The 144,179-nt window shown below is 41.8% G+C and overlaps 3 protein-coding genes and 1 long non-coding RNA gene across 6 annotated transcripts in view; all 4 read right to left on the minus strand.

The window, feature by feature from the left end:
* Nucleotides 1–32,228: 32,228 nt before the first annotated feature.
* Nucleotides 32,229–48,773, minus strand: LOC135555824 (deleted in malignant brain tumors 1 protein-like). Of its 3 annotated transcripts, none has more exons than XM_064988584.1 (9): nt 48,518–48,773; nt 40,747–40,773; nt 40,212–40,526; nt 39,723–40,037; nt 39,189–39,494; nt 35,744–36,067; nt 35,397–35,528; nt 34,987–35,125; nt 32,229–33,317 (listed from the first exon to the last, which is right to left on the minus strand). In XM_064988584.1, the coding sequence occupies exons 1-9, from the start codon at nt 48,558–48,560 to the stop codon at nt 33,083–33,085; spliced, it is 1,836 nt and encodes a 611-aa protein (XP_064844656.1). In that variant the 5' UTR covers nt 48,561–48,773; the 3' UTR covers nt 32,229–33,082. The 3 variants fall into 3 exon arrangements, with proteins under 3 accessions (XP_064844656.1, XP_064844655.1, XP_064844657.1); XM_064988583.1 differs by having other exon boundaries at nt 32,231–33,317; nt 34,948–35,125; XM_064988585.1 differs by lacking the exon at nt 34,987–35,125 and having other exon boundaries at nt 33,197–33,317.
* A 101-nt stretch (nt 48,774–48,874) lies between these two features.
* LOC135555825 (deleted in malignant brain tumors 1 protein-like) lies at nt 48,875–104,615 on the minus strand. Its single transcript, XM_064988586.1, has 8 exons — nt 104,379–104,615; nt 101,065–101,094; nt 100,396–100,716; nt 99,926–100,237; nt 99,319–99,615; nt 87,721–88,011; nt 50,016–50,051; nt 48,875–49,774 (listed from the first exon to the last, which is right to left on the minus strand). The coding sequence occupies exons 1-8, from the start codon at nt 104,407–104,409 to the stop codon at nt 49,629–49,631; spliced, it is 1,464 nt and encodes a 487-aa protein (XP_064844658.1). The 5' UTR covers nt 104,410–104,615; the 3' UTR covers nt 48,875–49,628.
* LOC135555826 (uncharacterized) lies at nt 52,790–70,189 on the minus strand. Its single transcript, XR_010457901.1, has 3 exons — nt 69,931–70,189; nt 53,363–53,460; nt 52,790–52,987 (listed from the first exon to the last, which is right to left on the minus strand). It is a non-coding gene; the product is annotated as an uncharacterized LOC135555826 (long non-coding RNA).
* Nucleotides 104,616–129,504: 24,889 nt separating the features above from the next.
* LOC135555823 (deleted in malignant brain tumors 1 protein-like) overlaps nt 129,505–144,179 on the minus strand; it is a 46,877-nt gene continuing 32,202 nt past the window's right edge. The window contains exons 15-21 of the mRNA XM_064988582.1: nt 143,244–143,552; nt 141,989–142,312; nt 139,077–139,385; nt 137,822–138,145; nt 137,502–137,633; nt 137,054–137,231; nt 129,505–131,979 (exon numbers count right to left, since the gene is read on the minus strand). Coding sequence (XP_064844654.1) covers nt 131,745–131,979; nt 137,054–137,231; nt 137,502–137,633; nt 137,822–138,145; nt 139,077–139,385; nt 141,989–142,312; nt 143,244–143,552 — 1,811 coding nt within the window. The 3' untranslated portion in view covers nt 129,505–131,744. The remainder of the gene's footprint in view (nt 131,980–137,053; nt 137,232–137,501; nt 137,634–137,821; nt 138,146–139,076; nt 139,386–141,988; nt 142,313–143,243; nt 143,553–144,179) is intronic.

Genomic DNA, 144,179 nt, shown 5'->3' on the forward strand with positions numbered 1-144,179 from the left:
TTGAACTTTTAAGCTTTTGTAAAAAGTTGTCAGGTTTCATGGATTTCATGTCCTTTAAAGCTACACACACATTAATCAAACATGTTGACTGAAATCAAACGTATGATAGATTTAATACATACGGTACAAATGTATTTGTATTTTGCCAGAAGAAAATGTGCTATCTAGAACCTAAAATATTTATTTGGCTGTCCCCGTAGGAGAACCATTTGAAGAACCATTTTTGGTTTCATGTAGAACCCTTTCCACAGATGGTTAGATGGTTCTACATGGGAACCCAAAAGAGTTCTACCTGGAACCTTAAAAAGCTTTAGCTGAAACCAAAAAGGGTTCTGCTATGGGGACAGCCGAAAAATCCATTTGGAACCCTTTTTTCTAGTTTAGCACATCACAACAAGTCAATGCTACCTTTTGACAGCACACTGAATAGTATAGAAGGATTAGTCTAAAGTATTAATATATTTTTTTATTTGAACATTTTTAAAAACAACGTTATGTTCAATGAGTTCAGCCAATGCATCAAGACAATCATTCTTTTGAATCTCAAGTAAATAATATGTATAAAAAAGAAGATATGTGACAAAAAAAAAACAGAGCTACATGTGTTAGTCAAGTCAGAAAACACATATAATTACCTGGCAACAATACAACTGGAAATCAAACACGCAAACTATTTACATTGAAATTCTAATTCACACTCAAACAAAGTCTTTGCTCGTATCTACTAAGTGAACATTTTTATGAAAAAGTTGTTTTTTTAAGCCCTTATAATTCAACTCACAAAGCTAACCTTTCATGCCTCTCCTGGCATCAATATCTCTGCATCAGCATTCGTATTACAAGGCCTTCACTCATTGTTTGCGTATATGTTGTCATCTTCTTCATAGTCATTCTCCCTTCCAGATTTACATGAAGTGAGCTACTCCAGATCTGAAGACTCACTGTCTTCATCGTAGATGTCTTCAGCAAAATCAATCTCTGTGAAGATATCTGCATTTTCATAGTCGGCCTCATCTTCCTCATCTGCCTGTGGCCCTTCACCTTGGTTGTTTCCACACTTGTTCATGGATCCTAGAGCATTCCTGAGGATGAATACAAGATCTTGGTCAGGATCTTGGCACATGTTATCCTTTAATATATACAACTGTAACTATATTTAACATTTATTTAACTTGGCAAGTCAGTTAAGATCAAATTCTTATTTACAATGACGGCCTACCAAAAGGCAAAAGGCCTCCTGTGGGGACGGGGGCCTGGGATTAAAAATGAAATAAATCTACAAGACAAAACACACATCACGACAAGAGAGACAACACAACACTACATAAAGAGAGATCTAAGACAACAACATAGCATGGCAGCAACACATGACAACACAGCATGGTAGCAACACAACATGACAGGAGCACAACATGGTAGCAACACAACATCGCAGGAGCACAACATGGTAGCAGCACAAAACAGGGTACAAACATGATCGGGTACAGACAACAGCACAAAGGGCAAGAAGGTAGAGACAACACATTACTTACTCATCATTTTTAGTGGTAAGCAACTCATTTTCACATACATTCCTGCATGGCATCCTTTTTTCATGTCTTCATCTTTTCTCTTGTTGACAAAGGTTTCTACATTGACATAGTCCTCTTCATCATTTTCCTCCCTCGCTGCAACCACAGTGTTTCCATATGTGCTAATGTCAGTGAATATACGCAGGAATAAATATCATAAACAGTACAAAACCATAACAAAATTAGGGTTGAACAATTACAGTAATCAAAATGTCCAGGTTTTCAAGATATCCTGGTTGGAGGATTCCATATTTCCTGATGAATCCTTCCTGATTTTCAGGAATCTTCCAACTGGGTGTTCTTGAAAACCTGGGTATTTTTTTGCAGCCCGAACCCGAATCCTGTTTAGAGGAGCTAGATCTTACTTTCTCTCGGGTTTATCATAATAGACTGCTCTCTGCTGCTGATCTTCTTCCAGACTAGACAAGGAATGAGCAGCAGGAGGAGGAGCAGTAGCCCACATATTGCACCAGGGCAAATAATGGGGACTATGGATGCTATGGAGAGAAACACCATATTCAACATCTTTCAGATGACCACATTTTATAATTCGTATAGATATCAGATTCGTCTGCAATGTAAAACATTGGTCTTAAAAAAATATTACATGAATGATAGGACTGATAAAATCTATATTTTTTTCTACTCACAATCCTTACATATGGCCTTCATGGTAATGCACTAGAAAACATAAAAATAAAATGTATTTTACCTTGAATGCCGACTGTCAGCAACTCTGTCTTAGGTGGAATGGAATGACAGGGTGGAGACATTAACTTTATAAACACAACTGTAGTTCCCCTGGTTTTTATACTCTGGAAACGGGGAGGTGAAAGGAGGCAGAGTGGTTGACTGCTGGCTTAGTTTCAGTCCTGTTGAACCCAGAGAAGTCCAGATTGAAGAGGCCTCCAGGATACTGTGGCTGAATGGAGCAGGTGATGGAGAAACTGTGGCCCCTGATCAGCTCTGGCCCCTGAGGTTCCCAAAACATCCCTCCATTTGGAGGACTGAGAGAGATGTTGGGCTGTAGCAGGACATCTGGGAAGAAAGTAAACAGCAATTTGAAAGTCATGTTATTCCATATTCACACCTTGTAACTGAGAAATGTGTGTTGATAGACAAGGTAATCAGTCTCTGGTCTCTATCAATGATATGCATCTTAAATATATAGATATATATATATATAGATATACAGTACAAGACACGCCTACTCATTCAATGGTTTTTCTTTCTTTTTTTTCTACATTGTAGAATAATAGTGAAGACATTAAACTATGAAATAATACATGGAATCATGTAGTAATGTAACACTTATTTAGTTACTACATGATTCCATTTGTGTTATTTCACAGTTTTGATTTCTTTGCTATTATTCTTTGCTATGTAGAAAATAGTAAAAAATAAAGAAATACCCTTGAATGAGTAGGTGTGTCCAAACTTTTGACTGGTACTGTAGATTAGGGAACACTTGTTTCCCAACTGCCACCTCACCTTTAGTAATGTTGCTGTAAGGGGAGCTGATGTCTTGGCTGTTGGAAAGGGTTCTGTAGAGACAACGGTAACTGCCCTGGTGTGAAGCATCCATCTTAAACTTTGTTAAAGTAGCCCTGGGCTGTGAGGATCCAACGGTCACGGTCATGATGGAGTCTCCATTCAGATAGAAGATGAACTCCACAGCATTACAGAGGATACGGGATGGAAGAGTGCAGGTGAGTTGGACCTCCTCTTCAGGCAAGAAGGAAGAATATGATTGGTCTGTGGAGAGTGAAGGCTTCTGCATGACAACACCTGTTGGTCGAAGACATACAGTTTAGTCAGACAACAGTAACCACAACCTGGGGTGCATCAGAAAGTATTCACACTCCTTGTCTTTTTCCACATTTTGTTGTGTTTTAACCTTATTTTGATTAAAATTTACATTTTGTGTCACTGGACTACAAACAATAACGTATAAATATATATTAATATTTTTTCTACAAATTAATTAAAAATGAAAAGATTAAATGTCTTGAGACCAGTGGGGATTTTAGCATGTACATCTCAGTTGGGGCAAACAAAAAGAATGTGGGATGCATGCCAGCAAAGCCACAACACAACACATTAACAATACATGAATTGCACAATATCGGTGACAAGAGGTGCCCACAAACAGTTAGGGCCTACATAAAGCTGTCCCAACAGCAGAGTCCCAACAGCAGTCGCAACACGTTACCACTGCTACACCTGGCTTTCAGCGGAGCCTTGTCTGGCAGAGAAACAATTAATTCAGCCTCATTTACTGCCTTTAAAAAAAACTATAGCTGATATGGCTGACTCACTTAAACAAATAGGTTTTTACTGACAATTAAGACGTACAAACTAAGGCATTAGGGGACGACAAGAGGATAAGAGGCAATACGTAACTTCGATTAAGAGGTTAATGAGTGAGCACCAAATATAACTATTTGTTCAACACTTTTGAAATGTACAGCGACAGAATTCAGAACATGGGCCATTCTTACAGTTCTCCCTGTACAACAAGTCAGAACCATAGGATAAATAAAGGGGGCATATATAAACAGACAATGAAAGCTCTTACAATATTCAATGATTACATTTCTCTAAAACAGGTTATAGGCTACATGAAATTAAGAGGTGAAAATAAACCAAATTATTAGGGTTAGGAACAATGAACGCTGTAAATGATGTGGGCTGAGAGTCGGGATGGAAGTTCAGGGAGTGAGTTTTAATAAATAAAAACAACATAACATAATAATAAGAAACACGAACAACGCACAGACAAAACAGAAACTGAAACAATAACGACTTGGGAAGGAACCAAAGGGAGTGACATATATAGGGAAGGTAATCAAGGAAGGAATGGAGTCCAGGTGAGTCTGATGACGCGCAGGTGACAGATGTTCGCCATAACGAGCAGGCTGGTGCCCTAGAGGCCGGAGAGGGAGCACACGTGACACACTCCGTCTGGGTCTTTGTGTGTCAAAAAAAGAAACTCGGCATGTCACACTGTTTGACGCGTTAAATAAGCTTTTAATTTGACACGTCAAATAACACTATTATATTATAGAATGTTGTGTGTGCTGAATGTGCAAGCCAGGCACCACCACTACTATCAGTAGCACTGTCCAAAGCGGTACAAAAAAGAAAGTAAACAAGCAAACACACCGGCCACAAACGGTGTGTTTACAATACTGCATTGGTGAAAATAGACCAAATTAATAGGGTGAAGCACATGGGCTACTAACAGTTTACTACACAACATACACTTAGTGTTACTTTCTTAGCTACAAGATACATATCATTCTGGAATCCTACATCATTTTCCCCAGTTTGAGCTGTTTATTCCCGACTTCCCAGTTGCAATACTTGCAGTTAGCCACTGTCACTGATTATTTCCAAACCACTCATTGTTGAATTTGAGATCTGCAAATTGTTGTGTAATGTTTATGCCCAATGGCTGATGAGCACCGGTACATTTTATCTATATTTTCTCTTCATTATTTCTCTTCAAAAAGGATTTGCCAGTAGACTTGATTCATGCTGATGACTGCTAAGATTGTGAATTAAGATGTTGACATGATCAGTCCAATCAAAGCTACTGTATATATATCGTGATTTGACATCATTTCTGTAGCCAATGACCGTGAGCCTTCTTTGAAGGGCACTTGTAATATACAGTTGAAGTTGGAAGTTTACATACACTTAGGTTGGAGTCCTTTCAACCACTCCACAAAATTCTTGTGAAATTTACAAACAAGTCGGTTAGGACATCTACTTTGTGCATGACACAAATACTTTTTCCAACAATTGTTTACAAACAGATGATTTCACTTACAATTCTGTCACGTTCGTCCTAAGGATTAGACCAAGATGCAGCGTGGTATGTTTCCATCCTTTATTATGGAATAGAAAACTTCAAAGAATAAAAACAACAAGGCGAACAAACGAAACGTGAAGCTAATATAATGCTCTCAGGCAACTATACATAGACAAGATCCAACAAAGCACAATGGGAAATGGCTACCTAAATATGATCCTAGATAACCCACCCTTAAATCACACCATGACCTAACCAACATAGAGAATAAAAGCTCTCTATGGTAAGGGCGTGATCACAATTCCAGTGGGTCAGAAGTTTAGATACACTAAGTTGACTGTGCCTTTAAACAGCGTGGAAAATTCCAGAAAATTATGTCATGGCTTTAGACACATTTCAGTCAATTATAGGTGTACTTGTGGATCTATTTCAAGACCTACCTTAAAACTTAGTGCCTCTTTGCTTGGTCGCAAATGGCTGTTTCAAATGGACAATGACCCCAAGCATACTTCCAAAATTGTGGCAAAATGGTTTAAGGACAATAAAGTCAAAGTATTGGAGTGGCCAACACAAAGCCCTGACCTCAATCCTAAAGAACATTTGTGGGCAGAACTGAAAAAGCTTGTGCGTGCAAGGAGGCCTACAAACCTGACTCAGTTACACCAGCTCTGTCAGGAGGAATTGGCCAAAATTCACCCAACTTATTGTGGGAAGCTTGTGGAAGGCTAACCAAAAGGTTTGACCCAAGTTAAACAATTTAAAGGCAATGCTACCAAATACTAATTGAGAGTATGTAAACTTCTGACCCACTGGGAATGTGATGAAATAATTAAAGCTGAAATAAATTTCTCTACTATTATTCTGACATTTCACATTCTTAAAATAAAGTGGTGATCCTACCTGACATAAAACAGGGGATTTTTACTAGGATAAAATGTCAGGAATTTTGAAAAACTGAATTTAAATGTATTTGGCTAAGGTGTATGTAAATTTCAACTGCAACTGTAACTCTATGACAGGACTCAAAGGGCTGAAATGTTGGATGTCAACCCTTTAAGGAACTCTTAAGGATCCGCCCCTTTAAAACATTTTTGACTAAAATGACATGTCCAAATCTAACTGCCTGTAGCTCAGGACCTGAAGCAAGTTTATGCATATTCTTGATACCATTTGAAAGGAAACACTTTGAAGTTTGTGGAAATGTGAAATTAATTTAGGAGAATTGTCAGGACCCGGTTACGAACCTGGGTCTCCGGGGTGAGAAACAGTAACTTAACCAACTGAGACACGAATAGTCAGCAGAACCCAGAAGATGAGGCAGACACAGCAGTACTTAAAACGGTGTATTTAATAAAGAAAAAAGGAGAAGTCCTTCAATACAAAAAATGGCAAATCCAAAAGGTGGTAGGAATAGCACAAAAAAGCCTCAAGAGATACTCAAAAACCAAAACAGAATTCCACAAGAGCATCCACCGGAATCGACAAGAATACACAGAACACTAGGGCTGGGTGCTAACATACAAACACAGAGCACAGAACTGAGGGAAACTAAGGGTTTAAATACAATCAGGGGAAACGAGGCACAGGTGCAAATAATAATGGGGAACAAGGGAAAAAACAAAAGGTCAAAAAGCACAATGGGGGCATCTAGTGACCAAAACCCAGAACAACCTTGGCCAAATCCTGACAGAATCCCCCCCCTAGGAACGGCTCCTGACATTCCTACCAGCTCTCTCAGGGTGGAGGGCCCTGAACTGACGAATGAGGTCAGGGTCCAGGATGTCTTTGGCAGGAACCCAGGAGCGCTCCTCGGGACCGTAGCTTTCCCAGTCCACCAGATACTGCCAGGACCGCTGCACCCGGTGGGAATCCAGTATCCGATTGACGGTATAAGCCGGCTGGCCTCCAATGACACGAGGCGGAGGGGGAGGTCTGTCTGCCGGGACAAGGGGAGAAAAAACAGGTTTTAATAATGAAATGTGAAATGTGGGATTAATCTTAAGGGATCTGGGTAAGTGTAGGCGATAAGAAACTGGGTTAACTCTCCTGGCAACCTTGAAGGGACCGATGTATTTTTGGGACAGCTTGCGAGACTCCACCCGTAGAGGTAAGTCTCTTGTGGAGAGCCAGACTCTCTGGCCGGGGCGCAGGGTAGGCCCGGGACGGCGACGTCTGTTGGCTTGTTGTTGGTACCTCTGTGAGGAACGCATAAGATTAAGACGGGTCTTCCTCCACATAAGCCGACAGCGTCTGACGAACTTCAAGGCTGAAGGCACTCTGACTTCTGCCTCCTGGTCCGGGAACAATGGAGGAGCATAGCCAAACTGACACTCGTGCGGGGACATACCAGTGGAGGAGGAGCGCAAGGTGTTGTGCGCGTATTCGGCCCAAACAATAAAGGATGACCATGTGGACGGGTTGTCACGAGTCATACATCGGAGGGTGGTTTCCAGCTCTTGATTCATCCTCTCTGTTTGGCCGTTGGACTCCGGATGGTACCCTGAAGATAGACTGGCAGAAGCCCCCATGAGTTGGCAGAAGGCCTTCCAAAACCTTGAGGCGAACTGGGGACCTCTGTCAGAAACCATATCTTGAGGAATGCCGAAGACTCGGAACACATGATTAATTACCAACTCAGCCGTTTCCTTGGCAGAAGGTAACTTAGTCAGAGGGACGAACCTGGCCGCCTTAGAAAACCTGTCGATTATGACTAGGATAGTAGTATTGCCATGGGATGGAGGAAGTCCAGTAATAAAGTCCAATGAGATATGGGACCAGGGTCTGTGGGGAACAGGTAAAGGGTGAAGGAGTCCTTGAGGGCGGAGGTGAGAAGATTTGCCCTGGCAGCACACGGGACAGGCATTGACGAAAGTGGCAACGTCTTCTCTTATGGTAGGCCACCAGAACTTACGCTGGATGAACTCCAAGGTGCGACCTACGCCCGGATGACAGGTGAGGCGAGAGAAGTGCCCCCACAGAAGGACCTGAGTCCTCACTGCCTTGGGGACAAACAACCGATTGGCAGGACCTCCTTTCGGGTCCGGTTCGCTAGCTTGAGCACGTCTCACGGTATCCTCAACTTGCCACGAGATTGGAGCCACAATCTTAGCAGCAGGAAGGACAGGCATGTCCGTGTCATCTCGAATGGCAGGAGCGTAGACTCGGGACAGGGCATCCGGTTTGAGATTCTTCGACCCGGGCCGATAGGTGAGGATAAACTGGAATCGATTGAAGAAAAGAGACCATCTAGCTTGTCTAGAGTTCAACCGCTTCGCCTGCTGGATATACTCCAGATTTTTGTGGTCCGTAAGCACTTGAAACGGGTGAGAAGCCCCCTCGAGCCAGTGTCTCCATTCCTTCAATGCCATCTTAACCGCTAGGAGTTCACGATCCCCCACATCGTAGTTCCTCTCAGTCGGGGTAAGCCGGTGTGAGAAGAAAGCGCACGGATGAAGCTTCTTGTCTTCACCCCTCTGAGACAGGACAGCTCCAACACCAACCTCTGATGCGTCTACCTCCACCACAAATGGTTCATCCGTAGTCGGTAGTATCAGGATGGGAGCAGAGAGAACGCGCTGCTTGAGTCCTTGGAAGGCCGTCTCAGCTTCTCTTCCCCACAAAAACCTTGCATTGCCACCCTTGGTTAAAGCTGAGAGAGGGGCTGCCACCAAGCTGAAGTTCATGATGAACTTGCGGTAAAAGTTTGAAGCCCAGGAAACGCTGAACTTCCTTAACGGATTTGGGGGTGGGCCAATCCGCTACCGCCTCTACCTTCCTGGGGTCCATTTGGACTCGACCGGGTTCCACTACAAATCCCAGGAATTGTACTCGGGATGAATGGAATTCACATTTTTCCGGCTTAACGTACAGATGGCTGTCCAGGAGGCATTTGAGTACTTGTCTGACATGCTTAGTGTGTTCTTGAAGGGAGCTCGAAAAGATGAGGATGTCATCCAAGTAAACGAACACATATGTTAAGCATATCCCTAAGCACATCGTTTATGAGCGCTTGGAACACCGCTGGGGCGTTGGTCAGGCCGAAGGGCATCACCAAGTATTCATAGTGACCAGTAGGCGTGTTGAAAGCGGTCTTCCACTCGTCACCAGGTCTGATCCGCACAAGATGGTATGCGTTCCGCAGGTCAAGCTTAGTGAAAACAACTGCTTCCTGGAGCAGCTCGAAGGCTGTGGCCATAAGGGGTAGCGGGTAACGGTTACGGACGGTTATGGCATTGAGTCCCCGGTAGTCGATGCAAGGACGTAATCCACCGTCTTTCTTGGCCACAAAGAAAAACCCTGCTCCCGCCGGGGAGGTGGATGGACGCATGAGGCCTGCTTCCAGAGCGTCCTTGATGTAGGTATCCATAGCAGCTCGTTCGGGTGGAGATAGGGAAAAGATCCGACCCCTGGGGGGCAAGTGCCCGGAAACAGGTCGATGGGGCAATCGTAAGATCTATGGGGTGGTAGCATGGTGGCCCTCTGTTTGCTAAACACCAGTTTGAGGTCATGGTAACACTCGGGAACTCGGGTCAGGTCGATGGATTCTAAGGACTCGGGAGTAGAACTCGGGAATTCTGGAAAATACAAGTAGCTTGGCACGTAGGACCCCACTGCTTGATAGTGCCCACAGACCAGTCGATGTGAGGGTTATGGCTGTGAAGCCAGGGGTATCCAAGGACGAGAGGGAACTCGGAACAGGAGATCAAATGAAAGTTCATCAATTCCTGGTGTTGTGAAACTGAAAGTCGCAAGGAGGTAGTGACATGAGTGACAAGTCCAGATCCCAAAGGGCTTCCATCCAATGTAGTGACCCTCATGGGTTCACTTAGAGGTTCAGAGGGAACGCCATTCTCCTTCGCCCAGACACCATCCATGAAGTTACCTGCGGCTCCAGAGTCTACCAAGGCTTGAAGGTGGAAGCTTGTGGTTGTCCCAGGAGAGGGTGACTGGAATGAGCAGACGGGAGTTGGACGGATGGGAGGAGGTTATGTTTCCCGTTACAGTTCCCCCCGGTCTGTACGGGACAGAGCGTTTCCCTGGAGCCCGGGACACATGGAACGGAAATGGCCCGGTTTGCCGCAATATAGACAGCGTCGCTCCCTCATCCGGCGGTCTCTCTCAGCCTGGGAGATGCGTCCAATCTGCATGGGTTCCGATGGAGCCAGCGAGGATAAAGGTGGGGACTCGGAGCTGGGACTGATAGGGGCTAGAGGTCTACGGTTGAGTTCTCTCTCTCTCAGACGCTGGTCAATGCGTGAGGCCAACTTGATCAGGGACTCGAGATTGTCCGGTGGTTCCCGAGTGGCCAGTTCATCTTGGATAGTGTCGGAAAGGCCTTTCAGAAAGCACACCGTGAGCGCCTCGTTGTTCCAGCCACTTGCTGCTGCCACCGTGCGGAACTGGATGGCATAGTCCGTCACACTGCGCCAACCTTGGTGGAGAGTCAGGAGCTGTTTGGCTGAGTCAGAACCACTGCTTGGGCCTTGAAACACTCGTTTGAATTCCTCAGCAAAGGCAGAGTAGCTGGCACAGCAGGAACTATGGGCATCCCACACAGCAGTAGCCCAGGCCAGGGCTTTCTCCGACAGCAGGGTGATGATATAAGCGATCTTAGACCGGTCGGTGGGAAAGCGACGAGGGTTGTAGCTCAAAGGAGAGAGAACATTGGGTGAGAAACCCTTTATAAGCACTTGGATCACCTGAGAACCGTTGGGGAGGTGGAAGACGAGGTTCAGCCAGGGGTTAACTGCCATGGGTACGTGAATCTGAGGTACTGGGACGGGAACTGTTGCCGGGGTAAGACGATCAGATATTTGCTTAATGGAAGTCAGCATCTCCGACAGAAGATGAGAATGTCTAGCCATTAAGGCCTCTTGCTGAACCAGGGCGGCTTCGTGGCGTTAGACAGTCTCCTGGTGGTGGGACAGCATGGCAAAAAGGTCCTGGGAACTGGCTGCCTCTGGGTTCATTTTTGGCTCTGTGTTTCTGTCAGGACCCGGTTACGAACCTGGGTCTCCGGAGTGAGAAACAGTAACTTAACCAACTGAGCCACGAATAGTCAGCAGAATCCAGAAGATGAGGCAGACACAGCAGTACTTAAGACGGTGTATTTAATAAAGATAAAAGGAGAAGTCCTTCAATACAAAAAATGGCAAATCCAAAAGGTGGTAGGAATAGCACAAAAAAGCCTCAAGAGATACTCAAAAACCAAAACAGAATTCCACAAGAGCATCCACCGGAATCGACAAGAATACACAGAACACTAGGGCTGGGTGCTAACATACAAACACAGAGCACAGAACTGAGGGAAACTAAGGGTTTAAATACAATCAGAGGAAACGAGGCACAGGTGCAAATAATAATGGGGAACAAGGGAAAAAACATAAGGTCAAAAAGCACAATGGGGGCATCTAGTGACCAAAACCCGGAACAACCTTGGCCAAATCCTGACAAGAATATAACACATTCGATCTGATAAAAGGTAATACAAAGTAAAAACCAATGCGTTTAAAAAAAACACATTTGTACCATCATCTTTGAAATGCAAGAGAAAGACCATAATGTGATTGGCGATTGTGTAAGGTCCCCATGAATGATAGGACACTGATCCAATCACGGCACAACATTCCTATTTTCTGCTGGCCCACTACAACACCCCAGAATGCACTGAGCTATGCTGAAACACCTGCATTTTGGATGTGTGACACTATTAATGTCAAAATAACATACAAAATAGGCAAGCCCTCCCAAAATATAATATTTAGACAAGCCCCACCACCTGCCCTGAATGATGGGTCGCCACTGCTTGAGACAATAAGTATTCAACCCGTTTGTTTTGGCAAGCCATAATTAGTTGTATTCTGTGTGTAATAATAGTGTTTGACATCATTTTTGAATGACTACTTCATCTCTGTACCCCGCACATACAATTATCTATAACCTCTTGAAACTCCCCATCCCGGATCCGGGATTGTGACTAAGCCTCAGGCTCATTAGCATAACGCAACGTTAACGATTTCTGAAAATCGCAAATAAAATTAAAATAATGCGTTTGCTCTCAAGCTTAGCCTTTTCTTAACAACACTGTCATCTCAGATTTTCAAAATATGCTTTTGAACCATAGAAATTGACTAATTTGTGTAAAAGTATGCAAAGCTAGCATAGCATTTTGTGTAGCATGTAGCACGCAACATTTTGACAAAAGCCAGATAACCAAATAAATAAAATAAAAAAAGTTCTGTTACAAACGTGTTAAACTTTTTGGACTTGTTTTATGTGTACTTTTAAATGTATTTGAATGATATTCAAACATGCTACTTAAAACCTTTTTGGGACTACTTCACATGTACACTGAGCAAAAATATAAACTCAACATGTAATGTGTTGTTCCCATGTTTCATTTGCTGAAATAAAAGATCCCAGAAATGTTCCAAATGCACAAAAAGCTTATTTCTTTCAAATTCTGTGCACAAATTTGTTTACATCCCTGTTAGTGAGCATTTCTCCTTTGCCAATATAATCCATCCACCTGACAGGTGTAGCATATCAAGTAAACTGTCACGACTGCCGCCAAAGTCGGCCCTTCTCCTTGTTCGGGTGGTGTTCGGCGGTTGACGTCACCGGCTTTCTAGTCACCACCGATCCATGTTTCAGTTTAGTTTAGTCTGTATTACACACACCTGGTTTCAATTCCCATATCATGCTCCTTATTTAACCCTCTGGCATACATTTCTGTTCTGTCCGTGATTGTTGGTGTCTTAAGTGGTTGTTTTATGTGCTAGTGTGTATGTATGTTCCTATTTGGAATTTTTGCTTGACTTTTTGAGTAAACTCCGTTGTGTTGCTCAAAACCTGTGTGCAGCGCCTGACTCCGCTACATCTCTGCACCCAATCGCTGACATAAACTGATTTAACAGCATGATCATAACACAGGTGCAGCTTATCCTGGAGATAATAAGAGGCCACTCTAAAGTGTGCAGTTTTGTCACACAACACAATGCCACAGATCCCTCAAGTTTTGAGGGAGCATGCAATTGGAATGCTGACTGCAGGAATGTCCACCAGGGCTGTTGCCAGAGATTTAAATGTTATTTTCTCTACCATAAGCCGTCTCCAACTTCATTTTAGAGAATTTGTCAGTACGGCAAACCGGCCTCAGACCACATGTAACCACAACAGCCCAGAACATCCACTTCCAGTTTCTTCACCAGCGGGATTATCTGTGACCAGCCACCCAAACAGCTGATGAAACTCGATTTGCATAACCAAAGAATTTCTGCACAAACTGTCAGAAACCTTCACAGGGAAGCTGTGTGCTCTATCTGAGTGCTCATCGTCCTCGCCAGGGTCTTGACATGACTGCAGTTTGGCGTAGTAACCGACTATAGTGGGCAAATTCCATGGTCCCTAGCATGCGGGAGAAGTGTGCTCTTCATGGATGAATCCCGGTTTCAACTGTTCCAGGAAGATTACACTCAGTGTTTACAGCGTTGTGTGTGGGCGAGCGGTTTGCTAATGTCAACATTGTGAACAGAGTGCCCCATGGTGGCGGTGTGGTTATAGTATGGGCAGGCATAAGCTACGGACAAAGTGCTTTTACCAATGGCAATTTGAATGCAAAGAGATACCGTGACGAGATCTTCAGGCCCATTGTCGTGACATTCATCCGCCATCATCAACTCATCTTTCAGCATGATATAATGCACAGCCCCATGTCGCAAGGCTCTGTACACAATTCCTGGAAGTTGAACATTTCTCAGTTCTTCCAAGGCCTGCATACTCACCAGACATGTCACCCATTGAGCATGTTTTGGATGCTCTAGATCGATGTGTGCGGCAGCGTGTTCAAGTTCCTGCCAATATCCAGCAACTTCGCACAGCCATTAAAGAGTAGTGGGACAGCATTCCACAGGCCACAATCAACAGCCTGATCAACTCTATGCGAAGGAGATGTGTTGTGCTGCATGAGGCAAGTGGTGGTCACACCAGATACTGACTGGTTTTCTGATCCACACCCCAACCTTTTATTTTGAAGGTATCTGTGACCAACAGACGCATATTTGTATTCCCAGTCATATTAAATCCATAGATTAGGGTGAAATGAATCTATTTCAATTGACTGATTTACTTATATTAGCTGCAACTCAATAAAATCGTTGAAATTGTAGCATGCTGCGTTTATATTTTCGTTCAGTGTGAACCTGCCAATGAATACAACACCATTTGATGAGCTGTTGGGGAGAAACACAGACAACCAACTCATTGCAATTAAACACACATTTACTGATATTGCAATTTCTAAATGGATAACGCCTTATAATAATGTCCAGTAAAATATCAAGGTTTTTATATGTTTACTCACCATATATTAACTTTTATTGCTACATTTGTGCGTTAGTATGCTTTACATAAATAGTTATTTATACTTTTATAAACAACTTTAATTGTAAACCAAGGAAACAAACAATATTTCCATATGCTGTTGTGGTATTTACACCATTTGTAAAGCTGGATGGTTATGTACACACAGCATTTGAGAAGGATTCACATCCTTTTACTTTTTCTACATTTTGTTACATTGCAGCCTTATTCTAAAATTGATTAAATAAATGGTATTCCTCATCAATCTACACACAATAGCTCATAATGACTAAGCGAAAACAGGTTTTTAGACATTTTTGCTAGTTTATAAAAAATAAAAACAGAAATACCTTATTTATGTATGTATTCAGACCCTTTGCTATGAGACTCAAAATGGAGCTCATTTGCATCCTGAGATGTTTCTACAACTTGATTGGACTCAACATGTGGTAAATTCAATTGATTGAACATGATTTGGAAAGGCACACACCTGTCTCTATAAGGTCCCACAGTTGACAGTGCATGTCAGACCAAAAACCAAAACATGAGGTCGAATGAATTGTTTGTAGAGCTGCGCGACAGGATTGTGTTGAGGCACAAGTCTGAGGAAAGGTACCAAAAAATGTTTGCAGCATTGAAGGTTCCCAAGAACACAGTGTCCTCCATCATTTTTAAATGCAAGGAGTTTGGAACCAGCAAGACTCTTCCTAGAGCTGACTGTCAAACTGAGCAATTGTGGGTGAAGGGCATTGGCCAGGGAGGTGACCAAGAACCCGATGACCACTGACAGAACTCCAGAGGTACTCTTCAGAGATGGGAGAACCTTCCGGAAGGACAACTATCTCTGCAGCACTCCACCAATCAGGCCTTTATGATGGAGTGGCCAGATGGAAGCCACTCCTCAGTAAAATGCAAGTTACAGCCCGCTTGGAGTTTGCCAAAAGGCACCTAAAAGAACTCTTGGACATTGAGATACAAGATTCTCTGGTCTGATGAAACCAAAATTGATCTCTTTGGCCTGGATGCCAGTGTCACGTCTGGAGGAAACCAGGCACTGATCATCACCTCGCCAATACCATTGCTACGGTGAAGCATGGTGGTGGCAACAACATGCTGGGGGGGATGTTTATCAGCAGCAGGGACTGGTAGACTAGTCAGGATCAATGGAAAGGTAAGCGGAGCAAAGTACATTGATGAAAACCTGCTCCAGAGCGCACAGGACCTCCAACTGGGTTGAAGGTTTAGTGCACATATGTCAGAGTCAAGGCCCGCGGGCCACATCCGGCCCGCGAGAAGGTTTTTTACGGCCCCTGGGATGATCTTGATTTATTATTAGAACCGGCCCGCAGACCGCAGCAAGCCGGCAGCCCGCAGATCTTTTACACGCACCAATACTACATTTCCCACAATGCAACGGTGACGCACCGAGCAGTAGGCTGCTTCATTTCAATATTTATTGGCACAGCAGTCGTCAGCATCACAGTAAAATTAACTTTCAGATACCCATCAATAATGGCAAAACCGAAGGTGGACACTGAGAACCGGGGGTTTCAAACAAGGTGGGAGTCGGAGTATATGTTCACGGAGGTAGCTGGAAAACCTGTGTGTCTTCTGTGTGGAGAAAGTGTGGCGGTACTGAAAGAGTATAATCTGAGACGACATTATGAAACGAAACACGCGGACAAAAACAAGAATATGGACATGGAACAAAGGCTACAAAAGGCAGAGGAATTAAAACGAGGCCTCAAATCTCGACAGGCTCTGTTCAAAAAAGCCAAATCACAAGGCCAGGCTGCTGTCAAGGCCAGTTTTATTTTGGCAGAAGAGATCGCTAAATCAGCCCGGCCATTTACGGAGGGGGATTTCATCAAAAACTGCATGATTAAAGTTTGTGACGAAGTTTGCCCAGAAAAAGGCAACTCTTTTTAAATGTGAGTCTGAGCAGAAACACCATTGCCGAGAGAGTAGACCAGTTGTCCATCAATCTAAAAGAGCAGCTTGTGAAAAAGGGAAAAGATTTCATTGCATATTCCTTGGCTGTGGATGAGAGCACCGACATTTCTGACATTGCCCAGTTGTCAATTTTCATCCGCGGAGTGGACTCCAGCCTAAGCGTGACAGAGGAGTTTTTGGCTTTACGTCCTATGCATGGCACAACTACGGGGCATGATTTGTATGAAGAGGTGTCAAGATGTGTAAATGAGATGGAGCTGCCTTGGGAAAAACTCGTGGGTTTGACAACCGACGGAGCACCTGCGATGTGTGGACACAGGAGCGGACTGGTGGCGAAGATACGGGAAAAGATGCAAGAGGAAAACGCGACAGGTGAGCTGACAGCTTATCATTGTATCTTACACCAGGAAGCGTTGTGCGGTAAAGCCTTGAAAATGGAGCATGTAATGAGCATCATCACGCGCACAGTTAACTTTATCAGAGCCAAAGGTTTGAATCACCGCCAGTTCAAGGCATTTCTGACGGAGTTAGAAACGGAGCATGGTGATTTGCCTTATCACACAGAGGTGCGATGGCTAAGCCAGGGAAAGGTGCTTCAAAGATGTTTCGAGCTTCGTGAGGAGATTTGTCTGTTCTTGGACAGCAAAGGGAAAGACACAACACAACTCCGAGACGAAATGTTTCTGTGTGAAATGGCTTTTCTGTGTGACATTACGAGTCATCTGAATGCAATGAACTTGCAGCTGCAGGGTCGGGATCATGTCATCTCTGATATGTACAGTACAGTGAAGGCATTTAAAACCAAACTGACTCTGTGGGAGACGCAGATGCGGAAAGAAAATTTGAGCCACTTTCCCAGCTGCCAGACCATGAAAGAGAAGCTCTCTACCAGTGCGTTCCCGAGCGCACAGTTGGCTGATAAAATAGGTATGCTTGCCGCTGACTTTCGACGCCGATTTGCTGACTTTGAAGCACAAAAAGCAGGTTGGAACTGCTCGGTAACCCATTTGCTGTTGACGTGGAAAGCTCACCACCAAACCTCCAAATGGAGTTGATTGACCTCCAATGCAATGATGCACTGAGGGCAAAATATGCGGCAGTGGGTGCTGCGGAGTTCGCCCGTTTCCTCCCCGACACAATGCCCCAGCTGCGCATCCAGGCTGCTCAAACGTTGTCTATGTTTGGCAGCACATACCTGTGTGAACAACTTTTTTCTTTGATGAACCTGAACAAAACATCACACAGAAGTCGACTTACTGCTGAACACCTCCACTCAATTCTGAGGATTTCCTCAGCTCAGAGCCTTACCCCGAACATTGATGAACTTGTGGAAAAGATGGGACACCACCAAGTATCACCCTCAACCTCAAACAAGTGAACATTACTGTGCAATCACATATTTAGAGTTTTTACTCAGTTCAAGTTTAAAAGTTAAAGTTTAATATTTGTTTTCACTGCATGTTACTTCTCCTTAAACAAAGTGTTGTTTTTGATTAATAGATTTTTGCACTTTATTTTATTGTATTTCAATCCAATTATATTTTAAAAATATTTCAGTTGAGTGGATGATAGAAAATTGCTATTATTGTTTTTTTCTTTGAAGTAAATTTAGCCCACTTTTGCTAAAATAGAAAATATAGGCTACTGATGGTGCCTTGAATACCGGTTTCTTTCATTTAATGTTCATGTTATGGGGATTTTTATATAAAGGAAATTTGTCTTTTGTGTCTGTTGAAAATTAAAGATTACTGACAGAGCCATAAGAAAATATTGCTTTATTTATCTGATCATATTGGAATATATTTGTTAGGTTTTCAGTAGGTTCAATTAGGTTCACTAGACTATATGCGTCATTTAAAAATTTTTCAATGAACATTCGAACAGTCCGGCCCTCGGCTTGTAGCTAAATTTTTTATTTGGCCCTCCGTCCATTTGACTTTGACACCCCTGGTTTAGTGGTAGCGGACGTTTCAACAGGACAATGACCCTAAGCACACAGTCAAGACAATGCAATCTCTGAATGTCCTTGAGTGGCCCAACCAGAGGCCGGATTTGAACCGAGCAGCTCTGGAGAGACCTGAAAATAGCTGTACAGCGTCCATCTAATCTGACAGAGCTTGAGAGGATCTGCAGAGAAAAACGGGAGAAACTCCCCAAATACAGGTGTGCCAAGCTTGTAGCTTTATACCCAAGAAGACTCGAGGCTGTAATTGCTGCCAAAGGTGCTTCAACAAAGTACAGAGTAAAGGGTCTGAATAATTATGTAAATGTGATATTTATTTTTTTATTTGTAATAAATGTGCAAAAATTTCTAAAAAACTTTTTTTGCTGGGGTATTGTATGTGCATTGATGAGTGAAAAAGCCCTGATTAAATCCATGTTAGAATAAGGCTGTAACATAACAAAATGTGGAAAAAGTTAAGTGATCTGAATACTTTCGAAATGCACTGTATGTCAAGCTCAATCATTTCCTTTGTGAAACTGCCCTGCTAGAGATGTACTTCTCATGTACAGCAGTTAACTTGTTGTGGTTAACGTTTGCCACAGCTGAGCTTACATTTTTAGAATCAGTTTCACACACTATGGCCTTCTTTCTGTGTTTAAAATCCACAAATCCTGCTTTCAGCTAAATGCTATTAATGACTCTCAACACTTTAATTTGTGAAATAGTTTCTCCACTTGATGTTGTCTTATGTTATTTTCCTATGTAATATGTCAGCAGTGTTGCGGAAACTACTCTGAAGATATAGTTTACCAAACTAACAATTATTTCACACTGGAGGAAGTTGAGCTACAGTAAAGCTACCAATGAGAGAAATATAGTTTGTGTCAATAAAGTTACTTTGAAAAGGTTATTCGCTTTTGATCCCCTTTCATCAAAAATATCATATGTAAATCTGAAATGTCATATAACACAAAATGTTAATAAAACATGACTGGAAGAACACATAACTCTAGAGTCAGATGTTAACAGTGTAAGGAGATCTATGTGACAGCCAGATAGGAGAGCACATCGGCTTAGCTCAGTGGTTCAGGAGAGAAAAAAATATAGTGGGTAGCTTCAGTAGTTAGATACACCGCTACATGGCAAAAGAGTAATTAACTACTGAAAATAAAACCTGTTTGGGATAGGGGGCAGCATTTTCACTTTTGGCTGAATAGTGTGCCCAGAGTGAACTGCCTCCTATTCTGTCCCAGATGCTAATATATGCATAGTATTATTAGTATTGGATAGAAAACACTAAAACTGTTTGAATGATGTCTGTGAGTATAACAGAACTCATATGGCAGGCAAAAACCTGAGAGAAATCCAACCAGGAAGTGGGAAATCTGAGGTTTGTAGTTTTTCAAAGCTTGGCCTACCGAATACACAGTGTCTATGGGGTCAAGTTGCACTTGCTAAGGCTTCCACTAGATGTCAACCGTCTTTAGAAACTTGTTTCAGGCTTCTGCTATAGAGGAGGGAGGAATGGGAGCTGGATGAGTCATGGGTCTGGCAGAGTGTCGCAGGCTCATGATGCGCTGTCCTGACAGAGTTAGCTCTCATTCCAGTGCTTTTCTACAGACAGTGGAATTCTCTGGTTGGAACCTTATTGATGATTTATGTTAAAAACATCCTAAAGATTGATTCCATACATCGTTTGACTTGTTTCTACGACCTGTAACGGAACTTTTTGAGTTTTTGTCTGGACGTAGTGCTCGCGCCTCATGAAGATGGATTACTGGGCTGAACACGCTAACAACAAGTGGCTATTTGGACATAAATGATGGACCTATGGAACTTTATGGAACAAATCAGTCATTTATTGTCGAACTGGGATTCCTGGGAGTGCCTTTTGATGAAGATCATCAAAGGTAAGTGAATATTTATAATGTTATTTCTAACTTCTGTTGACTCCAACATGGCGGATATTTCTTTGGCTGGATTGGGCTCTGAGCTCGGTCTCAGATTATGCTTTTTCCATAACGTTATTTTGAAATCTGACACAGCGGTTGCATTAAGGAGAAGTCTATCTTTAATTCTGTGAATAACACTTGTATCTTTTATCAATGTTTATTATGAGTATTTCTGGGATTTGTTGTGGCTATCTGCAAAATCACCGGATGTTTTGAAATCAAAACATTACTGCATGTAATGCGCCAATGTAAACTGAGATTTTTGGATATAAATATGCACATTATCGAACAAAACATATATCTATTGTGTAACATGATGTCCTAATAGTGTCATCTGATGAAGATCATCAAAGGTTAGTGATTAATTTTATCTATATTTCTGCTTTTTGTGACATATCTTTGGCTGGAAAAATGGCTGTGATTTTTTGACTTGGCTCTGACCTAACATAATCATATGTTGTGCTTTCTCTATAAAGCCTTTTTGAAATCGGAAACAATGGGTAGATTAACAAGACAATTATCTTTCATTTGCTGTATTGGACTTGTTAATGTGTGAAAGTTACATATTTCTAAAAAACATTTTTGAATTTCGCTCGCTCCCTTTTCAGTGGAATGTTGTCGAGGGGTTCTGCTAGCAGAACACCTGCCCTAGAAAGGATAAGATATGAATTTAGATCAACTACAACCACGCTAATGCAAAATGTATGTCAGATATAGCTCGCGTTATGTTACAGTTACTGAGATTTGACTGTCTGCAGGGGAGCCTAGTTGGAGGACTTGAAAATTATCTATATATACTGTACCAGTCATAAGTTTGGACACACCTGCTCATTTCAGGGTTTTTCTTTATTTTTACTATTTTAGACATTGTAGGATAATAGTGAAGACATCAAAACTATGAAATGACACATGGAATCATGTAGTAACCAAAAAAAGTGTGAAACAAATAGAGATTTGAGATTCATCAAAGTAGCCACCCTTTGCCTTCATGACAGTTTTGCACACGTTTGACATTCTCTCAACCAGCTTCACCTAGAATGTTTTTCCAGCAGTCTTGAAGGAGTTTCCACATATGCTTAGCTCTTGTTCGCTGCTTTTCCTTCGCTCTGCATTCCAACTCATCCCAAACCATCTCAATTGGGTTGAAGTTGGGTGATTGTGGAGGCCAGGTCATCTGATGACTCCATCACTCTCGTTCCTGGTCAAATAGCATTCTTTTTTTGCATCCTTTGTTTGGGGCGGGATATGTATATATTCGTTTAAGTTGAAAAGTACCCAATTAATGCATCAATTGTTGTTTTGTATGTCAGTTCACAAACTCGATTCCATGGTATTGGGACATAAACATCTGTTCCCAACTTCTTGAATTGTATACGCCTTAGTTGTCAAAACTCTCCATCTTAAGTAATTTAAAGTTCAAATGTTTTTTTAATTGGAGGCAGACAATCTACTTCATTCCTTTCTTTTTTGAGTAATTGCCTATTCCATTTTTGTGGTAGAGCTGCGATGAGTTGGTTATACTTGCGTCTTGATCCATCCCTATCTACATCTGTTAATTGCTTGTGTGACAATTTTACCATCTTTATTCACAATCTGATCTGATCCTTTCTGGGATATGTACACCAAGCACACCGACTTCTAACTTTCAAGTCACAGTTGTGTGAGACTAGAAAGCGGTAATAAGAACTGGAAATGGGAATGAGTCATTTGCTGTAGGTTGGTTTCGATTTTGTGACTATGTGTAACAAGTCATTCGTTAGCCACGTTCATGGATACCAGAATCCACAAATTGGCATGTTAAAATTCCATTGCAGGCATTCGTATATCCAATACATAAACCATAGCCTACTGAAACAAGGCTAGACAGAGAGAAAATCATACTGTACTTGGATAGAGCAGAAGTCACAGAGACAACAGATACCAATATATAGAGTCTATTCTTATTCATGGAAGGAACTTGAAATAACTTCCTTTATGACAACTTAGTTACTGTAGTACACAAAGACTCACCTAATGCCATAAAGAGTAGAATTGTCACTATTTTGATCCTTGTAATGTCCTCCAATATCAGGTATAATTCTTACCAACACTTGGCAGTAAATTATTGCATTATTTAACCCTGTCACGCCCTGGTCGAAGTATATTGTGTTTGTCTTCATTTATTTGGTCAGGCCAGGGTGTGACATGGGTTTTTGTATGTGGCGTGTTGGTATTGGGATTGTAGCTTAGTGGGGTGTGCTAGTTAAGTCTATGGCTGTCTGAAGTGGTTCTCAATCAGAGGCAGGTGTTTATCGTTGTCTCTGATTGGGAACCATATTTAGGCAGCCATATTCATTGAGTGTTTTGTGGGTGATTGTTCCTGTCTCTGTGTTTGTTGTCACCAGACAGGCTGTTCAGGTTTTCACGTTACGTTTGTTGTTTTGTTCATGTTTATTCGTTCATTAAACATGTGTGAAAATTACCATGCCGCATTTTGGTCCGTTTCTCCTTCACCAAAGGAAAACCCTTACAAACCCAGATTTAACTATTTTCTAGTTACAATACAAATAATACATGACCATGTTCTGGCAATGCTACCTCCAGAAACCAATGTGTGATCTTCTACACACTTTCCGGAAATAAGAGTCTCTGAATCTTGTATGTGTTATTGTAACGTGACCTGCTATAGTCCCTGGTTCACCAAAATGCTGATCTTCAAGTCCCACCACAATCTTACTTTCTGCCTAATAGTGGACCCACCACCAGTTAAGAAACAACATTTAAAAACACACACAGGCATGGTTCTTTATTAAATGTCATTCTCTTCGTCCAATAATCTGGCATAATCAAAACAGTTATTTATTTATTTCATCCCCAAATGATGGTTGTGCATCCAATTGCATTACAAGGGAGAGTGCATGGGTAAAAACAGTTGTGTATTGTCATACGGGCTGCAGTGTGATTGGCCACGAACAGCAATCTTTCCATTGTGAACGATAGTTCCACTCCTACTGAACAGCAGAGGCAGTGTTGTTGTGGGGACAGGAGATGCGTAGGTAGGTTACACACGTGTGTGTGTAAACTGTGGTTAGAGGTAGGGAAATAGCTAGCCTGATCCCAGATCATAATGGTAACATGGCACAGTTTGTGACTGACGGTGGTGGTAGTGGGAGGGCAGGGAATGTGATACAGTACGGAGGCAGTGGTGTTGTTAAGATAGGTATTTCATTACAGAGGCAGCGTTGTTGGGTGATAATACATACAGTATCATAATACATACGTGGAATGAGGGAGGGACCACCTTGGGAAATGGGGGAGAAATAGGGGGGGATGGTCTGCCTGTGTCAAAGTGTCAAAGTCCGTCCTGGCTGGGCCCAGGCTTGGCCCTCTTCCTAACCCCACTCCACACTGGCCTGGTTTGTCACAATGTGGGAGTCTGTCGGTTAGCTGGCTGGCTCCGTCTGTAGTCATGCCTTCTGGCTGTCCATGCCTGGGAGTGGTAGTGGGCCCCCATCTAATGGGAGGGTGCAGGGGGTCTGCTGCGGGCTGAACTGGGCTGAACAGCTGCCTGGTGGGGCCCCTCCTCTGCTGGAGCAGCCCCATGGCCCTCCAGACCCTCTGAGTTTTCCACCATCTCCTGGGTGAGAGGAGGCATGGAGCCTGGGATCTGCATCTTCAGAGAGTGATCACTCTCTCCACTGCTGGAGGAGGAGAAGGAGGCTGGGAGAAAAAGAGAGAGGGGGTCAAGACAGGCCATTCCAAGGTTCTGCCACTACAGCAAAATGATGTATGTAAAGACCCTAAATATGTATCTTCAAATCCATGACGGATGACATAGACATACAGTGCATTCTGAAAGTATTCAGACCCCTTGACTTTTTCCACATTTTGTTACATTACAGCCTTATTCTAAAATGGTTTGAATAGTTTTTTTCCCTCATCAATCTGCACACAATATCCCATAATGATTTTTAGAAATATTCCAGGTACATAAGTATTCAGGCCCTTTATCCAGTACTTTGTTGAAGCACCTTTGGCAGCGACTACAGCCTCGAGTCTTCATGGGTATGACGCTACAAGCTTGGCACACCTGTATTTGAAAAGTTTCTCCCATTCTTCTCTGCAGATCCTCTCAAGCTCTGTCAGGTTGGATGGGGAGCGTCGCTGCACAACTATATTCAGGTCTCTCCAGAGACGTTCAATCGGGTTCAAGTCCGGGTTCTGGCTGGGCTACTCAAGGACATTTCAGAGACTTGTCCCGATGCCACTTCTGTGTTGTTCTGTGTTGTCTTGGCTGTGTGCTTGTTGGAAGGTGAACCTTCACCCCAGTCTGAAGTCCTGAGCTGTTCATCAAGGATCTCCCTGTTCTTTGCTTCATTCCCTGCCACTGAAAAGAAAAAGTTCCCCACAGCATGATGCTTCCACCACCATGCCCGTAGGGATCGTACCAGGTTTCATGGTCTCATGGTCTGAGAGTCCTTTAGGTGGCTTTTGGCAAACTCCAAGCGGGCCGTCACGTGCCTTTTACTGAGGACTGGCTTCAGTCTGGCCACTCTATCAAAAAGGCCTGATTGTTGGAGTGCTGCAGAGATGGTTGTCCTTCTGGAACGTTCTCCCATCTTCCACAGACAAACTCTGGAGCTCTGTCAGAATGACCATCGGGTTCTTGATCACCACCCTGACCAAGGCCCTTCTCCCAAGATTTCCACGTTTGGCCGGGCAGCCAGCCCTAGGAAGAGATTTGGTGGTTCCAAACTTCTTCCATTTAAGAATGATGGAGGCAACTGTGTTCTTGAGGATCTTCAATGCTGCAGACATTTTTTGGTACCCTTCCCCAGATATGTGCCTCGACACAATCCTGTCGCGGAGCTCTATAAACAATTCCTTTGTCCTTATGGCTTGTTTTTTACTCTGACATGCACTGTCAACTGTGGGAACTTATATAGAAGGTGTGTGCCTTTCCAAATCATGTCCAATCAATTGAATACACCACAGGTGGACTCCAATCAAGTTGTAGAAACATCTCAAGCATGATCAGTGGAATCACGATACACCGGAGCTCAATTTTGAGTCTCATAGCAAAGGGTCTGAATACTTATGTAAATAAGGTATATCTGTTTTTTATTTTGAATACATTTGCAAAAAGTCCTGAAAGACTGCTTTTGTTTTGTCATTATGGGGTACTGTGTGTAGATTGATGCGACAAAATAATAATTTCATTCATTTTAGAATAAGGCTGTACCATAACAAAATGTGGAAAAAGTGAAGGGGTCTGAAAACTTTCGGAATGCACTGTACATACAGAAAAAGGTAAGCAATTAATCTCTATTGAACAAAAATAAATCTGTCAATTCTGGAGTCCTTTTTTGACAATTAAAATATAGCAACTATAGTCTAATTGTGAACCCAAAATACATGGCAATCATTGGATTATGTTGCACATCAAAATATCTTGAAACATGCGTTCCTGTTTGGACGTGTTAGATGAAATCACTGACTTCTTGAATTCCTCAGTAGTCTATATGTTATACTTCATCATAAAGCACTATGAATTACTTTATAAGATAATTTCTCGTGATTTGAAGTTCAGAACTAGAAAGTTTAGGCTATATATAAATAATGGCGCTCAAATCAAAAATGATGCAACAAAAGAATGTATCAGCCTATTCGAGTTGTAGATTAACATCTCAGATTCCAGTGTTCGAAATTGTAAACATGGGATTTCTTTTCATGCGACAGCCAATGGCAATGTCCGCTTCAGGTGTAATGCCAGGAGGTGCTTGTGGATTTGACAGCTCCAACACAGTTCCACCCCCAACAACGCCAAAACAACAGCTATGGGGATGTTGGCTAAAGCGTATCTGATTGAATAGAGCTCTAAATTGTTAGCTTGGCTTTTATAATGTATAAGGTTTAAGCAGACAGGCAGACAGACTGAAAGTGAACAAGAAAAAGCACAGAGTGACAGCTGGCAAGATGCTGACACAGACAGACAGCATAACAGGGAGGCAAACAAAATGACTACTGCAAAGGCCCAGTTATAGTGGTGAGTTGTATCTCCAGTGGGGCTTTGACATATTGTATTTGTTTTAAATATGCTTGTTTAAAAAGAGGAGGAGGACCATGTCTTATCAGTCACTGGTACATAGATGTTTGAGAAACCCTGTACTGTGCTGCCAAAGTTATGTCAGCACTACTGCCTGTGTCTAAGTCTAACTGTGGATGCTGAATGTCAGACAGAAGGCTCAATCCTGGTGTAGATTGAAGTCTGTGACAGGGTCTTGGCAGTGGCTGACAGGGTCTGGGCACCAGTCCTGGGTGAGTTGGCGGTGAGAGCAGTAGTCGGGGCTGGTGTGGATAAAATGCCAAGGCCGAATTCTTGTCCCTGGCAAACAGTATGGAAGAGATAAATAGTTGTCTCTCTGGCGTGGCTCCAGGTGGGATCCTTGTCTTTGGGCAGCCTTTTTTTCTTCATGTCTGCTGTTCTCTCAACCTAGTAATGCAGCTTGTGCTCCAGACAGTGTGTGTCTGCCAGGCTGGAGGAGAAAACTCAATAAATAAATAAATGTGAACTAATGTCAACATGACCCGGCCTAATGTCAACATGACCCGGCCTAATGTCAACACGACCCGGCCTAATGTCAACACGACCCGGCCTAATGTCAACACGACCCGGCCTAATGTCAACACGACCCGGCCTAATGTCACACACCCGGCCTAATGTCCCGGCCTAATGTCAACACGACCCGGCCTAATGTCAACACGACCCGGCCTAATGTCAACACGACCCGGCCTAATGTCAACACGACTCGGCCTAATGGTTTTTTTGCTGTATTGACCCCCCCCCCCCAAAAAAAATGTCAGCATCTATATATAATATAGAATAGAGGAATTCCTTAAATAATGTGTCTTTAATGTTCTGACATCCTATTTTTGTTTTTTAATTTCTTATTTATTAAGTAAAAATTGTTTTTCCAAGTTCATATGTGGGTCAAATATGACCTGTATGTATTACCAATCGTATTCACTGCATTGCACTCGTCAAACAGACCTTTCTTTTTGCTACAACAATAAAATCAAAGTAATTAATTACACATTTATTAAATATCTTGCTTTTAATGTTCATTAATCACCATTTTCATTACTCCTTTTTTTTACTCATTGAGTATTAGGAGTTTCATAAGGAAGCTCATAAGAATGTTGACAGATATACATCAAAAATGGTTTAACAGATGCTTGATGAGGAAGCCATTTGTGCCTCTGACTCAGAAATTGAGGTATCCAATTCAGAGGACACAGACTATGGTGCCTGTGGGTCAAGTTGGAGTTGTGGATGCCCCTGGTAGTCTAGCTGTCCTAGATGATTCTACAGATGGGGAGGAAAACCAGGAGAGTGAAGACCAGTCAAATAGACTGAGTAAAAAGTGGTCTTACTGGAGTGAACCCCCCCCACCCCCCACCCACAGACAAACACACATTAAAGGAAGGACCAGAAGCCATAACATCCTGAGGAGCTGCCCAGGGTCTGTGCTGGGGTCAACAGATGTGTCACCAAAAGTTGCCTGGGAGCTGTTCATTAGTGACAGCATCTTTGAGGAGGTCCTAAAGTGTACACATTTAGAAGGACGGAGAAGAGCGACGGCAAAAGGGACAGAGTGGAGAGACAAAGAGGAACCAAAGGCCTTTATTGGTTTAAACCTCCTTGCCGGCGTGGAGAACAGGTGGGATGATTCCCACACGGGAGCTATTTTTGGATTCACTGCAGAATCCAATGAATAAAGCCACCACGTCGGTCGGGAGATACAGTATGAGGATATCCGTCGCTACCTGAGGCTTGATGACAAGAGGACCAGAGTGTTCAGAGAGGCAACAGACTACCTGGCAGCCTTCTAGTATGTGAGGAACCTTTTCCTAAAAAACTGTAGGGGAAGGTTCATCCCCAGCAACTGCAGCTTTCTTCCAGACGTGATGCTTGGCATTCCGTCCAAAGTGATCTTGGTTTCATCAGACCAGAGAATCTTGTTTCTCCTGGTCTGAGAGTCCTTTAGGTGCCTTTTGGCAAACACCAAGCAGGCTGGCATGTGCCTTTTACTGAGGAGTGGCTTTCGCCTGGCCACTCTACCATAAAGGTCTGATTGTTGGAGTGCTGCAGAGATGGTTGTCCTTCTGGAAGGTTCCCCCATCTCCACAGAAGAACTGAGGCAATGGAAAGATGTAGGGTGATGAAAGAGAGCCATGCCACCACCACTCAGAGCAGTCAGGGCCAGAAGAGGAAGAGGTGCCAGCTCTGCCCAAGCGCAAAGGATAGACAAGTCAGCTGCTGGTGTTCTCATTGCAACACACGCGTCTGCATATAGCTTGTGGTTGGTAACAAATGCATGGACTAGACAGCATAAATAAGCATCACACACACGCACACTTTGTTCCTTTTAGTGTTCATGTTTTCTAAATTCACAATTGTTAGTGCTGTCGTTTATATTGATGTTGATGTTTATATTGATGATAAACTTTGGATTTTCAAAATAAAATGGAAATATTATAAGACATGCTTACGGTGGTTTTTATTTTGTTCTTCACACTAAAAGGTTGAATGTGAAAAAAAGGTTGAAAAAGGTTGAATGTTTCCGTTATGAAATTTCATAATATGAAATGTGTGTCAAACTGTTGAATAGCGTCTGAAAACATTTCAAACAATAAAATAATTATTGAAAATTACAAATCATCACTCAAAAGAATTATGTTCCATAAAACTGATCATATTTTAGACCCACTTTAAATAAAACACAGATTTTACATTATTTGGTCACTTTGACACGGCATATGCATTCTTGGGGCGCCATGTTTACTATGCATCCTACTATACATAAGCTTTACTTATCGGCCACGTGGCCTTCGTCAAAGCTTTTGTGAGTTTTTTAAAATTAGCACCGTTATGTAGACATAGCCCCACCCACATCCGTTCCACGCATCGAATGGGGTTGGAGTCGAGAGAAAACAAATAAGTGCTACCAAGTATAACAATGTGCATTTCACAAATATTAGAATAAAGTGTGTACATAAAACGTTTACGTTTACAACATAACATATATATCATTAAGACCAGGAAATAATGTCTGGAGGGTTAAAATCCTAAAACATTCTATTTTGCTTAGAGTATTATTTTTATCACCTTCCCTGTCTGATATCTTAACTTTCTCTAGAAATGTAGAAATGTCATGCTTTAGGTCATTAAAATGTACTGCGACTGGATAATCCCTGTCCTTTTTCCTGATTGAACTTTAATGTTCACAAATTCTCTGTTTGAGAGAACAAGAGGTTTTACCTACACAACACAGCCCATGTGGAACCTGTTGAGTGCAGGGGGCAGTATTTTGATGTTTGGATGGAAAACGTACCCAAAAGAAACTGCCTATTTCTCAGGCCCAGAATCTAGAATATGCATATAATTGTCAGATTAGGATAGAAACCACTCTAAAGTTTCCAAAACTGTCACACATATTGTCTGTGTGTATAACAGAACTGATATTGCAGGCGAAAACCTGAGGAAAATCCAACCCGGAAGTGCTGTTTTTCCTGCAAGCTCTCTGTTCCATTGCCTGCCTTTGCTCCATTTAAAGGGATATCAACCAGATTCTCTTTCCTATGGCATCCCCATGGTGTGAACAGTATTTAGACATAGCTTCAGGCTTTTATTTTGAAACATGACCGAGAAAGATCACATCGCGTCATTGGATGGCTGGGTACCAGCAGCGTTTTGCATGTGCAACAGCTTGGAGCAGACATTTTCTCTCTCTCTCCTATTGAAGAAGCTACAGTCCCGGTTGAAATATTATCGATTATATATTGTAAAAACATGAGGCTTGATTATAAAAAACGGTTGACATGTTTCTATGAACTTTACGGATACTATTTGTAATTTTCGTCTGCCCGGTCATGACCGCTCGAGCCTGTGGATTTCTGAACATAACGCGTCAACCAAATGGAGATATTTTGGATATAAAAATAATCTTTATGGAACAAAAGGAACATTTATTGTGTAACTGAGAGTCTCGTGAGTGCAAACATCCGAAGATCATCAAAGGTAAGCGATTCATTTTATTGCTTTTCTGACTTCCGTGACAAATTTACTTGGCTGCTAGCTGATTGTAAAATTTTGTCTGCTGAGAAAGATGTCCTTACATAAATGCTTGGTATGCTTTCGCCGAAAAGCTTTTTTGAAATCTGAGATGCCAGGTGGATTAACAACAAGCTAAGCTGTGTTTTGCTATATTGCACTTGGGATTTCATGAAAATGAAATATTTTTAGTAATTTAATTTGAATTTGGTGCTCTGCAATTCAGCGGATGTTGACGAAAATGATCCCAGTAACGGGATGGGTGCATCAAGAAGTTATTAATCATGTCAATAACATGGGTGGTGGAGCACGTAATAACGCCATTTATTTGGAACCATTTTCCTGTATGTATTTTGCTTGTCAGGTCAATGGTAGATCGAAAACTTGTTTGGTAGGTCGATGTCCTCATTGTGGTTTTACAGACATGTTTAATACGTTTTATGCACACACTTTTTTCTAATAAAGATGAAATGCACGTTATTATATTTGGTAGGACTTATTTGTTTTCTCTCGACTCCAACCCCATTCGATGCGTGACATGGATGTGGGTGGGGCTATGTCTACATAACGGTGCTAATTTAAAAAACTCACAAAAGCTCTGACGAAGGCCACGTGGCCGATAAGTAAAGCTTTTTAAAGAACAGTGATACCCTGACTACACCGTTCGGGTCACAAAATAAATTTAGGAATCTATGTTATTCAATTATTGCACCCACACTGCTCGTGCGCGTCAATGAGCATCTGCGTTGCTAAGGGCTAAAATAGAAGTCATTCCTATTTCTGGTGCAGAATGCGCTGCAAGTCCTGCATCTCCCATTTTCTCATTGGTTTATAGAAGCAGGTACCCACATGCCATCTCCTCATTGGTTATACCCACATGGGTGATTGAAAGACGAACTTTGTTGCCGGTCGTCGTGGTAATACTATGAAAGTTTAGATGCCAATCACCATTTAAGTTCAAAGATGAAAAAGCCTGGAAGGAGGAGAGATGATTAGAAACAATTTAGTTGACCGTTTTACGTGTGGATTAATTGTTGGAGCAGAGGTCCTTGTGCATTTCAGGTAAAATTACAACTCAGTGTTAATATACCAGGACAAATTAGCTAGCAACAGCAAGCTAGCTAAATAGGGCAAATTAGCTAGCAAGTGCAAGCGAGCTAGCTAAATTGCCATACATGTTTAATGCTTTTTGACCTGTCCCCAAATTAATGTAATTGGTTCAAAGTTTGTTTTGATATTTTAACCTGTGTGTCGTGATCGTTTTTGGTGTGGGACGACAAAATACATTTATGCACGATGGCGCACGCGCGCAGCCGGTTTAGGTTCCATGTAATACAATCAAGAGCAGTGTGCAGGTTTCTTCTTTTTTTCTATTTTTTTGCTCCATTTTATGTTTCTTCAAAATGAGAGTTGTTGGTCAGGGTCGATTTTGGCCTTCTGCGTCCAGAGATCTATTTCTAATTCTTGAACATATATCTGTATAGTATTTAAATCTCCACATATTTTCAAAAAAAAATTTGTTTAGCAACAACAATTTAAGTTTTAAGCTTTTGTTAAAAAGTAGTCAGGTTTCATGGATTTCATGTTCTTTATAGTCACACACACAATAATCAAAAATGTACACTGAAATCAAAATTATTGTTAGATTCTATACATACAGTACAAATGTATTTGCTTTTTGTCATACTGTACACTTGGGGGAAAAATGTGCTATCTAGAACCTAAAAGAGTTCTTCAGCTGTCCTATAGGAGAACCCTTTGAAGAATCCTTTTTTGGTTCCAGGTAGAACCCTTTACACAGATGGTTCTACATGGAACCCAAAAGAGTTCTACCTGGAACCAAAAAGGGTTATCCTATGCAGACAGCCAAGAAAACCTTTTGGGACCCTTTTTCTAAGAGTGTAGATCTCAAGTTTAGCACATCACAACCAGTCATTGCTACGACTATTCTTTGACAGCACAACTCCTTGACAGCACACTGAATGTTATAGAAGATAAACAGTCTAGTATTAATATAGTATTAATATATTTACTTTAAAAAATGCAATAATATATTATGTTCAATGCGTTCAGCCAATTCATCAAGACAATCACTATTTTTAAACTGAAGTAAATAATGTCATAATTAAAAAAAATATATATGACAAAGTTAAGTCAGAAAACTCATACAATTACCTGGCAACAATACAACTAGAACTCATACACCCAAACTATTTACATTGAAATTGTAATTCATATTCAAACAAAGCCATTACTCATATCTACTAAGTGAACATTTTGTTTTTTTAAGTAGTTTTTTAATTAAGCCATTATAATTCAACTCACAAAGCTAACCTTTCATGCCTTTCCTGGCATCAATATCTCTGCATTAGCATTCGTATTACAAGGCCTTTACTCATAGTTTGCGTATATGTTGTCATCTTCTTCATAGTCATTCTCCCTTCCAGATTTACATGAAGTGAGCTGCTCCAGGTCTAAAGACTCACTGTCTTCATCGTAGATGTCTTCAGCAAAATCCCTCTCTGTGAAGATATCTGCATTTTCATAGTCGGACTCATCTTCCTCACTTGCCTCTGGCCCTTCACCTTGGTTGTTTCCACACTTGTTCATGGATCCTGGAGCATTCCTGAGGATGAATACAAACATTTGAGTTACATGCCTGGGGCATTACTTAGGGAAAAACCTAAGGAAAAAAATGAGAAGTTCATAAGATAGTTTGTAAATGCAATTCCTCAATTCTTAGGAATTCATAACTTTCTAAGTACTTCGTAAATATCTTCTTATGTGACATTGAAATTAGTGACGTGCTTGACACCAATAAATAAGCCTATGTGACAGGGATGATGGGATTTGGCGCACTATAATAAAGTGTTGCTATTTCAATTGTATTACATTTCTTTTTATGCTTTATGTCTCGGGAATGAGAATGTTTTAGCTGGCTCGTTAACCCTTTACACACAAACAAAAAAACATCTTTCACACATTACAGCCATCAGACTAACATTAGCTACTGTACATCAAAACCAAAAATGGATAACCAGAAAGCTCAATGAAAACTTAAACAAGAGTTTGAAGTGATGGTGGAGGAAATAGCAGCCAGGAAAAGGTTGTTGTTGGGGAAACTTCATAACTGCAGGTTCATTGCAGAGACCAAAAAGAGAGGATGGGCGAGAGTGGCCGAGCCTGTCTCTGCCATCGGGGGTATGGCAAGGGACGGTGACGCCATGAAAAAAAAGTGTTCTGACATCAAGTAAGCTACTAAGAAGAAGGGAGCCGAGAGACCATTTATGTGGACCAGCTGGAGGAGAAGGTGTTGTCCATCATAGAGATGGTGGTAGAGGGACTGGTAGGTTAGTTACCTACTTTAGCTAGCAAACGTGTAAAGACATTATATCCAACATAGCTAACGACATTAACGTTAGCTAAGTTAAGCAAGGTCTTCTTTGCAAATTTACGAGATAGCGCTAGCTATTTAACACTTCTAGAATATTGCAATATATTGTTAACTACTAGCTTGCTAGATAATGCGTGTTTAATTTGTAATCTTGCTGTTTTTAAATATCCGGTAGCCAACTGTTTCTGTGGAGCAAGAAAACATGAATGCTTACAAAAGTACCCATGTGTCTTGAGACAAGGGTTTAGCTGTCATAAAGTTACGTTTATTTCCAAGACAAAATCCTGAAGCATTTTTTCAAGCATCACATTTCTTCTTAACTTTTTTCTTAGGAAAAACCTTAAGAACATTTCCAATAACTATATTGAGGAATAGGAACTTTGCTTAACTTTCTTCTCAAGTCTATATTTTAGGAAAAAATGCCAGTTAAGAAAAAAAATATTTTTAAGAAGGTTTTGTGAATCTGGCCCCTGGACTGCAGGTCAGGATCTTGGCACAGGTTATCCTTTCATAACTGAAGACATTTTTTATCATTATTTTTGGTGGTAAGCAACTTCCATTTTCACATGTATTCTGCATGGCATCATTTTTTCAAGTCTTCATCTTTGCTTTTGACAAAGGTTTCTACGTTGACATAGTCCTCTTCGTCATTTTCCTCACTCGCTGACACATATCACGACAAGAGAGACACCACAACACTACATTAAGAGAGACCTAAGACAACAACATAACATGGCAGCAACACATGACAACAAAACATGGCAGCAGCACAACATGGTAGCAGCACAAAACAGGGTACAAACATGATCGGGCACAGACAACAGCACAAAGGGCAAGAAGGTAGAGACAACACATGACTTACTCATTATTTTTAGTGGTAAGCAACTCCCTTTTCACATACATTCCTGCATGGCATCCTTTTTTCAAGTTTTCATCTTTTCTCTTGTTGACAAAGGTTTCTACGTTGACATAGTCCTCTTCATCATTTTCTTCACTCGCTGCAACCACAGTGTTTCCATATGTGCTAATGCTATTGGCAGCTGAGGGATTGATCAGTTTAATTCATATAAATAACGTCAGTGAATATATGCATGAATAGATATCATAAACAGTACAAAACCATAACAAAATTAGGGTTGAACAATTAGTCATCAAAATGTCCAGGTTTTCAAGATATCCTGGTTGGAGGATTCCATATTTCCTGATGAATCCTTCCTGATTTTCAGGAATCTTCCAACTGGGTGTTCTTGAAAACCTGGGTATTTTTTTGCAGCCCGAACCCGAATCCTGTTTAGAGGAGCTAGATCTTACTTTCTCTCGGGTTTATCATAATAGACTGCTCTCTGCTGCTGATCTTCTTCCAGACTAGACAAGGAATGAGCAGCAGGAGGAGGAGCAGTAGCCCACATATTGCACCAGGGGAAATAATGGGGACTATGGATGCTATGGAGAGAAACACCATATTCAACATCTTTCAGATGACCACATTTTATAATTCGTATAGATATCAGATTCGTCTGCAATGTAAAACATTGGTCTTAAACAAATATTGCAAGAATGATAGGACTGATAATATCTATATTTTTTTCTACTCACAATCCTTACATATGGCCTTCATGGTAATGCACTAGAAAACATAAAGATAAAATGTATTTTACCTCGAATGCCGACTGTCAGCAACTCTGTCTTGGTAGAATGGAATGACAGGGTGGAGACATTAACTTCATAAATACAACTGTAGTTCCCCTGGTCTGTATAGTCTGCAACAGGAAAGTGAAAGGAGGCAGAGTGGTTGACTGCTGGCTCAGTTTCAGTCCTGTTGGACCCAGAGAAGTCCAGATAGAAGAGGCCTCCAGGATACTGTGGCTGAATGGAGCAGGTGATGGAGAAGCTGTGGCCCCTGGTCACCTCTGGCCCCTGAAGTCCCCAGAACATCCCTCCATTTGGAGCATTGAGAGAGATGTTGGGCTGTAACAAGACAACTAGCAAAAGACAAGAGCAGGTTGTTAACGTGTGCACTTAACTGCAGCATAACAGTAATCTTTCTCGACAAGAGAACACTATGTTAGAATACATTATGAAGAGATATCCAAACTCTTGCATTAAAGAACATATAATCTCGGAACCCAGTGTCCACCCATTAATGTTTAGTTGCTCACCTATAACAGAAAATTCAACAGAGTCACTTTGAGGGGAGCTGAAGTTTCTACTGGATACCCTTGACTCATACTGACATCGGTATGACCCCTCATGGCTAAAGACCTCTTTAGGAATGTTGAAGATGACAGAGTTGCTACTTGTGGTTTTGTCCATTTTGAACGAGCCTAAAGTCTTCTTTAATTTGAATGTTCCACCCAAGTGTTGTGTTGTGACGGAGCAGATGATGTCAACTCCGTCACCCCAGGCAACCTCTGTGGCAGATCTCAGAGTTAATTGGGGCATTTAGAGGGTCACTTGCTGTTCCCAGTCCACCTGGTCATGCTGCTGCTCCAGTTTCAACTGTTCTGCTTGTGGCTATGGAACCCTGACCTGTTCAGCAGACGTGCTACCTTGTCCCGGACCTGCTGTTTTCGATTCTCTCTCTATAGCACCTGCTGTCTCTATCTCTGAATGATCGGCTATGACAAGCCAACTGACATTTACTCCTGAGGTGCTGACCTGTTGCACCCTCTACAACCACGGTGATTATTATTATTATTTGACCCTGCTGGTCATCTATGAACGTTTGAACAACTTGGCCATGTACCGTTATAATCTCCACCCGGCACAGCCAGAAGAGGACTGGCCACCCTTCAGAGCCTGGTTTCTCTCCAGGTTCCTGCCTTTCCAGGGAGTTTTCCTAGCCACCGTGCTTCTACATCTGCATTGCATGCTGTTTGGGCTTTTAGGCTGGGTTTCTGTATATCACTTTGTGACATTGGCTGATGTAAAAAAGGCTTTATAAATCAACTTGATTGATTGATTCGTCACTGAGAAATCAAGGTGTAATATAGTCATAATAAAGCCAGTTAAATAATTGTTTTGTTGTGGATCAGAGCAGAATATCTCACCCCCCCCCCTTATAAAGAGATAGCAGAACAACAATTAGTTAGGGTCTGTGGTGGAGGTATGCAAAAACAGCAGCACGGGTTGCGATGACTGTACAGACACGGTCAAATGTATTGGCAGCCTTGTACGATTCACTATTTCTTCAAAAATACATGGAAATGGAAAAAACGCTGGTGTTTCCAATGTATATGTTTGATTTACAATTGCACAGACCTAAACTGAAAAGGTGATGTTTCAATAAAATACAATTAATAAAATGGTCTGCAGGTGCCTATAGGTAAAAATAGCAATTCAACAAGTTGCTTCACGCATTTGACCGCATCTGTATGTTGGTTTGGTTAACTTAAAACCACTAAATGTAATATTTTAAACTGCTCCAGCATAAAGACTGACTAAAAACTTGAAAAACTCAGTCTTCATGTAGTCTAAAGCACAAACTTGCGCTTTATTTTGTTAGCTTCAGGCTTGATCTTTTTGCCTCTGGAATGCTGCCTGAACTGGGAAACAATCTTGTCAGCTATCAATAACATGTCAATAAGTCTTCTTAATGCTAAACAAGAGATGGCAGTTGTGTATGTGGTGAAATATTAACCCATAGTGCCTTCAGAAAGTATCCACACCTCTTTTTCCACATTTTGTTGTGTTACGACATGAATTTAAAATTGATTCAATTGAGATTTTGTGTCACTGGCATATAGATTGTACCCCATAATGTATAAGTGGAATTATGTTTTTCTAAATTGTCAGCAACTCCATCCATAGACTGTTCTCTCTGTTCTCTCGGCAAGCGGAACTAATGCACTAAATAAGTTCAGAAGTAAAAATTTGCTTAACAAGTCACATAATAAGTCACTTAACAAGTCACATATTAATATATTGGTATGGCAACTGCTTGGCATCCAACCACAAGGCGCTACAGAGGGTAGTGCGTACGGTCTAGTACATCACTTGGTCCAAGCTTCCTGCCATCCAGGGCCTGTATACTAGGCAGTGTCAGAGGAAGATTGTTGTCAAATTGTCAAATATTCCAGCCACCCAAGTCATAGACTGTTCTCTGTGCTACCGCACGGCAAGCGGTACTGATGCATGATATCTGGAACCAACAGGACCCTGAAAGGCTTCTAAGCCAAGCCATAAGACTGCTAAATAGTTAGTTAAATAGTTTACCAAAAGCTACCCTGACTATCTGCATTGACCCTTTTTTGACTCATCACTTACGCTGCTGTTACTGTTTATTATCTATACTGTTGCCTAGACACTTTATTGCTACCTACAGGGCCGGCTCCAGGCATGAGCGACATAAGCGGTCGATAAGGGTCCTAGGCCGTCGGGGTCTCAACTTACTGTTGAGAGTTAAGACATCTGCCTGTTTCCCATCCGAAACAGCTCAGAACAGTTTGTGGACATTTTGGTTCGTTTTGGTCTTCTGCAATGGTTTTTTTGGCTGTTTGTGCACACACATTTTTTTTTTTCCTGAGGCAAGCCGAAGGTCGTTGGCTGAAGTCTACGCCCCTTCATCGGTGATTGGTCAGCATTAGGGATTCTTCAATGAAACGTTTGTTGTCATTCAACGAGAGACTAATCGTTTTCGTGCACATTTTTTCACTTGAGTAATACAGCACCAAACATCTTAGTTAGATGTTAAATTGCACAGCTAAGATCCTGGTAAAAAGGTGATTCTAACATGTATTGACTCAGGGATTTGAATACTTTTCTAATTCAGATATATTAGGGTTTATTTTCCATTATGTTTAAAAAAAAATCTACTTTTTCTTCCACTTTGACAGAGTATTTTGTGTAGATTGCTGACATTTGAATCCCACTTTGTAACAACAAAATGTGGAAAAAGTCAAGGGGTGTGAATACTTTCTGGAGGCACTGCTTATGTAACCTTACAGAAGCTGGTATTGAACAGTTTGTGGCAGAAAAATGGCTGCAATGCGTGTGAAACAAGTCTACTAGTGATAGTATGTTACTAAAACCTGTTATGCAAAATCAGTTTTTATAAAGCATTTTAGTGCCCTCAACTGTAAGTGTGTTTGCGGTCTTACTCACCAATAGTGATGTCCATGGAGTTGCTTGAAGAAGAGCTGATCATTTTCTGACCATTCTGGGTTATCTGTTGTAAACAACTGTACCTTCCCTGGTGTGCAGATTGCAGACTGGACAATGTGAAAGTCTTACTGGTCTGAGTGGTTCCAACTGCCTTGGTCATTATTGAAGATCCCCCCATATATAAGGCAAATGTTGCAGAGATGGAAATTCGCTGTGGGACAGAGCAGATGAACTGGACCGTTTCACCAGGTGAAAAAGCTGAATGGGAAGGCGTTCTAGAGAGGGTAGGTCTCTTCAGGGTTAAACCTGTACAAAGGTTCTGTGTATTAGTTACAAGATACAGATACATGTAGGACTCCATTTCCTGTCCTGTTCACTGCACATAACTTAACATTTACATACATTTCAATCACAAGCAGCAGTATTCTAAATGAATGGAGTCGGAAGTGTCGACCCCAGGCTTTGTTTAACATCTTTTTTTCTCTCTTTACTGTTTCTGCAATCATGTCACTACATGATAAAACCACTCCCTACCTGAGAGGCAGAAAACACCAGCATCTTCACCATGATTACAGTCTTCAACTCCAAAACTTCTGTGTGAGCACTCTGAGAGGTAGCTTTCACTACCAGAGCAGTTCACATTATCCAGCCAGGTTGGTTCACTACCCTGACCAAAATGGGCACCAAGAGGGGCACCTACAGCACTCCCACAACCCAGCTGTCCACACACCACCGCAGCATCATTCATATCCCAGTCGTCATCACACACTGTTCCCCACTGGCCACTGTAATAGATCTCCACTCTCCCAGAGCAGTGACCCTTCCCATTGACCAGCCTGACCTGGGCAGCTTGGAGGCGGAAAAAGACAAACATTAAAGTCAAGGTCATTTACAAGGCACGGAACTGGGTGGTTTTTAGATGATGAAATGAACCTCAGGACATCATGCATTTCATGATATCAACTGTGAACAGATGTGTCATGAAAGAACTTGGAATGGCAAGACTATGTGACACCCTCTTACCTGGGCAGACAACACCAGCATCCTCACTATGATGACAGTTATGAATTCCAAATCCTCTGTGCGGGCACTCTGTGAGATGACGTTCACTACCAGTGCATGCAACGTCATCCAGCCAGATAGTTCCACTGCCTGGACCATATTGGCCACTACTTCGGACTTGGTTTGTACCCCCACAGACCAGCTGTCTACACACCACCTCAGCATCTTTAATATCCCAGGAATCATCGCAAACTGTTCCCCACTGGCCACTGTAATAGATCTCCACTCTTCCTGAGCAGCGATCTTTACCATTGACCAGCCTGATCTGGGAAGTGACTGTCAGGTAAAAAGACATGGGAAGTCATTCATCAAAATTCACAGGTTTGCTTAATTGGCCATCTTTTCTTATAAACGTATTTATTAACAACTCAGCGAATGTATCAGATTTGTGCATCACACTATGACTTTATTTTTTATAAAGAATATGCTATAGACTTTTTGTTCATTCAATGGGAAAAAAGTAACTGCCACAACTATCTCAAGGAGATTCACTTACCAGCAGGTAACACATTTAGTGGATAAACTAATAGAGAAAAAGAAATGCATGAAATTAGTGGTAAGCAGTCTCAAAATATATGTATGCAGTAAATGTACAGCTGAAACCACTTGATACTGTCAGCAAAATCATACTGAAGACGAGCCCACAGGCAGTCTTCTGTGGTTCATCGCATGAACTGTCACAAGCATCAATCCACATGCTCAAGAAATATTCTGTGTGAAAGATTTTTTATTTATTTTTATTTCACCTTGATTTAAACAGGTAGGCCAGTTGAGAACAAGTTCTCATTTACAACTGCGACCTGGCCAAGATAAATCAAAGCAGTGTGACAAAACAACAACACAGCGTTACACATAAACAAACGTACAGTCAAAAACACAAAAGAACATAAAAATTGATGTACAGTGTGTGCAAATGTAGAAGAGTAGGGAGGTAGGCAATAAATAGGCCCTAGAAGCGAAAAAATCATTACAATTTAGCATTAATACTCGAGTGATAGATGTGCAGATGATGATGTGCAAGTAGAGATACTTGTAACGTCGTTCTTCGTTTGTCTCTTCCAGATCCAGCCTCAGATCTGGAAGAGTCTGGCTGACTGGTAGATCTGGAAGAGTCTGGCTGACTGGCAGATCTGGAAGAGTCTGGCTGACTGGCGGATCTGGAAGAGTCTGGCTGTCTGGCAGATCTGGAAGAGTCTGGCTGACTGGCAGATCTGGACAGACTGGCGGCGCTGGGCAGACTGGCGGCGCTGGGCAGACTGGCGGCGCTGGGCAGACTGGCGACGCTGGGCAGACTGGCGGCGCTGGGCAGACTGGCGACGCTGGGCAGACTGGCGACGCTGGGCAGACTGGCGACGCTGGGCAGACTGGCAGCTCCTTGCAGACTGGCAGCTCCTTGCAGACTGGCAGCTCCATGCAGACTGGTAGCTCCATGCAGACTGGCAGCTCCATGCAGACTGGCAGCTCCTTGCAGACTGGCAGCTCTAGCTGCTCCATGCAGACTGGCAGCTCTTTGCAGACTGGCAGCTCCTTGCAGACTGGCAGCTCTAGCTGCTCCATGCAGACTAGCAGCTCAGGCTGCTCCGAACAGGCAGGAGGCTCCGGCAGCGCTGGAGAGGAGAAAGGCTCCGACAGGACAGGAGAGGCGAGGCGCACTGTAGGCCTGATGCGTGGTGCTGGCACTGGTGGTATTGGGCCGAGGACACGCACAGGAAGCCTGGTGCGGGGAGCTGCTAACGGAGGGCTGGGGTGTGGAGGTGGTACTGGATAGACCGGACCGTGCAGGCGGACTGGAGCTCTTGAGCACCGAGCCTGCCCAACCTTACCTGGTTGAATACTCTCGGTTGCCCTGCCAGTGCTGCGAGGTGGAATAGCCCGCACTGGGCTATGTAGGCGAACCGGAGACACCGAACGCAAGGCTGGTGCCATGTAAGCCGGCCCAAGGAGATGCACTGGGGACCAGATGCGTAGAGCCGGCTTCATGGCATTTGGCTCGACGCTCAATCTAGCCCGGCCGATACGCGGAGCTGAAATATACCGCACCGGGCTATGCACCCGCACTGGGGACACCGTGCGCACCACTGCATAACACGGTGCCTGCCCGGTCTCTCTAGCCCCCCGGTAAGCACAGGGAGTTTGCGCAGGTCTCCTACCTGGCGTAGCCATACTCCCTGATAGCCACCCCCCCAAGAAATTTTTGGGGCAGCTTTTCGGGCTTCCTTGCCAACCGTGTTCCCTCGTATCGTCGGCTCCTATCTCCGGCTGCCTCTGCTCTCCTTAGTGCCTCCACCTGTTCCCATGGGAGGCGATCTCTTCCGGCCAATATCTCCTCCCAAGTGTAACAACCTTTACCATCCAACACGTCTTCCCATGTCCATACTCCGAATAATTCCTCCTCCCTTTGCTGCTCCAGCTGTCGCTGCCTGTTAACACGCTGCTCGGTCCGAGTGTGGTGGGTGATTCTGTAACGTCGTTCTTCGTTTGTCGAAAGAGAGTCGGACCAAAATGCAGCGTGTTGGTTACTCATGTTTTTCATGGAACAAATGACGATACACGAAATAACTTAAATAAATACAAAAAAAAACAAATGGAACGTGAAAAAACCTATACAGCCTGTCTGGTGAACACTAACACAGAGACAGGAACAATCACCCACGAAATACAAAGTGAAACCCTGGCTACCTAAATACGGTTCCCAATCAGAGACAACGAGAATCACCTGACTCTGATTGAGAACCGCCTCAGGCAGCCAAACCTATGCAACACACACCCCTAATCAGCCACAATCCCAATAACTAAAAAACCCCACTAAGAAATACAACAAACATAAACCCATGTCACACCCTGGCCTGACCAACTAATTAACTAAAACACAAAATACTAAGACCAAGGCGTGACAATACTGGGGTGCAAAAGAACAAGAGGGTAAGTAATAATATGGGGATGAGGTAGTTGGGTGTGTTATTTACAGATTGGCTGTGTACAGGTATAGTGATCGGTAAGCTGCTCAGGCAGCTGATGCTTAAAGTTCGAGAGGGAGATATAAGACTCCAGCCTCATAGATTTCTGCAGTAGATTGCAACTCCGCCCCCTTTGGCAGTTCTATCTTGTCGGAAAATGTTATAGTTAGGGATGGAAATGTCAGGATTTTTAGTGGCCTTCCTAAACCAGGATTCAGGTTGTTCTGACCTCAGTCAGAGGCTTGACTTCCTATTAGGGAATAGGTTAGGTAGTTTAGACTGCACACCACTGCTCACTACCACTTCCACACTCCATTCCCCCAGGTGGTGATCCTGGTTGATAAGCACATCACATTAAGGTAATTCTCAGCCTGCAAGCTGTGAGGTGGCAGGTTTTGTTTGGTGGCCATGAGCAATGTTCTCTTGTAAGACACGGGTACGCAGCTCCCCCAGGACTGCTGCGCAGAAGAAATATCAACCTGAGCAGAGACACACGAGATGGAACTTCACGAAACTTTACTAGAGTTCCCACCCCGTTAGTTAACACTATCAATGTTTCTCTTCACTGTGGGAATTGTGATCGAATCAACATAATATTAGCCTCTATCAATGCAACATACCGAAACAAAACAAACTATGCAAGACTCCATTGACAGGCACGAGCGGTCATGAGCAGATGCTATTGTGTTGAGGTCAAAGCGAAGAACCGCATGTAGCCGCATGTGCACATTTGTTCATAGGCCTATTCTTTGCTAATTAGTGAGTTATTAGCTCAGTAATAGCTCATTTCTGGTCAGCAGTGGGGGAGTGATTCTAGCTATCTTTGAAAAGTGAGGCAGATAAAAAGATTTTTAATGTCTTAAAGGGGCAGTGTTGCATTTTGAGACAGGCTTGAATAAGCTACGTAGTAGGGTAGCATACATTTTTGTCTGATTTGCTGTCAAAATAATAATGGTATGGGAATATCAATGCATTTTATTTTGCATCGAACATCAAACAAGACAATACAACAACATTTTCACTCACATCCTTGTCTGAAGGATAAGTGGCTAAATGGCTTGTTTTTAAAAGTCTCATGGAATGTAGGCCTACATTGAACACTACACATTTGCTGCTGTAGGCTGTATCATAGAAGAGTTATTTCAATAGTTATTTCCATGTTAAAATGCTATGGGATGCATTTTCTCCATTGTTTTTGATGGTACAGTAGGCCTCTTTGGTAGGCATATACTATGAACAAATAGCCACAGTAGCATACTTATCCAGTGTTAAAACTAACTTACAGCGGGTACAGCCTCAGTGTTCACAGAATTTTCACAACGTTCAAGTTTGCGCTCAGACTTGTGTGTAGTGGCAAAATAAATTTGAGGGAACATTGGCAATGACAATTTTCATATGTTTTTGAGTCTTAAGTTTGGGCATGCCTTTTGTGTTTTTCCTTTTTGTACATATTTAGATTTCGTCACCATCTGAACCAACAATAATCTGCTTGGACTGGCCGAATAAGAGGTCAGCTTGCAAGCTGTGAGGTGGCTGGTTTTGTTTGGTGGCCATGAGCAATGTTCCCTTTTAAAATGTGCGCATGCGTGGGCACGCAGCTCCCCCAGGAATGGATAGAAGGTCGAGAGAGACAGAGCTGGCCCTGGACGAAGGTAAGGTTGCTGTCTCTGGGCAAATGTACATTCAACACCTAGGCATAGAGAACCGCAGGGTACACAGGATTTGGAGTTAACTAGCGTGGAAGACCAAGTTTGCTGAATTTAGTCAATAACTGAACTGATCAATTAGCTCAGTTGGTCAGTTCAGTGATTGACTAAATGTGACCGACCGACTCAAATCGGTCTAACATAGCAAAATTTGAAATGGTGTTTTTATTATTATTTTTTTACATTGGATACAAGTAGAGACTCAGAGCTACAAAGTATATATCATACACTACTGTTGAGGAACAATAGGAAAGCAATTATTCTCTGAAAGTTGATAAACTTGTAAACTGGCCTTTGAATATTTTTGGTACTGCTACTGGAGATCCCTTTGTCTACACCCATTCAGCATCGTTCACACCCTCTTAAGTTTTAGCCCCACCCATCTCTTTAAGGGTTGATCCGAGCGTTCTGTACTAACTGCAGCAGTCAAGCACCCAAGCTAACTTGCTAGCTACTTCCAACTCACTGAACATTACTTGCCCGAGGAGAGCTGGTTAGGCTGTTATGTTATCCAGAGCGTTGGTGACGGCAACTGTGCTGTCAGATTGTCTGTTTATAAATTCAGAGCGTTTCGTTCTCGGGACGTTCAGAGAACAGACTAGACACTCTGGCAGATGAGTAGGGTTGATCCGAACGTTCTAACCTCACAACAACTGGCTAACATTGGCTCGCTTGCTAGCTACAAATGAGAGAACACCCCACTCTGATGTTATCCATAGTGTTGGAGACTGTAACTGTGCTGCTGGCAACAATTTAATCACAATTTTTTTGCCGATGTTTACTGACACCGGCCATATTAAACGTGTAAGTTATTCGGTGCTCTGGCACACTCAGACGAGAGTGCTCTGAAATCAGAGAAGATGGCCAGACCGAATTTACGAAAACACCCGGAATGGTTACTTGCACAGACATGTTTTGTTAAGACATGTAGATAGATAGCTAGGTAAACAATGAATCATAATCCCAACTCATGATGTTACTACCCTACATGAATCTGCAGGTAGTTAACCAACCAGGTTCAATGATAGCTAGCTAACATTAGGCTATAGCTAGCCAAGAAAATGGCTCTGAGATATGAATAATACGATCATACACGTACTTTTAGCTAGTGAGCCAGCCAGCTAATGTTAGCTAGCTAGCTAGGTAAATAATGAACCATAATCCCAACTCATGACGTTACTACCCTGCATGAATCTGAAGGTAGCTAACCAACTAGGTTCAATGATAGCTAGCTAACATTAGGCTATAGCTAGCCAAGCAAATGGCTCTGAGATGTGAATAATAAGATCATACATCTAACGTTAGCTAGCGAGCCAGCCAGCTAATGTTAGCTAGCTAACAGTACACTTTAACTTGAAATTAATTCCACTGATATCAATACTCGGTCCTCCAGAGTGGAGAGCAAAACTTATGAATTTTTACTAATGATATGTTTAAAAAAAGCAGCATTAGACAGGATTACCTAGACATAATGACCAGCTCAAATAGACAGAGTGCTATACGGCAGACCAATCCAAACTCATCTCTTGGCATGTCCAGCCCACTCATTATCTCAGACAATCATGGCTAGCGGGATGGTTGCTGCCTTTTTCTGTGGCTAAACCAACTAGGCTCGTAATTGAACAATTTTATTCAGATTTACAGATGGCATACAAGTTTGTTATTAAGGCACATTAAAGTTCACATGTTCGAGAAAGAATTTCGGTCAACTGTCTCTCATGTGAATTAGTGAACCGCGAAATACGCCTAGTTTCCTGAAATGAATTCAACACACCTGGTCTTTTGGGTCAGTTAAAGCAAAATCCTGCATACCCTGCGGCTCTCCAGGAACAGGGTTGCCTGCCTCTGACCTACAGTTGAAGTCGGAAGTTTACATACACTTAGGTTGGAGTCATTAAAACTTGCTTTTCAAACACTCCACAAATTTCTTGTTAACAAACTATACTTTAGGCAAGTCGGTTAGGACATCTACTTTGTGCATGTTTACGGGCAGATTATTACACTTATAATTCACTGTATCACATTTCCAGTGGGTCAGAAGTTTACATACACTAAATTGACTGTGCCTTTAAAAAAAATGGAAAATTCCCAAAAATTAGGTCATGGGGTTAGAAGCTTCTGATAGGCTAATTGACATAAATTGAGTCAATTGGAGGTGTACCTGTGGATGTATTTCAAGGCCTACCTTCAAACTCAGTTGCTGCACAGCAAGGAAGAAGCCACTGCTCCAAAACTCTCATAAAAAAACAGACTACGGTTTGCAACTGCACATGTGGACAAAGATTGTACATTTTGGAGAAATGACCCCAAGCATACTTCCAAAGTTGTAGCAAAATGGCTTTAGGACAACAAAGTCAAGGTATTGGAGTGGCCATCACAAAGCCCCAACCTCAATCCTATACAACATTTGTGGGCAGAACTGAAAAAGCGTGTGCGAGCAAGGAGGCCTACAAACCTGACTCAGTTACACCCGCTCTGTCAGGAGGAATGGGCCATAATTCACCCAACTTATTGTGGGAAGCATGTGGAAGGCTACCCAAAATGTTTGACCCAAGTTAAACAATTTAAAGGCAATGCTACCAAATACTAATTGAGAGTATGTAAACTTGTGATGAAAGAAATTAAAGCTGAAATAAATAATTATCTCTACTATTATTCTGACATTTCACATTCTCAAAATAAAGTGGTGATCCTAACTGACGTAAGACTGTCAGCATTGTCAAAAACTGAGTTTAATTTAAATGTTTTTGGCTAAGGTTTATGTAAACTTCCAACTTCAACTGTAGGTGCATAAGCTGATTTCTCACATAAATGCACACATTCATTCAGGTTACAGAACCAAGTCCCTAAGACAAATGGATCCGTTGGCTAGATAACATCTCCCTACTTCTCTTTACAACTTTAGACTCAAGAAACAAGTTCAGTATGTGAGATGAAATGTCTGTTTAAAAAATATCTGACAAACCCAATGTTTCTCTTTCAAGTTAACCCTGTCAACCCCTCTCCTCAGAAAACGTGTTTGAAAAAAAAACTGCTTCTAAAAAGGGGAAGTATGATGGATAGTGAGAATGTCTATTTAGCAGAAACAAAATTCAATTGAACCAAAAGCATGTACTATGCTATGACGATGAACTATTAACTGCTTATAAGTAGCTCATATATCCATTTAGTTTGTTTGTTAGATTTTGAACCCTAGAATAAAGTGGTGGACACTATGTGACCTTGGTTGGATTTCGTCTTACACCTCGCTCACATTTACCTCAAGGTTGTTGTTTTTTTGCCTTAAACTATTGTACTTCTAACCAGCCACCATAACTACTTCAGAAGTGACCTACTTTCATGTTTTATTTTTTCACAATCTTCTGTGTGGCAATTGTTTTTCTCTCAAATTAAATTAAGTGAGAAATAACACAGACAAAAAGGCTATATTAACGCACTTCAGTATGTGTGATAACTCCGGTCCTTCCCCTGAACTTAATACCTCCTATTCATACAAATCTTATCCAAAAAACAGCCGTTAACAACATGAATTTCAAGCAACGCAGTGTTCTCCCTTTGCTGACAGATATGAAATTAAATTGCACGTTTTGGAAGTTAAACTCACCCATTGTCAGATAGAGGAGACTTTTCAATATTTTGATCCTCATTTCAGAAATTAAGAAAGGTATTTTCTCTTGTAGAACTGAATAAGCTTTGTTGTAAAATGTGTGATAACCAGTCTCTGTCAGAAACTGTCTGGTGAATTTGCTGTGCACAGCTCCTCTGTTACTTCCTAATTTTTTTGCTGTTGTATCTAGGGTAAACAGTTTTGTTGCTAGTAAAAGCCCATGTACCCTGTTTGATTGATAGACAAACTAGGGAAAATCAAAAGTGAGAGCTTGATGGTCTTGGCCTAAGGAAGTAGATTAGGAAGGCAAAGGCCCAAAATAGCGAGTCGAGAGACACACCTTTCACTTCCCAGTGCTCATACAATTTTTATGGTTGGACCTTGTCTCACTTGGTGGAACACCTTCTACTCCCCATCAAAGAAGAATTGGAGACATGACAGTTCATCTCAAAAACATGCAATGAGGATCCAGTTCAGTGTAATGCAATCACCCAACAGTTAAAACACATAATGCTAGTTCCTCAACAACACTGGAACTGACCAAAGACACAAAGTGACACCCCACCAATGCATACAACAACTACAGTTTGGAATTCGACCCAATTGATCAAATATGCTGAACATTTCGATTGGTTACAAAAATGCTAAATCAAAGAAAGCAATATAATGTCTAATTTAAGCATCAACTGTAGTTGTTATACTATTGCATCTGAATTATTATTTAACTTTATTTACATGTCACGAAGGACCAAATCAATGTGTTGATGCAAATGAGTTAAGTTTCTTTTTTTTACCTAGGCAATTCAGTTAATAGCAAATTCTTATTTTCAATGACAGCCTAGGAACAGTGGGTTAACTGCCTTGTTCAGGAGCAGAACGGCAGATTTTTACCTTGTCAGCTCAGGGATTCGATCTTGTCTAGTCCAACGCTCTAACCACTAGGCTACCTGCCACCGCTGTCACTTTTCTTAATCGTTTTGATAAATGTCTTCATTCATGTCATGTGGTACAGCATTGTCATAGACAGAGACATCTTAATCATCATCTTCATCATCATCTGCACTATTCATTTTCTCATGAGACCCACCACAAACACCCTTTCCCTCCCTTACACCCTCCTCTTCTTTGACATAGACATCCTCCAATTTCCCTTCACTCTCTCCAGACCTCTGTCATAGCAGACGTTTTCAACGTTCACATAGTCCTCCTCCTCCTCTTCGTTGTCCTCCCCTCTGTTGTGTCTGGTGTCAGTACCTGTTGCATAACAGTGTGCTCATGAATATTCGCAACAGAAAAGTCTGGGGAATAAAAAAAAAACTACTTCCAAACAACATTATGCATCAGCAAAAGTCTTTAGGCCGATGTTGAGATGCTGCTTAACTTAACTTTTCAAACTCAAGGCGTAAATCAAGTTCAGATTCAGCCGTTGAGTTTACAGCATCGTGATATATCACGTACGTTTCAAGCAGAAGCAGAAAGAGCAGTGCTAACCCACCAGTCCTTCCAGAGGCGATGATGGGGACCATGGATGCTGAGGAAAAGGTCAGTATTTGAAAGGCTGAGACATACAAATCAATACTTGTAGATAGCAAATCAATATAATATAAAAGCAAAACAAAAAATGTGATATGAAGGATGGTAAGTAATGTTACAATACTAAGAATTTTCTCTCTTTGGGTTAATATCACGTAAAAGCAATGTTCAATAACTTTATTTTAAATCATGTGTTATTTGACCTCTAATGGTGACAGCTAGTACACTATTACCCGACCTGAATGACCAGGTAGAGATGTTGACTCCATAGCTGCAGCTGTATTTCCCCTGGTCTGTATACTCTGCAACAGGGAAGTGGAAGGAGGCAGAGTGGTTGACTGATGGCTCAGTTTCAGTCCTGTTGGACCCAGAGAAGTCCAGATAGAAGAGGCCTCCGGGTTACTGTGGCTGAATGAAAGAGGTGATGGAGAAGCTGTGGCCCCTGACCACCTCTGGCCCCTGAGGTTCCCAAAACATCCTCCATTTGGAGGACTGAGAGAGATGTTGGGCTGTAGCAGGACCACTGGGAAGGAAGTAAACATCAATTTGAAAGTCATGTGGTTCCATATTCACACCTTGTAACTGAGAAATGTGTGTTGATGGACAAGGTAATCAGTGTCTTGTCTCTATCAAGGCTCTGAATATTAAACATATACATATATACTAGGCAACACTTGTTTCCCAACTGCCACCTCACCTTTAGTAATGTTGCTGTAAGGGGAGCTGATGTCTTGGCTGTTGGAGAGGGTTCTGTAGAGACAGCTGCCCTGGTGTGAAGCATCCATCGTAAACTTTGTTTGCCCGCTTTGAGGACAATACAGTGCCACTGACACGGCCTGCAACGGAAACATGCGGTCTCTCCTTCACTGCAGCCGAGGTGAGTAAAACATTTAAACGTGTTAACCCTCGCAAGGCTGCAGGCCCAGACGGCATCCCCAGCCGCGCCCTCAGAGCATGCGCCGACCAGCTGGCTGGTGTGTTTACGGACATATTCAATCAATCCCTATACCAGTCTGCTGTTCCCACATGCTTCAAGAGGGCCACCATTGTTCCTGTTCCCAAGAAAGCTAAGGTAACTGAGCTAAACGACTACTGCCCCGTAGCACTCACTTCCGTCATCATGAAGTGCTTTGAGAGACTAGTCAAGGACCATATCACCTCCACCCTACCTGACACCCTAGACCCACTCCAATTTGCTTAACGCCCAAATAGGTCCACAGACGACGCAATCTCAACCACACTGCACACTGCCCTAACCCATCTGGACAAGAGGAATACCTATGTGAGAATGCTGTTCATCGACTACAGCTCGGCATTTAACACCATAGTACCCTCCAAGCTCGTCATCAAGCTCGAGACCCTGGGTCTCGACCCCGCCCTGTGCAACTGGGTACTGGACTTCCTGACGGGCCGCCACCAGGTGGTGAGGGTAGGCAACAACATCTCCACCCCGCTGATCCTCAACACTGGGGCCCCACAAGGGTGCGTTCTGAGCCCTCTCCTGTACTCCCTGTTCACCTACGACTGCGCGGCAATGCACGCCTCCAACTCAATCTTCAAATTTGCGGACGACACAACAGTGGTAGGCTTGATTACCAACAACGACGAGACGGCCGACAGGGAGGAGGTGAGGGCCCTCGGAGTGTGGTGTCAGGACAATAACCTCACACTCAACGTCAACAAAACGAAGGAGATGATTGTGGACTTCAGGAAACAGCAGAGGGAACACCCCCCTATCCACATCGATGGAACAGTAGTGGAGAGGGTAGTAAGTTTTAAGTTCCTCTGCATACACATCACAGACAAACTGAATTGGTCCACTCACACAGACAGCATCGTGAAGAAGGCGCAGCAGGGCCTCTTCAACCTCAGGAGGCTGAAGAAATTTGGCTTGTCACCAAAAGCACTCACAAACTTCTACAGATGCACAATCGAGAGCATCCTGGCGGGCTGTATCACTGCCTGGTACGGCAACTGCTCCACCCACAACCGTAAGGCTCTCCAGAGGGTAGTGAGGTCTGCACAACGTATCACCGGGGGGAAACTACCTGCCCTCCAGGACACCTACACCACCCGATGTTACAGGAAGGCCATAAAGATCATCAAGGACAACACCCACCCGAGCCACTGCCTGTTCACCCCGCTATCATCCAGAAGGCGAGGTCAGTACAGGTGCATCAAAGCTGGGACCGAGAGACTGAAAAACAGCTTCTATCTCAAGGCCATCAGACTGTTAAACAGCAACCACTAACATTGAGTGGCTGCTGCCAACACACTGACTCAACTCCAGCCACTTCAATAATGGGAATTGATGGGAAAGGATGTAAAATATATCACTAGCCACTTTAAACAATGCTACCTAATATAATGTTTACATACCCTACATTATTCATCTCATATGTATACGTATATACTGTACTCTATCATCTACTGCATCCTTATTTAATACATGTATCACTAGCCACTAACTATGCCACTTTGTTTACATACTCATCTCATATGTATATACTGTACTCGATACCATCTACTGTATCTTGCCTATGCTGCTCTGCAACATCACTCATTCATATCTTTATGTACATATTCTTTATCCCCTTACACTGTGTATAAGAAATTAGTTAGTTAGATTACTTGTTGGTTATTAATGCATTGTTGGAAATGGAAGCACAAGCATTTCGCTACACTCGCATTAACATCTGCTAACCATGTGTATGTGACAAATAAAATTTGATTTGATTTGATTTAAAGTAGGCCTGGGCTGTGAGGATCCAATGGGCACGGTCATGATGGAGTCTCCATTCAGATAGAAGATGAACTCCACAGCATTACAGAGGTTACGGGATGGAAGAGTGCAGGTGAGTTGGATCTCCTCTCCATGCAAGAAGGAAGAATAGGATTGGTCTGTGGAGAGTGAAGGCTTCTGCATGACAACACCTGTTGGTCGAAGACATACAGTTTAGTCAGACAACAGTAACCACAACCTGGGATGCCATCAGAAAGTATTCACACTCCTTGTCTTTTTCCAAATGTTGTTGTGTTTTAATCTTATTTTAAAATGGATTACAATCGACATTTTGTGTCACTGGACTACCAACAATATTTTTAGAGTTTTTGCACAAATTAATTAAAAATTAAAAGCTGAAATGTCTTGAGTCAATGAGTATTCAACCCCTTTGTTTTGGCAAGCCTAAATAAGTTCAGTATTTAAAATTTGACTAATAACTCACATAATAAGTTGCATTCTGTGTGCAATAATAGTGTTCAACATGATTTTTGAATGACTACTTCAACTCTGTACCCCACACATACAATTATCTGTAAGGTCCCTCAGTCGAGCAGTGAATTTCAAACACAGATTCAACCACAAAGGCTAGGGATGTTTTCCAGTTCCTCGCAAAGAAGGGCACCTATTGGTAGACGGGTAGAAAATCAATTGAAGCAGGCATTGAATATTTCTCTGTCATTAAGGCAAACTGTGGGTACTTGGAAAAATCTCAAATATAAAATATATTTTGATTTGTTTAACACTTTTTTGATTACTACATGATTCCGTATGTGTTATTTCATAGTTTTGATGTCTTCACTATTATTCTAATAAAATACACAGCATATTCTAGTAAAATATATAGTAAAAATAAAGAAAAGCCCTTGAATGAGTAGGGGTGTCCAAATCTTTGACTGGTACTGTACATTGTTTAAAACTGAGGATGGATCAGCAACATTGTAGTTACCGGTCCTGGGATTCATCATTACGCACACCTGGCATCCTTCATTACGCACAACTGCAGATCATTATGATTCACACCTGGACTCCATTACCTTCCTCATTACCTCTTCTTCATCTATCCCTCCCTTACATTCATTCCTCAGTCTGTATTGTTCCTGTGTTCATGCTATATCGCCACTGTTATGCTGTCTTGTTTCTTGTTTGTTGTTTTATTCAATGTTCCACCTGCTTCTCAACTCACAAGCATCATCGTTGCAGAATACAGACTCACAAAACTATGAAAGCAGCAGGATAATCAAATATCTGTCAGGACGGTTGACAAACAAGGTCACCTTGTATGTCAAACCATGACCAGCTGGCACAACTGGGGACGGCTATGGAGTTTGAGGTTCTTCACAGTTTCCAACGTCTCAAACAACCCCAGGAGGTGTTGGCTTCAACAAGTGGAGGTTCCTGCGGACTCTATCTGGCTCCCAACATCCAGGAGAGGGCGTTCTTTTTACTTTTCAACCAGTTGACCAAGAATGACGGTACAACATCATCCAAATGCCGTGGCTTCCTACTTCAGTGTTCCCTCTACTTCACACATCAGAAGGGAGCCCCACAACCAAGAAGTCCAAGGTTTTTCTGCTGACTGGGTGGGTGTTGGAATGGCTGTCTGTGAGGAGAGGAGGAGTTAGATTCCTATGAGGGTTTCATGGCTCTGTTTAAATGTATCTTCAGTCATCACCAGAGGGCTGAGAGGGAGGTGAGTGTCTACTGCAATTACTGCAGGAGGACCAGACCGCTGCTGAGTAATTCGCTACCTTCCGGACAGTAGCAGCATCCAGGGGATGGAATGAACCGGTCGCTTCGTACACTATTCAGAAGAGGTTTATGCGAAGAGGTCCAGACGGAACTGGCCTGTTGAGATGACAACATCACCTTGGACACACTCATTGCGATGGCCATCAATCTGGATAGCCTACGTCGGCAGCGTCAGTACTCTCATTGCTTCTCTCCCTCCCTCAGCAAAAAATCGGAATCAGAACCTAGACCCATGGCGGTAGGGGTCACATGTCTCCCCACGGCAGAGCGCCGTAGATGGAAACAGCTCTGGCTCTGTTTGTACTGTGGCCAAGGAGGACACAAGCTTCAGAGGTGTCCGAATCCGGGATCCACAAGAGCAGAGGGATGGTCACGTGATCTTTCTCACTCTGGGACATGAGTCAGAATGCCATCTTCCTCACTGTATACTAGGCTCCTTTTGGTGTCCATCTCACTAGCTGACTGTCCCTCATGCACTGTGTCTACAGCTTTAGTGGATTCCAATGCCACAGGGAATTTTATTGATCAGACCCTTGCCTCCTCCCTTAACATCATCTCATACCCTCTTCTCCTCTCCTTTTCCGGTCCAAGTCCTTGATAGCCGGCCCTTAGGATCCGGAACCATCACCCACATTGCTCAACCACTCACTCTCACTGTGGAGTCCAGCCATCAGGAGAACGTTCCATTCTTCATTACCAGTTCACCAGTTCACAATATCATCATCAGCCTCCCCTGGCTTCAATGCCATAACCTTACCATCTCATGGTCGAGGATGAGAATTACAGACTGGTCACTTGAATGCCAGAGGACCTGCCTCCCTGTCCCTTGTGGTTCCACGTCGGTTGAGAGTCCTTCAGCCCAACATCAGGGCCTGCGGGAGGTATTCTCCAAGACCCGTACCACCTGTCTTCCTCCTCATCGCCCCTGGGACCGTGCCATCGACCTGCTTGCAGGATCAGCGCATCCGCACAGACTCATCTACCGTCTGTCGGTGGCTGAGACCCAGGTCATGGAGGATTACATCCAAGAGGTGTCCAGCAAGGTTTCATCCGCACATCCACTTCCCCTGCATTAGCTTTTTCTTTGTCAAGGCTGTCTCATTCTTAGGATACCAAATCAGCCAGCAGGGTGTGAGAATGGATGACAGTAACGTAGATGCAGTCAGTTCATGGCCATTCCGAACCACCGTAAAGGGGTTACAACGGTTTTTGGGGTATGCCAACTTTTACTACCGCTTCATCAGGAACTCCAGCTTTGTCGCCGCTCCTCTGACCTCTCTCTTTAAGGGAGGGCCCCGTAGGTTGGTGTGGAGCCCAGCAGCCGACAGGGCCTCTGTCTCATTAAAGGATGTTTCACCTCCGCCCCATTGCTCAAACATCCATATCCCACAATATCCTTTGTGGTGAAGGTGGACGCTTCAGAGGTCGGCGTGCGGTCAGTTCTGTCTCAACTACAGGGTAACCTGGGTAAATTGTATCCATGTGCTTTTTACTCTAAAAACTGTCCCCTTCAGAGAAGAATTACGACGCCAGTGATCGAGAGCTCCTGGCGGTGAAGTTGGCACTTCAGGAGTGGAGACACTGGCTGGAGGGCGCCAAGAAGCCATTCGTCATTCTCACCGACCATCAGGACCTGGAGTACATACAGACAGCGAGGAAGTTGAATCCATGCCAAGCGAGGTGGGCCCTGTTTTTCACAAAGTTCTACTTCACGCTGACCAATCGCCCAGGTTCAAAGAACATCAAGGCCAATGCCTTGTCCCGTCTCCACGATTCGGGAGAAGGTCCTGTCCAGAATCCGCCTATAATTTCATCCTCCCGAGTCGTAGCTCCTGTGGTCTGGGACGTAGATGGGGACATCTGGAGAGGGAGGTTCTGGAGAGGGAGCCGGCACCCACTAATTGTCCTCCCGAGCGCATTTACGTTCCCACAGGGATAAGTGACCAGCTGCTGACCTGAGCACACACAACTGTCATCGCTGGACATTCAGGTTTTTCTCGCACTACCCAATCCATCTGGGAAATACTGGTTGCCCACCTTAGCACCGGGCGTTAGTCGCCAGGTCAACTCCTGATCCGTATGTGCTCAAACCAAGTCCCCCGGAATGCTCCAGCAGGGAAGACCCTGCTGCTTCCTGTGCCTCAGCGACCCTAGTCACATCTATCCATTGACTTTGTAACCGATCTCCCCTCCTCCGACTGTTTCACCACCATTTTGGTGGTGGTGGATAGATTTTCTAAGTCCTGTCATTTAATCCCTATTCCTGGTCTCTCCACTGCTCTCCATGTTGCTGAGGCACTCTTCCAGCAGGTCTTGTGGCATTATGGCCTTCCGGAGGACATCGTCTCTGACCGTGGGCCCCCGATTCACATCACGAGCATGGAGGGTCTTTATGGAGAAGCTTGGGGTCATAGTCAGCCTCACTTCCGGGTACCGGCCTCAGTCCAACGGGCAGGTAGAGAGGATGAACCAGGAATTGGGGAGGTTCCTGAGGAGTCACTGTCAGGACTGTCAGGGCGAGTGGGCACGATTCCTTCCATAGGCGCTACGTCACTCCTCCACTGGGTTGACCGTCTTACAGTGTGTTCTGGCTTTTCAGCTGGCCCAGGCTCTGTGGAGCCCGGGCCAGACCGAAGCTTCATACTGTATTAGACACATGCTCTGTTCTAGGCTGCCCCCATTTGGTCACGTAGCACACCCACTGGAATTTTCTACAAGAAATCTGCCTCCAGAAATAAAAGCTTCTCCCAAGTGGGTGTGACTCTTACTCCCATTGCCTGCTGCACTACTGCTTGGATTCCACCTAGTGATCTGTTCACCGTCTGCCCATATAATCGCCAATTCTATCTCTGACCTTTTTAACCTGTCTCTCCTCTATGGGGAGGTTCCCATTTTTTGGAAGGCAGCCATGGTTCATCCTTTATTTAAAGGGGGAGATCAAGCTGATCCTATCAAAAGTTTTGGAAAAAATTGTCAATAATAAACTGACTGGCTTTCTTGATGTCTATAGTATTCTCTCTGATATGCAATCTGGTTTCCGCTCAGGTTATGGATGCATTATGATGTCACTGCAACCTTAACCTCTTGAAACTCTAGGGGCGCTATATCATTTTTGGATAAAAAGACGTGCCCGTTTTAAGCGCAATATTTTGTCACAAAAAGATGCTCGACTATGCATATAATTGATAGCTTTGGAAAGAAAACACTCTGACGTTTCCAGAACTGCAAAGATATTCTCTGTGCGTGCCCTAGAACGTGAGCTACAGGCAAAACCAAGATGAAACGGCATCCAGGAAATCAGCAGGATTTTTGAGGCTCCGTCTTCCATTGTCTCCTTATATGGCTGTGAATGCGAAAGGAATGAGCCTGCCCTTTCTGTTGTTTCCCCAAGGTGTCTGCAGCATTGTGACGTATTTGTAGGCATATCATTGGAAGATTGACCATAAGAGACCACATTTACCAGGTGTCCGCCCGGTGTCCTGCGCCGAAATTGGTGCGCAAACCTCAGCTGCAAGTATTTTTCCATGGAATTCATAGAAGAAAGCAGGCTTCCACGAACGATATATCAATGAAGAGATATGTGAAAAAACACCTTGAGGATTGATTCCAAACAACATTTGCCATGTTTCGGTCGATATTATGGAGTTAATTCGGAAAAAGTTTGACGTTGTTGGTGACTGAATTTTCGGTTCGTTTCGGTAGCCAAATGTGATGTACAAAACGGAGCGATTTCTCCTACACAAAGATTCTTTCAGGAAAAACTGAACATTTGCTATGTAACTGAGAGTCTCCTCATTGAAAACATCCAAAGCTCTTCAAAGGTAAATGATTTTATTTATTTGGTTATCTGGTTTTTGTGAAAATGTTGCGTGCTAAATGCTACTCAAAATGCTAAGCTAGCTTAGCATACTCTTACACAAATTAGTGATTTGCTATGGTTCAAAAGCATATTTTGAAAATCTGAGATGACAGTGTTGTTAAGAAAAGGCTAAGCTTGAGAGCAGGCGCATTATTTTCATTTTATTTGCGATTTTCAGAAATCGTTAACGTTACGTTATGCTAATGAGCTTGAGGCTATAACTGGATACAGGTTTTTTTCATAGCCAAACGTGAACAAAACGGAGCGATTTGTCCTACACAAATAATATTTTTTTGAAAAACTGAACATTTGATATCTAACTGAGAGTCTCCTCATTGAAAACATCTGAATTTTTTTCAAAGGTAAATGATTTTATTTGAATGATTTTCTTGTTTTTGTGAAAATGTTGCTGGCTGAATTCTAGGCTTATAGCTATGTTAGCAATCAATACTCTTACACAAATGCTTGTTTAGCTATGGTTGAAAAGCATATTTTGAAAATCTGAGATGACAGTGTTGTTAACAAAAGTCTAAGCTTGAGAGCAAATATATTTATTTCATTTCATTTGCGATTTTCATGAATAGTTAACGTTGCGTTATGCTAATGAGCTTGAGGCTATAAATAGAATCCCGGATCCGGGATTGCGCGACGCAACAGGTTAAAGGTCCTCAATGATGTCACCAGTGCCCTTGATTATTTGTTTTTATAGACTTGGCCAAAGTTTTTGATTTGGTAGACCATTCCATTCTTGTGGGCTGGCTAAGGAGTATTGGTGTCTCTGAGGGGTCTTTGGCCTGGTTTGCTAACTACCTCTCTCAAAGAGTGCAGTGTATAAAGTCAGAACATCTGCTGTCTCAGCCACTGCCTGTCACCAAAGGTGTACCCCAAGGCTCAATCCTAGGCCCCATGCTCTTCTCAATTTACATCAACAACATAGCTCAGGGAGTAGGAAGCTCTCTATCCATTTATATGCAGATGATACAGTCTTATAATCAGCTGGCCCCTCCCCATATTTTTTGTTAACCTCTTTGGAGTAGGTGGGTTGCTACCGTCCCACCTGGCCAACATCCGGTGAATTTGTTCTTAACTAACTTGCCTAGTTAACTTCTTTGGGCTAGGGGGCAGTTTTTGGAAGTCTGGACGTATGAGGTGCCCAAAGTAAACTGCCTGTTACTCAGGCCCAGAAGCTAGGATATGCATATAATTGGTAGTAATGGATAGAAAACACTCTAAAGTTTCAAAAACTGTTAAAAAAGGTCTGTGAGTATAACAGAACTGATGTGGCAGGTAAAAACTCGAGAACAATCCATCCATATTCTTTTTTTTCAGCTCACCCTTGATTACTATGGCTGTCAATGGGAATATGAAAGGAATTCCTCCCAGATTGCAGTTCCTAGGGTTTCCACTAGATGTCAGTCATTAGAAAGAGTTTCAGACTTGTTTTTTGAAAAATGGGCTAGAATTTGTAGTTTTAGTAAGTGGCTCCCATTTTGGCTGTAGTGTTTGTTGCGTGTTCCGGTGAGTGTGCGTACTTCATTATTTATCTCCGGTAATGTTCTCCGGTATTCTCCGGTAGTCTTACATTTTCTTGTTTATTTACATATAAGGGTACCTCAGGATAGATTAGGAACATTGTTTGATACCTTTAGAAGACGTTTATTGGGATTGGGTATGCATTTTGAACCAGGGAAACCGGTGGATTACTGAGTTTAGCACGCCAATGAAACATATTTTTTTGCGATATAAAGAAGGACTTTATTGAACAAAAGGACCCTTTATTATGTAGCTGGGACCCTTGTGATTGTAACCAGATGAAGATCTTCAAAGGTAAGTGATTTATTTTATCGCTTTTTCTGACTTTCTCTGCTTGGTTGGAAAATGTATGTAATGCTTTTGTGTGCGGGGCGCTGTCCTCAGATAATCACATGGTGTGATTTCGCCATAAAGCCTTTGAAATCTGACAACACGGCTGGATTAACAAGAAGTTAAGCTTTTAAATGATATGTAACACTTGTATTTTCAGTGTGTGGTCAGAAGAATGTGTGGTCAGAAGTGGGGCTTCGACAATGCCAATGTGGTGTGTGGCCAGCTGGGCGGTGGGAGGGCTGTGAATGTCCAAGGTAGTGTCCACTTAGGTCAGGGAAGTGGTGGCAGGCCTACTTGGCTGGATGATGTTAGGTGTAAAGGCAGTGAGAGCTCCCTCACAGAATTCTCACATGGAGGATTGACACACCATGACAGTTTACATGTTCAAGATGCCAGAATTGTCTGCTCAGGTAAGAAGTCCCTCTGTGTTGCTATTGTGGTTATATTGATTATTATTATATTATATATTGATTATACTTGTGTCAACTTGCCATTGATTTAGTTGAATATTATACTGTAAGTCTTCCATTTCCTCCTTAATTTTCTTCTATCATTCCTAGTTAAACCTAATAGAAGACTGGTCAATGGGAGTGACCTCTGTTCTGGGAGGGTGGAGGTCTATCAAACTGGTCACTGGCAAACCGTGTGGAACAACGTGTGGGACTTGAATGACGTTCCTGTGGTTTGCAGACAGCTTAGCTGTGGGAGAGCTGATAGTGCCCCAGAGGGGACCTACTTTGATCAGGGCAGTGGACCCATCTGGCAGGATGATGTTGGCTCCTCTGGCAGTGAGTGCTCCATCACACAGTGCCCACACACAAGAAGAACACATAACTGTAATCATGGTAATGACAAAGGTGTTATTTGTCCAGGTAAGGGAGTCTTTTTGCCTTGTCTGGACTATAATTTGATCAGGATATGGTTTGAAATGTGCTGAAAGGTCTAATCATATTGCTTCAGTATTATAGCCTGCTCTACCATCTAGTGGAGAATTGACTGTTGTACAAAGAATCTTAACCCAGGCCATACTTTTTTTAAATAATGTTTTATTTTACCTTAATTTAACCATTTTGTCGCTCTTGCACAAGTAACATGTGGTGCTTTCGTGTTGTTCACTATGGTTGCAACTGCGCGTGGAACATACAAATCTACTTTTTGACCCGTTGTAATGGAAGCCGTGTTATGATACACCATTTCAGTCACTTGTATGGTGGTATTGCCTTTTGCAACCGAGACTAGCGATTTACTCCAGTACATTACTGGTCTCTCTCTACCCCCATGATTTTGCATAACCACCGCGCTACAATGTCCTTCATGTTCACGAACAAAACATTTTAAAGGTCATTTTAGGTTTGGCAATCCCACTCTATCCTCTCATTGGGAACCCTTCCCCCCTTTCGTCAACTCTGTAAGTGTCTCAGCAATTTCAGAGAACGACAGAATAAAATGTCTAACAAAATTTGAAAACTCCTAAAGTTTTCCTGAGCGTGCAAGGAGTGTTTGCCCGTGCAAGGAGTGTTTGGCCGTGGCAAAGAACGCATGGTTTCTACCCGATCCCGGGTAATGTGTTTCAGTGCCCTTAGAAATCACAATCCTCAAATATGTTACTTCTTGCTTTGCTAGTTGTGCTTTCTCATACGATGCCTTATGACCCTGATCCGACAAATAGTCTACCAACGTGGTGAGGTCTCACATACGAGTCTTTGACGCTAATAACACATCATCCACATATTGTGCCAACCCAGAACCTTCAAATGTACACTCTTTTAATGATTGTTTGAATGCGGAATGATACCAAGGGGGACTATTTGTAAATCCCATCGGTACTCTAGCCCACGTAAATTGCTCCCCCTGGCAACAGAACCCAAACTAGTGTCATGACTTCTCAGCTACCGGCACAGACCAACATCCGTTTTTCATGTCTAACACACTGTACAATTTGAGTCTGGAGGAATAGATGCCAATAGGTCTGCCAAATATGCTACCACTGGTGTGATTTTCATTGCATGTTTGTTTATGCCCCGAAAATACACAGTAATACGCCATTTTAGTCCTTTTTTTACTGGGTTTAAAGGGCTGTTGCATCGAGCTGGTCCGCGGATCACTATGCCATATTCAAGTAATATTGGAAGGTCCTCTGCCACCGATTTCTCAGTCTCTGGTTTAATAGGGTATTGCTTCATTGGTGGCGGCAGTTCTCCCTCAACCACAGCAGGCAACCTTTGATTAGACCACAATCTAATGCGTCTTTATCTATTAGAAAGTTGTATGAGACGTGACGTCCTATGTCTCCTTTCACATAAAAAACGTCATCTCTATGAACCACTATTGATCGAACGGAGGCCATGTAATGCGATGCAAAATGTTCCTCTCCCACTGCTTATAAGAGGGTTTGATGCTGCTCGTTTGACAAAGAAGCAAATGCTTTTACAGCGGCATTTCCTCCCAAAGTAGCAGGTTCCAGTACTTCCCTACACTCATTTCTCCAACGGCACCACATCTAAAACAGGAATCTACAGCTTTACACCTTGACGTGGTTCCGCCACGTTTCCCCCCCTGTCCATTTGTCTTATTTGGGCCATTGTAACCACTGTTAGTGACTTTCACAGTGGCAGCATTAACCACTCGTTCTGCTGCGGAGTAAATGGAATTAGATTCTACTCTCAACGCTGCTTGTACTATTTCATCCCAGTGAGAATGCTGATCCACAACCCCTGCAGTAGCCGTTTCGATAACAGGTTTCAAACCTGTCATCAAAGCTGACGTTCATATTCCTGCATTTTGATCATATCTATCGCCCATTGTTTGGTTAGTATGCAACGCATCACCCATCCAGTCCACATAATCACGTACTCCTTTTGCACCCTGAGTACAGTTACTAATTTTACTAGCATCTGGTCAGAAATAACACATTCCCAACCGTAGTTAAGAATCCTTCAAGTTCATCATTGGCTGTCACTGGGTCACACGCTTCTCGTCATGAGGACCAAGCCAACGTTCTATACCCCTGTACGAGTGTTGGCAACATGGCCCTTGGCGACAACGAGCGTACAATCTGATGGTAATCACCAGCATGGAACCCAAAAAAATCTACCTTGTCTCCTCAAGAAACGGATAAATTCCTGTCCCTCTCTTACTGGATCTGGTGCTTCTTTCATTATACTACACATTTCACTCACGCTCAGTGGCTGATGGTGATGCTGTATTTGTATCCATACTTGGGGCTGTGTGTCATCTGGAATAGGGTTGTTCTCCCCTGGTTCTATTTGTCCCGGATAATCTGTAACCGGGGTTGCGTGTGTTCGTACCGGTCTCACCTCTCTATGATTACCTGGATCATGTTGATCCACTATCCAGTCCGGGACCATTATGTCTGGACTCGTTATGTGCCTGTACCCCTCCTCTCGCAACCTATATCGCTCTTTTTCCTCTTTGAGAGAGGGGTATAATGGTTCTCCCCCAGTTGTGCCCTGTCTCACCTTATAGTATGGAGCGAACGGCGGAGTTGCAATTGCATATACTCCGCCACACGTGTTCTGATATTGTTGAAGCGTAACCCTGAGTTGTTTAATTTGGTTTTGCCTATCCTCAAGGTCTTTCTCTAGCTCTTGATTTTTTTTGTTTTAACTCATTTCTAGCTCATTAGCCAATTCCTGTTTCTGTTCATCTAATCTATGTGCATTCCCTTTGGATATTCCTATTTTTGTATTTGTCGCCTCATTCTTGTCTACAGCCTGGTCCATTTTACCTAGCAGATCTTTTTTTCTTTCTCTTTTTCTAGTTTTATCCGCTGCTGATAAAATGCTGTGATCAGGATGCCTGCGTAGGATGCCTGTGGTTTGGACTGTTCTCTGATCTCAGTGTTCCACATTACGATTGCATCCATACGCTCTTGACTATTTTTAAACTTTCCATCTACCGGAAAATGTGTACCAATTTTGTCAAATTTCGCAAATCTTCCCCACCATTTATTTGGATCTCTGTTTTGATCATACTATTTTTTAGTGCCTCTAAGGCTATGGTAACATTTTCCTTTTCTACTCCTCCCTCCCCGGGAGTATCCTGGCCTTTAGAAGCCTTTTTTTGTTGTTTTTTGTCTCGGCATCACACCCCAACGGCGTTTAAATAATAACAGTCTAGCCTTTTAATAATTTGGACACTTTCTCTCTGCTGAATACTTACTAGTATCATCCACACATTCATACAGCTCGCTTCCCGGCCCCTGTAGCTGAGACTAATGCAGGACTACTCTGTTTAGGACTCCTGAAAATTACCCTCCACAGATCTATTCTGCTCATGACTGACTCTCAAAATGTTACGAGATTTACCCTCCACAGATCTCTTCTGCTCGGGACTTACTCTTGAAAATGTTTACCCTCCACAGGAAAGTAACCATCCTGCTCGGGACTTATGAGACTTACCCTCCACAGATCTATTCTGCTCGGGACTTACTCTTTACTTTATGGTACTAGCATATACCACAAAGCTACGACCGGTCATTACACATTGTGCCTGCCAAATTATTTCAGTCTCTCGAGGTCCGTATCCTATAACTATTCAGCCTACGATTCTCATTACCCCAAGATGTCAAAATCAGTAGTAACAAGTGTAGGAACTTTCCTACCTGATTTGCTGTGCCGGCTCCTGTTCCACCGATCTGGACTCTTTGGTTTGATTAAAAATCATGGTGAATCCTGCCAACAACGCCAAGTGTTAGGTTCTTATTTTTCAGAGTAAATAACTAATGGTCATTAGAGAAGCCTAACCAAGTTTAATTGTTCCCAAAGGATTGACACAGCTGTATTCAGACAGCAAAACATTTCACTGTCACGGTAATATACATCCCACTTAAGACACTCCTCCTCTCCAATCCTTACATCTTATAGTTCAACAGGAAGAAGGTAACCAGATACTAAACCCTGATTGCTCCCTTAAGGGGAAATGACCTCACCTCCTGACCTCATCCCCTCCTTCCCCTAGTCCACAGATGTCCATCTGTCTCCCCTATCTCAACCTGTTGTTCTCCTCCCTTCCACCCAACACATTCCAAAGCTATCTTTCCTCCTACAGAGAACCATTAACTTCTTTCACTCTTTCTATTCAAGCCTTCTTCTCTATAATTTTTTAAATATCTCAATGTTCAAAGTTTATCCGATTCCAAAATATCAAGAAGCTGATTAAACAGCATGATCATTGCACAGATGTACCTTGTGCTGGAGAAAAAAGGCCACTCTAAAATGTGCAATTTTGTCACACAGCACAATGCCACAGATTTTGAGGGAGCATGCAATTGGAATGCTGACTGCTGGAATGTCCACCAGAGCTGTTGCCAGAGATTTAAATGTTAATTTCACTGTCATAAGCCGTCTCCAACTTCGTTCCATAGAATTTTGTAGTACGGCCAACGGGCCTCACAACCGCAGACCACATGGAACCACACCAGCCCAGAACCTCCACATCCAGCTTCTTCACCAGCGGGATCATCTGAGACCAGCAACCCAGACAGCTGACGAAACTGGATTTGCACAACCAAAGAATTTCTGCACAAACTGTCAGAAACTGTCACAAGGCAGCTTATCTGAGTGCTTGTTGTCCTCACCAGGGTCTTGACCTGACTGCAGTTCGGTGTCGTAACCGCTTTCAGTGGGCAAATGCTAACCTTCCATGGCCACTGGCACACAGGAGAAGTGTGCTCTTCATGGATGAATCCCGGTTTCAACTGTACCAGGAAGATTACAGTCAGTGTTTACGGCGTTGTGTGTGGGTGGTTTGCTGATGTCAATGTTGTGAACAGAGTGCCCCATGGTGGTGGTGTGGTTATAGTATGGGCAGGCATAAGCTATGAACAACGAACACAATAGTATTTTTTGGCAATTTGAATGAGCAGAGATACCATTGTCAGGCCCATTGTCATGCCATTCATCCGTCGCCATCAACTCATCTTTCAGCATGATAATGCACGGCCCCATGTCGCAAGGCTCTGTACACAATTCCTAGAAGCTGAACATTTCACAGTTCTTCCAAGGCCTGCATACTCACCAGACATGTTACCCATTGAGCATGTTTGGGATGCCCTGGATCTACATGTATGGCAGCGAGTTCGAGTTCCTGCCAATATCCAGCAACTTCGCACATTCACTGAATAGGAGTGGGACAACATTCTACAGGCCACAATCAACAGCCTGATCAACTCTACACGAAGGAGATGTGTCGCGCTGCATGAGGCATGTGGCGGTCACACCAGATACCGACTGGTTTTCTGATCCACGCCCCTACCTTTTATTAGGTATCTGCGACCAACATATGCCAACATATGCAAATTTATATTCCCAGTCATGTGAACTACATAGATTAGGGCCTAATGAATGTATTTCAATTGACTGATTTCCTTATATAATCTGCAACTCAATAAAAAAATTGAAATTGTTGCATGTTGCTTTTATATTTTCGTTCAGTGCAAAATGAACACTTACCTGCCAATGAATACAAAAGCATTTGATAAGCTGTTGGGGTGAAACACAGACAACCAAAACACTACAATTAAACATACATTTACTGAGGTTGCCATTTCTAAATGGATAACATCTTATAATAATGTCCAGTAAAAAAAAGTGTTTTATATGTTTGCTCATTAACTACTTAACTGTTATTGCTACATTTGTAAATGTTAGTATGCTTTATATAGATAGTTATTGACACAACTTTAAATGTAAACCAAGTAAACAAACAATATTTCCATGAGCTGTTGTGGTATTTCCACCATTTGTAAAGCCAGATGGTTATGTACACAGAAAGTATTCGGAAAGTAGTGAATATATAGAGAGAGACACATTTATAAACAACTTTAAATGTAAACCAAGCAAACAAACAATATGTATATACAGTGGGGCAAAAAAGTATTTAGTCAGCCACCAATTGTGCAAGTTCTCCCACTTAAAAAGACGAGAGAGGCCTGTAATTTTCATCATAGGTACACTTCAACTATGACAGACAAAATGAGAAACAAAATCCAGAAAATTACATCAATCTACACACAATACCCCATAATGACAAAGCAAAAACAAGTTTTTAGAAATGTTTGCTAATTTATAAAAAATAAATACAGATACTATATTTACATAAGTATTCAGAGCTACGAAACTACGAAACTCTAAATTGATTTCAGGTGCATCCTGTTTCCATGGATCATCCTTGAGATGTTTCTACAACATGATTGGAGTCCACTTGTGGTAAAGTCAATTAATTGGACATGACTTGGAAAGATGCGAGGTCGAAGAAATTGTCCGTAGACCTCCGAGACAGGATTGTGTCGAGGCACAGACCTGGGAAAGGGTACCAACATATTTCTGCAGCATAGAAGGTCCCCAAGAACACAGTGGCCTCCATCATTCTTTAATGGAAGGAGTTTGGAACCACGCCTGGCCAAACTGAGCGATTGGGGGAGAAGATTTTTGGTCAGGAACCCGATGGTCACTCTGACAAAGCTCCAGAGTTCCTCTTCGGAGATGGGAGAACCTTCCAGAAGGACAACCATCTCTGCAGCACTCCACCAATCAGGCCTTTATGGTAGAGTGGCCAGGTGGAAGCCACTCCTCAGTAAAAGGCACATAACAGCCCCCTTGGAGTTTGCCAAAGATTCTCTGGTCTGATGAAACCAATATTGAACTCTTTGGCCTGAATGCCAAGCGTCATGACTGGAGGAAACCAGGCACCAATCATCACCTGGCCAATACCATCGCTACGGTGAAGCATGGTGATGGCAGCATCATGCTGAGGGGATGTTTTTCAGCGGCAGGGACTGGGAGACGAGTTAGGATCGAGGGAATGATGAACGGAGCAAAGTACAGAGAGATCCTTGATGAAAACCTGCTCCAGAGAGCACAGGACCACAGCCAAGACAACGCAGGAGTGGTTCATGACAAGTCTCTGAATGTCCTTGAGTGGCCCAGCCAGAGCCCAAACTTGATCCCGATCGAGCATCTGTGGAGAGACCTGAAAATAGCTTTGCACCGTCCATCCAACCTGACACAGCTTGAGAGGATCTGCAGAGAAAAAAGGGAGAAACTCCCCAAATACAGGTGTGCCAAGCTTGTGGCTTCATACACAAGAAGACTTGAGACTGTAATCACAGTACTCAGTAAAGGGTCTGAATAGCTAGGTCAATGTGATATTATTTTTTCTTTGTCATTATTGGGTATTGTGTGTACATTGATGAGGGAAGAACACAATTAAATCAATTTTAGAATAAGGCTGAAACATAACAAAATGTGGAAAAGTGAAGCGGTCTGAATGCACTGTGTCAAGCTCAATAATTTCCTTTGTGAAACTGCCCTGTTTGAGATGTACCTCTCATGTACAGCAGTTAACTTGTTGTGGTTAATGTTTGCCATAGTTGAAGCTTACATTTTTAGAATCAGTTTCACACAATATGGTACTCTTCCTATGTTTCAAAATGGCTTATCTTGCTTTCTGCTAAATGCTATTAATGACATTCAACACTTTATTTGGGAAAAAGATGTTGCAGAAACTACTCTGAAGATATAGTTTACCAAGCTACCAATTATTTCACACTGGAGGAAGTTGAGCTACAGTAAAAGCTACCGATGAGAGAACTATAGTTTGTGTAAACAAAGTTACCTTGAAAAGGTTATTCACTATATCAAAACGACCTCCTGAAAAATGATATGTAAATCTGAAATGTCATATAACACAAAATGTTAATAAAACATGACTGGAAGAACACATAACTCTAGAGTCAGATGTTAAGGAGATCTATGTGACAGCCAGATAGGAGAGCACATCGGCTTAGCTCAGTGGTTCAGGAGAGAAAAAAATATAGTGGGTAGCTTCAGAGGTTAGATACACCGCTACATGGCAAATGAGTAATTAACTACTGAAAATACGATTTGAATTTAGATAAACTACAACCAAGCTAATGCAAAATGTATGTCAGATATAGCTTGCGTTACAATTACTGAGATTTGACTGTCTCCATGTCTCCCCTAGTTGGAGGACTTGGTGGAAAATATAAAAAAATATATATACAGGACCAGTCAAAAGTTTGGACACACCTACTCATTCCAGGGTTTTCTTTATTTTTACTATTTTCTAAATTGTAGAATAATAGAAGACATAAAAAATATCAAGAAAAAAAACATGGAATCATGTAGTAACCAAAAAAAGTGTTGGAAATGGATTTTATATTTGAGATTCTTCAAAGTAGCCACCCTTTGTACATCAAGCACATCAACTTCTAAGTCACAGTTGTGTGAGACTAGAAAGCAGTAATGAGACCTGGAAATGTGAATGAGTCGTTTGTTCTAGGTTGGTTTCGATTGTGTGACACTCTATAACAATTCATTCGTTAGCAACGTTCATGGATACCAGAATCCACAAATTAGCCTGTTAAAATTGCATTATTATATCCAAAATATAAACCATAGCCTATTGAAACAAGGCTACACTCGACAGAAACAATATCCTACTGTACTTGGATGAAGCAGAAGTCACAGAGACAACAGATACCAATCTATATATAGAGTCTATTCTTATTCATGTGAGGCACTTGAAAGACCTTCCTTTATGACAACTTAGTTACTGTAATACACAAAGACTCACCTAATGCCATAAAGAGTAGAATTGTCCCCATCTTGATCCTTGTAATGTCCTCCAATATCAGGTATGATTCTCACCAACACTTGGCAGTAAATTATTGCAATATTTACCCCAGATGTAACTGTTTTCATGTTACAATACAAATGAGCAAAACTACAATTCTGATTAACCAAAATTGAGATTTAAATGAACATGATCTGGCATCTTCTACACATGTTCCGGTGTTAGAAAACAGGAAATCCTGGCCCACTATCGTGTTTCATCTCCGCTCTGGTCACCGATTCCAAAGAACTGCGCCTGCACACAACACTGAGCCACAAACCCCATTTGTTTGATTTTTTAAACCAAGAATATGAGAGGCATACAACACGATGATAAAATCAAATCGTATTTGTCACATGCGCCAAATACAACAGTGACATGCTTACTTCAAGGCCCTTTAACCAACAATACAGTTAGAAAAATACCTTAAAAAAGTAAGAGATAAAAGTAACAAATAATTAAAGAGCAGCAGTAGCAGCAACATGATGTACAAAATAAGTTACAAACAATGTAAAAAAAAAAATAAAAAAAATAGCATGGTTGGTTAAGAGCCAATAAAACAGCAGCCATCCTCTCTGGCGCCATCAATCAAAGCTATAAATTTGTTTTAAACTAGACTGAGGGTCCAATAAGAAATGTACAGAATCCCCCCCCCACCCAATTCCATACCCAGTTAAGAAACACACAGACAGGGTTCTTTATTTTAAAAAAATATTCTATTCGGTGCTGGCTCCATCTGTAGTCATGCCTTCTGGCTGTCCATGACTGGGGGTGGACCCCCGTCTAAGGGGAGGGTGCAGGGGGGCTGCTGTGGGCTGAGCAGCTGCCTGGTGGGGCCCCTCCTCCTCCGCTGATGTTTGCCCCCTGGCCCTCCAGACCCTCTGAGTTTTCCACCATCTCCTGGATGAGAGGAGGCATGGAGCCTGTGATCTGCATCTTCAGAGAGTGATCACTCTCCACTGCTGGAGAAGGAGAATGGGAGAAAAAGAGAGAGGGGGTCAAGACGGGCCATTCCAAGGTTCTGCCACTACAGCAAAATGTTGTAAGACCCTAAATATGTATCTTCAAATCCATGACGGATGACAGACATACAGTGCATTCTGAAAGTATTCAGACCCCTTGACTTTTTCAAAAATTTGGTTACTTTTCAGCCTTATTCTAACATGAATTGTTCCCCCCCCCCCCCTGACGGTCTACGCACGCACACACACACACAGGATAGCAGTCCCACTGACTGCACCACACTGACGATGCAGGTGTTCATGCTGCTAGCTTGCCAGTAGGAGAATCAAACAAAGAGCTAGCCAAGAAATATATAATGCTGCATCAAGCATGGAGCCCCTTTACAACTCCCACAGAGACAGTTTCTTTCAGAGACAGACACCTGGAGATTGTAATCAAGTTCACTAATTGCTTCAAATATCAGAGGTGAAATCAAGCAAACAGAACACAAGACAATTTAGGAAATGAGGGAGACAGAACAAAACTGAGATCTTAGTTCCAGTGAAGGAAAATCTTAACGCTACAGCACACAATGACATTCTAGATGAGTCTGTGCTTCAAACTTTGTGTCAACGGTTTGGTGAGGGCCCTTTCCTATTTCAGCATGACAATGCCTGCGTGCACAAACCGAGGTCCATACAGAAATGGTTTGTCGAGATCGGTGTGGAAGAACTTGACTGACCTGTGCAGTGACTTGACCTCAACTCCATTGAACACCTTTGGGATGAATTGGAACACCTAGTGTGAGCTAGGTCTAACCGCCCAACATCAGTGCCCAACCTAACTAATGCTTGTGGCCGAATCGAAGCAAGTCCCCGCAGCAATGTTCCAACATTGAGTGGAAAGCATTCCCAAAAGAGTTATATCAGCAAAGTGGAGACCAACTCCATATTAATGCCCATGACTTTGGAATGAAATGTTTTACGAGCAGGTGTCCACAGTTTTGGTCATGTAGTTTACCTTGAGCGAAACATAAACTCAGCAAAAAAAAGGAAAGCCCCTTTTTCAGGACCCTCTCTTCAAAGATAATTGGTAAAAATCCAAATAACTTCACAGATCTTCATTGTAAAGGGTTTAAACACTGTTTCCCATGCTTGTTCAATGAACCATAAACAATGAATGAACATGCACCTGTGGAACGGTTGTTAAGACACTAAACAGATTACAGACGATTAAGGCAATTAAGGTCACAGTTATGAAAACTTAGGACACTAAAGAGGCCTTTCTACCCACTCTGAAAAACACCAAGAGAAAGATACCCAGGGTCCCTGCTCATCTGCGTGAACATGCCTTAGGCATGCTGCAAGGAGGCATGAGGACTGCAGATGTGGCCAGGGCAATAAATTGCAATGTCGTAATGTGAGACTCTTAAGACAGCGCTACAGGGAGACAGGACGGACAGCTGATCGTCCTCACAGTGGCAGACCACGTGTAACAACACCTGTACAGGATCGGTACATCCGAACTGCCCGAGTTGACTGGAACAAACTACAAAAATCTCTGAAACTGGAAACACTTATCTCACTCACTAGCTTTAAGCACCAGCTGTCAGAGCAGCTCACATATTACTGCACCTGTACATAGCCCATCAATAATTTAGCCCAAACAACTACCTCTTTCCCTACTGTATTTATTTATTTTTCTCCTTTGCACCCCATTATTTCTCTCTACTTTGCACATTGTTCCACTGGAAATCAACCATTCCAGTGTTTTACTTGCTATATTGTATTTATTTCGCCACCATGGCCTTTTTTGCCCTTTACCTCACTTGCTCACATTCTATATAACTTATTTTTCTACTGTATTATTGACTGTATGTTTGTTTTACTCCATGTGTAACTCTGTGTTGTTGTATGTGTCGAACTGCTTTGCTTTATCTTGGCCAGGTCGCAACTGTAAATGAGAACTTGTTCTCAAATTGCCTACCTAGTTAAATAAAGGTGAAAAAATTTGATTAAAAAAAATGTTTAAAAAAATATCAACGCTGTGTGTTACAGGGAAGACATCCTCTACCCTCATGTGGTACCCTTCCTGCAGGCTCATCCTGACATGACCCTCCAGCATGACAATGCCACCAGCCATACTGGTCGTTCCGTCAGTGATTTCCTGCAAGACAGGAATGTCAGTGTTCTGCCATGGCCAGTGAAGAGCCCGGATCTCAATCCCAATGAGCACGTCTGAGACCTGTTGGATCGAAGGGTGAGGACAAGGGCCATTACCTCCATAAATGTCCAGGAACTTGCAGGTGCCTTGGTGGAAGAGTGGGGTAACATCTCACAGCAAGAACTGGCACAGTTCTAAGGAAGGAAATTGTAATCTCAGATCGATACATTACATGTGTGCAACATTTAAAAATCGTTTTTTTTTTAAGTGAAAAATTGAACATCAAAAATGTAAAAACGACCCAAAGAAAAAGGGGTTGACAAAGAAAGTTCAACTGGAAACAAACAACTATTGCTCAATTGCAACCATAAGGCAGAATTTACGTAATGCGTTACTGCTGGATTTCTTAAAATGCTATTAACAGGAGATTGCATGCACCTGCCGGCTAAACTATGCTTGATTGCAACGAAAAACCAACAAGGATAAAACAGCAGATCAGTTGATCACTCGTTGTTACCGTGTCAAGTTATTATGATACCAGACAGCTACATTTTCATTTGATATCATACCATTTTCTTTTAAAGACAGTTCAGTTATTTACATTAATCATCCTTGGTTTCTGATGCTCCTGATAGGTCGATATGTCAGGGTCGGAAGTAGAGAATCTAGACTATTTAATGAGAGATCAGGTGGTGATAATTTTGTAGCTATCAGTGGTTGCAATTTGCCCTGTACCAACAGGACCTAAGCCAATATAAGAAGTTAATATCAAGAAAATATCTCTATATCAGCGATTTGGATATAATGACGAGATACCCATAGCTCCACCCTAACAATGGAATTCATTTTCCACAGAGCAGAATGGCAGGCTGTCACGAACCGGCTCAATGCCCGTAACAAAAGGGAGACGTGGAGATAAGGCGTAACAAAAGATATATGTATTAACTAAAAGCCACTAAGGAAAATATACAATGGTGTATGTAATCAGTAATCATTAGTGTAAGTGAGTGTTTTGCATGCATGAATGTGATAATGCAGGGTGTTGAAAAGATGCTAAAGCAAACAAGTCAAAAACCACCAAGAAACACAACAAAATCCATAAAGGTATCTGCATGGAGAGAGTCTCCTCCATGTATGTGGAAGTGGTGTATTTATCCTGGGAGACACCGGGCCCAGGTGTTTCCCATGTAGCTGACGACCCTCCCAACTCCGCCCACCAGCATCCTAATAAGGAAATAACAAAGAGAGAATACGGCAGACAGAGAGGGAGGGTCGTCACAAGGCTGTCAATTTGTCGAGCCAATTTCTCTCTTTGGGTTGGTGGATACATCTGGTTATTTTAATACTTTTTGAATATTCAATGAATGTTATTGACGTCAACCGCCTGTATTCAATGGAGAGCTACTATGCCACTATCATCATGTCATTAATATGTATAGCCATCTCGAGATAACGCATATCACAGTTGCCGGGATGTCACATGTCCTACTTATATCAGTACACCTGCAACAACCTAACCATTACGAAACGTATTGTAACGACCCTGGGTTTATAAGCACGGATATCGACTCTGCCGCTTGAGCATGCTTTTGCGGCACAGTCGATAGCGCGCTGGACTTCGGGCTAGACGGTCGAGGGTTCGAGACCTGCTCCTTGCCGTTTCATTACCGTATATTAAATCAAAGAAATCTCACTTCGAAACTCACATTGACCTCCATACAAAAACTCCTGGATTGGTGAGCGAAAGAAACAAAACGCCGCCTGCTGGAGAAGACATATTTTTGGCCCAGTTATCCCTCTCGCTTCGCCTCTTCCTCTCTGTTTATGTGACTGATGAGCTTGACATATCCATATCCAAGACATTATGAGATTGCTGCTAGTTGAGCAGACTGAGGGCAATTTATCTATTTGAAAGCTTTTAGGTTCTGGTTTTAAATTTAGGGGTGGTTTATCATATTTTTTCAGATAAATTCCAATTTAGCAGTGGTCTGACAAGGGGAGTTGTGGCATAGTTTTTGTCCACTTGTATGTGGCAATCAATCATTTTGGGAATAAAGGAGGAATAGACACCACTGTTAAAGAGAAAGACCTCTCAATAAAAAATGGGAATAATCTGGAAACAGCATTTTTAAAACCTCTATAAATTCCAAGAAAAATAACTTCAACCCACCAGCCAAAAATCTGTAATAGAACGATGGAAATAATTAGAATTAACAGTAAGAGACCAACAAAACCAGCTGGACAATCCTATTACATTGTCTAAACTAAATGATGAAGTAAAGGCCTCAGAGCGCTAAAGCCTGTGGGTTAGACAGAATTCGAACAGAAATGCTGAAACACAGCAGCTCTAAGCTGAGAGGCTCTTCTCAAGCTGTTTAACCTACTGATGAGGGTAGGCTACTATCCAGAGATCTGGAGCCAAGGCTTATCACACTTACATGTATATAAAAAAATGGTGACAAGTTTGACCCTAATAACTACAGAGGCATCTCTGTTAGCAGTAATTTAGGAAGTGTTTTCTGTAGCATCATGAATGGCAGAATTATTCATTTTTTTAATGTATTTGACCTTTATTTAACTAGGCAAGTCAGTTAAGAACAAATTCTTATTTACAATGACGGCCTACACCGGCCAATTGTGCTCCGCCCTTTGGGACTCCCAATCACGGCCGGTTGTGATACAGCCTGGATTCAAACCAGGGTGTCTGTGGTGACGCCTCTAGCACTGCGATGCAGTGCCTTAGACAGCTGCGCCACTCGGGAGCCCAAATTCAGACCTTGATAAGTGAACACAACATTTTAAGTAAGAGTCCTATTGGATTCTTCCCTAAACACCAAATCACATACAGGTATATATCCTACAAACCTTGGTCAAAAACATGTCCACCAAACTCAAAGGAGAAATACATGACCAAAAGTACACTCGTCGAACATCTCATTCCAAAATCATGGGCATTAATATGGTATATCAAGGTCTTTGATATTATTCATGTGATTTATAAGGAAAACAAATGTGTAAAAGTTGACAACAAAATAACACAATGCTTTAGTCAGGACAGAGGAGTAAGACAAGGTTGCAATATTAGTCCAACATTCAATATTTATATAAATTAACTGGCTACCATAATAGAACAATCTGCATCAGTACGACTCACCATAGAAGACAAAGAAATAACGTTGATTTTATATGCAGATGACTTAGTAATCTTATCATCAACAGAACAGGGGCTACAACAAAGCTTGTCCCTGTTAGAACAGTATTGTGAGGAATGGGCACTATCCATTCATATTGACAAAACCAAGGTAATGATCTTTCAGAAAAAGTCAATCTCAGGAAAGTAGATAACATTTCCCCCTAGGTGAAACAATTCTGAAACGCACCACCAACTATATAGTGGGGAGAACAAATATTTGATAACCTGTCAAATTGGCAGTGTTTCCTACTTACAAAGCATGTAGAGGTCTGTAATTTTTATCATAGGTACACTTCAACTGTGAGAGACAGAATCTAAAAACAAAAACCAGAAAATCACATTGTATGATTTAAGTAATTAATTTGCAAAATCGGCAGTGTATCAAATAATTGTTTTCCCCACTGTACTTACCATGGTCTGATTATAGACTCTGTCATAACTCCAATTCTTCTATATGGCAGCCTAATGTGTTTTCGCTCCGTTACAACTTAAAATATACATCACAGGATAAAAAAAAAACACAAAATCTGTACTGCTGTCAAGGGTTCCAGTAGTTTTAGTAGTTTCACTACAACTATGGCTGGATACCTCTGTCATGGGGCAGGGTTTTAGCAGTTCCAGTACGACTCTGGCTAGATACTGCTGTCAAGGGTTGCTGTAGTTTTAGTAGTTTCACTACTACGTCTGTGTAACGGTTCTCTTCTTCCTCTGAAGAAGAGGTGTAGCAGGGATCGGACCAAGACGCAGCGTAGTTATAAGTCATGTTTTTTTTAAATAACGAAACTATACATGAATAAACTACAAAACATGAAAACCCGAAACAGTCCCATGTGGTACAAACACTGACACAGGAGACAACCACCCACCAAAGCCAACACAAAACAGGCTACCTAAATATGGTTCCCAATCAGAGACAATGCCTAACACCTGCGTCTGATTGAGAACCATATCAGGCCAAACACAGAAACAGACAAACTCGACACACAACATAGAATGCCCACCCAGCTCACGTCCTGACCAACACTAAAACAAGGAAAACACACAAGAACTATGGTCAGAACGTGACAGTGTGGATACCGTTGTCATGGGGCAGGGTTTTAGCAGTTCCAGTAAGACTGTGGCTAGATACCGCTGTCAAGGGTTCCAGTAGTTTTAGTAGTTTCAGTATGACTATGGCTGGATATCGCTATCAAGGGGCAGGGTTTTAGCAGTTCCAGTACGACAATGGCTAGACATCGCTGTCAAGGGGCAGGGTTTTAGCAGTTCCAGTAGTACTGTGGCTAGATACCGCTGTCAAGGGGTAGGGTTTTAGCAGTTCCAGTACAACTGTGGCTAGATACCGCTGTCAAAGGGCAGGGTTTTAGCAGTTCCAGTACGACAGTGGCTAGATAACGCTGTCTAGGGGCAGGGTTTTAGCAGTTCCAGTACAGCTGTGGCTGGATACCGCTGTCAAAGGGCAGGGTTTTAGCAGTTCCAGTACAACTGTGGCTAGATACCGTTGTCAAGGGGCAAGGTTTTAGCAGTTCCATTACGACAGGAAAATACCATCCTGTATTTGTTCCCATCCTACGTCATGGGGAGGCCAGGGATGATCCGTCGGCATGCCCAGTTTCCAAATGTTGAGCAAGGGGAAAGGGTGTAGAGTTTTACTGTGTGCTTTGTGGCCGTTAATCATGTTTGTGTGTGTTTGTGCGTGTGTGTGACAGAAGCCAAATTCAGTGGTCAGTGGTCTGTCCCTAAAGCAGATTCATAATTCAAATAAATACATTCCTGTTAGTGAGATCAAAGGAATTCATGTGAATTATACTGGAGTCTATGAGGACATTGAAATAAGACTTCATAAAGTGAACTCTATTAAACTATTGGGTTTCTGGCAAATAATTGTTTGTTGGACTTGATTTAAGTTGCATAATTCATATTTCTTGGTCTGTCAAACATCATAATTCAATATAATGAACACATTGTTAATTAAAAGGTGATATGTTCACGCAGACTTTGTGTCACATGAAATAAACTCAGCAAAAACAGAAACGTCCCTTTTTCAGGATCCTGTCTTTCAAAGATAATTGATAAAAATCTAAATAACTTCACAGATCTTCATTGTAAAATGTTTAAACACTGTTTCCCATGCTTGTTCAATGAACCATAAACAATTAACCTCTTGGATTTAGGGGGCGCTATTTTAATTTTTGGATGAAAAACGTTCCCGTTTTAAACAAGATATTTTGTCATGTAAAGATGCTCAACTATGCATATAATTGACAGCTTTGGAAAGAAGACACTCTGACGTTTCCAAAACTGCAAAGATATTGTCTGTGAGTGCCACAGAACTGATGATACAGGCGAAACCCAGATAATAATCCAACCAGGAAGTGTCACATTTTTTTAAACCGCCTCATGCTAATGACTCCTTATATGGCTGTGAATGAGCCACGTATTCCCCAAGGTGTCTACAGCATTGTGACGTCTTTTTAGGCATTTCCATTGAAGAATGGCTGTAAGGGACCATATATTGCATGTGGTCACATGGTGTCTCCCGCAGAAAACCTTGGGTAAAATACTGAGGTAGCTATTTTTCCAATCGCTTCTTATGAGAAACCAATTGCCTCAACGGATATATTATCGAATATATATGTTAAATACACCTTGAGAATGGATCCTAAACAACGTTTGCCGTGTTTCTGTCGATATTATGGAGCAAATTTTGAAAAAAGTTTGGCGTTATAGTTGTAGCATTTTCCAGTCAATTTCTCAGCCATGCATGATGAAGAAACGGGAGCTATTTCTCCTACACAAATAATATTTTGGGAAAAAAGGAACATTTGCTATCTAACCGGGAATCTCCTGAGTGAAAGCATCTGAAGTTCTTCAAAAGTAAATGATTTAATTTGGTTGCTTTTCTTATTTTCGTGAAAATGTTGCCTGCAGCCAGCAGAGCCTAGCATAGCATTATGCCATGATAAACTTACACAAATGCTTGTCTAGCGTTGGCTGTAATTAATATTTTGAAAATCTGAGATGACAGTGTTGTTAACAAAATTGAATATATTTATTTCATTTCATTTGTGATTTTCATGAATAGGAAAAGTTTCTAGGGGTATTTATGTCCGTTGCGTTATGCTAATGCGTTTGAGGCTATGATTACGCTCCGATACGGGTTTGCTCGTCGCAAGAGGTTAATGAACATGCACCTGTGGAACGGTTGTTAAGATACTAACAGATTACAGACGATAGGCAATTAAGGTCACAGTTATGAAAACGTAGGGCACTAAAGAGGCCTTTCTACTGACTCTGAAAAACACCAAAAGAAAGATACCCAGGGTCCCTGCTCATCTGTGTGAACATGCCTTTGCAAGCCTTGCATGCTGCAAGGTGGCATGAGGACTGCAGATGTGGCCAGGGCAATAATTTGCAATGTTCTTACTGTGAGAAGTCTAAGACAGCGCTACAGGGAGACAGGATGGACAGCTGATCGTCCTCGCAGTGGCAGACCACGTGTAACAACACCTGCACAGGATCGGTACATTCGAACATCACATCTGTAGGACAGGTACAGGATGGCAACAACAACTGCCCGAGTTACACCAGGGAACGCACAATCCCTCCATCAGTGCTCAGACTGTCCGCAATAGGCTGAGAGAGGCTGGACTGAGGGCTTGTAGGCCTGTTGTAAGGCAGATCCTCACCAGACATCACTGGCAACAACGTCGCCTATGGGCACAAACCCAATGTCGGTGGACCATACAGGACTGGCAAAAAGTGCTCTTCTCTGACGAGTCGCGGTTTTGTCTCACATGGGGTGATGGTCATATTCGCGTTCATCGTCGAAAGAATGAGCGTTACACAGAGGCATGTACTCTGGAGCAGGATCGATTTGGAGGTGGAGGATCCGTCATGGTCTGGGACGGTGTGTCACAGCATCATCGGACTGAGCTTTTTGTCATTGCAGGCAATCTCAACGCTGTGCGTTACAGGAAAAACATCTCATCCTGACATGACCCTCCAGCATTACAATGCCACCAGCCATACTGGTCGTTCTGTGCGTGATTTCCTGCAAGACAAGAATGTCAGTGCTCTGCCATGGCAGCGAAGAGCCTGGATCTCAATCCCATTGAGCACGTCTGAGACCTGTTGGGTCGGAGGGTGAGGGCTAGCACCATTCCACCCAGAAACATCTGGGAACTTGCAGGTGCCTTGGTGGAAGTGTGGGGTAACATCTCAGAGCAAGAACTGGCAGATCTGGTGCAGTCCATGAGGAGGAGATGCACTGCAGTACTTAATGCAGCTCCCGGGTGGTGCAGTTGTCTAAGGCACTGCATCGCAGTGCTAGCTGTGCCACCAGAGACTCTGGGTTAGAGCCCAGGCTCTGTTGCAGCTGTCCGTGACTGGGAGGCCCATGGGGCAGTGCACAATCGGCCCAGCGTCGTCCGGGTTAGGGAGGGTTTGGCCGGCAGGGATATCCTTGTCTCACGGCGCACTAGCGACTCCTGTGGTGGGCTGGGCGCAGTGCACACTGACCAGGTCGCCAGGTGTACAGTGTTTCCTCTGACACATTGGTGCTCCCGGGATGGATGGGCACTGTGTCAAGAATCAGCTTGATTGGGTTGTGTTTTGGAGGACGTATTGCTCTTGACCTTCGCCTCTCCAGAGTCTGTACGGGAGGTGTAGCGATGAGACGAGACTGTAACTGCTACCAATTGGGGGGTAAAATAATAAAAAATAAAAAAATCGAGCCATCAGAGGAAAATTAGCTACTAGCTATTTAGTCATTGTCAGCCACTGCTAGCAGCCTTTACCTTCTGCACAGACACCAGACGTTTTTTTAGCCTGGATAATACTTGCCAGCCTGCCAGTATCGGACTGTTTTCTCCACTACAACGCTGGATTCCTGCCATACGCCCTGGACCATTACTCCTGCCACTGAGTGACCCAGCCCCGAAGCTAGCTCTGAGCTAGGCCCACCTCCCGACCTACTCAGTGATCACTCGGCTACACAGCTGATGCCTCCAGGACTCGACCCTAACACGTCTAGAATCCACTACTCCCCCGGATCCTTGCTGTAAGCTCTGGACCTTTGCATCTGATCATCGCTGCTAGCTAGCTGCTACCGAGTGGCTATAGTGGCTAACGCCCCTGCCCCGAAGCTAGCACCAGTTAGCCGCGAGCCAGGCGCATCTCCCAGCTTGCAAACGAAATCACTACAACTATAATACCTCTTTCGCCATCTGGCTTGGATCCTTTGTCGACACAGCGCCCCGTTGTACCACCTCGTGGCGTAACTCCATCCGCTGTGCCTTCAACCGGCCTTTGCCAGATGACGGAGCAGACGCTTCTACAAAACCTGGCTTTTTTGGACCCCCTGTGTATATGATTTTCTGCCTGCCCTTGGACCCAACTACCTCTTCCTGTGACCCTTTACAATAAACACCTGCTGGGCTCTGCGCTTGAAACCAGCTATCTGTCTCCCATCAAGTTCATTACAATGATTAATGTCTTCATTCACATCAGGTGACACAGCAGGGTTCACCTCATGTTTCAGCTTGATAATGCACGGGCCCTTGTCGTAAGGATCTGTGCACAATTCCTGGAAGCTGAAAATGTCCTCGTTCTTCCATGGCCTGCATACTCACCAGACATGACACCCATTGAGCATGTTTGGGATGCTCTGAATCAACGTGAATGACATGTTCCAGTTCCCGCCAATATCCAGCAACTTCGCGCAGCCATTGTTGAGGAGTGGGACAACATTCCACAGGCCACAATCAACAGCCTGATCAATTCTATGTGAAGGATATGTGTCGTGCTGCATGAGGCAAATGGTGGTCCCGCAAGATACTGACTGGTTTTCTGATCCAGGCCCCTACTTTTCTTTAACCCTTGTGTGGTGTTCGGGTTTGTGGGACCCATTTTCAATGTTTATTAAAATAAAAATTATACAATACATATTTTTTTATCCTGAGACTCATTGGCCTTGGCTAATTTCTGTGAAGAACATGTAAAATAACACATTTTGATTTACATATGTATTACATATGTGGTGTTCGGGTCCACTGGACCCCAGGGTAACAAAAGTGTGTGTGTAGGTGAAAACAAGTAAAAATTAACTTAAAGGTTTGGTGTGTGCGTTCACTCTGTCTTCCTCCTCCCTAAGCCTGCTGTTTCAACATAGCAACAAGAACCTGTCTCTCTGCCTCTCCCTGCCTCCCGCTTTTCTCGCACTCTTTACCCTTTGTAGTGTGTGAAACTACACAATGTCTCACGGGAACCTGCACAATGTTATTACAATACACTGTTTCAATACATTGTGAAATAATTCTGTATTTTCCCACACTCTACCGCAGCCAGGTGCAAATTGGGGGAGGGACACAACAAATAAATAGCTTTGCATGTGTGGCTCCTTAGCACAATCAATCAGTATGGCAAACATAATCTCTGCTCAGAGGGCATTAGAATTTTTTTTTGCAGAGTAGGAAACTAGTGTGGAAGGAGCGTCTTCCACTTTGGAAGAAGAAGAATTTTCCAAATAGGAGGATCATGTCTCTATCAATTCGAAGTCTGACAGTGAGTTGGAAGTGAGTTGGAAGAAGAGGATGATTGACCCTCAGCCAGCCCCAGGACCAGCCGTCAGCAGCCAGCCCCAGGACCAGCCGTTAGCAGCCAGCCCCATGACCAGCCCATCAGCTACCAGCTCATCAGCAGCCTGAAGGAGGAGAAATATGGATGTCAAAAAAATGCCCAAGGAATGAGCCACACTCCAATGTTATAAGGATGCAACCATGGCCGACGCGGATGGTGGTTACTCATGTGCAGGACAAAAAGTCTTCTGTTCATCCCAGACACCATCCAGAAAATCATTCTGGACTGCACCAATGGGAGGGAAGGCATGTTTTGGAAAGAGATGGAAGGAGATGGACCAAACTAATTTACATGCATACTTTGGGGTTTATATTCTTGCTGGTGTTTTCAGATCCAATGGGGGAATCCACAGAATCTCTGTGGGATGCAAAAATTGGCAGAGAACTTTCCATCGCAACAATGTTTCTGGAAAACTTCCACATTATTTCCAGGATTATCTGCTTCGATAACCGAGACACCAGACCAGCTCGGCAGCAGAGAGACAAGCTAGCTGCAATCAGGTCAGTGTGGAACAAGTGGGTGGACCGCCTTCCCCTGTTTTATAACCCTGGGCCCAACGTTACTGTTGATGAGCAGCTTATGCAATTTAGAGACCGCTGCCCCTTCAGGCAGTACATACCGTCTAAACCCGCAAAATATGGAATCAAGATCTTGGCTGCCTGTGATGCTGCTTAATAATATGCGTGGAACTAGCAAGATTATATGGAGAAGCCAGCTGGTGGAGCCCCTGAGAAGAACCTATGGATACGGGTTGTCCTGGACGAAACACAGGGACTCAGTGCCCACAACATCACATGCAATAACTTCTTTTACTTTGCACAAGATGGGACGGGAGCTCCTCAAGAGGAAGCTGACGATGGTAGGAACAGTATGAAAAAAAAAGCCAGAGCTCCCACCTCAGCTGTTGAATACACAGAAGAGACCTATCAATTCCTCTAAGTTTGTGTTCAAGTCAGACACATCGCTAATGTCCTACGTGCCAAAGACAGGCAGAAATGTGGTAAACATGAGTACATTGCATAGGGATGGGAGAATCTGTGACCAGGAACATCAAAATCCAGAAATCATAATGTAGTACAATGCCACAAAAGGAGGGGTGGACAATTTAGACAAGCTGGTGATTGGCTACAGCTGCAAAAGAAGAACCCTACGCTGGCCACTTGTGATATTCTTCAACATCTTGGCGTACAATGCGTTTGTCATCTGGATGGCATTGAACCCAGATTAGAACAGAGGGAAGCTCCAGAGGAGATGGCTCTTTTTCCAGAGGAGGCAACATATCCCAAGGACCCCAGCTTCTGCAGCCATCGTAAGGAAGGAGGATGCTGGAGGATGGAGGATGCTGGTGCCCCATTTGCCCGGCCCACAGAACCAACAACTCCAATACCGGAAGTAAGTGTGAGTGATGATGTTGTGTGTGTGTCTGACTCTCCTGCCTTAGCCTGCTGTAACTACATATGTGAGTGAGTGAGATGTTAGTCAAATTCCTGAACTAAGTGTTTTCGTCATTCTAGATTGCAGCCGTTAGCAACAAGAAGAAGCACTGTGATGTGTGTGGACCCAAGAAGGACAGGAAGACACAGTACACATGCATCAAGTGCAAGAAATACATTTGCAACACACACACACACGCAGTAAAACTCTGTCCCTCATGTGGGGTGTAGACCGGCCTAAAGTTGTGTTCAATAGGGCAATTTATAATTTCCATATAATACTACGTAAAATTTGCCTTTCCAATTTGTTAAATTCAAAGTAATAAACATCGATAGTGATGAAAACATTGTTTCTTTTATGTCTGTTCAAGATCAACATGATTTATTCCACCAATGCCTTGATTATCCAATAAAACAAATTGCGCTGTTATTGATAAATGTGATTTACCAGGGATAAATGCCAAATTTGAACCATGTATGCTGTCTTTGTTTGTAATTGATATAAGTCAACATCTAAGTATTGAGTATTTTTACCTAAATTGTTATGGCTGTATTGTTTAAAAACCCCAATAACGTTGTGAGGCCATCAGACTCGGAAAACGTTGGGTGAATAACAAAAACACCACACAAGGGTTAAAATATCGGTATTCCCAGTGATGTGAAATCCATAGATTAGGGCCTAATTCATTCATTAATTTCAATTGACTGTTTTCCTTAGATGAACTTGTTAAGGGAATTTTTATCAATGATGACTAATTATGTATACATTTCAATCAGGACTGACTAATCAGAATACTATTATGTTACTGCATATGTACTAATCAGAATACTATTATGTTACTGTATATGTATGAATTTTCTTTTTAATCCTAGTACTGAATATAATGTGTGTAAATATAATCAAGAATTAGAACAATGACTGTCTGTTCCTTGGTAGAAATGAATGAACAATCTCGCCAGTCTGGCGAGAAGGCTTATCTTCAAAAGAATGTCCTTGGCTCGGTCGTATATTATCTTAATAGGGAGAGACGATGTGAGAACCATACAGCCTTTGTACTAGAACGGAGATGGCACCGGTTGGTACTGGAACTAATGACGTCCTTTTAAGTTTATAACCTGTGGTAAAATGTGTAAGGAGCAGTACTCTCGTGAATAAAAGCTGCTGTTTGACTTTAAGACTGGGCTCTGTCCATTTTTATAATATAAGAGTCAGACAAATCCTTATGAATTGACAGAGTGTTTAATTTTAATTGGGTGTTAACACATAGAGGAATATAATTCCTGCAACAGAACTGTAACTCAGTAAAATCTAAGAAATTGTTACATTTTTTTGTTCAGTATAATAAAGGGATTTCATGCATCTACTATCGCATTTGCGGAATAATGCAATATATGCTACTATTGCTAATGTGATGAGTAGATTTCAAAGTCATAATTTAGGTTAATCACATAACTCAATCACTGTAAGCAAAACAGAAAATTCTGAACAATGCATTTCTGAGCGCGTAATGACATAGTGTAGGCTTAATCAGAGATGTTTCTTCTCCTTTCTTTGCATAGGAAAATGTTTGCCTTTTTCTAAACACATTTTATGCAATTCTACTACACTTTATATGACTGGAGAAATAAGCAACATATTTTTCAATACGACAAAAATTAGTAGCCTACTCTGCTGACACTCACAAACAGATGAGTAAAAACAACTATCAACTATGTAACTATCTAATCTAGGCCTAGAAAAAGGAAAGTCACAAATTCTACTATATGACATCCATCTAGCCTGGAGGAGGGAATTAGTCTCCCCAAATGTTTGGAGATCCAATGATAAAGGCAAGTGAATATGGTGCACTCATTGGGGATATGGTTGATGCTCTAATCTGGTGCCAATAAGAGGCTACTGTTTACTCAAATAGGAGTTGAGAAGACAAATTAGAGCCTTTTCTTCTCAGCAATAGCCATTTGCGTTCTAAACTATGCTTTTCCCATGATTGTATTTTGAAATATTGAGATCGGCCTAAGCCTACTAAACTTCTTTCCACGGACTGCTGCAACTCAACAATCAACTATTTTGTAGGCTATTTTCCGCCTGCTGCCCAAATTACTCATTTCAATAAAAACAGCTCATTTTTAAAAGAAGCTAATGAATCTCTATGGTCAAATCATATACTACTCTGGTGTAGTATTTGTAATGCTATTTATTTCTGTATAAGGCACAAGTAATTATATAGCTAATTTTGGAAATGTCATTCTATTGACATTAGGCGAAGTGTATCTTCCCCTAGCCTACCGGATGTGCCGCCTATGCCGACATCAATATATAAGTAGGTGCATAAAACTGGCTGTGAGGCTTACAAGGCCGAGTTCAAATGCCGACATCAAATTCAAAGAAATCGGTGAACTTCCTAAATAGGTTGACCTCAAGCAAGCTGTTGGGTACTGTCTCTGCTCAATGCTGAGAGAAAGGCAGACAGGCCCTCCGAGCTAATTGCTGCGTAGTCCTAAAGCCAGCCCATAGATACGCTAAACAGCCATTGCATTTTAAACTTTTTTTTGTAGCTTACTTTTAACTTTTTGGCCTTAAAGCTATACCCAACTGACACACCTGCCTGTGCTACAGCATTGTCCTAAGCCGAGACATTAACATAATCATTTTCATCATCTTCACTGTTAATTGTCTCATGAGACCCCCCACAAACACCATTTCTATGAGTGTTTCCGTCCTCATTGTCATAGACATCCTCTGATTTCCCATAGCTGAGCCCTTTTTCCTTCTCATTTTTCTTTGCACCCTCCAGACCTCTCTGGTAACAGACGTTTTCAACATTAACATAGTCCTCTTCCTCTTCGTTGTCCTCCCCTCTGTTGTGTCTGTTGTCAATACCTGTTGCATAACAGTTCGCTCATGAATATTCGTTACAGCAAACTCAAGGGGGAAAAAGTAAAAGTATTTCGGCTGAATTTGAGATGCTGCTTAAGTTGTCAGGCTCAAGGCATAAATCAAGTTCATATTCAGCCTTTGAGTTTACAGTATAGTGATATCACTTACATTCTCCCTGGCCAGTCTCTGTAGATGGCTTTCTGTTCATCCTCCAGCTGACCAGACACATGACTAGAAGAAGCAGAATTAGCAGTCCTACCCCACCAGTCCCTCCAGAGACAATGATGGGGACCATGAACACTGAAGAAAATGTAGGTATTTCAAGGTTTAGATCTACGGATCAAGACTAGTAGATGGCAAATTCATAGGATATAAAAACAAACAAAAAAGTGACATGAAGGATTATAAATCTTACAATACTATGATTCTTCTCTCACAATTTTAAATATGTTTTTTTAAAGCATGTTTTACTTTACCTCTAATGGTGACATCTAGTTCACTATTACCCGACCTGAATGACCAGGTTGAGATGTTGACTCCATAGCTGCAGCTGTATTTCCCCTGGTCTGTATATTCTGCAACGGGGAAGTGGAAGGAGGCAGAGTGGTTGACTGCTGGCTTAGTTTCAGTCCTGTTGGACCCAGAGAAGTCCAGATAGAAGAGGCCTCCAGGATACTGTGGCTGAATGGAGCAGGTGATGGAGAAGCTGTGGCCCCTGAACACCTCTGGCCCCTGAGGTTCCCAAAACATCCCTCCATTTGGAGGACTGAGAGAGATGTTGGGCTGTAGCAGGACCACTGGGAAGAAAGTAAAAAGCAATTTGAAAGTCATATGATTCCATATCCACACCTTCTGACTAAGAAATATGTGTGTGATGGACAAGGTAATCAGTCTCTCGTCCCTATCAAGGCTCTGAATTTTATATATATACAGTGAGCTCCAAAAGTTTTGGGACAGTGACAAATGTTTTGGCTTTGTACTCCAGCACTTTGGATTTGAAATGATACAATGAATATGAGGTTAAAGTGCAGACTGTCCACTTTAACTTGAGGGTTTATTCATCCATATCGGGTGAACAGTTTAGAAATGACAGCACTTCTGTACAATGGCCCCATTTTAGTGGACCAAAGGTATTGGGACAAATTCACCTACAATTAAAGTCAAAAGCTTTACAACACTTACCCATTCAAGGTTCTCTTCATTTTTACTATTTTCGATATTGTAGAATAGTGAAGATGTCAAAACTATGAAATAACACATGAAATCATGTAGTAAACAGAAAAGTGTTAAACCAATCAAAATATATTTTATATTTGAAATTCTTCAAAGTAGCCACCCTTTGCCTTGATGACAGCTTTGCACACGCTTGGCATTCTCTCAACCAGCTTCATGAGGTTGTCACCTGGAATGCACTTAAATTAAGTTAATTTGTGTAATTTCTTTCCTTCTTAATGCGTTTGAGACAATTAGTTTTGTTGCGACAAGGTAATGGGGTATACAGAAGATAGCCCACTTTGGTAAAAGACCAAGTCCGTATTATGGCAAGAACAGCTCAAATAAGCAAAGAGAAACAACAGTCCATCATTACTTTAAGACTTTTCATTTTCCATTAGTTTTGTCTTTGTTTTCTACACACCTGGTTTCAATTCCCCCATTACATGTTCATTATTTAACCCTCTGGTTTCCCCCATGTTTGTGTGCATGTTTGTTCTATTGTTCAGGCTGTTACTGACGGCCGATATTTTGTTGCCAGGTTTTGTTATTATGCCCGTTTATTTCGTGGTACCGGTATTTTCCCCGTACCGTAGTATTGTGTTTATACTTGTGTTGTCTTGTATTAAATACCTTGTCCACGCATCTCAGCTCTCCTGCGCCTGGCTACTTTCACCAGTTACCCACAGCCTTGACAATAAGCAAATAGGTAAACTGTGATATGACTAAAGAGTTAATCAGGGCTATTTTTGCACAAATAGACAGGTATTTTCCTTTCCATGGTAGCAAGATCTTATCTATTTTTGCTAACTTTATATAAAAATGTATTGGATTGAGATCATTTCTTTCTTTCGGGATTTGTATACCGAGTACGTCCACATCTCCAAGATGGCATAGCAGTTCAGACGTCTTTTGTCCTCGTCTTGTCGTGTCCCGTATATATATATATATATATATATATATATATATATATATATATATATATATATATATATATATATATATTTACAACTTTTTTCATACATTTTTTTAAACATTTTCCATAAACTCATCCTCAAAACACTCTCCTGCAACCCGCCTCACCAATTTATATTTATAAAAAAAGTATTTACCTCAAATCTGTACTCCTCCAAGAAGCTAGCCAGAAATTCCAAGAAGCTAGCCAGAAACTAGCCAGAAGCTAGCCAGGAGCTAGCCAGAAGCTAGCCAGGAGCTAGCCAGAAGCTAATCACAAGCTAGGTCAGAAGCTAGCCAGAAGCTAATCCAGAAGCTAATCAGAAGCTAGTTAAAGCTTTTGTCGATTCCGGAGCAAACATCAGTTGTTCCAGAGCTAGCCAGCTGAGGAGTTCCATCAATCACTCCTGGACTCCGGTCACCTATCCGGACCCGTTTTGCTGCCTACTTGGAGCTCCACCGGGCCTTCACGGCTGGACTGCCGACGTTATCTACCCGAAGGAGTTATCTGGCTGGTTCCTCCGTCGCGACGTTGCCTGGGCGCCCATCTGCGGCCTGCTAGCAATTAGCTGTCTTATCGGCTGCTATCTGAATAGACAATCGGACAATTTATTTATTTATTTTTATTGTTATTGTTATTAGACTTCTTTCCTTAACCAACACAAAAACATCCTATGGCGTTCTGCATTAGCATCGAACAGCCCCCGTGATATGCAGCTGTTCAGGGAAGCTAGAAACCATTATACACAGGCAGTTAGAAAAGCCAAGGCTAGCTTTTTCAAGCAGACATTTGCTTCCTGCAACACTAACTCAAAAAGGTTCTGGGACACTGCAAAGTCCATGGAGAATAAGAACACCTCCTCCCAGCTGCCCACTGCACTGAAAATAGGAAACACTGTCACCACTGATAAATCCACCATAATTGAGAATTTCAATAAGCATTTTTCTACAGCTGGCCATGCTTTCCACCTGGCTACAGCACTGCACTCCCCACAGCAACTCGCCCAAGCCTTCCCCATTTCTCCTTCTCTCAAATCCGTTCAGCTGATGTTCTGAAAGAGCTGCAAAATCTGGACCCCTACAAATCAGCCGGGCTAGATAATCTGGACCCTTTCTTTCTGAAATTATTTGCCGAAATTGTTGCCACCCCTATTACTAGCCTGTTCAACCTCTCTTTCGTGTCGTCTGAGATCCCCAAAGATTGGAAAGCAGCTGCGGTCATCCCCCTCTTCAAAGGGGGGGACACTCTTGACCCAAACTGCTACAGACCTATATCTATCCTACCATGCCTTTCTAAGGTCTTCGAAAGCCAAGTCAACAAACAAACCAAACAAAAATTACCGACCATTTCGAATCTCACCATACCTTCTCTGCTATGCAATCTGGTTTCAGAGCTGGTCATGGGTGCACCTCAGCCACGCTCAAGGTCCTAAACGATATCTTAACCGCCATCAATAAGAAACATTACTGTGCAGCCGTGTTCATTGATCTGGCCAAGGCTTTCGACTCTGTCAATCACCACATCCTCATCGGCAGACTCGACAGCCTTGGTTTCTCAAATGATTGCCTCGCCTGGTTCACCAACTACTTCTCTGATAGAGTTCAGTGTGTCAAATCGGAGGGTCTTCTGTCCGGACCTCTGGCAGTCTCTAAGGGGGTGCCACAGGGTTCAATTCTTGGACTGACTCTCTTCTCTGTATACATCAATGAGGTCGCTCTTGCTGCTGGTGAGTCTCTGATCCACCTTTACACAGACGACACCATTCTGTATACTTCTGGCCCTTCTTTGGACACTGTGTTATTAACAACCCTCCAGACAAGCTTCAATGCCATACAACTCTCCATCCATGGCCTCCAATTGCTCTTAAATACAAGTAAAACTAAATGCATGCTCTTCAACCGATCGCTACCCGCACCTGCCCGCCTGTCCAACATCACTACTCTGGACGGCTCTGATTTAGAATACGTGGACAACTACAAATACTTAGGTGTCTGGTTAGACTGTAAACTCTCCTTCCAGACCCATATCAAATATCTCCAATCCAAAGTTAAATCTAGAATTGGCTTCCTATTTCACAACAAAGCATCCTTCACTCATGCTGCCAAACATACCCTTGTTAAACTGACCATCCTACCAATCCTCGACTTTGGCGATGTCATTTACAAAATAGCCTCCAATACCCTACTCAACAAATTGGATGCAGTCTATCACAGTGCAATCTGTTTTGTCACCAAAGCCCCTTATACTACCCACCATTGCGACCTGTACGCTCTCGTTGGCTGGCCCTCGCTTCATACTCGTCGCCAAACCCACTGGCTCCATGTCATCTACAAGACCCTGCTAGGTAAAGTCCCCCCTTATCTCAGCTCGCTGGTCACCATAGCATCTCCCACTTGTAGCACACGCTCCAGCAGGTATATCTCTCTAGTCACCCCCAAAACCAATTCTTTCTTTGGCCGCCTCTCCTTCCAGTTCTCTGCTGGCAATGACTGGAACGAACTACAAAAAGCACTGAAACTGGAAACACTTATCTCCCTCACTAGCTTTAAGCACCAACTGTCAGAGCAGCTCACAGATTACTGCACCTGTACATAGCCCACCTATATTTTAGCCCAAACAACTCCCTATTTCCCTACTGTATTTAATTAATTAATTTATTTAGCTCCTTTGCACCCCCCATTATTTGTATTTCTACTTTGCACATTCTTCCATTGCAAATCTACCATTCCAGTGTTTTCTTGCTATATTGTATTTACTTTGCCACCATGGCCTTTTTTGCCTTTACCTCCCTTATCTCACCTCATTTGCTCACATCGTATATAGACTTGTTTATACTGTATCATTGACTGTATGTCTGTTTTACTCCATGTGTAACTCTGTGTCGTTGTATGTGTCGAACTGCTTTGATTTATCTTGGCCAGGTCGCAATTGTAAATGAGAACTTGTTCTCAACTTGCCTACCTGGTTAAATAAAGGTGAAATAAATAAAATACAAAAATCCCCGTCAGACCATTTTATTGGTAAACTACATGGCAATGTAAAAGTTGTATTTTTTAGTGATCCAATACGTAATATCAAAATTTGGTTTTAATCCTGTCAGGATTTGGCCAGGGTTGTTCCGGGTTTTGGTCACTAGATGCCCCCATTGTGCTTTTTGACCTTATGTTTTTTCCCTTGTTCCCCATTATTATTTGCACCTGTGCCTCGTTTCCCCTGATTGTATTTAAACCCTTAGTTTCCCTCAGTTCTGTGCTCTGTGTTTGTATGTTAGCACCCAGCCCTAGTGTTCTGTGTATTCTTGTCGATTCCGGTGGATGCTCTTGTGGAATTCTGTTTTTGGTTTTTGAGTATCTCTTGAGGCTTTTTTGTGCTATTCCTACCACCTTTTGGATTTGCCATTTTTGTATTTAAGGACTTCTCCTTTTTACTTTATTAAATACACCATCTTAAGTACTGCTGTGTCTGCCTCATCTTCTGGGTTCTGCTGACTATTCGTGGCTCAGTTGGTTAAGTGACTGTTTCTCACTCCGGAGACCCAGGTTCGTAACCGGGTCCTGACAAATCCAGGGAGTTTAGCAAATGTATCTAAATCCCCTTTGAGGCTGTGGAGGGATTCTAATTGTGGGTTTAAAAGAAAGATTTGAATCATCAGCGTACAATGACACCTTTGTTTTTAAGCCACGGCTATCTAATCCATTAATATTATTGTTAGATCCTATTTTAACAGCTAACATTTCAATGGCAATAATAAATACATGACGATAGTGGACAACCTTTTTTATTCCTCTTGACAGTTTAAAACTTTCTGAGATGTAGCCATAATTGACTATTTTACACCTAGGGTTACTACTATTGTCACGCCCTGGTCGAAGTATTTTGTGTTTTTCTTAATTTATTTGGTCAGGCCAGGGTGTGGCATGGGTTTTTGTATGTGGTGTGTTTTGTATTGGGATTGTAGCTTAGTGGGGTGTTCTAGATAAGTCTATGGCTGTCTGAAGTGGTTCTCAATCAGAGGCAGGTGTTTACCGTTATCTCTGATTGGGAACCATATTTAGGCAGCCATATTCTTTGAGCGTTTGGTGGGTGATTGTCCTTATGTCCTTAGTGTCCTTTTGTCTGTCGTGTATTAGTTTGCACCAGTATTAGGCTGTTTCCGTTACGTTCATTGTTTTTGTAGTGTTTGTATTTTGATTCGTGTTTCTTCAGTTTATTAAACATGGGTCGTAATCTACACGCCGCATTTTGGTCCGACTCTCCTTCACACATAGAAAGCCGTAACAACTATACATAACTTTAACCCATTTTATAAGCGATTCTCCAAAATGTAAATATTCTAGGCATTTATATATACACAATCCAATCGTACTTTATCAAAATCCTTTTCAAAATCAGCTATGAAAACCATGACTGGTTTCCCCGATATTTCATAGTATTCTATTGTTTCCAGTGCTTGTCTTACATTATCTCCAATGATTCGTCCATGAAAAAAATGTTTCTGATTAGGATGAATAATATCTGACAATAACTTCTTAATTCTATGCACCAAGCATTTAGCTAGAATTTTTGGTGTAAGAGGCCTCCAATTTTTTAAATGGACTGGATCTGTAGGTTCTCCCACTTACAAAGCATGTAGAGGTCTGTAATTTTTATCACAGGTACACTTCAATTGTGAGAGATGGAATCTAAAACAAAAATCCAGAAAATCACATTGTGTGATTTTTAAGTAATTAATGTCATGCAATAAAATGTAAATTAATTACTTAAAAATCATACAATGGGATTTTCTGGATTTTTGTTTTAGATTCTGTCTCTCACAGTTGAAGTGTACCTATGATAACAATTACAGACCTCTACATGCTTTGTAAGTAGGAAAACCTGCAAGATCGGCAGTGTATCAAATACTTGTTCTCCCCACTGCAATATATATATATATATATATATATATATATATATATATATATATATACAGTGGGGAGAACAAGTATTTGATACACTGCCGATTTTGCAGGTTTTCCTACTTACAAAACATGTAGAGGTCTGTAATTGTTATCATAGGTACACTTCAATATATATATACACACACAAACACCGCTTGGATCCTGTTTCAGTAATAATGAAAACAGACCTTCTTGTTGTGTGCTCAATAATCTTTATATATATAAGAGTGGTTATAATATGCTAATAATGGTCCTCTGAGTATATCAAAAAAGTTTGGAGTTTTCCTAGCCTTAAAGACTTTAATTGCATCAAGACGTTCCTCTGTAATTTGGCTTTCACATTAGTATTTCTGTACAGATGTTAATTTTACATTATTAATAGGAAGAAAATCCATACAATTAGCTTCGGTTAGCGGAAACTGAAACTAAATCATATTCTTAAAGTACTTTACTTCCTCTTTCAAAATATCATTCGGTGAATCATGTGTCACTCCTTCATTTGTAACAAGTTTTAATAAAAAATTTGTAGCATTTCTATGTTGAAGATTGAAAAAGAATTTGGTTAATTTTTCCCCATATTCTATCCAGTTCTCCATTACTTTTTCCTCAAACGTATTCTGTGCCTCTATGGTACAATTTTATGTACTGTACCATACTGTTAGATCTACATTGATTTAGTTTTATAGATGAGTACTGAATTGCATGGCCCCTAAAGGCACATTTAAAAGTGTCCCATACAATAAGGGGATCTGCTGTACCTATGTTATGTTGGAAAAAACAAGTTATAAATTCTTCTGTCCTAGTTATAAACAAGTTATCATGCAGTAGGCTTTGGTTCAATTTCCAAAATCCTCGCCCACGTGAAAATTCTGTAAGAGTAATATATATGCCAACTATGTGATGATCCGGCCGCATTCTGTCCCCGTTTGGTGCCAGAGAGAATGACATAAAAAAGTAATCAAGACGACGAGCTTAATTAAGCCTCCGCCATGTATATCTCACTAGGTCAGGGTATTTAAGCTTCCATATATCCACTAATTCCAAAATGACAATCACGATTTCCTTAAGTGTGTCACGGCCGTTGAAAGAACTGGACCAAGGTGCAGTGTGGTTAGCGTACATATTCTTTTATTTAGAAAAGACGCCGAACAAAACAATAAACACTACAAATCAAACCATGAAGCTAGAGGATATGTGCCATAAACAAAGTCAACTTCCCACAAAGACAGGTGGGAAAAGGGCTACCTAAGTATGGTTCTCAATCAGAGACAATGATAGACAGCTGTCCCTGATTGAGAACCCTACCCGGCCAAAACATAGCCATACAAATAATAGAACATAGAATACCCACCCCAATTCACACCCTGACCAAACCAAATAGAGACATAAAAAGGATCTCTAAGTTCAGGGTGTGACAGTACCCGCCCCCCAAAGGTGCAGACTCCAGATGCAAAACCTGAACCTATAGGGGAGGGTCTGGGTAGGCATCTATCCGCTGTGGCGGCTCAGGTGCGTGAAGCAGACCCCGCTCCACCACTGGCTCACCCCACTTTGGTGGCACCTCTGGTGCGGGGACCCTCGTCACCGACCCCGGACTGGGGACCCTCGTTACGGGCCCCGGACTGGGCACCCTTGTTGCGGGCCACGGATTGGGCACTCTCGTTGTGGGCCCCGGACTGGGCACCCTCGCTGCGGCCCCCGGACTGGGCACCCTCGTTGTGGGCCCCGGACTGGGCACCCTCGTTGCAGGCCACGGACTGGGCACCCTTGCTGCGGGCCCCAGACTGGGCACCCTCGTTGCGGGCCCTGAACTGGGCACCCTCGTTGCGGGCCCCGGATTGGAGGCCGTCTCTGGAGGCTCCAGACGGGATGCCGTCGTTGAAGGCTTTGTGCCATAACTACTCTTTGGAGGCTTCGTGCCATGGATCATCACTGGAGGCTTCTTGCCATAGATCATCACTGGAGGCTTCTTGCCATGGATCATCACTGGAGGCTTTGTGCCATGGATCATCACTGGAGGCTTTTTGCAATGGATCCTCACTGGAGGTTTCGTGCCATGGATCATCACTGGAGGCTTCGTGCCATGGCTCATCACTGTAGGCTTCTTGCCATGGATCACTGGAGTGGAGAGACACACGGGAGGCCTGGCTCTGGGAGCAGGCACAGGACTCACCAGGCTGGGGAGACATACAGGAGGCTTAGTTCTTGGCAGAGACACCGGATAGACTGGGCCGTGAAGGCGACTGGCGGACTCGAGCGCAGAGCTGGCACAACCCGTTCTGGCTGGATGCCCACTTACACCCAGCAAATGCGGGACGCTGGCACAGAGCACACCGGCCTGTGAATGCTCACTCGAGACACCGTGCGCATCATCCCATAGCACGGGGCCTGACCAGTCACATGCTCGCCACGGTAAGCATGGGGAGTTGGCCCAGGTCTGAATCCTGACTCTTCCACACTCCCCGTGTGCCCCCCCAAACATTTTTTTTGGAGTGGCCTCCCGGTCTTTAGTGCCAGCTGTGACCCTGTGTAAACCTGGGCCTTCTTTCTCGCTGCCTCCACCTTCCTCTCTGCTTCCAGCTGCTCCCACGACAGGCATTCCTTTCCCGCCAGGATCTCCTCCCATGTCCAGGATCCCTTGCCATTTAGGATGTCCTCCCATGTCCAGTCCTCCTGAACACGCTGCTCCTCCTTACTACGCTGCTTGGTCCATTTGTGTTGGGAAGTTCTGTCACGGCCATTGAAAGAACTGGACCAAGGTGCGGCGTGGTGAGCGTACATATTCTTTCATTTAGAAATGACGCCGAACAAAACAATAAACACTACAAAACAAACTGTGGCGCTAGAGGCTATGTGCCATAAACAAAGTCAACTTCCCACAAAGACAGGTTGGAAAAGGGCTACCTAAGTATGGTTCTCAATCAGAGACAATGAAGACAGCTGTCCCTGATTGAGAACTCTACCCGGCCAAAACATAGAAATACAAATAATAGAACATAGAATACAACACCCCAAATCACACCCTGACCAAACCAAATAGAGACATAAAAGAATCTCTAAGGTCAGAGCGTGACAAAGTGCCTGAGGGTGATAGTTTGTAGGGTGATTTCCTTTACGGTCCATAGAGGTATTTTAAAACCCTATTAAAATCCCCCACCATGATAATAGAGTCTACTGTTGCTTATAGAGTTGATACATTCTGATATATATTTTCAATGAAGCTTGGATCATCATTATTTGGAACATATAGGTTAATAAGCCAAATATGTTTACTGTCCAATAACATTTAAAATAATCCATCTACCTTGATGATCTGTTTGGACAATTTGCAAATATCATCGCCCCTTTTGAATTTCTTTGCCCATGGGAGAAATATATTTCGCACCCCAGTCCTTTTTACACAAAACTTCAAATTGTTGAATGAGTTTCCTGTAAACAATAGATATTATTTTCCTTCTCTTTTAGCCAGGTAAATACCGATCGCCTTTTCTTATTATCTGCTAAGCCATTATAACTGGCTATACTTATTTCATCACTTACCATAATGAGTCACAAGTTTCAATTCTATTTATCAAAATATATGTTTGTAAACGTACCATTAAAAAGTAACATGATGAATGAGTGTCTATGTAGCTGTACCAGGATATTTGCATTGCTAATAAATAAACCTCCAATTCCACCCGCTAAAACCCCTACTCATCCCGAGTTGGGTTGTCATCCCAATGCCCGGCAGACCAACCCCCGGATCCCACAGCCCCGGAGAGACTGGGACCTATATCCTTTGAAAAGAGCACAGTGCCACCCGCAGAAGAGAGGCAGATCAACCGCCAAACGCATTTCCATCGCCCTCACCTTGATTTATATTATATATAGCCATCAAAAAATCTCTATATATTTTAAAATCCTGTTTCTTATTTTCCATAATTAGCTATTAATAGTTGTAGTAATTTATGCAAAGGATTTTTACCTCTCACCAGTCTCACCATTACCAAAATTACAGTATGGCAAGCAGTTATTATATTCGCAAACAATTATTGTGAATCTTCCTGTATTGTCTCTAACATCTTTCACTCCCTCGCAAGAGTTGTGGGATACACACTCACACACTCAACCCCTTTCCCCCACAACAACCATAGACTCAGATTCTCAGCAGTTGCACCATCCCAGAGCCCAAATCAAGAAAGGTCTTGATTTGCGAATGCATATACAGTCGCAGCTGTATGAGAAGGCCTGCAAAATTGTGCAAAACAAATGGGCAGAAATGGGGAGATTTGATTAGCCATTGTCAGGTCCTAGATGATGGAGGTCAGATGTACCCCTTTCCCCTGAAACACCCACAACATGGTCCCCTGTAGTGACCATTTCCCAAGCATCTCCATGCAGTCAGACCTTTGATTTTGTGCCACCAGGGCCACAATAATACGCCCAATAGAAATGAATGTTAAGTGCATTGTGTCATTTTGGATATACATTTATTTTAAATAAGAATAGAATATGTTTCTAACCACTTCTACATTAATGTTCTCCCATGTTTACGGATAGTCCTGAATAAATTGTGAATAATGATGAGTGAGAAAGTTTGACACAAAGATCATACCCCACATAATAATCTGAAACACAACCAAAACAAACAGCATCCAACAAGTTTGTAGAGTCACAAGCGTGATGTAATTATTGCATGCTTGGAATATGGGACCAAATACTCAACTTTTGATTACTTTAATACACATACTGTATAAGTGAATTTGTCCCAATACTTTTGGTCCCATAAAATGCGTGGACTAGATCCAAAAAGTTCTGTAATTTCTAAATGGTTCCCTGATATGAATAAACATACCCTCAAATTAAAGCTGACAGTCTGCACTTTCACCTCAGTCATTGTATCATTTCAAATATAAAGTGCTGGAATACAGAGCCAAAACAAAATATTTGTCACTGTCCCAATACTTTTGGAGCTCACTGTAGATTAAGCAACACTTGTTTCCCAACTGCCACCTCACCTTTAGTAATGTTGCTGTAAGGGGAGCTGATGGCTTGGCTGTTGGAGAGGGTTCTGTAGAGACAGCGGTAACTGCCCTGGTGTGAAGCATCCATCTTAAACTTTGTTAAAGTAGCCCTGGGCTGTGAGGATCCAACGGTCACGGTCATGATGGATTCTCCATTCAGATAGAAGATGAACTCCACAGCATTACAGAGGATACGGGATGGAAGAGTGCAGGTGAGTTGGACCTCCTCTCCTTGCAATAAGGCAGAATATGATTGGTTTGTGGAGAGTGAAGGCATCTGCAAGACAACACCTGTTGGTCAAAGATATGTAGTTTAGTTGGGCAACAGTAATCACAACCTATCTACTGGGTCTTCATACTGTATTCGACACCTGCTCTGATCTAGGCTGCCCCCATCTGGTCACATAGCACCAAGTCTGGCCTGGGTTAAGATTCTTTATGCAACAGTCAAGTCTCCACTAGGAGGCAGAGCAGGCTATAATACTGCAGTAATATGCTTTTTAGGATTTTCTCTCTGATGAGACATTTTTGCACAATTCAAACCAAAAAAAAAAAACAAAAACAAAACTCAAGTCTAGACAAGGAAAAGAGACTCCCTTACCTGAACAAATAACACCTGCGTCGTTACCATGACGACAGTTTTGTGTTCCTCCTGTGTGTGGGCACTGTGTGATGGAGCACTCACTGCCAGAGCAGCCAACATCATCCTGCCAGATGGGCCCACTGCCCTGACCAAAGTAAGCCCTCCCTGGGGCACTAACAGCTCTCCCACAGCCTAGCTGTCTGCATGCCACAGCAGAGTCATTCAAATCCCATATGTCATTACACACGGTTCGCCAGTGACCAATTTGATAGACCTCCACCCTCCCAGAGCAGAGGTCACTCCCATTGACCAGTCTGATATTATGTTTAACTAGGAATGAATGACAAATGTTAAACATTTGACAATGTGGGAGAAAATAAATGCATTTCAGTATTATATTCAACTAAATCAATGCCAAGTTGACACACATATAATCAATTGTATTTTGACTTTCATTAACCACAATAGCAACACAGAGGGACTTTTACCTGAGCAGACAACTTTGGCATCTTGAGACTGTAAACAGTCATGGTGTTTCAATCCTCCATGTGAGCATTCTGTGAGGGAGCTCTCACTGCCTTTACACCCAACATCATCCAGCCAAGTCGGCCTGCCACCACTACCCTGACCTAAGTGGACACTACCTTGGGCACTCACAGCCCTCCCACAGCCCAGCTGGCCACACACCACATTGGCATCGTCGATGTCCCACTTCTGACCACACACTCTTCCCCACTGGCCCTCGTAAAGAATCTCCACTGTTCCAGAGCAGCGACTAGTGCCGTTGACCAGCCTGATCTCTTCACCAGCTCACAAAGAGGAAAAAAGATCATAGGAAAAATTATGAATGATTAATAAGCAAATATGCAATTTAACACTGCCAGTTGTCAAAAGTGTTCTATTAAAAGTTGTTTCAAATGTGTTTAACAGCACCTTTGAGACTTGTGTTCACATATATTTTTTTATTTAACTAGACAAGTCAGGTAAGAACAAAACCTTACTTACAATGACAGCCTAGGAACAGTGGGTTAAATGCCTTGTTCAGCAGAATGACATATTTTTACCTTGTCAGCTCGGGGATTCGATCTAGCAACCTTTCGGTTACTGGCCCAACGCTTTAACCACTAAGCTACCTGCCGCCCCACAGGAATACTTACCAGCCAATGAAGATTTGACCATTTGATGAGCTGTTGGGTAGAAACACAGACAACCAAAACATTTCAATTAAACACACATTTACTGAGGTTGCCATTTGTAAATGGATAACAGCTTATAATAATGTCAATTATATGTAAGTTTTCTCACCACTTATGAATTGTTATTGCTACATTTGTAAATGTTAGTCAGCTGTATATAGACAGTTATTTATATATTTATAAACAATTTTAAACAGAAACCAGGCAAGCAAACATTATTTGCATATGCTGTTGTGGTATTTACACCATCTGTAAAGCCAGATAGTAGGGTCTATATCGAGTTCAAGGATTTCCTTTATGAAACTGCCCTGTGTCTCATGTACATTAGTGAATTTGTCGTGGTTGACATTTGCCCGACTCTCACAGACTTCTGTTTAGTATACAGATAAAAGAATGTATCAGTTTCACACAAAATGGCCTAATTCCTTTGTTTAAAAATCAGCTAGTCCTGCTTTCTGCTAAATGCTATTAATGACTCACTTTATTTTGTGAAATTGTTTCTCCACTTGATGTTGACTTATGTTATTTCCTGATATAAAATGTCAGCAGTGTTGAGGAAGCTACTCTGAAAATATAGTTTAGCTTGCTACCAGCTACTTCACACTGGAGTAAAAAATTCAGCTACACTATAGCTACCTGTGAGGATTGACGCTGGAGACACGAAGCAGGTACAGGGAGAACATTTAATAAATAACGGACAAGAAACAGGACAGGAACAGCGTCTGGACAGGGGACAAAATAACGACATCAATGCAAACACAGAGAATAAACAGAGGAAGCAGACATATAAAGGGGAGCCAATGAAATAATGATGGAGTTCAGGTGGGTCCAATAAGGCTTAGGTGCGCGTAATGAAGGGGACAGGTGTGCGTAATTATAAGCCGTCTGGCGCCCTCGAGCCCAGGAGAGGGAGAGCGGGAGCAGGCATGACAGCTACCATTGGGAGAATCAATTTTACAGACTCGGTCAGGGACAGGTTGAAAAAGTCTGTGAAGACAATTGCCAGTTGGTCAGCGCATACTCGGAGTACATCCTGGTAATCCATCTGGCCCTTGGGCCTTATGAATGTTGACCTGTTTAAAGGACGGAGAGCGCAATCACACAGTTGTTTGGAACAGCTGACGCTCTCATGCATGCTTCAGTGTTGCTTGCCTCGAAGCGAGCATAGAAGTAATTTAGCTCATCTGGTAGGCTCGTGTCACTGGGCAGTTCTCGCCTGTGCCTCCCTTTGTAGTCTGCAATAGTTTGCAAGCCCTGCCACATCCGACGAGCATCTGAGCCGGTCTAGTATGATTCAATCTTAGTGCTGCATTGACACTTTGCCTGTTTGATGGTTCGTCGGAGGGCATAGCGGGATTTCTTATCAGCTTCCGAGTTAGAGTCCCACTCCTTGAAAGTGGCAGCTCTACCCTTTAGCTCAGTTTGGATATTGCCTGGAATCCATGGCGTCTGGTTGGGGTATGTGCGTACAGTCACTGTGGGGACGACGTCATCAATGCACTTATTGATGAAGCCAGTGACTGATGTGGTGTACTCCTCAATACCATCGGAAGAATCCCGGATCATATTCCAGTCTGTGCTAGCAAACCCATCATGTAACTTAGCATCTGCATCATTTGACCACTTCTTTATTGACAGAGTCACTGGTGCTTCCTGTCTCCCACTCACTCTCGTCGTTCTTAGCCTCTTATCCTGCTGGACCTCTCAAGCTGGACCTTTCTCGAGGAGAGAGAAAAACCTCCATCCTCAGTAGGCCGACCACAGGTCCTGGACCTTCGACTTTAATGGAAAGAACTGGTGAAATGGGAAATATCACATTTACATAAGTATTCAGCCCCTGTACTTAGTACTCTGTTGAAGCATCGTTGGCAGCGATTACAGCCTCACCTCCCTGAGTTTGGCTCTAGGAAGTGTTTTAGTGGTTCTAAACTTTTTCCATTTAAGAATTATGGAGTCCCTGTGTTCTTGGGGACCTTCAATTCTGCAGAAATGTTTTGGTACATTTCCCCAGATCTGTGCCTCGACACAATCCTGACTAGGAGCTGTACGGACAATTCCTTCTACCTCATGTTTTGGTGTTTGCTCTGACATGCACTGTCAACTGTGGGACCTTATATAGACAGGGGTGTGCCTTTCCAAATCATGTCCAATCAATTGACTTTCCCACAAGTGGACTCAAATCAAGTTCTAGATACATCTCAAGGATGATCATTGGAAACAGGATGCACCTGAGTTCAATTTAGAGTCTTATAGCAAAGGTTCTGAATACTTATGTAAATAAGGTATCTGTTTTTTACTTTTTTATAAATTTGCAGAAATTCTAAAAACCTGTTTTCACTTTTTCAATATAGTGTATTCTGTGTAGATTGATGAGGAAAATGTTTTATTTAATACATTTTAGAATAAGCCTGTAACGTAAGAAAAGGTGGAAAAGGGGAAGGGGTCTGAAAACTTTCCCATTCATTCAATTAACTGGGAAATGTAACAAAATTGAATTCTAATTGAATTGCAATTCAAAACAGTCCAAACACTTAACTTCCAATTCTAAAACTTGAATATTGAATTCATTTCAACATTTCAACAATGTAAATTCTCCACTTCATGAGTGAATTCAAGAATTGAAATTGACCCCAACCCTAAACCTGTTTAACTTTGGTTTGCCATTTCAAATAAAAAAACAATTATCGTGTGACTTGAAAAAACGATTCTAGACCATTAATAAATATGTAAACTATGATATCACTAGGGAATTAATCAGTGTAATTTTTTGCGTAGATGGACCGGAGTTATCCTCTCCGCAGTTTCAAGATCCTATTTTGCTACATTTTCCATCAAAGTTAATAATTGCATAATTGCTCAACCTTTACAGTATAGGTCCACAAAGCACACATATATTTAACTTTGAAGTCACAGTTGTGTGAGCCGAGAAAGCAGACATGAGAACTGGAAATTAATCCTTTGTTATAGGTCAGTTTGATTTTGTGACTGTCTACCAAGTCGCTTGTGAGCAATATCATCAATTCATGTAGACCAAAATCCACAAATTTAGCACGTTAAAATTCCATTGCAGACATAAGTATATCCAGTACATAAATCATAGCCTATTGAAACAAGGCTAAGCTAGAAAGGAACAATATAATACTGCACTTGGATATAGCAGAAGTCACAGAGACAACAGATACCAATCTATATATAGAGTCTATTCTTATTCATGTGAGGCACTTGAAAGACCTTCCTTTATGACAACTTAGTTACTGTAATACACAAAGACTCACCTAATGCCATAAAGAGTAGAATTGTCCCCATCTTGATCCTTGTAATGTCCTCCAATATCAGGTATGATTCTCACCAATACTTGGCAGTAAATTGCAATTTTTACCCCAGATTGAACAATTTTCAAGTTACAATACAATGGACTCAGCTATTAATACAACCAAAATTCTGCTGAACCGAAATTGAGAGTTAAATTACCATGGTCTGGCAATGCTACATCCATGTAAAAAAGATCAATGTGTGATCTTCTACACACTTTCAGAGTCACACAGCCATTAAACAGGAAATCCTGGCCTACTACTGTATTTAGTCTCTGGTCTGGCCACCAATTCCACTAAACTGAGCTCAAGCAAGCTTAAGCATTTGTTCTGAACTGACTTGAATAGTTAAATAAAGGTAAAAACTCCCCCGGAGTTAAGAAACAACATTTGAAAACACACAATGTGTGTTAATGCTAATGCCGGAGAGTATGTCGAAGATCACACAATGTGTGTTAATGCTAATGCCGGAGAGTATGTCGAAGATCACACAATGTGTGTTAATGCTAATGCCGGAGAGTATGTCGAAGATCACACAATGATCTTGCAAAATCAAAACAGTTGTTTATGTATTTTATCCCCAAATGCTGGTTGTGCATCCGATTGCAGTACAAGATCAAGGTGTGATCTTCTACACACTTTCTGGTATTAGCATTAACATAACAGAGAAAAGCAGTACACTGTAATGGAACAGGAAATCCCAGCCCCCTAATCACTTATGTGGTTAGTCTCTGCCTGGTCACTGATTCCACAAAACTGCGGCGGCACACCACACTGAGCTCAACACCACAAACCCCATTTAATTTATTTTTTAAACCAAGAATATCAGACCCATAAAACACAATGATGGAGCTATACATACAATTATATATATGTATGTTTTATATATATATATAAAACATACAGTACCAGTAAAAAGTTTGGACACACCTACTCATTCAAGGGATTTTCTTTATTTGTACTATTTTCTACATAGTAGAATAATAGTGAAGACATCAAAACTATAAAATAACACATATGGAACACATGCATTTTAGATTTTAGAATCTTCAAAGTAGCCACCCTTTGCCTTAATGACAGCTTTGCACACTCTTGGCACTCTCTCAACAAGCTTCACCTGGAATGCTTTTCCAAAAGTCTTGAAGGAGTTCCCACATATGGTGAGCACTTGTTGGCTGCTTTTCCTTCCCTCTGAGGTCCAACTCGTTCCAAATCATCTCAAACCATCTCCATCACTCTCCTTCTTGGTCAAATAGCACTTATATAGCCTGGAGGTATGTTGGGTCATTGTCCAGTTGAAAACAAATGATAGTCCCACTAAGCGCAAACCAGATGGGATGGCGTATCGCTGCAGAATACTGTGTTAGCCATGTGTTAAGGGAATTTTTATCAATAATGACTATTATGTATACATTTCAATCAGGACTGACTAATCAGAATACTATTATATTACTGTACATGTATGAATTTTCCTTATAATCCTAGTACTGAATATAATGTGTGTAAATATAATCAAGAATTACAACAATGACTGTCTGTTCCTTGGTAGAAATGAATGAACTTATAGCCAGACTGGCTAGAAGGCTTATCTACACAGGCAGACCTTGGCTCTGATCGTAAATGATCTTAGTAGGGAGAGACGACGTGGGAAAGCTTGAGAACCATACAGCCATTGTCCTGGAGCGGAGATGAGATGGGTTAGTACAAAAACTAATGACGTCATTTTCAGTTTATAACCTGTGGTAAAATGTATCATGGGCAGTACTCTCGAGAATAAACGCTGCTGGTTGATTTTAAAGACTGGTCCCTGACCATTTTATACAAATAAGAGTCTTACAAATTCTTATGAATTGACAGTGTTTAATTTTAATTGGGTATTAAAACATAGAGGAATTTAATTCCTGTAACACCATGCTGGTTAAGTGTGCCTTGAATTCTAAATGAATCACGACAGTGTCATCAGCAAAGCACTCCCACACCATCACACCTCCTCCTCCATGCTTCACGGTGGGAACCACACATACAGAGATAATCCACCCACCTACTCTGCGTCTCACAAAGACACGGCAGTTGGAGGCAAAAAATCTCACATTTGGACCAAAGGACAGATTTCCACCAGTCTAATGTCAATTACTCATGTTTCTTGGCCCAAGAAAGTATCTTCTTATTGATAATGTCCTTCAGTAGTGGTTTCTTTGCAGCAATTCAACCATGAAGACCTGATTCACACCATCTCCTCTGAACAGTTGATTTAGAGATGTGTCTGTTACTTGAACTCTGTGAAGGATTTATTTAGGATATGATCTGAGGTATAGTTAACTCAAACAAACTTATCCTCTGCAGCAGAGGTAACTCTTGGTCTTCCTTTCTTGTGGCAGTCCTCGTGAGAGCCAGTTTCATCATGGTGCTTTATGGTTTTTGCGACCGCACTTGAAGAAACTTCAAACATTATTGAAATGTTTCGCATTGACTGATGTCTTAAAATAATGATGGACTGTCGTTTCTCTTTGCTCTTTCCAAGAAACAAAGAGATCTTCTGTTGAATCTGACAATCAATCTTAATGGTTGTACAGTCGTCTCAAATAAAACTGTGAAGGACCTCGGTGCTACTCTGGACCCTGATCTCTCTTTTGACGAACATATCAAGACTGTTTCAAGGACAGCTTTTTTCCATCTACGTAACATTGCAAAAATCAGAAACTGTCTGTCCAAAAATTATGCAGAAAAATGAATACATGCTTTTGTTACATCTATGTTAGACTAATGCAATGCTCTACTTTCCGACTACCCGGATAAAGCACTAAATAAACTTCAGTTAGTGTTAAATACGGCTGCAAGAATCCTGACTAGAACAAAAAAATGTGATCATATTATTCCAGTGCTAGCCCCCTGTAGTAGAAAATCGGATCAAATACAACGCATTACAGAACTTGTGAAGTCAATTCGGCTTTTTAATACAAGAATATAGCAAGCCGGGAAGGTCCATGGAACACACTCCACTTCCCAGAGCCCCGGCTCCAGTATTTATCCACATATTGCATATGAGCCCATCCCAAATGCAAATAAAGTTACATTCCATTCCGTGCATCCCGCTTGTTCAGCTCAACAACGCCCATACCTGCTTTCCGTCAGATTATAATGATAAGACCATTGCCTTGTTCTTGTATTTAGCTAAAAGCATTCTTTTGTTTGTGGACTATCCAGGATCAGCAGACTATGTGTCTCCTCAGTTTCTAGCGTGTCCAGCTATACTAAAAATAGTTTACATTCCTCTATTTTACAGCCCTATGCTTTGGCTCTGTAATTAACTCCGTGTCCCTTTTTTTGTGTGTCTTCATCTCCTTTAGCTTTAGGGTGCCCAGCTGTTCTGGTCGCCTTCACTTCATATGGCTGTCTAAGATCAAACAGACTTGTATCTCCCCTGTGATGTGATTGATATCTGTAATCCATCAGTTGGTCCTTTGGCTGACCCCCTCCTTATACAACCTCTGACCTTTGTATGTCCAGCTGGACTAGGCTTCTATGTGTCCTTCTCTTCATGTAGTCTGGTTTTAATGTTCAGCTATTCTGTACATCTTATGCATTTGTCTATGTGTTATATTTGCTCCCACAATCCCCCCTGTGGGGCTTCCTAGCCCCATAATAATACAAATATAACCATAGGATGGTGAATGAGAATACCTGTGATAGACAATAAAACAGAAAAACAGAGTAAAATACATATACCAACTGGACCAAACATCTCTAGTATTACATAAGAGTAAAAGATCCAGTTAAGTATAGAAACAAACAAAAAAAATAACAAAAAATAACAAAAAATAATACATTACATTTTGTTGAAGCATGAGCATAACATAAACTAAGATAGCCTTGCCTGAGGTTATGTGAAAAAGAAAAAATATTTCAAAATAAAATTGACACAACATCATTCTAAATTGAAGCTATCAACATGATCCTCCCTCTCAGACACCTCTCAAATAAACATGATACCAACCTCTGTTAAAAGATTAAGGACATGGTCCATAGACACTTATAACCAGGATATCCCACTGTTTCCTACATGTTTTTAAATTTAACCTAGTATCTAAAAGGCAAAACTAACTTTTAATTAAAAGAAAACCCAGATATATTCATCGATATACCTATAAAAACATTCAACAAAACATACAAAAACACAAGGCCGTAAGCAAAAATAGACCCTACATAGCACCTCTTGTACTTACTACGGAAATGACCCTTTTCGTGGATACGTATCAGTTGACTGTCCTATGAACTTGGAATGTCAGCATATACATGTAAACCATCCTTATGAAAACCCTGGCAAGTGTAACCACCTCCAGAGACCACTCCATACAGGCAGTTTGGATGACCAAACATCCAGAAACTATCCACAATACCTCTGTCTTGATAATTTAGCATAATAAGAGATGGCGCAACCTGAGTTATTTTACCACACAACCCTCTTTTATTCCTCACCAACCCTTTATCTTTATTTCTACGAACCCCTGCAGTCTCTAGTACCCAAATAGTATCACATTCTATAGTGGTGTTACCTACATCAATACCTTCGGTGTTATGGCTGTAAAAACATTCATATATTCCTTTAATCACAGTGTTTCCATCTAACAAAGGTCCATTTAATTCAGTTCAAATGTTATAGACAACACAATCCTTGTCACCCAAACCAATGTTGTTCAACACAGTCCTGCCTCTAGTTCTCCCTCGAGCAATCCTACATTCTATGTCACACAAAGGAATGTAGTATTTTCTCTGACCATTGAACATTTTATATTTAACACATTTCTTCAAATGATGCAGGTTCAGGTACATTCGTTTTTCACCTCTTCTTCCTGTGTGATGTCATTGAACGATTCTGAGTCTGACACATCTATATCTGTCATCTTGGCAATGTTCTTGTCATGAGGTGGGTCATTAAAGTTTGATTTTATTTCTCCAATTGTTAATAAAGAACCCTCCTGGTTCTGATGCTTTCTAGCTACCACAGGCTCTTCCTGTTTAGGTGTTGGCACAGGACCCAATTCAACATATTCGTAACTGTTTCCTTCACTCAGTCCTGTTCTTGTAATTTCAACTACAAATTCTTCACCTTCTGCTGGTGTTATCTTGTTCATGATAAACTCCCAGCCTTCCACACGTTTGGTTAGTGTCAGGTCACATCCTTTGAGGTCCCAAACAGCTTCTCCCTTTGTTATATGACGCGTCCATCCACAGAGTGGCTCCTCCGGTACAGGTTTCTTCTCCCATACAGGAACTATCCTGTTCCCCTAGTTCTTTTAGAAGTTGTGGCGGAACATGAAACTTAAACCTATCAACAGGTCCTGTCTTTTTACCTCGTTCGACAGGTTCCTCTCTTCTCTTCCTGCTTTTATCATTTATCTTGATTGTGAGTGCGTGCATTATCTTCCTATTGTCCTCAGTTGCTCTTACTCTGTCATTGTCACTGTTCTTTCGTGGTCCTAATTCCAATGGTTCATTATGGAGATCAGGTAAGAGCTGAAAAGTCAATTGTGGGGAAATCCCCAGTCCTTTCATCTTGTAAGATGTCTCCTTCTGCTCTTGGTAAGGCTTCTCCTCCACTCTCTTCTCCTGTTGTTCCCTCCTCAGGCCGAACTGAGCCTCCATCTGGGAAGACTTCCATTTCCGGGAAGAGATGTTCCCATTCTTTAGGCGATACCTCGTGGTCCCACTGTAGAGGGCTTCCGTCAACAGAGTCTGCCCCAACAAGTATATCATCAGGAGTAGCAGACATGTTACCTCCCCCACTTCTGGGCTTTCTGGCCATACTGGAGGAGGCTTTGGTTGTTTGTCTCTTTTCTTTTCAGGCTCTTTTCCCCTGGTGCTTCTTCTGGGTGCGTTAGTTGGCTCACTCATCGTATCTTGGCTTGGTCTGCCATTTTCTTGATTCCTCTCTGGCGTTTTGATCGTCTCCGCTGCTCCTGCTCCCTCCGGGGTCCCCTCTGGTGAATCAGCATCCTCTGTGTCCCCATATCTGTATGGTTGTGTCCTTTTCTCCGTCGGGACTCGGGTACAGTGGTTTAGATGATACCACGTCTTGCTTCTTTTCACTTGGACGGCCGTGATTGTGGCTGCTGCCACCTCGTAGGGTCCTTCCCTCCTCGGCTGATCCCACTTCCTTCGGAATACTCTCGAACGTAGACTGGATCTCCTGGTATCACTGGGAGAGGTCCTTCTGGTCCCCTTGGATCATCAGATGTGGAACCTCTCGTCCTGGTTCAGGTTTCTGCCTTCTTTCTGTGGGGCATTCATACTTAAAGACTTATGGCCTCTGTTCTATGATTACACCATACATTCTCTTACTTCCATCACTCATCACATAAACTGACATTCCAGCTGAAGCTGGAGAACCCTTCTCCATCTGGTTTCCTAAACAAAAGACTTAGAAAACAAAAAACACAACATAACAGTATTGACAATGTTATGTGTTATGCATGACTGTATTCATAAATACTGAAATCTAAGACCATGACAATTCCCACTCTCTCTTCACCTGACTCTATGCTTCCAGGATGTGTTTCTGCTGGACTCTACAAAAATGGAGGCCCTAATTAGCTTCCTCATGCTTTTATCCAGTCTTCCCCTTTCAGCCACAGGTTCTGAGAGGTGTTCCCAAATCATGCCATTTTTTACTTAGTTCCCCACTTGCTCTATATCAACTGATAAGCCTGTGCATAACCTTTATCAACATTATTTCTTCTTGAATTAATTCAACACTGAATAAAACTACCATCTATCCTTATTCACATGATACATTATCAAATAAAACAAATAACCCCAAACTCAACCCAGTATGTCTACAGTGGAATCTAGTTTCTCTTCTCTCTCTCTCTCTCTCTCTTTGTTTTGTTTCACGTCCTCTGTCATGGTGTTTTCAAGCTCACCCATTATTCAGCTGGACCTTACTTCTTGTGAAACTTATGCACCCATCAAAGAGAGACATGACGATCTTTACCACTGCAGGTGCTGTGAGAGGTATATCCCCAGCCTGGTGTATGTTGATGTACACTCAGTCTCCAGAATTCAGCCCATGCCCTTCCATCTGGCGTTTTATGTGCTGTCTTTTCCTGGGGGCATACACACTAACACATGGGTTATTTCCTGACAACAGACTTTCTTCATATAGCAGGATCACTAAATTTTAATTTTTAAATAACAGCCCTATGTAAACATTCTGTTATGTAAACATTCTGTCTCAAATACCTGGCCTCTTGCCACAGAAATATTCATAATGATAGCCAAAATATGGTCCCTACAACACCTGCTGTAAGAATAATCAGTCAAGTGTCTTCCAGTTGAAAGAACATCCAATCCTAACAAAACTAAGTCCTAAGCTTCTCAAACTTTTGCTCTAGTGTTCAAAATGCCACTACTTATTATTTTTACCATAATCTAGGTGTGTGTAATGTTCTATTTACTTTTAGAATTGTCCCTATATTTTAATTGTCCCTACAAGACCAACTGTCCTTCCTTATCTGTTAACTATCCCATAGGTCACATCCTATCCTAGAACACCATTTACCCATCCCCCTTTGTTACCTGGCTCTGCCCAGGCAACAACCTTGCCTACTCTTAAACAATGATTTAGGTAAAATTAGTAAATTATCCTTATCTGACATCATCATGTAGGAGCCCCTTTTAATTTTCCACATGTCCAATTCTCCCTTTAATAGTCAAGTTCAGTGCTACATTAGACATATTAAAGAACCCTTAATCCTTAAAATCAAAATTAATTTGTGTAATTTAAAACTCATAAAATAAAAACTCATAAAATTCCATATTTGAGTGTGCCTCTTTAAAATACCTTTGCACCAAAACAAATAATCCTAACAATGGTTTTAGGTGTATATACTTGCAGACCTGTTTTAATTTGGTCGTTTATGGCCTCATTCTCCCCAAGATTATAATCCCAGGAAACATCCAAAATTGAGACACCTAAACATCAATATTCCCAGAAGAACACAACACTCCTAACTAGCATTCACTATGCTAATTCCGATTCAGAAACTCAAAAGTGAACTATAAACTAAACCTAATGATGATTCCCCTTTAACTCAAATCATTAATCATAAGTTTTAAACAAGGTCAATGTATATGATTACTTAAATGAACATGCTATCCTTAGATACAATTAACCCGATAACGTTATTGTATTACTTCTTCCCCTCTGCCGCAAATGTCGTACATTTCTCAGTGTAAGAAATCCTAATCCCAGATATTTAATAAAAATATAAACGCGTTTTTCCTTGGCTCCTTCAACTCACATATTTTAGATAACTTCCATCCGTCCTGGTATGAAGAATCCTACTTAAACACACCAGAACTAATGCTTAATTAAGTTGAATCAACTCCTAGAATAACCAGTCTCATAGGAATCAAACAAGTAGGTATATGGACTTCTGAAAAGTGACTCAAAACAATAATGCACGCATTTTCCTTCTAAAAGACACGAACAATTTTCTCCGGTACCCCCAGTCCGTGGCGACAACAGTGCCTCGCGAGTGATGTCATCAACAAGCGCTCAACCTTGGCTCAATCCGTAACGATTTTTAATAATGTATTGTTGGCTGTCTACAGCAACAGTATTTCGGGTTCGATGAACCAACCCTAATTTATCACATCTGTTGAATCCTGAACTAGAGTTTACAACATCAATCAACATTTCTCATCTTCCAATTCGCCAAATGTATTTCGATGGGCACAAATCTATCGTAATTATTTCCCTGTTATTATTCAGAGCATTTTAATTACGACTCTATTCCCAATATATTATTCCCAACAGATAATTTAGTGAACAGACATCACTTCACCCTTATTTTAAGTTGAATGAGTTAGTCTTTCAATTTGAACCAAACAAACTATTTAATACGTTCAGTTTATATCTTATACCAATACTAGTGACTATAACTTTCTCTGCAAAACAATTTAATTACCACCAAGAACTCAGATATATTTTTAATTAACGCCTTGGCTGGGAACCGAACCCTAGATCGCAGTTTGTAAGACTGCTCCGCTCACCACTATAACTTCAATGCTATGAACCTGACTGAGATTCTCCGCAAATAGACCCATTTTACAGTTATCTATAGTTGTTTATCCAGCATCTGGACAACAGAAAATAGTCCTAATTTAAACGCTCAAACTTTTCCCTCAGTTAGGATTTACCCAAAGACCATAACCCCAGGGAACTGATAATTTCTCCTATGAACCCATGTTAAAATTAAAATAAACCAATTTGAATAACTAGTCAATTAAAAAAATAATAGAATTTCAAAGTGATGGTACACTTTGAATAGAGACTGGTGTTTCTCAATCATTTTATAATTAACTCCCACCTGTTCCAACAATTTCTAGTGAAGTTGATCAGTCTTCACGGGAAATTCTTAGGATCCAGGGCATTTGACACCATTAAAATGTTTCCACTCTCCTTTCTTTAGAAACAACTTAAATATATTTTCAAAAACATTTCCATCCTTCTGCATACCCAATTTGAAACCGAACTGAAAACCCATTGAAAATGTAACCCCTTTTTTCTGGAAAAGAAATGTACATTTCGTTAACATTCACCATGCCACCCTCTAAATCAGCAAGCCAACAGTAACACACATACCAAAATCCCCTCACTTTTCCCGAGCATGCGACAAAAGCTCCAGCCATGCACAGAACGCACAATTCCTCCCTGCTTGGCCATCTGTATCCTACCCTTAGAAATTGAAAACACCCATACACTACAATTTGCTCTTCTTCTTAACTAATTCTACCACGTTTGTGATTTCTCATATACGTTTATTTTCCGTATTTTGACGCCAATAACAACTTCTCCACGCATTCAATCACCATCAAAACCCTAGTAAAACCTACTCTATAATGTCTACAACTGTATTACTGAGTATTACAGAAGCCTTAATGTCTTATTCTAGTACAGCACCTCAAATACCACTATGTTTTTATCTTTGCTTATACTATTACTTTAACTTTATTCCGTGAATTAAATCCCATTTCTTATTTATAATATAATGCACTTTCTTATCTCTTTATTTATCCGCTTGCTATTTTCTCTTTTAGCCTATTTTACTATTTAATTCCTGAGACTGTTTTTAAATTGCAGCTTCCTATTTCGTTTACAGGGCTCGTGATACTTTTTTAATAAATGTTCTTGACTTCTATTTTCATGCACTTTTCTCACTTTATTCTTGACCGCCTAGATTTATTTTAACCAGTATATTTTAATCTGTATATCTTTAAGTTATTTCTTCCTACTTGGCATTGAGAGTTAAATGCGCTCTCTTTCTCAAATTACACTTAGTTAACTGTCAGAGAGGCCAGCGCATTCCCAGTTGGTCACAGACACACAGCCTGTTCTTCCTCTTCTTTCTAATCTGCTCATTCATCACAAAGAATTATATTACCGCATTCATTCAATCCCTTTGTTTTTTACCTAAAAACAAAACAGTTTATTACCTTACTTAATTCACTTCCTCTACCTAAACTGGTATTATCCTATAGGATTTTTCACGCATACCCTTCGTTTTTACCCAAAAACGACCTATAGTTTATCCCCTAGCTTAATACACTTCCTCTACATAAACTGGTATTATCCTATAGGATTTTTACGACATGACGAGACTACTGTCTAATCGGATCAGCTTGTCTTCATATCCTATTCATCCACCCCGTATTGATCTTTATTCTACGTTAGAGCAATATCGTGGCGCGACCTACTGATTTATAAACCCCGTTTAGCTAGGCAGAGCGTTTTATATTCGTAGGATTTCCTTTTTCAGTTGAACGTTGCACAATCAGGCTAACGTTTTCCCCGTTCTAAATATCCGTCCGTTTCAGACCTCTTTCATAGAGCGGTATCCACGAATATTTCTCTATCTACTTATCAATAAAGTAGCCTACCCATTCAGACCTTCTGATATATATATTTTGAAGCGGTATCGCATGATTTACTTTTTCAGTTGAACGTTGCACAATCAGGCTAACGTTTTCCCATGTTCTAAATATCCGTCCGTTTCAGACCTCTTTCATAGAGCGGTATCCACGAATATTTCTCTATCTACTTATTAATAAAGTAGCCTACCCATACAGACCTTCTGATATATATTTTGAAGCGGTATCGCAGGATTTCCTTTTTCAGTTGAACGTTGCACAATCAGGCTAACGTTTTCCCATGTTCTAAATATCCGTCCGTTTCAGACCTCTTTCATAGAGCGGTATCCACGAATATTTCTCTATCTACTTATTAATAAAGTAGCCTACCCATACAGACCTTCTGATATATATTTTGAAGCGGTATCGCAGGATTTCCTTTTTCAGTTGAACGTTGCACAATCAGGCTAACGTTTTCCCCGTTCTAAATATTCACCCGTACAGACCTTCATTTCAAAGCGGTAGCCATGTGTATTTATTTTCTAAATAATCATCCGTACAGACCTTTTCCTTGAAGCGGTAGCCATGAATATTTTATCTATATCTCACTACTTATTTATTTTCTAAACATATAAGCAGACAGCTGTAGCCCTGTGCCTGATTCCAACCACTCAGCCAGAGAGCGCAACACACTCGCACCGTCCGAGCACCCGACACCAGCGAAGTTCACAGCCCCCGCTTACTTACAAACTAAACATGCATACACATTAGTATTTATACAATTCCCAAGCTTATATACATGCATGCAATTCATTGAATTCAAAAGTTCTTTCGTTTCTATGGTTTTTAGGAAATTTGAGAGAGAGACCTACTTGACGCTCCCCTTGCTGCTACAGGATCTTTTGTGGCAATCTACGCAGACATTTCAGCTTATTGCAAGAACGTTATGCTTACCTTGCTTAAAGCTAGGTGGCCACCCTTGTCTCGCCAGATTGCCCCAAAGATCCCACGGCCAGCGAAGAACGTCTTCAGTCCCTGAAACTCCTGGCAAAGCTCGCCAATATGTAGTAGAAAATCGGATCAAATACAACGCATTACAGAACTTGTGAAGTCAATTCGGCTTTTTAATACAAGAATATAGCAAGCCGGGAAGGTCCATGGAACACACTCCACTTCCCAGAGCCCCGGCTCCAGTATTTATCCACATATTGCATATGAGCCCATCCCAAATGCAAATAAAGTTACATTCCAATCCGTGCATCCCGCTTGTTCAGCTCAACAACGCCCATACCTGCTTTCCGTCAGATTATAATGATAAGACCCTTGCCTTGTTCTTGTATTTAGCTAAAAGCATTCTTTTGTTTGTGGACTATCCAGGATCAGCAGACTATGTGTCTCCTCAGTTTCTAGCGTGTCCAGCTATACTAAAAATAGTTTACATTCCTCTATTTTACAGCCCTATGCTTTGGCTCTGTAATTAACTCCGTGTCCCTTTTTTGTGTGTGTCTTCATCTCCTTTAGCTTTAGGGTGCCCAGCTGTTCTGGTCGCCTTCACTTCATATGGCTGTCTAAGATTAAACAGACTTGTATCTCCCCTGTGATGTGATTGATATCTGTAATCCATCAGTTGGTCCTTTGGCTGACCCCCTCCTTATACAACCTCTGACCTTTGTATGTCCAGCTGGACTAGGCTTCTATGTGTCCTTCTCTTCATGTAGTCTGGTTTTAATGTTCAGCTATTCTGTACATCTTATGCATTTGTCTATGTGTTATATTTGCTCCCACACCCCCTACACTGGCTTCCTGTCAAGGCAAGGGCTGGTTTCAAGGTTTTGCTGCTAACCTACAAAGCATTACATTGGCTTGCTCCTACCTATCTCTCTGATTTGGTGCTGCCGTACATACCTACACGTACGCTACGTTCACAAGACGCAGGCCTCCTAATTGTCCCTATAATTTCTAAGCAAACAGCTGGAGGCAGGGCTTTCTCCTATAGAGCACCATTTTTATTGAATGGTCTGCCTACCCAGAGACGCAAACTCGGTCTCAACCTTTAAGTCTTTACTGAAGACTCATCTCTTCAGTGGGTCAGATTGAGTGTAGTCTGGCCCAGGAGTGTGAAGGTGAACAGAAAGGCTCTGGAGCAACGAACCGCCCTTGCTGTCTCTACTTGGCCGGTTCCCCTCTTTCCACTGGGATTCTCTGCCTCTAACCCTATTACAGGGGCTGAGTCACTGGCTTACTGGTGCTCTTTCATGCCGTCCCTAGGAGGGGTGCGTCACTTGAGTGGGTTGAGTCACTGATGTGATCTTCCTGTCTGGGTTGACGACCCCCAGACCTATTATTTGACCATGCTGGTCATTTATGAACATTTGAACGTCTTGGCCATGTCCTGTTATAATCTCCACCCGGCACAGCCAGAAGAGGACTGGCTACACCTCATAGCCTGGTTCCTCTCTAGGTTTCTTCCTAGGTTTTGGCATTTCTAGGGAGTTTTTCCTAGCCAACGTGCTTCAACACCTGCAATGCTTGCTGTTTGGGGTTTTAGGCTGGGTTTCTGTACAGCACTTTGAGATATTTTTAAAAAAATTTTTTTTACCTTTACTTTACTAGGGAAGTCAGTTAAGAACAAATTCTTATTTTCAATGACGGCCTAGGAACAGTGGGTTAACTGCCTGTTCAGGGGCAGAACGACAGATTTTGTACCTTGTCAGCTCGGGGACTTGAACTTGCAACCTTTCGGTTACTAGTCCAATGCTCTAACCACTAGGCTACACTGCTGCTAATGTACGAAGGGCTATAGAAACGTTATTCTCTTTGCCCAATGATATGGCATAATCAAAACAGTTTAACAATTTAAAAAGTGTTTGATTCAATTTGGCATGAGGGTCTGCCATCCAATTTTATAGAAAGTGGTGTTGGGTGAAAAACATACGATATTATAAAATGAATGTACACAAACAACAATTGTGACTCACCACCTGGATTCGGTTTGGAAATTGGGTTTCTTACAAAGTATATATATATTTATATATACAACACAAAATGGTAAATAATACACTGCATTTTTTTAAAGGAACAATGGGAATTTAATTCTGCTTTTAAAGTTGATAAACTTGTGAACTCACTTTTGAGTCTACACCCATACACCCACACCTTTGTCTACACCCATTCAGCATTGTTCACACCCTCTTATGCCAGCCCCACCCGTCTCATTAAGGATTCACATGGAAGTCATGTGCTAAACAGTGAGCAGTTTAGTAAAGAATAAGACTAAAAGTGGTAGTAGCCTACAAATTCCAGGAAAACAGAAAGTGTCAAGATGTAAAGATACCTTAATAGAAAATGACTGAAGTAAAAGTAAAACTCACCCAGTAAAATACTACTTGAGTAAAAGTCAAAAAGTATTTGGTTTTAAAAATTATTAAGTATCAAATGTAAATGGAATTGCTAAATTATACTTAAGTATCAAAAGTAAAAGTATAAATCATTTCAAATTCCTTAAACCAGAAGGCCCAATTACATTTTTTATTGACGGATAGCCAGGGGCACACTCCAACACTCAGACATAATTTACAAACAAAGCATTTGTGTTTAGTGAGTCGGTGTGATATGTCACAAAATCATGTTACGACCACACATATCAATATTCATTTAAAAAAATCTATATTTTGCTAAGTCTTGCTGTGGAAGGGTCTCTACAGAAGTTGTAAACTGTACAGCCAATGGTTACTTGCATAGTAGCAATATCAGAAATAGATCATGTCAATATAAATAAAATAATATACAGTATTGTAATGCTCCGGGTGTCGTGGGTGTGGAGTCAGATGCAGGAGACAGAGAGTGCAAGGCTGTGCTCTTTTAATGCACCAACGCACCACTGGGTGCTCACAATAATAACGGCCCCAAACACAGGGAATTTTATTTCACCAGGTAGGCAAGTTGAGAACAAGTTCTCATTTACAATTGCGACCTGGCCAAGATAAAGCAAAGCAGTTCGACACATACAACGACACAGACATACAGTCAATAATACAGTATAAACAAGTCTATATACGATGTGAGCAAATGAGGTGAGTTAAGGGAGGTAAAGGCAAAAAAAAGGCCATGGTGGCAAAGTAAATACAATATAGCAAGAAAAACACTGGAATGGTAGATTTGCAATGGAAGAATGTGCAAAGTAGAAATAAAAATAATGGGGTGCAAAGGAGCTAAATAAATAAATAAATTAAATACAGTAGGGAAAGAGGTAGTTGTTTGGTCTAAATTATAGGTGGGCTATGTACAGGTGCAGTAATCTGTGAGCTGCTCTGACAGTTGGTGCTTAAAGCTAGTGGGGGAGATAAGTGTTTCCAGTTTCAGAGATTTTTGTAGTTCGTTCCAGTCATTGGCAGCAGAGAACTGGAAGGAGAGGCGGTCAAAGAAAGAATTGGTTTTGGGGGTGACTAGAGAGATATACCTGCTGGGGCGTGTGCTACAGGTGGGAGATGCTATGGTGACCAGCGAGCTGAGATAAGGGGGGACTTTACCTAGCAGGGTCTTGTAGATGACATGGAGCCAGTGGGTTTGGCGACAAGTATGAAGCGAGGGCCAGCCAACGAGAGCGTACAGGTCGCAATGGTGGGTAGTATATGGGGCTTTGGTGACAAAACGGATTGCACTGTGATAGACTGCATCCAATTTGTTAAGTAGGGTATTGGAGCCTATTTTGTAAATGACATCGCCAAAGTCGAGGATTGGTCGGATGGTCAGTTTTACAAGGGTATGTTTGGCAGCATGAGTAAAGGATGCTTTGTTGCGAAATAGGAAGCCAATTGGTGAACCAGGCGAGGCAATCATTTGAGAAACCAAGGCTGGTGATTGACAGAGTCGAAAGCCTTGGCCAGATCAATGAATACGGCTGCACAGTAATGTTTCTTATCGATGGCGGTTAAGATATCGTTTAGGGCCTTGAGCGTGGCTGAGGTGCACCCATGACCAGCTCTGAAACCAGATTGCATAGCAGAGAAGGTATGGTGAGATTCGAAATGGTCGGTAATCTGTTTGTTGACTTGGCTTTCGAAGACCTTAGAAAGGCATGGTAGGATAGATATAGGTCTGTAGCAGTATGGGTCAAGAGTTTCCCCCCCTTTGAAGAGGTGCTTTCCAATCTTTGGGAGTCTCAGACGACACGAAAGAGAGGTTGAACAGGCTAGTAATAGGGGTGGCAACAATTTCGGCAGATAATTTTAGAAAGAAAGGGTCCAGATTGTCTAGCCCGGCTGATTTGTAGGGGTCCAGATTTTGCAGCTCTTTGGGAGAATTTGAGAAATGGATTTGGGAGAAGGAGAAATGGGGAAGGCTTGGGCGAGTTGCTGTGGGGGGTGCAGTGCTGTTGACCGGGGTAGGAGACTCTCAGTTAGATAGCAAATATTCAATTTTACCAAAAATATTATTCGTGTAGGAGAAATCGCTCCGTTTTGTTCATCACGTTTGGTTAAGAAAAAAAACGGTATCCGGGAGTGTAATTATAGCCTCAAGCTCATTACCATAACACAACGTTAACTATTCATGAAAATCTCAAATGAAATGAAATAAATATATTGGCTCACAAAGCTTAGCCTTTTGTTAAGGGCGAATCCGTGATCCATAAAGTTCCCAGCTGCGCCTGAATCGACTAGCGCCCTATGCTGGGAAGAGGGAAAAAAGTGAAGGAAAAAGGTTAAGACAAACATGTGGCCAACAGTGGGTTCTGGGTGAGTTTGATGCTGACTCACCTGGGGTGATCGAGAAGCGTTCTGCCTGCCATCTCTACTCCCAGATGGACCCCCCCAGCACCGATCAGACGTGTGTCCTCTCCAACCACAGTTGGTGCAGGGAAGGACTCCTCCTCCGGTACCCCTCGGCACAGCCCCTCCCAACTCCATCGGAATGGGAGTGGAGGGGCTGGGTGGTGGAACGCACAGGACCCACCTCTGAACGCCCGCGGGCAGCCAGCAGATTGTTCAGTCGAATGGACATGTCAATCAGCTCATCCAGTGACAGAGCGGTGTCCCGACACGCTAACTCCCGGCGGACGTCCTCTCGGAGACTACACCTGTAGTGGTCAATAAGGGCCCTGTCGTTCCACCCAGATCCTGCTGCCAAGGTCCAGCATGTAATCCTGGGCTCTCCTCCTCTCCTGCCTGAGATGAAATAGCATGGACAATGGAATCTATATTCGGAGAGCCTGTTTCTGTCCTGCCCTTGACTTTAGTACAGGGCATGTGATGTCTATAGCCTCTTTGTCACAAAACTCCCTGATCTTCTTAAAAATATACGTTTGTCTAGCTGTGTCCAGGCCAGGTGGTCCTTGTACAGGCAGACCATCTATGGGAGGAAGGATGTCAGCGTTGCATTTTGAAGACATTACAACCTTGCACAACATCAATTCACCTCCCAAGTTTAGATAATAATTACCTCATACAATGCAATGAAAATGATATTCACCTGAAGTGCTGGTACTGCTTGATCTGTGGCAGCGGCCTGAAGTACGGAGTCAGGTGTTGTTGACAGCCATAGCTTTCCACCAGCACCGTCCTCCAGTCCAACCAGCTGTGGCATGTTGACCCCTGTCACAGTGCTGTCCTTCACAACACCAGCAATCTCAGACAAAGTGTTCCCTCTGGTCTTTCTGAAGCACTGCTTGATGAGGCCTCTGCGTAGTTGTTGATGAAGTTCATAACTCGCTGCAAGTCCTCATGCTTCAGGTGTAACCTGTGCTTGGGCCATCTCTCTTTTTGATGGGATGCATTAGACCATTCTCCTTGTATGACTGGTGGAGGAGAGTCAGGCGTGTTCTACTGATGCTGAAAGACAAATTCTAATGATACTAATGTTACAAACACTTCATACATGTAAGTCAATGTCAGCTAGCAAGTCAGCCATCTAAACTCTGCTAACATTAGCTAGCTAACAGCAAGCTTTAACTTGGGGTCTTTTGTTTAGACATGTAACGTTAACGTTAGCTAGCGAACAAAGGAACTAAAATCCCAATCCAGAGTAATGTTAGTAAGCCAGCCATTGAAGTCCAGCTGGCTAGGTAACAGCAAACTTTAACTAGCAATACTAACCAATTGTCTTAGCTAGCTGAAGTTAACCAAAATATGTTCAATGTTAGCTAGCAAGCCAGCCATCTAACTTCCACTAACTTTAGCTAGCTAACAACCCTTTAACTTGGGGTCTTTTATTTAGACATGTAAAATTAACGTTAGCTAGCTAGCTAACAGCGAGCTTTAACTAGCAATACACACCAATCGTTATAGCTAAAGTTAACCAAAATAAGTTCAATATTAGATTCTTACCCGTACACATGAGTGAAAGATTCACGGTAGACTGCAACCCCTTTTATTAAGTAAGACATCTTGTGCCATTTCCATTTAGTTTGAACAGCTTGTTTAGCCCATTGTGTCAAGTCACTCTGGTTCACACTGACTGTGTGCAATGCCATAAGAATCATCAGATTTTTCTCCCTCTCTGTCACCGATGCCATGGTTGCCAATAGTTTGAAGAATCCGGAGAGATTTTATACAACAGTTTTATACAACAGCCCTATGCATTTGCAATCAAACGCCAGAATTCTATTTATCTCCTTATCATACGCTGCTTCTACCAGACATTCCACAGATTTCAAAACTCGGTCAACTACATCCGTGACAACAACACTGTTGATTGTCACCATTTCTTTTCCATCACTGTCATCACAAGACTCTCCAATGTCTTCTTCAATTAAAAGGTTTTTACCTAAATCAGGGATTTCCTGATTCATTTTCAGAGTCAGAGCAAGTCAGCATGGCACGATCGTCCTCCAGAAAGTAGTCCATCGCAAACTTTTTCCCACTGACCTTTGTCGACTGTGCCTGATACATTCAGGGCAGCAATGTTATTGAGAGCAGTAACAACATATTTGCAACTCTCCATGGCTAAGGTTATATCTTTAGAAAACGTTGCAGTGGAAAGGATTATATACGCATTTACGAGCAGCTCATTTTATAGACAAAAAGATGCTACACCACAGACAAATCCAAACTCATCTCTCGGCATGTCCAGCCCACTCATTATCTCAGCCGATCATGGCTAGAGGGATGGTGGCTCTCTTTTTCTGTGGCTAAACCAACTAGACTCATAATTTTATATTGTATTCGTATTTACAGATGACATACAAGTTTGATATTAAGGCACATGAAAGTTCACATGTTCGAGAGGGCATTTCTGCCCAAAAACACACTTTGATAAAAAAAAGATATGTTTTAGGTTCAAACGGCTCTCTTGTGAAGTCGTGACTTGAGACATACGCCTAGTTTCCTGAATCGGGTCACAATTGTGCTGTTAAAATTGGCAATAAACACACAGATGTATTTTCTCAGAGCCATGGGGTGAGACAGGGATGCAACTTAAGCCCAACCCTTTTCAACATACTGTACAATGTTTTCAGAAAGTATTCACACCCCTTTACTTTTTCCACATTTTGTTGTGTTACAGCCTTAATTTAAAATGGATTAAATATAGATATTTTTGTCATGGGCTACACACAATACCCCATAATGTCAAAGTGGAATTATTTTATAGACATTTTTACAAATTAATTAAAAATGAAAAGTCTTGAATTAATAAGTATTCAACCCCTTTGTTATGGCAAGCCTAAATAAGTTCAGGAGTAAAAATGTGCTTAAAATTCACATAATAAGTTGCATGGGCTCACTCTGTGTACAATAATAGTGTTTAACACATACAATTATCTGTAAGGTCCCTCGGTCGAGCAGTGAATTTCAAACAGAGATTCAACCCCAAATATCAGGGAGGTTTTCCAATGCCTCGCAATAAAGAGCACATATTGGTGGATTGGTAAAAAATATCAAAAAGTAGACAATGAATATTCCTTTGAGCATGGTGAAGTTATTAATTACATTTTGGATATTGTATCAATTCACCCTGTCACTTAAAAGTTACAGACGTCCTTCTTAACTCAGTTGCCGGAGAAGGAAACCCATAAAGCCAATGATTACTTTAAAACAGTTACATAGTTTAATGGCTGTGATAGGAGGAAACTAAGGATGGATCAACAACGTTGTAGTTATTCCACAATACTAACCTAAAATGACAGAGTTACAAGAATGAAGCCTGTAAAGAAGAACAAATATTCATCCTGTTTGCAATGTCACTAAAGTAAAAAAATAAATAAAGTGTGGCAAAGAAATTAACTTTATGTCGTGAATACAAAGCGTTAAGTTTGGGCCTAATCCAACACAACACATCACTGAGCACCACTCTTCATATTTTCAAGCATGGTGGTGACTGCATCATGTTATTGGTATGCTTGTCATCTGAAAGGACTAGGAAGTGTTTTGGGGATACAAATACATCGAGTACTGGTAAGCACAGGCAAAATTCAAAAGGAAAATTTGGTTCAGTCTGCTTTCCAACAGACACTGGTAGATAAATTCAACTTCCAGCAGAACAATAACCTCTTGTCTATGCCCAACGTTTTTCGTTAAGTTTTTCACTTTGGATGTTTTTATCTGCCCCACCACACACCGGTATGGTAAGGTTGAACTCTTCCTCTCCTACTCAGCTTCCTGACAAAAGCTTCTCCCTCATTGCCTGCTGCACTGCTGCTTGGATCCCACCCGCCGATCTGCAACCCGTCTGCTCTGGCCTGTCTCCCCCTGTCTGGCACAGGTACCCCCACCACACTCCCCCCTCTTTCACAAGCTTACGCTCACCTCCAGCACACACACACCTACATATAGACACACACACACACCACAGACGTTTGGATTGATCTGAATTTTATGTAGGCTAATTAACTGGTGAATCTTATTGTGTGAGCTTTACATAGAAACACTTTCATTAATTAGCATAAGCATACTATATATTTAAATCAGACTTTTCTAGCCTACTGGACTCATAGAGAGCTGTCTCACATTATTTTGTTGGGGCTAGTGACTTTGAACTTACAATGGCTAGCCCCAATCCATTTTTTTCTTGTGCTATTTGTTCCATGACTCCATGACTTGCTCATTCACCCGACCGTGGGACAGATCATGTTTGTCCCACACTAGCGACTCTGACTTTCTATTAGTTACACGGACTCTTTGCGCCCCATCATAACCCCTCCTCATCCGCTTTGTATTCATGTTACCTGATGACATTTCTGTACAATATGATCTTGTTGCCATTTGATGCACATTCAAATGTCATAAAAAACAACATTGCCAAGCTCTTACTGTCTTCTGCCATACACTGATTATATTACTGCTGATGATATATGGAAATATGCATGTATACCCTGGCCTGTTGACTGTTGCTAGCCCCAATTCTGACTTGTGATCTAATTTCTGCTTTGCTGATTCATGCTCTCATAAAAGTCTGGGTTTTCTGCACCCTATAATCGTATTACCTAAAATGTATGAATTGAATGTGTGGGTTCACAGCTCCAATCCAGATGTGTTGGTCGTGCCTGAGACATGGTTAAGAAAGAGTGTTCTGAACACTGATGTTAACCTTTCTGGTTATAACCTTTTTCGGCAAGACAGATCTTCCAAAGTTGGTGGAGTGGCAATCTTTACCAAGGAACACCTTCAGTGCTAGATTGTCTCCACCAAGTCTGTTCCCCAAACAATTGATTTGCTGGTTTTAACCATTAAGCTTTCAAATAGCTCTTTGTTGATTGTTGCTGGGTGGTATTGTCCACCATCAGCGCTGGTCTGTACCCTACATACCCTAAGCTCTCTCCTGGCACCCTACTCTAAGTCTGAATTTGTAATGCTAAGTGACCGAAACAGTGTCTTAAAACAATGGAACTCCCTAAATCTCTCTCAGATTATTACCAATCCCACAAGGTATTACCAATCCCACAAACACACAGAAAAGGCGACTCTCCTTGATATTATCCCCACAAATAATCCTGAAAGGTATCAGTCCGGTGTTTTCTGTAATGACCTAATTGATCACTGTTTTACAACCTGTGTTTGTAATGTCTGCTCAGTTAAATGACTTTTCCTGATTTGTCATAGATGCTTGCTGAAAAACTTGAGCAAGCCTTCCTTTATGACCTGGTCTCTGTAAATTGGTATAGAATCTGCTTTATCCCCTCTGTCGAAGTTGCTTGGACCTTCTTTTTTTCCCCCAGTGGTATTGTTAATAAGCACTCCCCTATAAAGAAATCGCTAATTAAAAACAGGTTCAGCCCCTGGTTTGACCGTGGTCTGTTAGCGTTACTTCACCTTAAACTCGACACACAAATACTCAGGCTGACTGGCTCTCGTTCAGGCAAATGAGAAATAAGTGCACTCAGGCTATCCGGAAGGCCAAAGTTAGATACTTTAAGGACAAGTTCTGGAAACAATGAAAGACCTGGAGAATAACCCTTCTCCTCACAGCTGCCCATGTCCCTTAATTGACTTGTCTAGTAAAAAAGGTTAAATAGATCAAATAAAAATATATATTAGACTTTTACTTTTCATATTTATTTTTTACAAATGTTATAATTTTTCTTCGTTACAGAATATTTTGTGTAAATCATTGACAAAAAATGACAATGAAATTAAGTTTAAAATGTCAAGGGGTTTGAATAATTTCTGAGGGCACTGTATATGAAGATGAAAACTGCTGATGCACACCTAAGTTTCTAAATTTTACCTATTATATTCTACTATTCCTTCTCTCAACAGTCATTTGAGACACAGTTTGAGACATATGGAGTTACAGACATGATAAGAAGTCGACCTTCAGGTAAACTGTCTGTCAGCCATGGTAAAATAGGCCTAAAGAGTCCAATTGTAGGCTAAGTAAAGACTCAGTTCTCAAAGGCTATGATCTCCAAGAGAGAGCAACATGTTTGATGTCTGATATGTCTGAAATAGGAGGAGGAATCTCCAAAACGTAGAAGAATTGTAAATGTGTTTACAGAGGACATCCATTAAGTAGCATGGAGAAGAGAGATGGATAGAGAGAGAAGGCTCACTTGCACCTTTCTCATTAAACAGAACAAAAGAGGCATGAGGATAAAACACTATTTAATGTAGCTCTGCTTACTTACTGAGAAAACAGATAGAAGCGTGACTAAAGGAAGGTTAGCGACAATATAATTCAATGACATTAGATGGAGTGCACACAAGTACAGCGATAAAATAATATATTTGAAGGAATTGAAAACAACCTCTGAAGAGGTGTGAAAGGCAGGGAAGGAAGGAGGGAGAGGAGGGTGAAAATGGAAAGGCTGTTGATTTCAGGCCAAACTAAAGGCCTACCCAGAACAAGAGAGAGGGGAAGAGCTGTCAAATTCTTACTTTCTTCCTCCTTCCTTGTTCCTCAATTCCTCTCAAAGCTCATTATGTCAGTCTCATTGCTTACAATAGGTTTTTTGATGGTAATGGTTGTATTAATTTCGGATCTATTACATCCCACAACTGACCATACTATGTTTGGAATATTTATTTTTCACACAAAATAGAATGGGTCAGCTTTTATACTATGGGGATAGTAGATTGACATAAGCTAGTGATTTTGCTGTTTGTTAGGCCTACTCATCCTGTTGGCTGAAGATTAATAAATGTGCACAGTTCTTCCAATTTCTTCAATATAGGCCTCGGAAATGGATAAGGACACGCACAGTTGCGTCTCCGATTTGTCGGTCTTCACCTGAAGCCTGTGAGAAAGACGCAATCACGTGATGGACATTGGCTAATGAGAATTGAGCAATCTGACAGATCCATGTGAATAAGAGGTGCTTTGGAGCATGCAGCCGGGAGAAGGGATTTATAATTATTCAACCCAAGGGTATAGCAGCCACTGGCCACAAAACGCATGGATTTTTTTAAGGGGCACACAAGGGGAATGACGCCGGGAACCTTGAGGCATTATCAAGTGCTTGTCAAATTGTGAATGAGAGACTGATGAAGTGTGTGTAGCCTGAGCTAAAAACTAAGCAGAGCTCATGTCATTCATGCAGCTTCTTTCAAATCATCATTAGAATCTCATAATGCAGCCTTAGAATACATAAAAAATCTAAACATATAGCCCAACTAATGTTGCATAAATAACTCTAAATTAAGCATTTCTTTGTTAACCACTCAACACCGAATAGCCGCATGTGCGTGCTCCCTAAAATTGTTTAGAGGAAACCTCAGTTCTATTTTATTCAGCTATGTTCAATTGGATTCTTAAATAATAATATAAATAATGCACTTGGAATTCTAGGAAAATCTTGTCTGCTAAATTAACTAGTGTAATCCTCAGACAAATGGCACAGCCAGATCAGGGCCTAACATAAGGACAAGTCAGAGTATGCTATTCTGTTCTTCTGAAATAGACTACATTTTCTTCATATCATGTTTCTTTAAACCTGTCTAAAATGGATTTATTGCGATGGCTTAGGCTATGTATCGGCTTCCTCTTTCGCAACAAAACATCCTTCACTCATGCTGCCAAACATACCCTCGTAAAACTGACCATCCTACCGATCCTAGACTTCGGCAATGTCATTTACAAAACAGCCCCCAACACTCTACTCAACAAATTGGATGCAGTCTATCACAGTGCTATCCGTTTTGTAACCAAAGCCCCATATACTACCCACCAATGTGACCTGTACGCTCTCATTGGCTGGCCCTCACTTCATACTCGTCGCCAAAACCCACTGGCTTCAGGTCATCTACAAGTCTCTGATAGGTAAGGGACCCGCCTTATCTCAGCTCACTGGTCACCATAGCAGAACCCACCCGTAGCACGCGCTCCAGCAGGTATATCTCTCTAGTCACCCCCAAAGCCAATTCCTCATTTTGGCCACCTGTCATTACAGTTCTCTGCTGCCAATGACTGGAATGAATTGCAAAAATTCTCACCTCCCTCACTAGCTTTAAGCACCAGCTGTCTGAGCAGCTCACAGATCACTGCACCTGTACATAGCCCATCCAACTACCTCATCCTCATACTGTATTTATTTATTTATCTTCCTGCTTTGCACCCCTGTATCTCTACTTGCACATTCATCTTCTGCACATCAATCACTCTAGTGTCTAATTGGTATATTGTAATTACTTCGCCACCATGGTGTATTTATTGCCTTTTAGAAGAAAAAGAAACGCACACCTATTAAGACGAGGTGCTGGCTAGCGGAGTAGAAACTTGAAAATAAAAGAGAGCCGCACACTCTCGGAGCTCAGATGCAAAAATTTAATACCAACGTTTCGACAGCCAAGCTGTCTTCATCAGGGTATAATCACAAACACTGCAGGATGACTCGTTTATATAGTGTCAAAAGACACAGGTGTCTGTAATCATGGCCAGGAGTGGCCTAATATCATTGGTTAATAATCAATATTAAAATGTCATACAAAGAACAGCATACAAACAAATGCATAGCATACAATCATAGATTAATTTGACTATACAATTTTACAAACAATTACAATGGCAAAGTCACAATAATCACAAGAATGGCTTCAGATCAAAGTCTACGTTGAGACCGAAGGGCGCAAGGGTCTTTAAATTAAAGATCCAGGCAGCCTCTCGTTTTTACAATAAATGATCAAGATCACCCCCTCTCCTAGGGAGGGTGACATGTTCGATGCCAATATAACGCAGAGACGAAATCGAGTGGCCTGCCTCCAAGAAGTGGGCCGTAACTGGATAAGTAAAGTTTTTTATTAATTACTTAAAAATCATACAATGTGATTTTCTGGATTTTTGTTTTAGATTCCGTCTCTCACAGTTGAAGTGTACCTATGAGAAAAAGTACAGACCTCTACATACTTTGGAGATAGAAAAACCTGCAAAATCGACAGTGTATCAAATACTTGTTCTCCCCACTGTACATGGATTTATTGTGATGGTGTAGGCTATACATGGATTTATTGCGATGGTGTAGACTATATTACATGGATTTATTGCAATGGCGTAGACTATATTACATGGATTTATTGTGATGGAGTAGGCTATATTACATGGATTTAATCGACTTTTTCAAATGTAGATGTTGCAAAGGTCTGCATCGTTGGCTTGTAGGCTATACGTGGAATCCATGAGATCCTACATGTGTTTATGTAAATTAACAGTCAATTACTGTGAGAATGGCAGTTATTTGCTTGACAATCACCAGCTGACAAAATGTCATGACCACCACAGCCCTACCCCCTGTCCCGTCAGCCTTGGTTAGCCTCTGAGCGAGGCCAGCTAGTTTTACTGAGTGCTTCTGGATGACAGGTGCCCTCAAACATTAAAGTCCCACTCACCTCTAGCCAGGCACACATACACACACTCGGGTATAATCAATGACACTCAGGAGAAAGCAGGTACAAACACACGCGCACAAACGTTTGTTTAACTATCTTTGTGGGGACCAAATAATTGATTCCAATTAAAAATCCTATGTTTCCTAACCCCTAAACCTAACCTTACACTTAACACCTAACCCTAATAGTAATCCTAAACCCTAAGCCTAAAATGGCCTTTTCCCTTGTGGGGTTCCCAAAATGTCCCCAATTTTCCTTGTTTTAATATCGTTGTGCGGTCCCAAAACCACACACACACAATGTGTTGGACATAATGAATGATGTGACACAATTTCCTCCTTGTGGCGATAATTAAGATCTGCATCATCAAATCCTTTGCTTAATACATTTTTTTCTAAATGAAAGTTGTTGGTTGGGGTCGATTTTGGCATCCTGCGTCCAGAGATCTATTTCTAAATGTTGACCATATAGTTGTACTGTATTTAAATCTCCACACATTTTTAAGACCATATCTGTATCTAGTGAAGTCTCACATCAACAATAACAATTTAACAATGTAAAAAGTAGTCAGGGTTCATGGATTTCATGTTCTTTAAAGCCATACAAACAATAATTGAAAATGTACACTGAAATCAAATTCTTGTTAGATTTACACACAAAGTACAAATGTTTTTTTGTTTTTTTTACAGTTTGTCATACAGTATATCTCAAGTTTAGCACATCACAACCAGTCATTGCTACAGACTATTATTTGACAGCACACTGAATGTTATAGAAGATAAATAGTCTAAAGTATTAATGTATTTACTTAAAAAATGAAATAATAGATTATGTTCAATGCGTTCAGCCAATTCATCAAGACAATCACTCTTTTTAAACTGAAAAAATAATGTCAAAATATAATGTCATTATTTTAAAATATATATAACATAGTCAAGTCTGAAATCTCATACAAGTACCTAGAAACAATGCAACTAGAAATAATACACCCAAACTATTTACGTTGAAATTCTAATTCATATTCAAACAAAGCCTTTGCTCTTATCTACTAAGTGAACATTTTGATGAAAAAGTTTTTTTACGCCCTTATAATTCTACTCACAAAGCTAACCTTTCATGTCTCTCCTGGCATCAATATCTCTGCATCAGCATTCGTATTACAAGGCCTTCACTCATTGTTTGCGTATATGTTGTCATCTTCTTTATAGTCATTCTCCCTTCCAGATTTACATGAAGTGAGCTGCTCCAGGTCTAAAGACTCACTGTCTTCATCGTAGATGTCTTCAGCAAAATCCATCTCTGTGAAGATATCTGCATTTTCATAGTCAGCCTCATCTTCTTCACTTGCCTCTGGCCCTTCACCTTGGTTGTTTCCAAACTTGTTCATGGCTCCTGGAGCATTCCTGAGGATGAATACAAACATTTGAGTTACATGCCAGATTCACGAAACATTACCTACGAAAAAACTCAGGCTAGGGTCTATCTCCACTTCCTGTCTGACTGATGTGCCAAAAGTAAACTGCCTGTTACTCAGGCACAGAAGCCGGGATATGCAGATAATTGGTACCATTGGATAGAAAACTCTTTGAAGTTTCTAGAAATGTTAAAATAATGTATAAGACTATAACACAATTGATATGGTAGGAGAAAATCCAAAGAAAAACTAACCAGGCTTTTTTTGAGAGGGAGCCCATGCTCTTACAATGGAAAGCTATGGGTCATATGCAATTCCAGCGACCGGATTGCAATTTCTATGGCTTACACTAGATGCCAATGGTCTTTGTTCAAGTTTTCAGGCATGTTTCTTCCCAAACGAGGAAGAATTGTGAGTTTTGGTACTGGGAGTCAGAGTTGGAAATCAGTGTGTGCACGCGCAACGAAGAGGACATGCACCTGATCATTTTACGTTCCTATTGAACATACTTCTTTCCGTATCATAGTTTAGTTACATTTTAGGGTACCTGAGGATTGGATAGAAACTTATTTTGACTTGATTTAACCTCTGAGCACGGAACCCGGTAGCGGGCTGAAATTCCACAACATACGGTGATCACTATATAAATAGTCATATTAAACATTCATGAAAATACAAGTGTCACACATGTATCGAAAGCCTAGAATCTTGCTAATCCAACTGCATTGTCAGATTTAAAAAATGATTTACTGCAAAAGAATACGATGCGATTATCTGAGGATAGAGCCCACCCAAAAAAAACAATTTCAACCAGCACAGGCGTAACAAAATAACATACTGCATTCAAATAAATAGTTTACCTTTGACGATCTTCGTCTGTTTGCAATCCCAATGCTGATTGTTACAGAATGAATGATCTTTTGTTTGATAAAATCCGTTTTTATAGCCTAACACGAAACATTTTGTGAACCGCTTGTGTCGTGAATTCCGTCTAATTCCATTTTCGATGACACATTCCAGGTAAATAACCCACGCAAAACGTGACTTTTCCAGTCATGTTTGGTTTCATTGCAATCCACTAGTTTGTTTGTAACACAACCAAACCTGATGGGCCATTTCACGGGACGTATTGACCGATTTGAAGACAACAAGTAATGACATCACTGTGCACAAATGATATGACCACTGTTTCGTTGATTGACTGTATTTTACCCCAATGACCACTGATCGTCTTGAAATCTAGCTGGGTAGATAGCCAATGAGCTGAGGTAAACGGCAATATGCAGTAGTTGTGTGTTGGAAGACCAACCCATGTCGTAAACTCCGGAGTAAAGAGAGTCATTCGCTATTGAAGATTTATTCTGGAAGGAGCTACACATTTTACGCACAGCGTTGTTTTGGTAAACGCGCAGATTCAGCTGTTTATATATCAGTATGGCAACTAAATCAAGGAAAGCTAAATCTAAGTCTAGATATACAGATGTACACACAATTTTAGAAGAAATAGATTGGAAAAGTGAGACAGAGATTGTTGTAAGACGATTAATTTAGCGATTCCCAAGTGGAGGAATATTTTTTGAACGGAGAGGACACCGTGTATAATCTGTAACTGTGCCTGCAGAAGAGGAACAATGTCACCCGTTTGGACTGGTAAGTTCTTCTCATGCTAATGCTCTTGTTTGAAATTAATAATATAAAATATTATTTGTGATTTTTTTCAAATTTTAGAAGCAATATATAAAAATGTAATGTAATGAAATGATGTAATGAAATGTAATGAAAAGTGATGAAATGTGCCCCATCCCAACCCACATGAAATAGCTTATTTGAGGCTGTTGAGGGGAGGGCAGGCCCATAATAATAATAATAATATAATAGAGACAGTAGACCTAGCTGAAATGTCATAATATAATAGAGACAGTAGATCTAGCTGAAATGTCATAATATAAAAGAGACAGTAGAACTAGCAGGTCTATAATAATAAATTTAACCTTATGTTCCCTGTACTCTATATATACAGTGCCTTGCGAAAGTATTCGGCCCCCTTGAACTTTGCAACCTTTTGCCACATTTCAGGCTTCAAACATAAAGATATAAAACTGTATTTTTTTTGTGAAGAATCAACAACAAGTAGGACACAATCATGAAGTGGAACGACATTTATTGGATATTTCAATTTTTTTTAACAAATCAAAAACTGAAAAATTGGGCGTGCAAAATTATTCAGCCCCTTTACTTTCAGTGCAGCAAACTCTCTCCAGATGTTCAGTGAGGATCTCTGAATGATCCAATCTCTCTCTCTCTCTCTCTGAATGATCCAAAAAAATACAGTTTTATATCTTTATGTTTGAAGCCTGAAATGTGGCAAAAGGTCGCAAAGTTCAAGGGGGCCAAATACTTTCGCAAGGCACTGTATATATCTGCATATTATACCTCAGCAGCACAATATTGCGTAGAGCTTTGGCAAAGAGGGTGATGTTATATCCTTCCTATTTGGCTCTGTTCGGGGGTCTCAATGGATGGGACCACAGAGCCTCCAGTATTTATGCGTCGGGGGGCTAAGGTCAGTTTGTTATATCTGGAGTACTTCTTCTGTCTTATCCGGTGTCATGTGGGAATTTCAGTTCTCTCTCTCTCTCTCTCTCTCTCTCTCTCTCTCTCTCTCTCTCCCTCTCTCTCTCTCTCCCCCCTCTCTCTCACTCTCTCTCCAGTACTACCTGGCATGATGACTCCTTGCTGTCCCCAGTCCACCTGGCCTTGCTGCTGTTCCAGTTTCAACTGTTCTGCCTGCGGCTATGGAACCATATACTGTTCATATTTACTCTTGAGGTGCTGTCCTGTTGCATCCTCTACAACTACTGTGATTATTATTATTTGACCCTGCTGGTCATCTATGAACATTTGAAAATCTCGGCCATGTTCTGTTATACTCTCCACCCGGCACAGCCAGAAGAGGACTGGCCATCCCTCAAAGCCTGTTCCTCTCTAGGTTTCTTCCTAGGTTTTGGTCTTTCTATGGAGTTTTTCCACCGTTCTACACATGCATTGCTTGCTGTTTTAGGCTGGGTTTCTGTACAGCACTTTGAGATATCAGCTGATGTACGAAGGGCTATATAAATACATTTGATTTGATAGAGGACTGAGGGTCTTCCAAATATTGAAAGTATGTAAATAGTTACCCATGTTATTTTGTAAATGTATATATTTTTTTCTTCATATTTTTTTCTCCATTTTTTGGGGGGGGTATGTTATTGGCATTTTGTATATAGTTATTTGTTTCAAAATGTATGCCTTCACCAATTTGGCCACTTGGGTACATTTGGACTACTTGTGTGGGACACCTGGGTGACTTCATGATAAATGTCATGTAGCACACTCATTTTGGAAGTTATCATTCTGAAACTATGCACAAGTACTGTTGCCCTCTTGTATCTTTCACTGAATTTGTCTCCATCATCCTAACTGAATGTTTGTTTTATCTTGTTCATTTTAAAGATGATGATACAACAATAAAAATACAAAACGTATGTTTTTTTTCATTGTATTATCTAAACCAGATCTATTGTGTTTTATTCTCCTACATTCAATTCACATTTACACACACTTCAGAGTGTTTTCTTTCAAATGGTACCAATAATGTGTTTATCCTTGCTTCTGGGCCAGAGCTACATGCAGTTAGATTTGGGTATGTCTTCAGGCGGAAATTGAATAAAGTAGGGGGGTAGCTCTAAAGAGCTACCTCTTGAAGCAAGGGGGCACTGCTAGACCAGATGCTAGAATATGCATATAATTGACAGATTAGGATAGAAAACATTCTAAAGTTTCCAAAACTGTCAAAATATTGTCTGTGAGTATAACAGAACTGATATTGCAGGCGAAACCCTGAGAAAAATCAAACCAGGAAGTGACTTCTATTTTGAAAACTCCATGTTCCATAGCCTCCCATTGCTCCATTTAAAGGGATATCAACCAGATTCCTTTTCCTATCTCTTCCTCAAAGTGTCAACATTACTCAGACATAGTTTCAGGCTTTAATTTTGAAAAATGAGCCAGAACAATAATATCGCGTAAAGTAGCTTTTCCCTCTCCCACTGTGAAAGACATTTGCGGTTGATATATTATCGATTATATATTTTAAAAACAACCTGAGGATTGATTATAAAAAACATTTGACATGTTTCTGTGGACATTACCGATATTATTTGGAATTTGTCTGCGTTGTCGTGACCACTCTTTCCTGTGGATTTCTGAACATAATGCGCCAAACAAACGGAGGTATTTTGGTTATAAAAATAATCTTTATGGAACAAAAGGAACATTTGTTGTGTAACTGAGAGTCTCGTGAGTGAACACATCCGAAGATCATCAAAGGTAAATGATTAACTTGATTGCTTTTCTGATTTTCGTGACCAAGCTACCTGATGCTAAGTGTACTTAATGTTTGTCATGCGATCGATAAACTTACACAAATGCTTGGATTGCTTACGCTGTAAAGCATAATATTTGACTGAGGAGCTATGCTATTCAGCGTTTGCCGATGACAATTATCCCGCTGAAGGGATGGTTAGCGTCAAGAAGTGCAAATGAATTACTTAAAAAATCATACAATGTGATTTTCTGGATTTTTATGTTTAGATTCCATCTCTCATAGATGAAGTGTACCTATGATAAAAATTACAGACCTCTATATGCTTTGTAAGTAGGAAAACCTGCAAAATCGGCAGTGTATCAAATACTTGTTCTCCCCACTGTACATTCCTGCATGGCATCCTTCTATCATGGCTTCATCTTTGCTCTTGTTGACAAAGGTTTCTGCGTTGACATAGTCCTCTTCATCATTTTCCTCACTCACTGACACACATCACGACAAGAGAGACAACACAACACTACATAAAGAGAGACCTAGGACAACAACATAGCATGACAGCAACACATGACAACACAGCATGAGAGCAACACAACATGGCAGCAGAACAATATGGTAGCAGCACAAAATAGGGTACAAACATGATTGGGCACAGACAGCACAAAGGGCAAGATGATATAGACAACGCAAAACTTACTCATTATTTTTACTGGTAAGCAACTCCTTTTTCATATACATTTCTGCATCATATCCTTTTTTCAGGTCTTCATATTTTCTCTTGTTGACAAAGGTTTCTACGTTGACATAGTCCTCTTCATCATTTTCCTCCCTCGCTGCAACCACAGTGTTTCCATATGTGCTAATGTTATTGGCGGCTGAGGGAATGATCAGTTTAATTCATATAAATAACGTCAGTGAATATACGCAGGAATAGATATCATAAACAGTACAAAACCATAACAAAATTAGGGTTGAAAAATTCCAGTAATCAAAATGTCCAGGTTTTCAAGATATCCTGGTTGGAGGATTCCATATTTCCTGATGAATCCTTCCTGATTTTCAGGAACCTTCCAACTGGGTGTTCTTGAAAACATGGGTATTTTTCAACCATAACCTGAATCCTGTTTAGAGGAGCTAGATCTTACTTTCTCTCAGGTTTATCATAATAGACTGCTCTCTGCTGCTTATCTTCTTCCAGAATAGACAAGGAATGAGCAGCAGGAGGAGGAGCAGTAGCCCACATATTGCACCAGCGGAAATAATGGGGACTATGGATGCTATGGAGAGAAACACCATATTCAACATCTTTCAGATGACCACATTTTATAATTCACATAGCTATCAAATTCGTCTGCAATGTATGAATGATAGGACTGATAATATCTATATGTTTTTCTACTCACAATCCTTACATATGTCCTTCATGGTAATGCACTAGAAAACATAAAGATAAAATGTATTTTACCTTGAATGCCGACTGTCAGCAACTCTGACTTGGTAGAATGGAATGACAGGGTGGAGACATTAACTTCATAAACACAACTGTAGTTCCCCTGGTCTGTATAGTCTGCAACAGGAAAGTGAAAGGAGGCAGAGTGGTTGACTGCTGGCTCAGTTTCAGTCCTGTTGGACCTTGAGAAGTTCAGATAGAAGAGGCCTCCAGGATACTGTGGCTGAATGGAGCAGGTGATGGAGAAGCTGTGGCCCCTGGTCACCTCTGGCCCCTGAAGTCCCCAGAACATCCCTCCATTTGGAGCATTGAGAGAGATGTTGGGCTGTAACAAGACAACTAGCAAAAGACAAGAGCAGGTTGTTAACGTGTGCACTTAACTGCAGCATAACAGTAATCTTACTCGACAAGAGAACACTATGTTAGAATACATTATGAAGAGATATCCAAACTCTTGCATTAAAGAACGTATAATCTCGGAACCCAGTGTTCACCCATTAATGTTTAGTTGCTCACCTATAACAGATCATTCAAAAGAGTCACTTAGAGGGGGAGCTGAAGTCTTGACTGAATACCCTAGTCTCATACTGACATCGGTATGACTCCTCGTGGCTAAAGACCTCTTTAGGAATGTTGAAGATGACAGAGTTGCTACTTGTGGTTTTGTCCATTCTGAACGAGCCTAAAGACTTCTGAAATTTGAACGCTCCACCCAAGTGTTGTGTTGTGACGGAGCAGATGATGTCAACTCCGTCACCCCAGGCAACCTCTGCGGCAGATCTCAGATTTATTTGGGGCTTTTAGATGGTCACTTGCTGTTCCCAGTCCACCTGGTCATGCTGCTTCTCCAGTTTCAACTGTTCTGCTTGTGGCTATGGAACCCTGACCTGTTCAGCAGACGTGCTACCTTGTCCCGGACGTGCTGTTTTCGATTCTCTCTCTCTACCGCACCTGCTGTCTCTAACTCTGAATGATCGGCTATGATAAGCCAACTGACATTTACTCCTGAGGTGCTGACCTGTTGCACCCTCTACAACCACGGTGATTATTATTCATTTTTGACCCTGCTGGTCATCTATGAACATTGCATATAACTGACTCAACACATTTCAATTCACGAGCAATGGTATTCCAAATGAATTTAGTTGTGATTCTACCACATTGTTCATTTGTTTTTTTATGTTAATGTTTTTCTTTTGCGAGGATCTCAAATTGTTTGTGCATCACTCATGTCACAAGATATCAATAGCACAATAAAACCACCTCCTACCTGAGAGGCAGACAACACCAGCATCTTCACCATGATTGCAGTTATGTTTTGTAGTGTGTGAGCACTGTCTGAGTGTGCTTTCACTACCAGAGCATTCAATATCATCCATCCAGATCTGCCCAGTGCCCTGACCAAAGTAGGCAGACCCTGGGGAACTCATAGCACTCCCACAGCCCAGCTGTTTACAGACCACCTTAGCATCATTCATATCCCAGTTGTCATCACACACTGTTCCCCACTGGCTGTTGTGATAGATCTCCACTCTCCCAGAGCAGGAACCATTCCCATTGACCAGCCTGACCTGGGCACCTTGCAGGTTTGGGGGAGGGACAAAAATTAAGGCCATTGTCATTCAAGTCATGGAACTGGACAGTTTTTTTTATCTCATCACCCATTACGTGATATCAACTAAAGCAATGGAAATGTGTGTCAGGAGGGGGCGGGGGGGGGGGGGGGTGTCATCGACCAGTCTTATCTGGGCATTCTCTATGAGGTTAAAAGACACAGACAGTTATACATCCAAATTCATGGCTGTGGTAAACGTAAAAACAAATTGTAAAAATGATCTGCACTCTATAAAATGATGGGCAATTTTTTTACGTAGCCCAGAGCTGGTTAAATATGGACAGAGCACACACTGGGTTATTTGGACCCACACAGTTGTGCTGCATGGATAACCCAACATGTCGGGTTGTTGGGATACACCAAACATGGGTTAATTTAACCATCAGTTGTTGTTTTTTAACCATCATTTGTGTTGACCGAACAGCTAGGTATTTTTTAACGTAATCCATAGGGTATTTATTTTCAGGAGGTGTGACCTATTATGGGCGTGACTTTCATATAGTTATTTTTGGCCACCCATGAGAGTAAATGTCATGCCTGTTTATCACTTTAAGTTTGTACACCACTAATTTTCTATATTTTTGCACATGACATATTCTAATATAAAATTCACAACATTGTGAAAAAATGTTGGGATGTGTATTATCTTATGTACCAGTGGCGGTTAGTGTCGTTTAAGATGAGGGAGGAGGACTTGATTTCATGAGCATGACCATATTTCTAATACAGCATATTGGATGACTCATTCATAGTCCATTCACCCAGTTCAATGTAACAGCGATAGCTTAAGGCTACTACATGATACTCAAATTTTCCCTATACCCATCATGAGGTTGCTACAACCGAGCCTATGAAGGAAAGTTTACAATGTAGCTGCACATAGGTTGAGAAACAAATTTGAGGTGACAGACAGTGACACATGGACAGACAGGTTTTTTAGCCTGGTCACATACAGCTGATGTGTTGTGCATTGAAGTCCACAAGCAAAGGGAAGAGGAGAGATGCGAGAAGGACCCGGTGGCAATAAATTAGTAATACCAAAAGCTTACCTTGACTTGGAAGAATTCCAGTGTTATTTTGGAAAGTCATAGCCAGCTAGCTAACATAGCATCTCTCTGTTTGAGCAGGGTGTTTCAGTAGGCAAAATCTGCTAGCTAAGTAAGTGGTACTGAAATGACAAAATCTCTCTCTCTATTTCTCCTTGATTCGGGAATAAATTAATTTGTTCAAAAAGGTTCAACTATTGTCGTTTTCTCTGGTTGAGTCAACTACTCACCACATTTTATACACTACACTGCTAGCCAGCTGTAGTGTACACTTTCAGTACTAGATTAATTATTTGATCCTTTGATTGGGTGGACAACATGTCAGTTCATGCTGCAAAAGCTCTGATAGGCTGCAGGATGTCCTCCAGATTTTGTCATAATTACTGTGTAAGTCTATGGAAGTGGGCTGAGAACCATGAGCGTCCTAGGTTTTGTATTGAAGCCAATATGCCCAGAGGAGGACGGAAGCTAGTTGTCCTCAAGCTACACCATTGTGCTACCCTACAGAGTGTTTGGTAGATTTACATATATGGAGGAGTATAAATATTGTAACACAAGAAAGAGATACACTTATAGAGGGCATTTGCCATTCTGGTAAAATACATTGTCTATTGTATAGGAGAGGAGAACAGAGGAGGTCATAGATGTATAGGACAGCTGGAAACACTAAAGATGGAGACACATAGTCTACAGATTCTAGACAACCACATGAAGAGAAGGCGACATAAGACGTATAGGATAGCGGAACACTAAAAACAGATCACATTAAGAGAAGGAGTCCTGTCGGCGCCAAGACGGCTGGACACACCAAAAACTAGAGGAAACACAGTCTGCTGATCCGAGATAAAGACACACATACAAAAGAACACATGGAGCTAATTACAGGGTCAAAGCATATGTCATAGGTTAGAGAGAACGTATATTAGTTTTAGGTCAAAGCAAGGGTCTTGCCATTATTATAATCTAACGGAAAGCAGATGTGGGTGTTATTGTGCGGAAGCAAGTAGGAAGCCTGAACTAAAAAGATAATGATAAACAAAGAATCAGGGAAATATGTATATCTGCATATGGGGTGGACCAATATGAGATAGGTGGATAAATACTGGAGCCGGGGCTCTGGAAAGTGGAGTGTGTTCCGCGGACCATCCCGGCTTGCTATGCTCTTGTATTAAAAGCCGAATTGATTTCACAAGTTCTGAAATGCGTTGTATTTGATCCGATTTTCCACAACAAGTGCTGTTGAGGCTACTGTAGGCCTTTGCAAAATAGTGTGTTTTAAGCAATTATTTGTTTTAAGCAATTATTTGGTGACTATATTTAGTATAGTTTTACCTAAAAATGATAACTCAATAACCCAGCATAAACAATCCAGCACCCAGTTGGTCAAGGAGGTGTGGCTTGATAATAATGTTTGTCATTCCGGTTAATACGTTCTGTTGTATTGTTATCACATATTAAGGTTGGACATTCATGGCCTTCATGGTTATGCACTTGAAAACATAAAGATAAAATGTATTTTACCTTGAATGCCGACTGTCAGCAACTCTGTCTTGGTAGAATGGAACGACAGGGTGGAGACATTAACTTCATAAACACAACTGTAGTTCCCCTGGTCTGTATAGTCTGCAACAGGAAAGTGAAAGGAGGCAGAGTGGTTGACTGCTGGCTCAGTTTCAGTCCTGTTGGACCCTGAGAAGTTCAGATAGAAGAGGCCTCCAGGATACTGTGGCTGAATGGAGCAGGTGATGGAGAAGCTGTGGCCTCTGGTCACCTCTGGCCCCTGAAGTCCCCAGAACATCCCTCCATTTGGAGCATTGAGAGAGATGTTGGGCTGTAACAAGACAACTAGCAAAAGACAAGAGCAGGTTGTTAACGTGTGCACTTAACTGCAGCATAACAGTAATCTTTCTCGACAAGAGAACACTATGTTAGAATACATTATGAAGAGATATCCAAACTCTTGCATTAAAGAACGTATAATCTCGGAACCCAGTGTTCACCCATTAATGTTTAGTTGATCACCTATAACAGATCATTCAAAAGAGTCACTTTGAGGGGGAGCTGAAGTCTTGACTGAATACCCTAGTCTCATACTGACATCGGTATGACTCCTCGTGGCTAAAGACCTCTTTAGGAATGTTGAAGATGACAGAGTTGCTACTTGTGGTTTTGTCCATTCTGAACGAGCCTAAAGACTTCTGAAATTTGAATGCTCCACCCAAGTGTTGTGTTGTGACGGAGCAGATGATGTCAACTCCGTCACCCCAGGCAACCTCTGCGGCAGATCTCAGATTAATTTGGGGCTTTTAGATGGTCACTTGCTGTTCCCAGTCCACCTGGTCATGCTGCTGCTCCAGTTTCAACTGTCCTGCTTGTGGCTATGGAACCCTGACCTGTTCAGCAGATGTGCTACCTTGTCCCGGACGTGCTGTTTTCAATTCTCTCTCTCTACCGCACCTGCTGTCTCTAACTCTGAATGATCGGCTATGATAAGCCAACTGACATTTACTCCTGAGGTGCTGACCTGTTGCACCCTCTACAACCACGGTGATTATTATTCATTTTTGACCCTGCTGGTCATCTATGAACATTGCATATAACTGACTCAACACATTTCAATTCACGAGCAATGGTATTCCAAATGAATTTAGTTGTGATTCTACCCCATTGATCATTTCTTTTTTTATATTAATGTTTTTCTTTTGCGAGGATCTCAAATTGTTTGTGCATCACTCATGTCACAAGATATCAATAGCACAATAAAACCACCTCCTACCTGAGAGGCAGACAACACCAGCATCTTCACCATGATTGCAGTTATGTTTTGTAGTGTGTGAGCACTGTCTGAGTGTGCTTTCACTACCAGAGCATTCAATATCATCCATCCAGATCTGCCCAGTGCCCTGACCAAAGTAGGCAGACCCTGGGGAACTCATAGCACTCCCACAGCCCAGCTGTTTACAGACCACCTTAGCATCATTCATATCCCAGTTGTCATCACACACTGTTCCCCACTGGCTGTTGTGATAGATCTCCACTCTCCCAGAGCAGGAACCATTCCCATTGACCAGCCTGACCTGGGCACCTTGCAGGTTTGGGGGAGGGACAAAAATGAAGGCCATTGTCATTCAAGTCATGGAACTGGACAGTTTTTTTTATCTCATCACCCATTACGTGATATAAACTAAAGCAATGGAAATGTGTCAGGCAGGGGGGGGGGGTGGCATTGACCAGTCTTATCTGGGCATTCTCTATGAGGTTAAAAGACACAGACAGTTATACATCCAAATTCATGGCTGTGGTAAACGTAAAAACAAATTGTAAAAAATATCTGCACTCTATAAAATGATGGGCAATTTTTTTTCGGAGCCCAGAGCTGGTTAAATATGGACAGAGCACACACTGGGTTATTTGGACCCACACAGTTGTGCTGCATGGATAACCCAACATGTCGGGTTGTTGGGATACACCAAACATGGGTTAATTTAACCATCAGTTGTTGCTTTTTAACCATCATTTGTGTTGACCGAACAGCTAGGTATTTTTTAACGTAATCCATAGGGTATTTATTTTCAGGAGGTGTGACCTATTATGGGCGTGACTTTCATATAGTTATTTTTGGCCACGCATGAGAGTAAATGTCATGCCTGTTTATCATTTTAAGTTTGTACACCACTAATTTTCTATATTTTTGCACATGACATATTCTAAT

The sequence above is a fragment of the Oncorhynchus masou genome, chromosome 15 (genome assembly GCF_036934945.1).
Source record: "Oncorhynchus masou masou isolate Uvic2021 chromosome 15, UVic_Omas_1.1, whole genome shotgun sequence".
Taxonomy (NCBI): domain Eukaryota; kingdom Metazoa; phylum Chordata; class Actinopteri; order Salmoniformes; family Salmonidae; genus Oncorhynchus; species Oncorhynchus masou.

Bases quoted from the DNA above. Each gene is read 5' to 3' on its own strand.
- LOC135555825 (XM_064988586.1), bottom strand. From the start codon at position 104,409: ATGGGGACAATTCTACTCTTTATGGCATTAG. The intron at 100,717-101,064 runs GTAAGTATTCCT...CCTCTTTGTGAG, and splicing joins GGTCAAATCTTCATTGGCTG to CTGGTGAAGAGATCAGGCTG. The intron at 88,012-99,318 runs GTGAGGTGGCAG...CTTTCTTCCCAG, and splicing joins TTACAGCAACATTACTAAAG to TGGTCCTGCTACAGCCCAAC.
- LOC135555824 (XM_064988583.1), bottom strand. From the start codon at position 48,560: ATGAGGATCAAAATATTGAAAAGTCTCCTCTATCTGACAATGG. The intron at 40,038-40,211 runs GTAAGAGGGTGT...TCCGCCTCCAAG, and splicing joins TGCTGGTGTTGTCTGCCCAG to CTGCCCAGGTCAGGCTGGTC. The intron at 39,495-39,722 runs GTAGGGAGTGGT...ACCTTTGTACAG, and splicing joins TGGTGTTTTCTGCCTCTCAG to GTTTAACCCTGAAGAGACCT.